This window comes from Varroa jacobsoni, unplaced genomic scaffold, assembly GCF_002532875.2.
Source record: "Varroa jacobsoni isolate VJ856 unplaced genomic scaffold, vjacob_1.0 scaffold_1261, whole genome shotgun sequence".
Lineage (NCBI taxonomy): Eukaryota > Metazoa > Arthropoda > Arachnida > Mesostigmata > Varroidae > Varroa > Varroa jacobsoni.
Window position 1 is genome coordinate 152,114 of NW_019214163.1, and position 125,994 is coordinate 278,107.

General features: G+C 43.0%; 1 protein-coding gene and 1 long non-coding RNA gene across 10 annotated transcripts in view; both read right to left on the bottom strand.

Moving 5' to 3' along the window:
* Positions 1 to 3,792, bottom strand: part of LOC111268139 (uncharacterized) — a 5,634-nt gene extending 1,842 nt beyond the window's left edge. The window contains exon 1 of the long non-coding RNA XR_015314081.1: positions 3,504 to 3,792. This is a non-coding gene — a long non-coding RNA (uncharacterized LOC111268139). The remainder of the gene's footprint in view (positions 1 to 3,503) is intronic.
* A 31,311-nt stretch (positions 3,793 to 35,103) lies between these two features.
* Positions 35,104 to 104,282, bottom strand: LOC111268140 (uncharacterized). 9 transcript variants are annotated; one of them, XM_022846910.2, is made up of 7 exons: positions 98,686 to 98,812; positions 97,983 to 98,331; positions 40,196 to 40,591; positions 39,651 to 39,705; positions 39,170 to 39,394; positions 38,004 to 38,143; positions 35,104 to 36,476 (listed from the first exon to the last, which is right to left on the bottom strand). In XM_022846910.2, the coding sequence occupies exons 3-7, from the start codon at positions 40,550 to 40,552 to the stop codon at positions 36,243 to 36,245; spliced, it is 1,011 nt and encodes a 336-aa protein (XP_022702645.1). In that variant the 5' UTR covers positions 40,553 to 40,591; positions 97,983 to 98,331; positions 98,686 to 98,812; the 3' UTR covers positions 35,104 to 36,242. The 9 variants fall into 9 exon arrangements, with proteins under 9 accessions (XP_022702645.1, XP_022702643.1, XP_086827692.1 ...); XM_022846908.2 differs by lacking the exons at positions 97,983 to 98,331; positions 98,686 to 98,812 and adding an exon at positions 103,486 to 104,282; XM_086971566.1 differs by lacking the exons at positions 97,983 to 98,331; positions 98,686 to 98,812 and adding an exon at positions 101,923 to 102,013.
* Positions 104,283 to 125,994: the final 21,712 nt, after the last annotated feature.

Sequence of the window (125,994 nt, forward strand, 5' to 3'; positions counted from 1 at the left end):
AAGCCAACTGTAGATGTAAGAAAATCGCTAACAGAACGTCTTTAAAACTCCGTTCGAGCTTACGTAAATGGCGATTTCCCATTTGTTTTTAAACGAGCGGAGCTCTTTGAGAGAAAGATCCGGAAGCCAATTTCAGTAGAACGTTTCGGCGAGGGAATTAATCGAATACTGTTCCATTGTGAACTTCGTGTTTTTGATTCCTGCTTGTTATAGATAACAGCTTGTTTGCGGAGAAATGGTTTAACTCCTTCCTGTATTACAAAATGATATATATATATACTCAACTGTAATCTACACACGGTTGGCATATAAAGCGAACTGGGAACTGACTACCTATTGGTGGAATAGTTCGCTAGGTTGCAAGAGCTTCTACTGGGTTTTACCGAGTTGAGAGTTTTACGGAGAGAACTTCTACTGGTACTGAATGCTTCCCAAATATTACCATTATTATTGTCATCAATCACCTGCTCTGAGCACCAGGATACGGTTATTTCAAAGATAATATATGGAATCGAATTCATTGTACCCATATGCATGTGAAAGCGCAAAATTTTTCGAAAAAAATTCGAAAAATTAGCTTATCGTTTTCCAGCGTACCGTTGCGCTCGTTACGTGCAGCTGCACGATAACCATTGGTACAATCAGCCAACTTAATATACCTAACGTTTATTTACATTATTTTCTTACGTGGTAAGCGTTATAAATAACTATTAATATACTAAGTAACATCTATTGAGTGTAACACTAGTATGCCAGTGCACTACGTATTCAAATGTTTGACGCCGGAATATGCATCTATGTATAGAAAACTATTTGTTCTTGTTTGAAGTACAACACAAATAGGCTGTAAGTTACTGAACCCTTTTTCTCGATCATGAAGTTTATTTTTTCGTTATCCTCGCAAGTTCTTTCCGTGATAACCCCTTTTCCCACTAAACCCAAGATCACACTAGGTAGTCCAGGTTGGAAAGCAAGCGTAGAGCGATTGGCCGCATGCAGTAACGCTTTAGGTCAGCACCGGGCGTAAAGCTCGAGACACTTAGTGGACCGCTCGTTTCTGTGGACTTCTGCCTAGCCTTGCCCTCGTAGTACGTGTGTATATGCAATCGTGATATCGAATCAGAGGAAGAAAATTTGCCTGTCATAGCCAACTGTGGTCTAGAGCGTAACTAGATATGAAGACTGGAGATTCTTCTCGTGATAAGTCTGTTGACGACACTGGAAGCAAAACTGAAGTGACAACTTAAAAAAGAAAGAAAAAAACGAATAACCAAAAAATAAATAAATAAATACAAATAGACTGATAAGTAGCCAGAAAAGGACATGATTTGACAGATGCGACATTCTTCTAGAAGGCATCGATTTAGACCTATTCCATAGCAAAAACAATGAGAGACATATTAAAACCATAATTAATCAAAAAAAAAAACAAAGCATTGGTTTTACAGTAGAAACACGTTAGCTCATGTCTCCCTGTGTGATTACATTGTATCTCACTGTATTTTGTCTAAGACAGAGCAAACGAAGAAAATCACGTGACATTCATCTATGAACATTGCGTAATGCAAACAAACGTCTGTTAGAGGACTTATATTTTACTATAGAACAACACGCACAAACAGATTGTTATTTTTTGGAAAACAGAAAGTTAATCGTCTCCGTGCGGATATATATCCACACTTATATATACGGACATATAATAAATAAAATTCCAATGCGTAGTCTCCTCGCTATTCTTTTCTATAATAGATGTTTCTCCGCAAAAACACGGCTTGACGTGTGACAAAAAAAATGTGTGTATCAAAACAAGACATTCTTGTCCGGGACCACTGATGTATGTTTAGATCCACAAGTATCGACATTTTTAGGAATATGCCCCAGTGCACTTGACGAAATATGTTTATTGCCAACGGGCTCTAAGTAATTTCTGTCCTGGTCAGACGATGAAAGAATGACCCTCGATACAAATCCTGACCATAGTATATAATACGAAGAGTAAATCTGTCAAAGTCTTCCGTCGTTTACTTGCCGACTAATGTTCTCTTAGAATAAGTATGTTTTTCGGTCTTTCGGCAATCGTCTGTTTCGCTATTTGTTCCAGCTGTAATAATGCTAACTTGGGATTTTCGCGTTACGAAAGGCGTCGAACACACAGATGTATGTACTTTTCAATTTTCCGTAATGAAAAATCTGTAGCAACAAAGTAAGAATAAAGAAACGCATTTATCATATCTACAAATACTCGCAGATACCACTCGTCCCGCCGAGCTGATTTCAGAGTCGTTCAATATACGTCTCTAACATAAACATTTCTACAAATGACCCAGAGATCTCTAAATGCGTTATATGTAGAATAATAAATGCAGTTTCGATCGAACTAACTTTTAATCTAGGCTTTATATTTGCAGAGGTATACAAGTGGTAAAAACAAATGTAGGTCTTCGCGTCGGTACTCAATCGGAAGTAATAGCTTTTAATGATGAAGTCAGTGGTTATCTTGTAATAATTTTAACAGTATAACGGTTAGATAATTTTGAGAAAATGATAGTAACAGGAGACTTGCAAGTTAAAAGACGATATACAGGAATGCTGCCTCGCTCGATAATCCGAGTATCGAAAAGATAAATTTCAGTAAAGGCCCACTTAATAAACAACTGCTGCATTTTTATCAAGATACAATGTATTTGCAACGAATTTTTTTATTCCGCTTCGCATGCAATCGGCCTACTCTTCCCAATAACAACAACAACAACAACAACAAGCATGAATCGTGATGATTGGGATCAGGCAGTGTTACTACCTTTTTTTTGGGTGTGTATGATAGCGGACTCGATGCTAAGAGGACCAATAGCGATATCTCTCCTTAAAAATCTTTCTCAGACAGAATGTCGTACACTCTATTCAATGGAACACATCATTTGTCGATTAATTGGTCCGGCAACAAATACGTCGTCGAACATAGCCGTGTGTTTGGCACACCTCTGAAACGGGTTTTGCAGATCTGTGGAGATTACAGCCCATTCAATGTGTCTTGTCCAACGAACGCGCATCTTCAAGAGCAAATCTGATAAACTCAAGTGACATACTAAGAAACGATATACCTCGGTTCAGAAGAAGGTGGTGAATCCTACTTCACACAGTAATACGTTCATGAGCCGACATCTCAGTGTATACTACATACGTACACGGATAGTCACTCGGCACCCAGCCAGTTTCAAATATATGAGTCTCTTTGAAGTGTTGACTAGAAACTTGGACGGGATAAAAGCTCGCACGCCGCATCTTAATGATTAATTATATAATAATTATAATCTCAATAATTATAGCGCAATAATTATTTATATATATATATATATATAAATAAAATATTGAAGCTATTCAATCGACTGGGTAGTTCGGTGGAAGTGCGTGGCGCATTTAGGTTGCGGCTTGTTAATATTAATTCATACATAAAAGACTGCGATATCTACCTGTAAATGATAAATTATCAATTTTCGACTTACCATCCCGGATGAACTACCCGCTCATTGCGGCCAACGTGTCACTCGGGGGGAAAAATACGATGAGCACAACGGTTCCATGCTTTCTATGACAAATGATCTGGCTAGTTTTTTCGTGGCCGAACAGCTTCGTAAATATAGCAGATCTGTAGCGTCAGACTGTAGCCAATTCAGTGTCGATCTGAGCATGTACACGTGGATTTTTCATACGAACAGCGTCTTTTTATCTCGCATCATAACATAGACGTCCACGAACACCTTCCTCCGCTAATAACATAGCACATATTGCTCGATATGTACGCAATATGCAAAGTGTCAACCCGATATCAGTCGTCTTTTTGCCTGAAGCCGAAAAGAAATTCTCTAGCGGATGGTGAGACTGCTAATGTTTGTTGCAGAGACAAAAAAAATGCCAGTGTTTTTTTGTTTTTCATCACGACACAACCTTTGGGTCTTTGTACAGACAAAACATACACATAATTACCTAGCATGAAATGAAGCAATTTATAGACATACACACCGTGTAAAAATGACGCTTTCGATTTCGCATTGGAGTATTATTGCTTGTAAGCTGTTTGAGCCATTGCGTATAGCTCTATATAAGGCAAACGATTCCGGTCCTTTCGGATTTATCATTGAAACTAATCGTTATAGATGCGAAGCTAAAGACTCTTGAGACGCGAACTGAGGAAGATTTGCATGAAGCTGAAATGATCAACGAACGGTTCAACAGAACACGGTGTGATACCAGTCATTTTTCAGGCCAGACACTGAATAATTCGATTATAGTTGTTTGATGACAGTTGTCATTTACGATACGCTACGTTTACATTTACAGCATCCGACCTATACTATCATGTAACAGAGCAAATCTAATAGCTACACTTCGGTATTAGAGGTTGATTTCGTTCATTCGTGTCTCTATCGTCGTAGCGTATCTGTATATGTGTAGCCTGCTATCACCGACCCTATGGGAACAGTACCTCTTTCTTATTGGCAAAGCAAAATTCAATCTAATGGAAAGCATATGGATTCAGTGTTTTCAATTATAAGCTGATCTATTTGGTTGCTGTAAAGGCCATGTGATATCGTTTTCAAGTGACCGGTCAGAGTAAAGTTTTCACTTATCTCGTTGTATCCAAATTAGGACACGTCGTTTAATGGTCGCCTTGATCTGTGGATTACCACCCGAAGCAGTTCATGGTTTCAAATTGACCGTCTGTTTATTGTAAATCAAACGGAACAGAGGCTAGTATATATTTGCCTTCTGCCGTTTGCAAAATGTAAGTTCGTCACAAACTGTGATATTTATACGTTGGGCAGGCCATACACGGGTTATCTTGGAACTCGGCATGCAGGCCTCTTAGCCACGGAAGCAAAAAGGGTCTATTCATTTTACCAGTTGTCTTCACAAAGGGAAGTAGTGAGCATCGGATATCGTCGACTGCTGGACGGGCCTGTTTGTCTGTCGGTCGGCGTTCACGTCATTGACTGATGTTAGATCTCTTCTTTCTATATACAGAGTGGTGCGGCATAGTCCTTCACTGCTTTTTTCTTTCGCTTCGTCCTAACATCGCGTCGAATTACACTTTGATGGCGTACATGCCTCGTTCTGCACGATACCACGCGAAATTCTTTTTTACCCGCTTCGACTTTACTTTTCGCAGTCAGCTGGTGTTGCCGCCAGCCCTTGATGGTTCGTCTAATGTTTGCAGCTCATATGTGAACTAGGAAGGACTTCTTAGATGCAGCGGACTGTCACTACGCAGCCGTCACCATCCTGAGTCCGAGCCGACACTTGAGCCCGCCCATGATGTAGGCGGCTTGACGGTTTGTTATTCTCTTCAGCTACGGCTTTCAGCCGAAGTCTGCAGGGTTCCCATCCCCACATTAACTTCCCGCTGCCGCAGCCGCTTCATCCTGCAGCCCAAACCGCGGGGTTCTTTCCTCCTATTGCAGTGTTGCCGTTACAACTCGCATGCACAAAAAGACGTTCTTTTCGCAGAGGTCTTCAGCAGATCAGACGTTCTCTATGTTGAAGGTGAAGAGATCTGTTTCGAGCCACGTGCGGCCCTTAAAGCCTTGGCAGCCGTAAAGTCGGTGGCAAATTTTCAGTGGTTTTGTAAAGGGTTTGCTTACCGCATCCTGATGTCACTCAAGAGTTAAACGTATATTATGATAAATCACAAAGGACTGACAGGAGGCGTGCAGATAGACAAAGGTCTCGGTTACTAAACATTCATAATCCATTTCCAACCGTCACTATATATGCATGTACGTCATGCTAATGCAACATCCCATTTTTTCTACTGGGTTTGAAGGCTTTGAGGAATTATGAAGGTATGTTGACATGGCATGCAAATTAGGAGTTTCACTTACTCTCACTATTAATACTCATTATTACCATATATTAGCAATGACCTTTGAAATACTAGAAGAACAAATTTAGCATATACACTGATATGTATAGTGAAATTATACTAAGATTTATGAAGATTCTGAATACTTGTGTAGTGTATGATCCATAGAGGGGACGGTTTTTTGGCAGATACACCCCAAACAGGGCGTCCTATACTTGCAGGGCAACATAGGTAGAAGGTATCGCGCACGCAGGTGGTTATTGAATGATGATTGATTATTACTGAATAATGTTATAAAAGATAGGAACTATATAACAGTTAAGGCAATATTGTTTAATTAGTAATCCTAAATATCTTGATAATTGGGCCGCTGATATAGCTAACTACGCTTTGCGATTATCCACCTATTTTGCAAACGTTCCGCATGTGGTTTTATAAGAACTATTTAAGTCGAAACTAAAAGAGAGAAGGGGACCATCAAAAGGTTGCCCGTTAAATCGCCTTAAGGTGGTTAGAGTTCGTGGAAGTCAGGAAAAAATCGGTTGCGAGAACGAGGATACGGCAGAACGGCAAAAGGGGCAGTGTTACTGAATATCGGTGAAGCCTTTCTATTGCGCCAACTTTCTTCTACCTCTAGGTTCTAGAAGTCGCCGATGCCTGCTAAAGGCGCTGACTACGGCAGCGACTCGGGCAGGAGTCGACGAAGCTGGCAGTGGAGACGTCGGCTGCGATATCGTGTCCGATTTTCCCAAATAGGATCGGAGCAGCTTGCGGCAGTGGTTGCCTCTATCCCGAAAAAGGGGGCCGGACATGGGGAGGAGAGAAAGAAGCGTTTGCAGAGACGTCTAAAAGGAGCCATAGAAGCCGTCTCAAAATGGGCGCGGTTCGCCTGTCAAAGTAGAGCACCACTCTTCCTCTCTACAGCCCCATCGAACGATATCTTCAGACGCAGATTCAAGACCAACCTTCACACTCGCGCCACCCAACTTCCCCCTCTTGTACTGGCAATGGCGTAGTTATCAGCCAGCCGCTAGGGGATATGGCAGCAGAAACGGGAGTGGAGCCGTTAAAGGAGATGAAATAGGGGTGAAAAGGGAATCCAAGCACAGGCTCGCTTTAATACGGAGAGGTGGTTAGGCTTGACACCTCCATATGCGTCTAAGTGATTTCCTATAAAAAGTTTGAGTGAAAGCAGCTACGGCGGCGGAAGCAGCAATCACGGCGCTGCACCACATGGTCGCACTATCCACTTCACTGATACTGTCGACATAGTGCAACGCCGTCGTCTTTAAGCGGAACTATCGCTACCAGCGGTTCCCACGCTGCGAACAAACCGGTACTTCTTCTATCAAGTATTGGCAGGCTACAGCCAGCAATGAAAAAGCATGGCAAGGAGAATTTCTTGCTAAATTTAACAACACAAAACAATGGGTAGATGGCTCGTCTTTTAGCCTCTTTCTTTTTGTATTAGTTCTATCATGAATAACACATCGTTCGATGAAACAGTTAGGAGAGTGAACTCTATATATACTACCAAGTTTCATTGAAGAAACAAGCGGAATCTGAATTGAGTGAAAAGAAAGTCCAACAAGTTAACTATAAATAAATCATATATTGATCTATTATCTTTCGATATATTAAAAGTTCTCCTCGCCTCACCTCACCTCACCTCACCTCACGTATCTTACGAGATCCGGAATCTAGAAATTCTGAGGTAAGATCTAAAAGACGCATTAATTCGGAGGAATACGAATCACTGAGAGATATACATAGAGCTAAAAATTAAGCCATTCTTAAATCTCGCAAAATAATGGTGAAGTTATATTTATGTTCGGCTATATCACACATGGATATCTTATATGATAGCTAACATTCCACATACATTTACATACATCTTTTCATTCAAACGATAGCGATCGTGAATGTTTTTAAATGTGCTTACTTACTCTTTCCCTACGCGTGCCTGTGGATAACGGAAATGGGGGATAGTCAGAAATGTTTCAAATGTATACCACTGAATTAATTTCATACTTTGATCGGAAACAAGGCTAGCAGAGGTTAGGCAGTATGGAAAAATGAAACTAATTTGAAGTGAGTAATCAGAAAACGCGAACTCACTACTCAGCGATCGCACCGCTGCCGTAATGTCCGCTTATTTTATCCCAGCGTTTCAGTTGTAGCGCCGGCTTTATTATGGCTCGGAACGAAATAGTGAGTCCTAGTTGTGAACTGGGTGCAAGAGTAGAACTAGTAGCCATATGTAAGCCCTCTTCTAGAATTTGTTCACGGAAACTTTCAGTGCCCTCGATGTGTAGTAATAGAATTGGGGGCTGTCAGACTACTTAATCTTGTGCCAGCAGCGGACCTATAATCCCCACTCTTTCGAGTTTACATGGAATGCCGTGGAAGATGGTAATAAGATGTAGGTTTGGAATGCAGCGAGCCTGTCATGGCTTCCGTTTAGGAAAGCCGGCGTGAATTAAAGGGTCGAAAATTAGGGATAGGGCTGGTCTTTTGGACGACGCGTCAAATTGCAAAATCGCTTCGTAGATGACTATAACGGCCACTTCGCTGAGTGCCTCCTTTAGAACGAGTAAACAAATACGTATTTTTCTGCACCAGAGATCGCGAACGTGCTCTTGCTATAGTATTGATTAAGCAGGAAAAAAGTTACGTGGAAGCGGTCTCAAATTCATTGCTTTGATTAGAAGGTACAAAATCCTCTCAATCATCCACGCAGTAGTGGCATGGGCTATCGTTTTTGCAATACAAACTGCTAAACCAGAGAGAAAATCCCGCACCAAAAATCAAAGCTTAGTATTTTTCTGACAATCCAAGAAACTAAAGCATTTACATCTTTAAATACAAGAAATAATATAGAAGTTGTATTTGAAATATTAATTTAGCTAGGAATATTGAACAAAAAATTAGTTTGACAAATTGTGATTGTCTCATGCACGTAGTTGGGATAGGGAGTAATCATCAAAAGATTTCTCTCTATTCAATAGTAGTTGAAGATTTCAGAGGTCACTCAAGATATTTTGCCTCTCAATCAACAACTGTGCATTCTGAGCTTTAAGGAATCTCATTGATGCCGATATTTAAATCGGCAACGTAGAAAGGTCGGGACCATCAGAGTCGGGAGAAATCTCGGGACTAGACCTCAAGATCAACCTGGCCGCTAAAACGTATTTTCTCACGTTGATAACGTAAATAAACGGAGCCTTATCCTCGTTTTCCCTGTGATAATAATAATAGGTTTTGCTTTGAATGTATCTAGAACATATGAAACAGTTCCTAATCGCAGAACACAACCAGTTTTATCGTATTATTGAAAATAGCCATGCTAGAGAGTGTCCATCAGCAGAGAAAGTCTCTTACTATACTACCTACACTGTTTACAAAACATTTCATTTTTAATTGTTAATCCAGCAATCCAGAACTTAGTTGGTGAAAAGAATACGCAATAACTTTAAGAACAGTAAGTGGAATCCAGTTAAACCTAATGAATAAACGTATCTAATAACTTTAATTGAGATAAAATTAATTTTTTATGTCTCATATCGTCCGAATTCATTTGTAAAGTTAAACTAAATTATTAAACTAGGTAACACATAACGTATGTAGTGCATGTAAGAACCATCTAAATGGACGATGCTGCCTGTTTGCTGGTGACTTTTGACCTTCCACTAATACACTCGAAAGAGGAAATCCCACTAAAGGACTGTCTGAAAAAAATCTATTTCAAATTGTTGTCGACTTTTTTTTACCCTTTTAAATGTCAAGCCACAGACACGCCGCCTCAAATAGATTTACAAAAAAGCTGGTTATCTTCCATTGGACTGGGTTAACAAACTGTAATTTTTGATATAACGATCCACATTAAAAACTCTTTTATCGAAAATGAAAAACGAATTTGTAGTATTGAACATTGCAATTAATCTAATGAGTCAACAAGCTTCAGAGAACCCGCACATATCTTAGGGATTCAGAGGAAGTTGGCCAGTTTTTTATAAAAATAAATTTATTTTATAAATGCGCAAAAAGTACAATAGTAAAACCTCTACTATTAAACGATAGACACAGAAGAAAATTAATTTAAAAGATTGTTTCAAGTATATTCATTCAAACGTTACGTTTCGAAAGAAGCGGAAGTATTTTTAAACTGTGTACGCTTTTTCGTGGTCTAGAGCCCGTAGTCTGAAGCTTTTGACTCTAAAAAAGTGTTACATGGTACACTGGGTGGCAGGTGCAAAAAAGTATGTTTGTGGTGGGCAACAGCAATTCTGTCGACGACATTTTACGCTTCACCTTTTAAAGACTACTCTATGACTTAGTATTGCAAAGTTGTCATATTACCTACAAAAGCGGGTAACTAGAATTCTCATGTAGGTTCTCTGCTAAGAGTCATTGGCCGAAAATGGTGAAGTTCCATCTGCTGTTGCGAAAATCCTAAGCGAGGTTAAAGGGCTTTTGGTGCCGGAGGTGGGGTTGCCTGCGTATGGACACCTTGTCAACAATGTCAAGGCAAAAAAAGCTAGAGTTGCAAGACTTAATTTTCTCAAGGGCGATTGAAACAACCGAGAACGGTCAACCCGTAATGAAGGAGTCCTAAGATAACTTTACGAAGGTGGTTTGCTTGAGGAATTGGAATTGAGATAGGAAAATTTAAACCAGCAACTAGCCCAGAACATCAAACGCTTATTCCAAACGTCTTTCAGCATCGTGGAAGCAATTAAAAAAGAAAATGAAATAAAGCAATAAACGAAGTGGAATTTCTTAAAAAATTATTGTCTATACGCAAAAAACTAGATAAACGTCCTATTTCGTGTGCGCCTACCAGACTGGGAACGAAACTTATCCACCTTAGGGATTTTTTTTTTAGGGCGAAACTCAGGATAGCTCGAGCTCCTTCTGGTGACGGACTAATCATGTAGATGCACAATTTTCAGAGTGAAGGTAACTGTTAAAGCTGGATTTATGTGTAGTGATGAAGGATAATATATCTACGATTTTTCTAGGATTCCGAAAGCAGACAACTGTTGTAGAAGCAAAAACTATCTTCTAAGCTATAAATAGTAAAGACTGGGTCATCTGGACGCATCTTGTGGGACAAAAAAATAAGTTCTAGAAGGTCGAATCACGCTACAGCGCAATGCAAGTATACCCCAAAGTGCGTGGGTTGTGAGAGTACACACAGCTCCACCTCCTTGCGACGTCCAGCCCATGTAAATACGGCTAAACGTAATAACATATAAGGGCAGAGATACCTCAGCAGGTCAGACAAAGGCTTCCGTCAACTTTTAGGTAGCGGCGTTTTTCTTGGTGATTCCAAAAGTCAAAATCTTTCTGGGCTTCTCCGACTCGCGTGATGTCTTATATATCAGTGCAATACATAGTAGTAGCGGAAGAGTGACAAACGGGAGTCAATCTCCGTCTCCCTGTCCCTCCAGACTCATTGTAATGAGAAAAAATTGAGGATATAGCTCGTAGTTTTTATCAATTGCCGCACCGCGAAAACTCAAGCCAGATTAGCCGGAAAGCTGTCAGACTCAGTAAGGTGTCTAGGAACTGTGAAGAGTGCAGTTGAAACCGTCGGGAGGTTCGCTATGGTGGGGTGTTGCTTAAGGTGTGATGCTCCTTCAAGTTCCGGCATAAAATGAAAGCATCTCCAGTATACCAAAGCATAACATTTTCTGATGCACATAAAGTTTCCCATAATGCGGCGAGCTGTTCATCGAAAAAGATTTACAACGCTACTCAAGAGTTTCCTCAATTCCTACATTGCCACGCGTGAAGTTACGCAAGAGTCAGGAACCAATTGTACACTCGTATAACAGATACGTCTGAGTAGTTAAGATTACACCTCGGAGAGGTAAAGAACAATCAAAGAACTCGAAGCAACGACTTACGTTTCCGTAAGTGTTCATCCTTAAGCCAGATGCTCAACATCTTTATTTTTCAAAAGAAAGACGGGTCAATTTGGCCTATTGTGTGTGCCGCAAGGGTTAAAGAATGGAAAACCGTCAGAATGCTTGCAACAAAGATTTTTGAATTATCACTCACAAAAACTTCAAGGACATTTGATTTCAGGCAGCAGTACATGCATGCGGTACTTTACTCGAATCTTTAAACTTTAGTAGACTTTTGATTTCAGGGATCAAAATATATTGGAGTTGCTGGTAGAGATCCAAAATCTCACGTATTAAGTTTAGCGCTTAGTCTGTTATTTCTTAGCGGCTTCCTAATCTTTTCAGTGAACGGAGTTTTCTTCTAAGACTCGCCCTCTCCCGCCTTCCCACGAAATACCCGGTAGGTTATCTATCCTCCACAGAACTTACGGATCGTTCCTTAGAGTACGCGAAATTTGAAATACACTTGGGAGGCTGAGGTGCCCTATGCGCCGCCGATTTCGCTTTTCCATGCTTTCATCTCTATCGTATTCTACACAAGAATTAGTAATTGTCCTATTTTGACCCAACATAATAATGGATTCCTTGAGAAGGGAAAGTGACAGCATAAGAATTGTTGTGCACCTGATAAATGGTCAGGGGGAATGGAAGATCTTCGCCAATCTGTGTCGGATCTAACGAAGACATTTCTGATTAAGAAATAAGCCCTTCTGAAATTTTTACTTAGCAAAAAATATCAATAATTCGTTGAATTTTTTTTTGTTGGCAAACATGTGCGCACTGCTTGACAGCAGTGTATATATATACACGCATGTAAAAGAAAAGCGATGATTATTAAACATCTGACACACATGCTACCACGGCAACCGAACATACACATGAAATTTTCACCAGAATGGCTTTCCTATTGCATGTATAGCTCTTTCTGGGAGAATAAGCGTTCATTGATTTTTCGCTGTCCACTTTCTCATATCGCATCTCTATCGAACACTTCTGATGAAGCATTCATCTCAACTATGGGACAACACTACGGGCCCCCCATTATATTCAGGCCACAATACGCGCACGTTCATACAGCCATAGAGGCCACCGTCGCCTATTGACCCAGAGACACATAGAAAGTGACCAGCAAAAAGAGGCATGGACAATGCTACCGCTACGCAGTTCGAACCCTCGTGAACGCAGCAACGGAGCGAGTCCTCCTCCTTTCCTACTGTTGGTGGGTCTCTTCTTTTTTTTGCTTCGTGGCAGGCAAAGCAAATTTATCATCACGCTCCTGAACAGGCCCGTTGTACCTCCATCGCGCACTCATTTTTCAGTACCAACCTTCTAGGCTATCTACAATGCGACTATTGCATGGTTAGCACAACAGGCCTGTCAGCTAGGCCTTACCCGTACGATGTTGGGTCAGACCTGCTGGAACAGTTGGCTGGAATCAGAATATAAGAGGCTACAGCAGTCGCAATAGTTACCCTAGTGGCACCAGGAACAGTCCTCGGAGGGCTTCAGGTCAAAAGAGAAAGAACGAGAAAAACATTTTAAGGGAGCAAGGCCAAACCGAAACCTAGTCTGGCAGTAGCAGAACTATAGGCGGCAGATCGCCGTTGCTGCTGCTGCTGCTAGGCCCGCCACCGGAGCAGCCGCTGAACACTGAATAAAAGAAAGAAGCAAAAAATAGCCAAATGGAATTCCTGTCTCGAATGAGCGGAAGAGGGCGTCTAGCCGTAATGAAAAAACAAGCCATCAAACGAGGAAAAACAAAGGCAAGCGACCAGCTTCCACAAACCTCAACGCGGATTGGAACGGACACACGTCCTTGTCCGACAATTGCTATCATTGCACTTTCGCTAACCATTAGGGACAACGGTAGACAGCTATGTACTCTATGCGTAAGAAATCATACGCAGTAGTGTATGTTATTATTGGTCGTTGTCGTTACCTCTCATTTGAATGTGTACAGACTCAATTTACTAGCACATGCGGAACACAAATAAAAACAGATGTTATTAAGTGGCCCGTATATGTTAGCTGTTTAGAATTTTTGCGACCAACTGCATACAAATCTATAAACATTCATACATTTTCAGTTTACCATATGTAGAAATCTGCAAACTCCTGTCTGGACCTTAAGTAGTACATATTTGGCACATATTGTACTAATGAGGCAGTACAATGATTTTGGCCGATTAAAAACCAACCTGTTTATGGTTATACAACGGTTTCGTAGGGGTATCTCCAAATGATATTTACAATAGTTTTCCTATAACAAACCGAGCATTAGCTAATTTGGAACCAGGAAGCTATACAACTAAATCAGTCGATCGTGTGCTTTTGTCTGCTTACGCGCCACATGAGCTTCAGCTTAAAAACTACTTTGCTGCCTAATCAGTATCTAGAATAATCGCGAAATGAGATTTTATTAAGATAGTCTGTTGTGCAATCGAAAATCGGAACATGAGAAAAAAACAGGTATAGTAAACCATAAGCTGCCGATAGTTGTATACAACCTGGCGAAGAGACGCTCACTTTTACCGTGCACAAAGTATTTTTCATTCTTCATTAAACAAAAAGAGCAGCACGTACTCATCAATCCTCAAAAGCTACAACGCTACAACTACTATTACATACGAAGTGTCACCACAATGAAGCTAATATGGTCGCCAAACGTTCTGGGCTATAACCCGGTGAATAGATCGCTGCAGCTTTTCATGGTATCTACGAAATTTTGCCATGCTTTCTCAGTCCCCCATTTGTAGCAAAATGCCGGAAATACTTTTTCCAACGCAACTATCGTTTTAGTGTTCTGCGAATGGAACGTGTTAGGTTTTTTATAGATGAACAAGCCTTTGCGCTACGATCACCTAGAAATGATGAGTCTTATAGAAAAGCTTACAAACAGTTACATGATTATATCGAAAAAAATGATCGAGGTTCTTTGCTTCTGCTTCATACTGTTTAGTCACGACGGCAGCTGTATAGGGGCATAAACACAGTGTAACATTAATGTTTTCAATCAGAACGTCAATACATAGATATGAGAACAAAAAGCAGTGTTTACATACGGCGAACAGATATAACGGCCCTTCAGGGCCCAGCTTCATCCTGAGGGCCAATGTATCCGAACGAATGCAGAGCTATCATTTGAAAGTACTGCCCATTGATTGCTTGCAATTATATAGAACTGATTCGATAAATGGTCGTAAATCTACTCATACATGTAATGAAATTGATAATTCGCGCGGATTCCCAACTGCTATAATAAATCTATATTAAATAAATAACAATGACCGCGTAGTAAGAGATAATTTTATTGCGTCTCAGTACCCGACTGGTGCGTCATTCGGCTGCAGTTATAGTATAGGAACGGGTAGGAACAACGCGTGTCTAATGAGTAGAAGATATTCCGATGTTTTCGGCTTGTCCTTTGGTTAAGAAAAGATAAACAGGTCCTAACGTGCGCCTTACCTATTCATTTATCTCTAGAACAGCCTTCTTCTTAGTTTATCTCAATGAAAACAACTAAGACGCTAATACTATATTTGTGAGTAGTTGTTAATAAGTGAACTACATTTAGCTTGCTGCTTGCGGACTCCCTGACTTCTCTTTGGCCCACGCTACTTACTTTGTAAGCAGTAGCCTGCTACGGTGTGGATAGACCTGTCCGATTTACTTCTATTGGTACGCACGCAATATAGACGAGAAAAATCGAGCGGGTATCAGAACACGGAGTGCCAAGTAAGGAGTAGACGACGTTTAGGGTCTCGATGGTTGGGTAAAAGCGAAACGTAGTGAACTGACAAGATGTCTGATAAGAGGGTTGCGCATGGCAGAACGAGAGCGTGGCAAAGGAGAATTGCTGTCATGCTGGGCAGGCATGAAGAGGGCGGCGCCGGCGGACAGAGAAGACGCAAGCTAGAGAGCAGGTCATGCGGCAGCGGCGTGAAGCGGTAGTAGAACAGTGCAGGCAGTAGGACAAAAATGAACTTGTCAAAGTGTCTTTCTACCCCTTCAAATGCCCCAAAAGCCGGGTTCTTTCTCATTGCCCATTTACCATCCGCATGTTACGGGTATCCTCTTCTGGGAAAGAAAAAACGCCGCTACCAGTGCATGAGTAGTCCTGAACGATGCAGGAACAGGATACTCAAGAAAATGATGAAGAGCGCCTCAGCGAAGAAGCAGGCGACAGCGAAAAAGATGAAAATGCAGCGCAAAGGACGCATATGAGCGAAGCGCAGAAAAGTAGAGGGAAAGAAGGATACAGTTTGTGCTTATGTTGTTATTCACGTTAGTTCGGTATTTTCGTCATTTATTCACAGAAAGCTTGATGCCTGCGATGTTGGATCATATACCTTTCTCAAAAGGTAGCGTTTCGTATATGTAAAATTTTCTAGGCTTCATATTTAAATTATTCTGTAGACAGTAATACATAAAATATTTTGTGAACACTTCGTGTTGTACTCGAACGTATCTATTAACTATTACGGCGATTGTTACTACGAAGGTACTCGTCGTAATGCGCATTTAACTTTCACGTAAATGAAGACCGTAGACTTGGTAAAGTCTAACCGATCTTGGGTGATTTGCCAAATTTGTTCCCTATTCCCTTAGCGGAGTAAAAGCCACCCATATAAAGCGCTAGTTGAACGACTTCATATGGTATTTTCTTCTTATGAAAATTTTTTTACGGATTTACGGATGTTTTGTTTGATAGTGATTATGTTCTAGATGATACGAATTAATTTTATGAAAATCGACGGAAAGGAACGGTAAATTTTGAGACCACTTCATAGCGCAGACTGCGCCTTCATTAGACGGTACGGAAAAACTTGCACGAAACGCAAATTACAGATCTATTTGTTTTCTCTCGAGGTCACTACGATGATAGCAATTATTATTACTACCGTATTATTGGGCCTGTGTGACGTTATATTCTGTGGCAATCTTCAAGTCACTCCCAGTCTCCTTTTATCCGTATGTGAACGACGATATAGCTGGAAGCTAAATGTATATACTCTCCATGCCCTACCCAGGCTCCAAACTTTTAGTATCGTCCTTTAGAGTGGAACCCCACCGCCATCTCCGCCTCGCCGAGTCCACTTCACCTGCGCCCAACTACTCCCTAAGCAATCGCTAAACGTATAGTTGTAACTGACCCAGAAAGATGGACGTTCAACGGCACAGCAAAAAGCGAAGAAGGTAATAAAAGTTACCGAGACGAAAAGGAGCAAAAACGATAAGAACAAATAGAAAAAAAAAAGAGTCAAAGGCATAACAGAGAAAAATGTTGCCAAACGTAACAAAGAGCAAGTACCTGGAACAAATATTAATTAGCTCAATAAAAAAAAAAAAAGAAAAAAAAACGACAAATTAGGGCTACGCTGTAACAACAGTGAACACGCGACGAAGAACCACTAGGCGACGGAGATGCTCAACACGATACAGCAGTTAGCGTTGCCATTATTTTTTATCCTGCGAATAAGAAGAAAGGTATCTAACTTGGTCCGCTTTGACTATCGACAGTTTTTATAAGTAGCGTTAGTTTCTGCGAAAATGAAACTATTCCAGATGATACTAGTGCTACGACTGACCGTGCCAAAAGACTAGCTCCATTTACCATAGTTCGAAACTAATTAATGACGAGCTGAACCCTTTAGCTCCATAGCAATCGGAAACGGCCTACGGTCTGGGCCACTAGAAAACGTCAAATATTATGGCGTCCTGTCAAATACTTCAAGGGATTCGTTCAAGGCACGTATATATCTATTGGAGCCGGTTGTATATGACAGACACCCGAGGTGATTTCAATGCGCCCATTCAACAGTTAAAGGATAGCTTCTCTAAGCTGAACGCTAGTCCTTGATGGTTTGTGGCCGCGTTTGAGTCCAGAGTTCGGTAGTTTGGTATTAATACGATAAACATTGTCAAACAAGTTACTTAGACGAAAGATAGCACTGCTACCAAAGAATTTGGTAAGCAGATTTGCGCAAGTACCGTTGAAAAATTGGTCGCATATTTATGCAGTTCTGCAATCGTACGCAACATCCATGCGACTGTGGCTATCTCCTATGGCTACATCAGATGTTCGGATAAATCACATATTTCAATACAATTAAACAAATTTAGGACCACATTATTTAGAAGCCAACTACGTGTCTTAAAATGTGTAATATTATATTAGATAGTTTTGTTTATTATTCGAAATTTGTACAAAGTCACGCGTTAGCTGTAAACGAACGCCTCAAGCAATGGATGTCGTAAAGCCAGCTCGAGACAGAGCATCATCTTCTAAGGGATACGAATGTATCTCGGTTAGAGAAGATAATATGGGACAAGTGTTAGTGTGTCGGCACTATATTCGTATAGCCTTGACGGCTAAGGCCAGTCAATCAGGCTCTGGTGTTCCGTGAGACAGTCGACTGCCAACACTAGAGACGTTCTCTCTAACTGTTAGCGGGACCACTGCCGGCTTAGTTTGTTGGCCAGTTAACAGTGGCGGGCATGTGTAGGAAAGCTATACGTAGCCAAGGTTGCCATTGGCTGACCCCGGGTAGCAACTGGGCCCGGAATGGGAACTACGAAAACGCAAGCAGCACATGTGGGAAGTAAGTCGCGAGGCGGCCCTAGATGGTGATGGCGGGAGTGGGATGGAAGCTACCCCATCGCTAATGGGGTTCGTCGGTTGACTGGTTAGTTGGTTGCAAGACTTCATTAGACAAACGAGCTCATCAGCAAACGGATCAGAGCGGAGACACCCTTGCAAGGCACAGATGACGGCGAAGGCGGCATCCATCGTGGAACCACGTCTTTGCTACCAAACTGGGCCACTACAAACGTGACTGCAAGAGAAAGGAGCAGAAGGCCGGGCGACAATTATGTCGACGGGTTTGGCGTGACGCAGTTCTGTTTTGCAACAAGGTTGGTACCCACAACAACGTTACAAGACTAGAGGATGCCATATATAATAACTATGTAAAAAGAGACGACGAGTTTGAAGCGGGCTTTCGTCTAACTTCGTAGAGACATGCTGCGAGAAATTATGACGAGCGTCATTTTAAGCATAGAGGCGTCGAGCCTTGTGTAAAGTCGGTTACTGTTGATCGATGAGGTGTGACAGAAAGCAGTCGTGTTACATAATATAATGTAGTCCTATTATAAATTGTATCGACAGCTTACAAGTTGAAACTCAAGAGTTACATGCCTAGTTCCTATAAAAGGAAACCGTAGTTTAGGCGGCTTTCCTGGGTTTCGAGGAATAAAGACCCTATAAGCCAGAACACGTAGCACGCTCAAAACAGGAACTATCTAATGGAGATGTTGCTCCCTAGCAGTTCATCTTGGGTTGATTTATATAACACAGGAAGGAATCTTCGATAGCTCTAATATCGCCTCTTTGAAACGATCGAAGATGTTTAGTCATAAGAACCGCTACCCTGTTCAACGATATACGTGTTAAGCGTTCTGGCTGATAGGGAAATACAGGAAAGTCGCCTAAACTACGGTTTCCTTTTATACGAACTAGACATGTAACTCTAAATTGCTCGAGCTGAGCATTGCGTAGGCCATCTTAGAGTCGCAAACATTTTCCGAGTGCCTCACGGTCGCACCACTATGAAAATAAGCGGTACGCGATATTCTGCACTTTAGATTTTATAATGAGCTGCTTAAGGACCTATAAAATATGTTATTCTAAGGTTTACGGACTGAGTCGCGGCTATCAGTGGATACGTTCGACCAGATTAAAGCGACACATCCATACTGTAGTCCTCTTGTATTCAGGCCACGAGTATTTTCAGCATTGATCTCGGCTATGCTAGTTTTATGCTGCACCATGTGTATCGTTACATTGACCTACACTCACTCAGCTAAAGAACATCAACGCTATACAAATTGCAGGTAATTCGCTTATCAACTTCGCACTTGTTATAGTACAATTACTCGGCTTTAAATTAATTAATATCTGTTCTATGCGGCTCTCTGCGGCACCTAAAAACTATATTTGCATATTTCTCTTTGTTTTCAACATAGGACATAATCGACCTAGATATTCGCCATTAATAAGTAAATCGCAAAAGCCATTCGAAGAATGAAATACTATTCAAAATTATATTACTTTAATATAGTACCAGGTATCACTGGTGCTATAGCATTCCTTACTGTAACTGCAACAGAAATGCATGTGAGACTCGTTGCAGGCCCTTCCGTTTATTTCCATTTGCCACCTAAACGCTGCACGCTAAAAGCCAGGTGAATGATTTGTCCTTAACGTAGACGCTAGCTATGTACGATCTGAGCATATACGTATACCCAGACAAAGCTGCTCCCACACTGGCTCTTGCATGTTTATAAAGGGTAGAAAAGCATTCGAGGCAAACTAGCTGCTAGATAAACGCCCATAAGCCGTACAACTACCTTTATTTTTATATATTACAAGAACAATACATACTTAACAATCTGTGCATTGTTATCATCATTATCATTATGGGTATCATCAATACAATTATCACGATCACTGCTGCCATGGAACGGCAGCTGTAGTCAATATACACACATTCTGGGTGGAGTAGCGTTCACCCCGTGCTGCTGCTGCTGCTGCTAGGTAGACGTCGATTCTTTCTCGTTCCTAACATTTCTGTTGCTGGTGCTTGTATCTATATTCTGTATCACTGCCTAAACGCTAGTAGTCGTTGCAGCGCTAAACTCAGCGACAGGTTTGGTAAAGGTTGGTAACTACGCAAGGCATGACAAGGTCGCTAGTGTGCGAGTCAGCAAAAGGGCACATATCGTCGAAACCTTAACACCTCACCCCAACATGACGCATCCACATAGTACGAGCACGTTGCTTTTGTTTACCTTTGTACCGTCCAGAGCGTACTGCCTTGAACGACTCAGATCTCTTTTCTTTCTACCTCACTCCTGTCTTGCCATCACGCATTCACGCAGAAGAGGTACTTTGTCTGGCTGTCCTCATTGAGGGCGAGTGCATGCTCAATTCTTGCGAACTGTTTTTGTTTTACAACGCACATCCGTCACCTTATGATGTTTCGCGTTTTGGCCTCTTCTCCCCGTTTTCCATCCTTGGATTTTTTTCGTCGTATCGTTGCTTACAAGGTCTCTGAGGGGCTGTTACCGTTGGAAGGTGCGAACTTTCCTAGATGGAAAATAATGTTAGCGCTGCATCACCTTTGTCTGCTATATATTTATTTGCTATTCCTAGAGACTTAAAAAAGGTTCGAAGACAATGAATGAGACCAACGATCCCGACACAAACGTGTCCGACATCGCACTGTAGCATGCAAAGGATAGGCGTTTTGGAGGACTAGCGTATAGTGTGGATCTTTCATTTTACTAGTAAGACCATAAGATAAACGGCATCATGTTATAGGCAATGTCTTTACAGCAACGTACACATGGTATCCTTGCTTTTGATTTAGCGAAAAGCAAAAAGTTTTAATACACTAGATGCCAGTCAGCCACCCCTTGTTCCCATTGTCCTTCCATAACTACCTCGACGAATGCCCGCTGAAAGCCGTAAGTCATACTATTAAGTCGCTGAGCTAAGTGAAAGGTTGCTTCTCTCATTCTAAAAACGATTGTTGAATACGATGTTTTTCTCCAAAAAGCGTCACTCACATTTTCTTAATTCCAAAAGGGCTTTCTTCTTCTAGCTTAAATTTTACAATGCTGCTATGACGCGACGCTGCCGGCGCTTCTAGAGCGGCTGAACTACAGACCTATAGTATTTGCGGGTATAGACTCATAGAGGACGTATGGCCGGGTCTGAGTACATTATCTAAGTGCGGGCGGGGCTACCACGATCGTTGCACAATGAGGGGGATGAGCTGCCACGATTTGGTCATGCCACCAGCCGGCAATCGTGCAACAGCAGTACATTCGCCCGTCTGTCGGTGTCTGAGTTCTATCACATATATAACAACTGCATGACACGGCTCGGGTGAACGGTATTGCTGACTATTTTATGTTAGTGTTGTAGATATATGTGTGTGTGCGCTTGGGTGTTATCCGTAAGGACAAGCATATCGCTTGTCGACCTGATAATGCCTCTATGAACGCCGAAGAAGAAAGAAGACAGGCACGCTTGCAGGAATACCTGAGGTGGGATTACAACGGTAGTAGCAGCTGCAGTAGCAACAGCAAAAAGTGTACCTCTACGATACTGCAATACAAACCGGTTTAGAGGCTGTACGAATATTGGCCTTTTGTCCGTTGTTGACTTCTGACGGCCATAAAGGCAACAGTGTCATGCTATCAATATCGGTAGCATCATTCCATGTTGCCAACGTCAGTAAAGAGCGATGAGCGCCTTATATTAGGGTTTTGCACTTGCAGTAAACGCTCAAGGGACGCTTAGATGGACAACCGGCGTTGTTGCCGATTTGGCGCTTCTGTTGCTGGGACGAGGACTGAACGATCGCTACCGGCTCATTTATAGTAAGCGAAGAAGTTGAACGAATAGTGGCAACTATAGGATACAATGAGCGTACATCGCTGTCGTTACGAATGACGCGGCGGGTGGTCCTCGTTTGCGCACTCGCGTCAAGCAGTTGAGTAGTAAAGCAGAAAGCTGTGAATAAACCTTTTTGTCAGTCCTAACCAGTTGTAGATGTGCAGGCGTCCCTGCAGCCTCGCGTATGTCTTAATCTGTGTATCGAAAACAACTAAAATTAAACCTCATACGCGCCGGAAATCATCGTATAGCGCTTCGTTAGACTAAGCGTAAATCTAATGCGTAAAAAATAGTAGTGAATGTCACCCAGAATGCATGTGTGTTTTATGCTAATGTTTTAATATATATAATTGAAGTGGTTTCAACTTCAAGCAACAAGAAGACGCTTGACATCGCCTCGGATAATCGAACAATCCCTCTTCTCTCCAAATGAGAACGTGCATTTGAAAGACGCGATGGGATGGTTTTTCAACTCGTTTATGAATAAGGAATATTAAGGCAGATGCAACTCAGGATCATATCCGGTCAGAAACGAAATATTCCATGGATCGAATCATGCTAAACTTTGTCAAAGCGCAGTAGGGGTCCCTTTTTGTAATTTTAAGGAGTTTTAGGGCAGCTGCTCGTTTTCGAACATCATATTGCCCTCAGGGCTGTTTAACGTTTGAACTAATTAACAAGAAAGACAAGATATATATCTAGATATATAAAACACTTCTGAGAATAAGTGACAATGTTATATCCTGCGCAAATAGCAACTGAGAGGCGAAATAAGATATTGAACGCCCTCACACGCTGGTAGCGCTCGTAGTCGATATAAGTTGGAATGTATTCGATTTTTTGAGGTGCCCAAGGTTCAGCTATTAGCGGTAATAGCGCTCAGAAGCATCTCTCTCGACAACTACATATCCTGCTTACTACTTAGACTCAGGTACAGTTGATCTTTTAGTTATGTCTTTCAAGCCCCTGTATTTTGTGCGGTGTACATGACACTAGATGTCACGGAAGAGATACCTCAGTATATTTACCAATAAAATTATACGCAGTAAGGATTAATAAACTCCTGATATAATTAGGACGCTAGGTTATCCTATCAGCATACCTAACTCCTATACATTTTACGACTATAGGATTTCTTTAAGCCAAAGGGGGAGGGGGTAGAGGACTTTCCTTGTTCGTAACAGGGTACGACCTTGTACTAAGGTGGAAACTTTACAAATGTCTATTAATCTTGCCTGTTTCCAGGGATCCGCTATTTAAATATTCATCTAATGCAGCGTACGACTTTAGTGGGCACGATTGGTTAAGCCGGTTCGCACCTACTATAGCTGAGTTAGTCTGCAGGCTATGATGCTGTCTAGGCTTTAATCCTATCCTAGTTCGTCGCGTGAGGACATTCTGAAAAAAATCTTTTTTTTTAGAATGGCTTTTCGGATATTAGCAAACCACTCACACAAGAGATCGTTTCAAAGCTAAACTTTTAGTTCAAAACAATTGCCTAGAAATCAATTACTATATTGGCACGCGTCTTAGGCACTGAAAATTAGTTGTCGTCTCGGTCGGCCTGTGCATGTCATATACAAATTCATTTGCCACCATATATTTTCAAGTGATAAAAGTGAACGACGAAAGCGTTGAGCCATGCTGTTGTTAAATCCCTAAACTTAATCTGCCGGTAGTAGTTTTTATCGCGATAAAAATAACTCGAGGAGTTTACCTAATCAATGAGGTAACTATCGAAGCGACTGCAGGATGTTATATCATAGCCTCTCGGTCTGACTATCGTTCCATCGCATAAGGCGGCTGGACACTGCACAACAACCAAAATCTAAGAGGCTATTATAGATTGTGTGGGCTTGCTATAAACACTGCGATAGAAAATGTCGTCGTCCTCGTCTAATAATCAGATGTCCTTGAACATAGTTGATAGTGGTATACGGAAGACATTAATGACCTTTGCCAGTAATCCCTTCAAAGAGAAATAAAGGAAGACGAGATCGAGCGGAAAGGCCCGTCAAGTTGGTGAACGAGCACCAGGCTCTCGGGCAACGGCAAGATGAACTAAACGATGTTCGGGCGTCTCTTGAGTCCCTGTAAAGGACAAACCTGTCTTCCTACCTTGAACCCGTGGATACGACATGTTGCCGCTAGCTGCCACGCCTTTATGTTTGCTACAAAGCCCAAATTTCGACCGGTAGTGACTATGCACAGAATAGGCCTGTAGGTAGATGAAGTGCGAGTCCTGGCGCCCTAATCATTGGCTAGTGGCTCACTCCGAGTAGTCGCCAAGCACCGTTAGGACTAGAATAGGAAAGGACCAGAATCAGTCAGGCTTTTGACGTATGCTTCCACTCCTCACGAAAGCGTCGGACCGTCTGTTCTAATACATAAATACATGTGAAATTTTGGAACTGTGGAAATTCTAGTTGGTATAGCAGAATGTGTGTGAAATTCAGTAAGTCCATAGTTAAGCTGTCAAAATAGTCTAGTTTGCTTTTTATTTTTAGTAAGTCTGAGTAAACTCGTGCTGTATAATGCTTGTTAGATTTTTCCGCCAACGGAATGGTCTGAAGGCTATCTAGATGGAATTGGGTAAAGCACGACGCAGCGAAAACGATTAAACTACACATACATTAATAATAAAAAGGGCTGCTTAGGTCTAACAGGGCAGTCTTAAGGCATAGATGAGCCTGCTGTGCTACAAGTCGTTCACTGATTGGCCTTCTTGTACGTCTGTTTGAGAATTCATATCTATGATGTGATGCATATATTTCGCTGTAGTCAGTTTGAATTCGAACAAGTGTAAGGTCATTAACCCAACAATACGAGGCCGTTACGCAAGGTGGGTTGCCCGCCGATTATAGCTACCACAACTGGCATTGCTTCTCTTATTATAATGGAACAGCTACGGCAATAAACAGATCTTATAAATAGAAACTGATTGTAAAGATAGAGTTAGCTTCTCTTTTTCTACAGGCGAACATATCGCGGAACCAGTTTGAGAAACAGGCTAATGAACTACAATGAACCAATTTGGCAACCTAACGGGTCATGGGCTAAGACTTGACTATCTAACGGTTCATGGCGACACAAAATCGAACCGAGAAAGCAGAATATTAATGAAAGCTCACTCGGAAATACAGTTTGACAAAGTGGTCGTTGTTTTCGTTCATCATTTTGTCGCGGGACATCATGGTGATACGCTCGACAGGTGATGTCGGTAACAGTTAGAGCTGTGACAGTGGTGTAGATTCTTCGCGCAGCGAAGTCCGACCGCGAAACCTATGCTATATCGACTACGATCGAGTTGATGCTTCTTCCGTGTGTCGGGATGTGGCCGCTGACCGTCTCAAGAGCCTCTGGTCCGAAATTGCGCCAAGCCTTATATGAAGAATCGATGCCTGTAGTGCGATCGATGAAGAACTATTTCGAACAGTGAAGAAAAGGATTCACTCATCAAAAATCGCACCGATATTCGTCCGTTATCCATATGCTCGACTCCTTGCAGTGTCTTGAAGACAACGTATTTGCTTTCTATTGGTTACAATTTTCAGATGCGGAATTGGAGCAAATTCGGGTTTCGAACCTGCCTGTAAGTTGTCGACGAAAACAACTAAAAAAAAAAATGCTGATACAACTGAATTTTCAACACAAAAATTAAAAACTATTTTCAAGAAGGACATATTAATTGTATCAGGTCGTCCTGATAAGGTACTATGATTGGTCCTCTTCAGACCTCCAGCCCGTTTTAAGCTCTTGCTGAACTATATATAGTTCAGCGCTCCTAATATTTCGACTGCTTCAGAACTGTAACCTTACCACTTCATTAGGCAGCATTTTGTATGCCTATTGCTAGATTTCGCAACATAAATTAACAACCAATATTATAATTATTGTATAATTATATATACATATATATAAATTGACAATATTACATATCTTGTTGGCGCTATGGCAAGAAACCTAAGTAACAAATGCAAGACGCGACCAGTTATGTCGACAATAATCCTGTTAATATTGATTTTTGTTTTTAAAAGAGATTCTAATTTTTATTTTCGCTCATACGGTATCCAGTTATTCTATGGAGGTTATTGTGTTACTATCCCACTTAAAAACACTAATTCCTCTGTTCCGTGAACGGGTCGTTTACGTTGCGCCGTCTAAAAGTATCTATTGCCGCTGCTTTATAGCGGTTATGTGTATGCGTGCTCGAACAAATCCAAAGGGCAAATTTTAGCAACATTTTTTACTGTTACCCCAAAAATTTGCGAAATCGGAATTCGAAACGGTTACTCGAACATGAGTCGTGTTTATCCCTAACAAATGCCGAACTGAGTATACGAAAAAACGTTTTTTTTTTTTTTTTTTTAATAAACGTGTTTTTAATAATGCAGTTTCATATCATCCATCTAAGCATTAGAGGTAATTAAATTGTAGCCGTGTCACAAGTATCATGCACCTATCGTTGTAACCCCTTCTTGAGACATAGTAAAGCTATATTTTAATTGAACTTACATTGAAATAGAATGATAATATCACAGCCTTTGTTTGTTTTTTTTACTTTATTGATAATAGGAAAGATATGCAGGGAACACGAGGAATTTAACTTGGGAAATCTTTGCACAGGAGTAAACACGAGCAGTGTTTGCCGTCTCTGACACATCAGTCAAGCATTAACAGCTTGCGAGTAACTAGCTACGGTTACCGTTATAGTTGAGTAATCAGAACCAAAAGATTTTCTAATCTTGGATCGGATAGTCATATTATACTTGCTCTTCACAACTCGATCTCTTTTTCTAAGCAGTAGGTGACGGAACCTGCATAGACACCATTAACGCTTAAATGGAGAAAACCCCAGAAGCCCGTAATTCCATTCAAGAAGATAGAAGATAAGCTTTTTCACTTAGGTTCATGCTCAATTATCTGTCCTGCGTGTCAACGTGTTGCGAGAAGCAAAATCCGTCCTTTCATTGCGTGTTTGGTTGTTGCATGTTTTTAACAAATCAAACGAATCCAGCTAAATTCATCCCAATGGTGATAAGCACATTCTGAAGAAAGCACCTCGTTGTCGGGATTCACAAAAAGGCTACCGCTATCGGTTGAGGCACTGTGCCTGGTAGACGTGTATATATGAATAAATATAATTGTACCTTATTCAACATAATGTTTGAGAATCGTAAACCCAGGTGAAGATGTAATCGCGTTACTAGCTGAGCCGGACCAGAATACTGCATGCCGATCGTATTCTACCATTTATTATTTATTCTTCATGCTACTGAAGGAAATGAAATAGCCAACTATATTTACAATAGCCGTATATACACGTACATATACGACTTCCGTGTATCAGAAACTAGAGCTGTATTATGACAAACATGTGTTTTGTTCCTATATGTTGAAAGGACCTTCGATTAATCTCGATGCACGGCCACCGCATATGATTCAGTAGAATTTCAAAAAAGCAACATTCATGCTTCGCGGGAGCATGCTATAGAAGATACTTTTCCATTTTACGGTTTAATACTTCTCAAAGCCATCAAGATTATTTCAGAGAACTCGAGGCATTCGCCCTTTATTAGGGCTAAACATACACGAATTCCGTTTTCGCTGGCAGTGAGGTGTTTATAACCTTCTTTGATATGCACTCGAAGAGGTACTGCACTTTGTTGCTTTTATGCGAAAACAAAAGTAGACTCTGTTGCCGTAGATGAACAACATGAAAGCTTCAGACCAATTCGTATCGATGTTTTCCTTTAGATATTGGGGGCTAGTTTTCTGTTGTTGGTCTCTGTGAGTGAACTTGAGAATAAATGACGAGTAAATGCTGTTGTTGAGACATTTTGTTGTTAAATTGTTGATTGTCCTTGAGAAGCTCGTTCAGATATCTGGCCACTGATCCTATAACGAGTCTGTGGTAGCTAAACAATCTCCTGTATTTCGAGCTTTGCGTTCGGTTTGACGCGGTCAGGCGTTCCATCCAACGGCTGGGTCCCAGCACAAAACGAAGTGTGCCTGTGCCTGGATTCGAACCCAGACCACAATCCTAATCACCTATATCTATATATATTGTCCTCAGTATGCTTATTGTTAGCACATGCCGTCGTACCGTGATTTAGGTGTGGGCAAGGGTTTGAAAATATGATACGATACGACTCTTTAAAAACGTGTAGGTTCCTTTCATACCAGCGGAGCTGAGGCAAAGATTAATAGACCTCAACGGCGTCAGATACTAAGAGACATGTGCTCAGTACTGAAGGACGACAAGTTTTTTTTTTAATGCGGGAGTTGTATTTCCATATAGGCTAGAACTCGAATAATTACTTTTAAATGTTTCCATGCTTGTTATAGTGGATTCACGAGTACTATGGTGACAGTCAATGTACATATATATATACACACGAGGATTTTAATGTGCCTCTCATACGATCCAAGTTTCAGAATTATAACGAGCAGAAACTGATTACTCAGTTGATTACGTTCGCTAACGCAGGGCCTTTTTCTTTCTTTTTGACTGTGGGTAGCCGCCGCGTTTGCTCCTCTATCAGAACATCAACAGAAAACTCAACTTTATCGATGTGACATATTGTATAAACTAGTCGTCATGTTCCGAGTTATTAAACTCCAATCACGCACTTCTCTAGCATAGAAGGCGTGGATGGACGAGTCTTGTATGTGATTTCGGTTTAGGTACCGCTTTATGTCTCCATCATCGGCGTATTGAAAGCAGCGTAGATGAACAAAATGGTTTCGCCTACCCCGAAGCTTAATAACTAGGTTGTCTTAAATGTCTTGAATATCCGAAGATATTATGTAGAAATTTGTATTGTCTATCGTAACTGTACGTCGTATATGTATGAGGATGGTATCCCGACTGGCAATCGATTATTTGGACTCGATCGAACACTCATACTACACTACGTTATATATGTATATACATAGGAGAATTTATTCTGATTTGTCTCCACGACTATGTCTAAACTATATGATATAACTCTATCAATCATCTATTATATATACATATATATATATATATGGTAATGTTTACGAGGTAGGTGGAGCTTTGGCTATTTTAGTGGAAGTAGTATTAGTTGTAGTGCCGTTCAGTGCGATCCTTAACGCGGTTCCAGACGTAAAACTCAAGAGGTAAACTTTGTCATCTTACGATGTTGACATACGACAGAAGCGCGGATGTCTGGCACTTGATATTCAGAAGTTTCTAAAAGATTATATTGCGTTTTCTATTCTGCTCTGATATCACGAATCTGGTCCCCACGTATAGGGTACCACAGCACTCAAGCAGACCGGCGCAGAAGGGTGAGCACCCTTAAAGTACATGAAGGGAATACACTGGCACGTTGAAGGACACCCATAAACAATAATGATTTTCAGACGAACTTTAAAATATCACAATTGCCATTTCATCTTCACTATGCCATCTGCTCTCTGATCACTCCTGTCACTTTGCAGATCCTGATGGGAATTATCAGATTCGTAAGAAACGAAACTAAAAGGTACAAGCGTTTGATATGGTAGAAAACGTAGAATAAAAAATTGTCTATATATTATTATTAGTCATTCGTCAGCCCTTAAGTAAACGTGCAATTAACGGACGACAATTCCAGATAGACCTTTGTGTTTATATACGCTACAAATCAAACGAACCGACATATACATTCGTTCTACCTAAGTGCGTTTTTTTTTTTAGACAGTTTAATACTCCTGTGGACAAACCTTGTGCTGCATAGAAGCCATTGTACCCTTAACTTATATTAGAGCTAAATATTTGCATGTGACGAGAATGAAAATTATGTAGCAACGAGGCAGTTGATGCCTCAAATTTTGTTTAGGTCGCCGGGTTTACACACAATGTAGGCGTGAGGAACTGCCGCTTGTCTCGTTTCTGGACCCCGAATAAATGAAACAGGTAGCGACACTTCCACCCTTCGGCCGGTTAGAAAGGGGTCCGGCAGACATCGTAGAGAGTCAGACCTAAACCTGCTGCTTCAGTTCTGGTAGCCGCCTCCGGCGTTCAATACAACCTCGGATACGGATCATATTCGTATTGAACAAATGTGTCGACATTCATTAGCCTGGCAACTTTCACAAGATTTATACGGACAAGCCGTAAGCAGTGAAGGCGTGCGTTCGATAAGTGGTAGCGCATTCTACCCATACTCATACACAGTGCAGTGTGAATCGGTTAGATAAACCAGGTTAAAATTATTTAGCCAGAGCGAAAATATCAGGAGTAAGTATCAACAAATGGATGACACGGAAGATTCTTTAATTAGGACGATCATGTGACTTAATTACGCGGTTCCAACGATGAAATAAGCGCAGTGATTCTTCTGTTTATTGATAAGACTTCAAAGATATTTGTTTATCTCTTTGCTGGCCTTGTCTTTCTCAGATATAGACTACTAGCAAGCTACAGTTAGAGTTCAACCTTAGACGGAATAGGTGCTATGAGAGAAAAGCAAATGGACAACTTTTTTTGACAGTGGAAAGATGGCTCTTGTTTAAACGTGACTCTGGGTCGGCTTGAGTCATCCTTTTGGGCTAAGCTGATTTTTCACACGACAGCAGCAGCAGCAGCTGCGGATGCAGAACTATGGTGCTGCTGCTACGTCGAAGCGTCTACGATGACGGTAAAAGTGTCCTGGCATCGGTTTGGGTTTGGTCGACCACTTTCACCAGTCGGCCAAGATCGGGCCGCAAAATATTTAGACCGCCTAAAGCAGAACTAAGCAGCGACAGAGCAATAGAGGGTCGGGTTCACGACCACGAAACACGCTCTTGATCGCTGCGCCAGCAGTTCTAAAATGATACTACAACGGTACATGTAGTAGGCACAGTAGCACTATTATCTACCAAGACATATAAAATTTAAGCGAAATTTTTGCAGCTGTTCTCCGTATCGCTATATCAACAGACAGACACATTATCATAACTATATGAATATGTATATATTATGTCACGCATTGGCTCATCCGGCATTTTTGGTACTAGACAAAAGCCTGTTTTTTCTAGAACAGGGCAACAAACTTGTCACGATAGTAAAAAATGATGTGTATGTTTCGTACTTTAAACAGAAATAAGAAATCTATTATTCAGTCTCTTTGCGCTTTACCAGTCCCTGTCGCCATCTTGTTTTTTCAGAACTGACGGTTGACGGTTGTCGTGCGGCTTTCCGACATCTTTTTTATGAAACAAACCCTTATAGGTCTCTTAAGAGGGCCTAAAATGCCTTAAAAGTGCTTACAGAAATTAACGGCCGTTTTTTGGCTCGTACAAATAGCCTCCAATAATTAGTTTCTGTTAGACGTTTTACGCCTTTGGCCGTTCTAGGTTTTTGCAATGTTTGGCATCTTTGACCTGCTGTCAGTCTAGAATTTAATTCTGCTGAAGCTTTTTTTTTGATTGGACCGTATTTGAGTTATACCTTAACGAGTGTATACCTACCAATACGGCTCCACCGTTTCGAACGATCGTTTCGAAAATAACTAACAAGCGGTTGAAGTCCCAGAATCATAATAGTAATTGTGGTTACATTGAATAAGCCTGATCGATAGGAGCGACACGTCTAGTGAAGGTGAAAAATCAGTTTCGATATATATATATTTTAGTTTTGATACGGTCCTATAAGTAAAGCGTAACAAAAGGTCTTCAATTTGATGGCACACACACATAAATATGTATATACGTGGAGAAAGAGCACGAAGCGTCTTAGAATTGCTCACTGGTGTGCAAAATGGCAGACCATCTTTGGGTTTTAGAATGAGATCTTTAACGTTGATACCGTGGCTGAAATTGCATAAACGGCGTCGACAACGTACACTAATAGTAGAAACACACTTAGCTGACCAATGCCCCAAGGTGACCAGTCATACAGATTTGTGAAAGCGGAGAAGACTATGATTGAATTTATCGGATCCTCTCAGTATGTCAGTGAATCCAAAACATGAATGGCCTTATTTCTGTCTATGTCCAGGGACAATACCTGCATTAGAAACTGGCCACCACGCTGCTGCTGCTGCTGCTGTTGTACCGATTGAAGTTTTTTTTCTTATACATACGTTTTCATCGGTTAGTAAAAAAAGAATCGCTAAAACATAAAGGAAAAAGGTTCTAACTTTTTTAATAAGAAAACGTGTTTATTCGACCAATTCCAGCTCACGCGCAGCTTTTCCTAGGATGACACTTTGGCGACCCACGAAACATCGAGCTGCTTTACAACGGCGATTTGGATGAGAAGGCAAAGAGACACAGAATTTTAGTGGTATTGATACAGATCATTCCGACAAAGCACGATCAGTAGTAGCTTGGACGGTCGCACTGGGCACGAACAGGTCTCCAAAGATGCCGCCCTCGCTACCATGCGATATTACATTGAATGCTTTACAGACACAGGACCTTTCAGGACAGCTGAGCTATTCACAACCTAATTATGTTATAATAGTTTATGGTCAATATATGAAATTAATGGGAAGTCAACTACGAAAAAGACTCGTATCAAATCCACAAGCGCAAAGACGGTATGAAACAGAATGAACGTTGGCTGTATACGTTGATCACAAATTAAATTGGTTTTTACCTTTGCTCCTTCTACTTAAATATAATGCCACGAATAAAATCCTTAAAAAATCCCTAAAAAATCAAACGACTTTTGCACTTAAGTTAAGTTGTAATAAAGAAAGAATAAATTACAAATGGAAGGCCGACTACTACGAAGACGACGATAGGCTGATCCGATCGTGTTCGGTTGAAGTCTGTGAACGTTATGGGGGAATTTGAAAGATTTATTATACGTGATCTAGATAAATTTTAAGTTGATCCTCGAAATATTCTACTACTAGTCATCACAATGGTCTAGGTGTTAAGACGAAAGAAAGACGATCTTTGTTCTATCTCTGCTAGTTCGATCTTGCCGTATTATTCAGATCAATTGTACCTAATAGCTGCAACAGATGTGTCTATCTAATGAAGGCTTATGCATGCACAGCGCATCAATCAATGACGAACCTAGTTACGAAACATGTTACCGATATTCGAATCGCAAGTGTCCTTTTATTTAGCTAATCGTTGGCCTTGGCATCTGGAGAAGATTGGCCTGTTACGATGCAACCTAACAATAAACAAATTTTGTTGAAGCTATTGATTAATGATGATCGGGCACGGCTAGTCGATGCAATTCGAGGTTGCCTTTCAAAACTCAATGAGAAACGTGCAACAAAGTGTGACAAATGGCCGTAGTAAAACAGAGATTAGCTATGATAACTATTTGCAGCTGCCGTGCGTAATGTGCCATTGCGTGGTAGCACGAAATGGCCTGGTCTGTCTTGGTCAGCTTGAAAATGGCAGCATTTCTCGTAGTTAAGGGGATTTTCAAGTGCTTCTAACCCTCCTAATGAGCATACACACGTCGAATATGAGTGGGCGATTTAGCCCAACCGGCCGTGGCTAACAAGATGCCTGGACACGCTTCGCTCGCTAGAGGACTCGACTTCAAGGATTTGTATTAGCGCGTTTACATGAATGCAAACAGACTTTCACTCGTTTTCCGCAAGAGGACAGACAAACATATGAACGACGACCAAAGGCAGACGCTTCGTGCGCGTACAGCATGTTGTTATTATGTTTGTATAGAGTAGCCAAACTTGCTGGCCCGCCCCGGTACCCCTTCCGCAAACAGGCCGACTCTAGGCTTAAATTAGCCCCTAGAATTACGCGGTTCTACCCGACTTCTTCGTCTAAAAATTTTCTCCTTGCATCCGCTACGCTTTTCTTAAAAAGTGAAATGTTAGTCATTGTTAGTTGTTACTGTGTGATGTGTTAAGTCATTGCTGCAAAGGCTTGTGTACTTTGGAGTAAATTATATGTTATTATACTTTTACACGCTGGATGGCTAGTTCTGGGTATTAATCAGGCCACTAACCAACTTAAGACGCTATAGTCATTTGACTTTTTCAAACTTGCACCGTTATTGATCTTTGTTATCTTTATTTTATGTAGAACGTACATGATAAATAGGGCAGACCTTCAACGTATGCTGTTCTAATCTAGTTAGATAATACGAACAGGCGATGCTGTGTCCATGTTTAACAATATTATGTAAACGCATGGGTTTAAAGGTTTCGCCTCTACTTAGACAATTTGCTAGATAGGCCGTTCGACTTCTAAAGGCTTGACAAAGGAGTATAATTCTGTGTTACCGAAAGAGAAAAAACAAATGCCGTATTACAACATCTTATTCGTCCGAATCTTACTTTGCCAACATGAAGCAATAACAATAGGTAAATTTAATAAAAACAGAGTGCACAGGAACTTTTTTTTGTTAGTTGCACTTTTTTGCAATTGAAATCTTTGGTTTTTCTAGGTAATTATACTGTCAGATATTAACCAAATATCATGATAATATTATTTTATCTAGGTTGCGAAGTTCTGCTTTACCACTGTCGCGGGCAATTTACGAGGGCTCCTGTAAGCGTTCTATTTTTTACTTCTTTATAGCCGATAACTTACGGCTAGCACTCTTAGACACGTAGAGGTTTGACCATCTGACTATAGCCTGACCTCCATAGACTTCAGTCATCGATTCGCAAGGGATCGTGTTAACTTTTTCTCTCTACTCTACCGAATGACGCTCATAACTAGACGAAAAACCACTGCTGATTTCTTCATTGAGTAATTGTGCACGAACGTATACAAACCTCTTTCATTTTGAGCGATAAAAGGCTCCATATGATTTGTAATCGAATGCTGACTAGTTGGGGATCGATCAGTTGCAGCTACTGGAAGCAAATGGAAAGCAAACAACGCTCTCTGGCGGAGCTGAATAAAACGACATTTAGTGAAAACGCATTGGCTGGAAAAATACGCATACAGGATAGACATTTATTAATACATTAATCACTTGTTGTTGTTGTTGTTGTTGTTGTTGTTGTTGTTGTTGTTCGGTGTTTCGTACATCGTTAATCAGGGCAACAGCAGCCGTAATAACAACAACAACAACAGGCGGCCGCGGCAGCGGCCGACCGTAGTTCTGGAAGTAGTACTTGTTCTTATGTATGTAGGGGTCGGTAGTTTGCTTTTCTGGCTTTTAGGATATTCATTTGTCCTGACGCTACTACTCTTGTAAACGAATCCCAATGACCCCTCGTGTACACGGCAAGATTGTTACGCCATACGAACTCGCCTTTCGTCATGTAAATCGCCGTCAGTTCCTTCCTCTCGCTGCTTCCTTTCTTCTCGTTTGTCGATCTCTGAGGGCACCCGTCTTTCTGTGCGAGGTTGTAGACCTTGGAAACCGCAAAGGGTTGTCTAAGTACGCTGTCTTGCTCATTGCTCCCACATTTTCAGAACTTGTTGGTATCCTCCTTGGTAGATACGGCGTTGTGTGTGTTAAGACGAGCCTAGGAGGCCTACCTTTAACACGGCTAGGATCAAAGGTCAGCCATCAAACCGACGACCAAGTGAAGCTGCACAAGGCAATGGCCTAGCGTGTAGCTGCTGAACGACGACCATTCAGAGCAATATATGTGCAATAGTTTAATGTACACCTCGACAATCTTTCACAACAGCACCGAATACGCTATACAAGTGTACATTTCATGAATCCGTAGAATATCATGATCGTTATCATAACATCACTCCTGTCTCATTATTATGGCTAGAATCATCATCGTCATGATCATTATTGACTACTATAGAAATTAAGCCATTATCCCTTTGGAAGTTGTACGAATTGTTATGAAAAAAAAAACAAGTTTTGCAACTATTAATAGTAACCGTTATTGTTTTTCTGACGTTTAACGTTATAGCATCATTTTGGAAAAAACTTCCAGTAACATCTGTCAGTAAAATCTGCTACACTGATCTGGTACTCATACCCGTGGAGAAATCCGACGATCGATGTATTATGACAATGTCAATGCAGAGAATTGTATGAAAAAAAAACAACCGTTATATATGTTGTTTTCTTAGCTCTGTCTGATTGATTCTTGTCTCAGTAACGTTGCTGATCAGGTCGTTTTGATCGTTTAAGCTGCACCTTGAGTCGCTTGGCGCCGATCTGGAACCCGTTTAATGCTTTGATAGCCGCCTGTGCGTTAATAGCGTTCGAATACGATACGAAGCCGAAACACTTGGAGAGTTGTGTGTGTTTATCAATAAACACCTTAGCTGAGATCACCTCGCCGAACGGCATGAACAGCTGCACCATGTCGCTATCAGAGAAGTCCTGTAAACATCAACATGATAACAAACACAGATGCATATGCATAATTGTAGAATGATGACCACATGAGGGCCATATTGTGTTTGTTAGATTAGATATGGTTGTATGTTTACCGCGAGTGACCAGTATTTGAATGATCGATCAATACGTTAGGATAGAATACAGCTGTTTAGTATCAGCTTTTACTATTCATGGCATGGTCAGATGCTAGGCTAGGCTGATCATACTAACTGCTACACTGTTTAAAGCGGGAACGAAAGATATTCTCTGATCTTCTATGGTTAACTGTTCCAGCCATTATATCGCTATTTACTATTCACTGCCGAGGTTATTGCACTACAATGCCACATCTCTTGGCGCGATTTGAGGTGTCACAGGACGCAACCTCACAGATTATCTAGGGTCTGCAAAATCGCTCTAATGCCTTCATGCGTTAACTACAACTTTTCGGCCGTTCGATAGACCGATAGGACTGACACGCATCTGGGCGATTGCAAATTCGTGTTAACTTTCACGTTCTGTATATGGGGCATTGCCGTACTACTGGTTTCGGCCAACTTCATTCCTGCCTTAAAGATGACCCTATCTTGTGACAAAACTAGCATGTAGGATTTCTCCCCATTAAAGTTGTGGGCTAATTGCGATCAAATCCATACGAAAACGGCTCTGGTAGTGGCTTGTGCGTAAACTTGGTAACCACAATCGTAACCTGCGTAAGGGATAGATGCGCGTGCACCCCAGTGATAGAGGCTAACAGCCCGGGGTTTCATCTATTTATCACAAATTATTGTATTGATATAGGCTTGTATTAGACAACAAATGCCCGACCCGAATGAAATAACCTTAATATCAGTAATATCAGCCGAATATGCGTTCGCCAGAGACAACTAAAAGATGGACACCTATTAATTAGCCTTTATTATTGTGGAACGTCTAACTGTGACATCGAGCTAACGGTTACTTGTAAGAGTCGCCTCTTAACTTAACTCTTTAAAATTAGGCGGTGGTCCAGAAATACGTCTTACTGCTACAAAAAGATACAATCGAGAATACGCACTTAACGCTTACATACGATAAATAAAGTCCCAGAAAAAGAGTAGGCGGCACAGAGGCACGACCCGTGGCAACCGATAACGCAAGTTGGTGAAAGTTTCTAAAAATTGAATTGTGTCACTCTTTGTCTGTGTATATCTCTACGTGGACATATGTGTGGATGGGTTTGTGGCCAACGTTGTTAGCATCGCCCATTTTTTACTTTGGCCCGTCCATAGCAAACGACGCTCTTGTCTCGACTGCTACATGCAACGCGGAACGTAACAGCGACAATGCTATAAAATTTCGACGAACCCTTAACTGAGTTGTGATCGCATGGCAACAACAAAACGGCAAGGTTTTGCTGCGTCGGTACGCTGATGTTGCCATCTTCACAGTAAAGGCTGGTCGCTGGCTAGATTCCGGCATGTCTACGAAAGTGAGTATATATAATATACGTGAGTGTCAATGATGTTTTTGCTCTTAGTCATTACCTACCTGTGGTAGATGGTAGATGAACAGGTTGGAGCCTTCAGGTCCTTCAATCTGTTTGCCGGCCGGGTTGTTGAGCGATGCGAGATGGTGGGCGAGTGCAGGCGGGATCTGCTGTTGGTATTTTGATGGTAGCGACAAGGAATCTGCCACAGCGAAAAGTAGAGAAGGTGTGGAAAGCAAGTAAGCGGCAATACAACGATGGAAAGTCGAAATGTACCAACTGTGTAACGACGGTAGCAGCGAACCGTACTATCTACGGCAGTAATCTCACTGACGGTAAAAGAAAGAGCCTTAAAGAGCAACCAATCGTCTCATGTAATGCCTAAAGGTAGTCCCGGACATAAAGCTTGAAGCCTTTCATTCAACAGTATTATACGAGAGGTAGCAACAAACGAGCGGTAGCATCGCCTTCACTGGTAAAGCACAAGTAACTACTACCAATGACAGATGTGCTGGCTACTAGCTTTTGGTCTCTTCTCTTTTCTAGAAAAGAGAACTGCAACGCTCTAGTGCCCTCAAGTGCGCCATGGCTTACTGAAACCTATGCTTAGATTCGATTGGGTATGGGTCGTAGTGATCGTAATAGTGGAAATGCCACTGCACGACCGTCACGCGGAGTTCACTCAGTATGGCGTGCACTCAAGATGCAACTCGTTGTTATTGTCCGCGCCTGTGGCTGCCGCTGCTACAACGTTAGTTGCTACGGGTGGCAGTAGCATCCTACGGTGTCATAAATCTGGGCACAGACAATCTAACGTGAAACTAGAGCCTTTATTTATAAAGAGAAGGCATTGGCTTGGTACTCCCAATAGTTCTCGATAACGAGAGTCATCAGCGATAGCTGCTACGGCTAGACTTTTATTTACCGAGATGTGACGAAACCTAGGCTAAGGGCGGCCTTTCGAGCGGTATAACTCGATTAAAGCAATAGTATTTTATTATGACTGAATAGGAGACAGCAGTAATAGTAATAAAGATGATAATAATAAAAATAACAGCACTGGTTGGCAAAACGGAAACGGAATGGCATTATAATAATTTTTTTTTATATTATAAAAAAATTAGCTTCCTTCATTCACATTTTGTTATTGCAGTGTCATGAAAATCTTACGTGCAATTGTTGAGTAACTCATGATGGATAAGAAGGTAAGGATTCCATGCATACAAACCATTTTGCTGCGATGACATTGTACTGCTGGGTCGATAATGGTGAGGCTGAGGCGCTACTGGTACACCACATGTAGGCATACCGCCAAGGCTGACTGGTGGCGTGGGCTGCGTAGAACCTATCAGCTGGCCCAACAGATTGTTTACGAGCAGTTGGCCAGGCCCAGCAGGTACGCCCCGAACGTTCTGGACAGATGGACCCCCGGTCATGCCCAGCCTGCCTGTACCTAAAAGGTCGTTTGCTTTCGTTAAGCTTCAGTGCTGAAAGGTTGCTTGTGTCATGTGATCTCGCTGGTTTATCAATATCTGTATTGTAATCACATCGTGGCATGTATGAAACGGCAGCTCACAATGGATGCTGCGGCGGAAATTGCGCATAATATGTCTCTGTGTGTGCGACGTCGTGAATTGTGATCTTGCCTATTAGATACTATATTTTGTAGGCTGCCACTAAAGTTGTTAGATGTATAAGCGTAAACCCACCGATTGGATTTGGCTGCTGGACGTTTCCTGGAACCTGGTACATATTGCACGCCACCTGAAGGCAAAGACGAAGTACACGCAGATTAGAAAAGGGTAAGATAAAAGTGAGGTCAACTGCGGCAGTGTTGAGAGAGCTTCAAGCTGACGCTTTCTCAGGGCCGGTACAGCAAGCCATGGTTCGAGGGATCAGGACTGCAACTTTCGATAGCTGCAACCGCAGAGGAGAAGCCCCATCTCACAGGATTTCCCCATTGCATCCTTACCCCGCTCCAGCTGGGTCTTCGTTGCTCTTTGGGTTCTTGGATCTCTTTTGCTCCTCTTCCGCCTGTCCGTCGCTTTAACGAGTCCATCGTTGATCATGCTGACTGACCCCCCCCCCCCCCTTCTTCTTTCTGGTAGCCTTGGCTGATTTTTACTTGCCTTTTGCTAACACACTATATCTTAGCTTTCTATGAACAACGAGAGCTCTCTCAATGTTGGCCTTCAGTCTATCGATTTGTCAGTTGGCTTATAGTACCTAACGTCGCCAGCCTAACTTTGTTTACCTCGGATGCTGAAGGTTGTGCAGCTAGGACACTCTGTTGAACGCCGAACTGCGAGTTTGCCGCCGTGCTAGCACTTAAATTGGTGACGAGACTTTGGACAATTTGCTGCTCGAGTCGATTGGCAATACCGCTGATGAGGCTCTTGGCGATATGGCCCTGCAGCTGCTTCGTAAGTGCCTCCTTTAGCTCGAGGCTCTTGGCTGCGGCCTTCAGCTTACGTTTGAGTCTTCGGCTGGCCACGTATGTGCTGACGAGACTAGCATTTCCTCCGCGGGTCCTCACGTCCTTGTCCGACGAAGGGCTACGAGGTGGTGGACTCTGTGGAGATTCGATGACCGTCATCTTGTGCTGCGTCATCTCTAGACCTTCTGTAACGCACGTGTCCGCTTCAGATTCCTACAAGGTGGCACAAAAAGAGTTCAAGGCTTACAATCAATATAAGGATGTTTTTCAACCTAATATAGTGTGCAACTCTTTACGAACGTTCTGGACGATACGAATAGTGGCACCGGTTGTACGATACTTCTCTGTATATATATTCTGCCTTCCTATACCTATTTATTGTGATACGCACACTGGCCAAGATTCTTCCAGATATGTACAGAACTTGTACATCGTGCAATCAGCCAGACATGCTCTCCCAGTGACTTATAGCAGTAAGATTCCGTAAACTAGTTTTTCTGCACGGAGATCACAGAGGTGGCCATGAGAGCCACCAAATATTATCAGAAAACAACATAAATCTCCGTCTTTCGATGCCCTAGGCTTAATTGGTCGTCATCTCAAGTTTCTAGTGGTACAGCCAATCACATATTCATTACGCGGCGACTCAGTCGTTGTTAGAAGGTTTTCTTTATTTTTTTTTTATACTCGCGCTGTTCCTATCCGGTTCCCTCTCTGGACTCGCTAGATTGTGAGTCTCTCGGTCGGTCAGAGGCTCGTGCTTTATACCTTGTGTGTGCCAGTCTCCTCGTCGGCGTCCGTTCACCGTTCACAGTGCCTAGTCAAGACTAGATCCATTCGAAAGCTTCCTCTGTAGTTTCTCCTTTCCTCCTTCTTCCTTTTGATCATTTGCGTGGTGTCAAAATGAAAGCTCAGCGAGTACACATATTGAATACACACATACTCCATCGTCGCTAATGGCGTTGTCGTTAGTGATTGGCTGTGCGTGCTTTCGACGAGTTCATCTCTGCGAGCTAGACACACGCTGTGCCCGGACAAAGAGTGGGCGGGTTGTTATGATCGAGTGTGACCGACTCCTGACACCCGCAACCGCTAGGCGCACGCTTGGTTTGCAGGCCTATGTAGGCCGGCTAGTACGATGGTTAGGGCGCTCCGCCAGAGAGCCTTGCATCGACAAAACAAAAGACCTCCGCTCGACTCGTAGAGGTTGGCACTGGTCGTTGTCAGTTCTTTGAATACTCGTTGAAGACAGGGAGGTACGCTCTTTGCTCGACATGGCGTACCTCGTCTCTCGCTAATCCTCACCACGGAAGGAGCGTGCGGTCGACATCACAAAACCCTACTCTCCTCATTGTGTCCTGGATTTTTCTTTAGTTTATCCGTTCTACCTCCTGTCTTTATCCACTGACTACGACCTACATACGGTCGTGACACACCACATAAAGTCTTCGTTGGACAGCTCTCTCTACAGCGCAGACTGCCTTGACGAATTTACAATATATATATATATATATATATATATATATATATACACATACAGAGACTAGAAGAATGCTACATATAGCAGTAGTCGAAAAGAAATCACTGGACCGCAAACGAGTTCACATCAACAAATAAATTCATAACTGATAATTACGGTTGTTCGACCTAACGACCATTTTAAGTTCATTTGTTATTTTCATAAATTTACATGTTTTTATGTATCGTAATATTAATTCTAGTATGCACTGCGCGCTTTTAAATGGAAAAGACATCTGGCAGTGGATACCGATAACCAAAAGTTTTTACTTTCACAAAAATAGGACGCGTTCCCTTTGTGGGATAGCAGAGCGCGGAACTGTGGCAAAATCAGCCTGGTCAATGAAACTATAGAATGTTTCTATAGCAAAGTTGCGACGGATACCGAGGCGTATGTTTATGGTGATTATATGACCGTAGCTTGCTATGTTAAGTAGCCAGAAAGCAGACACTGAATGGATCTGCAGATGCCTCACAAGTATATTTAATGGTCAGACGTCTGGCGATTCACTGTTTACTGCTTCGTTGGTTATTGCAACGAACAGATGGTGAATCAATTCCGTAGTTCGGCCAGTTGGCTCGCCCCGAGCAATTACGGCAGCGTCGGTAGCATTACCCCTACCTGTTATATTTCCACTCCGCGTGTTTCTCTCGATTTGAAAAATTTTACCACATACATAATTTTCTCGTAACAAGGTAACTTCACGCGGACATTATACTCGAGCTTTAGGGGCAATTATGTGAAGAGATGGACAATAGCAGCATCGATTTAAAGCAGAGTGAGTTATTCGTTCTTCGAAGTGTCGAAGGGATAGGATACTGTATGCTATGAAAAGATCAGCCTTGTTGTACCCGCAACACATACAAGGTGCTTCAAATGCCTGTGCTATTTATATCTCGTTAATGATAGTAAAAGTAAAAGCATACAGCTGTTAAGGCAATAAGAAACATAGCGATCCCTTAGGTTCGGCCAACTGACCCGCCAAAATCGGCATTTTGGATCCGCTATACGAGTACTGCTACCTGGTTGTGGTCATTTTCGATCTAAAACCCTCAATTCCTTCTGTTTCAATATTCTTTCGCATCGTATCCACAGACCTTTATACATGCATGCGTCCGTGCGGGTCCATTGAGCAATGTGAAAAGTGTAGTTCATGTCGTAGACAGTTACAGACAGATGACGATAGGTTAGCATTTTCGTTCATCCCCTATTGTACCTACATATCTATGTATAAGATGTATACTTAACGCTTCTGCTTATAGACGTTTGGCAATCGGCCAATATAGGCAAGCTCGGTAGCTAGCGCAGCAGAGAAATAGGCGGCAAACGTAAAAATTACGCGAGCTTAAAAACTGTAGTAGATAGTATACTATGCCCTTATAACATGTTCACGTAAATGCAAATGACGGTTTATTCACAGACAGCGGGGCTGGTTGGACACTCGTTGTAATAGAAGCTGATCGTAATAGTAGTAGTTAGTGGCCCTGCTAGTTCGTTCGGACTGTCAAAGTGCAGCTTGAAAATTTTATGTCGTTATAGCATCCGGAGTCCTGCAACTGACTTCATCATGATACAGCTGAGGCGCAACGCTGATAATGAACGTTTGAATGCAAGGCTATTTGGTCAGTTCGTGCAATGACTTCTTTACCAACCAAAGGCGCGGCTGTGGATCTCTCGTGGACTGGACGAAAAATGGAAAAGGACGCTTTAAAATAGTGCGCGCGTGATAATCTCGCCGTGCGTAAGCGTGCGAGGGTCGACACTTGGGCACGTTGAGCTGTTACTTTCATTTCACGCTATAATGCAGTCTCATACGCATAATTCATTTGAGTAAAAAACAAAAGAGGCTACATTATCAATTAGCTACACAAAATTGCGAGGCAGGAGTGTAATTTAAAAAGCCATAAGAGACTACCAGTGGTACGCCAACAATACATGAAAGCCTGTTTGTTCGACTGTACTTTTCTGTTGGTCATGTGGTGGCGAGTTCTTTTTGTGCCGCCTAATAGCAACAGAAGACCTTATATTTATATAAGGTCACTGTATCAACACGTACGCAGAGCTGCACTGAAACCGATACGGGAATCGCAAGAAGTGATTGGGGCCTAAGCGGCAAACAACGGTGGAGCTCAAGTGAAAAATGAAGTACCGGACAAATCACACTAGAACTCCTTATCTTCGTGAAACCTCCATGGCTACGGACTAAGTGTGGTTCCTTACGCGCACAGTCACGCTATAGCTCACTTATAAATGGAGTATAGCCGACAAATCTCACGGAAGCCACGTCATTTTGTGAGCTCTTTCAGTGCATTCAACGCTCACAGTGTTCGGTAGGCAGAGCAATAGCCTTTGCTCGACGGTAGCGTAGCAGCTTAGCTGCGTACCATGTTTTTGCGAACTCAACGGCAACTGGCGCTGATAACCGGCAAAAACGACAAAGGAAGTCGTCGCTCGCTATTATTAAATGTTCGGTCCTTACTCGATTATTGCTGATGACGTCTCGTCTTTTAGTCAGCAGTTGCCCTTTCCGTTAACAAGTGGTCCCATGGACAAACTGACTGTAGTGAAACGAACAGGCCGGCCGGATCGGTCCAACTACTGAAAGAACGTAACAGTAATAACATGCTTCCCTATTTGGTAAGAAAGGTGGTACGGTTTGAGGGTAAGGGGCGTCCGTCTTACGCTCGAATCGCCATGTGCAGGACGACACGGTGCCGTAGAGGTTATGTTAGCTGTCAGTCCATAATTTATAATCGAGTGGTAAATATTTAGTCAACACGAGGCTTTTTTCCATTCCCCTATTATGCAGCACTGACTGTAATTGCAGCAAAGGCGCTGACTGGCCCTTTATTTTTCGATTCAACATATAGCGCTATAGTGGTAAATTCGACGGCCTTTTATCGTTCAAGTATTCTTACTACATTTTCTCATAGCGAGACGACAAACACAATGTAATGAGTACCTAATGAAGAGCGGCTTACCTGAACTGCTAGCGACACTGCTTGAATACTTACTGCGAACGCATCGAGACGTAATACTTTTTTATGAAATTTCAACTCGATTTGAAGTTTAAAGCTAAGGGAAGTTAAAGCTAAGATACATACGTTTTCCACCTAACGCTTCGTTCGGCGAGGCCAACTGCTTATCGTATTATGGGTTTGATTACAGCGCGAGGACAAAAAGGCAAAAGTACCCAGGGGGTAGTAAGTTGTGCCTGAAGTTTAACTTTGGTATAATTACGTTGGCTATGTAACGGGCAAGTAATTGAATACATTCTCGTCACAATGATTAGCACGCTCGCTTATTGACAACAAACGATGGGTTCGAGGGGGACATTCACTCATAAATCATCTGTTTAGTACCATGTACTAGATGCGTAAGATTTATTTCGTCCTCACCTTTCGCAAAGGTAAATCGGGGAGGCCTAAAGTTAAAGAAGCGACCACTATATCTGATGCGTTGCGTCGCTGAGTACCGGACTTGGTCCGTCTTACACTTTTAAGAAAAAAGGAGAGAAAAAAGGGACAGAAAGAGAGAGAGAGAGAGAGAGAGATGAAAACAGCCATACAGGGAGAAATAGAGCTTTAGTGGTATCGAAATAGTGGTGACAGGGATATCTCGAGGCAAGAAGCATTATGGCACCTTGGTTAGCTTGACGGCATCAAATGAGCAATCGACAACAACGTAAGACGCTGTCATCACCCTCGTTTCTGCGACTCAATCTTTCTCGATAATCTCCGTCATCTCTTCTAAGCGCATACATATATTTGTGAGACCCCCTTACTTTTGCAGGACTTTCGCTTGAGGGTAAGGAGGTGAAAAGGATAAAAAAATTCAGGACGAGAAACCCTTTGGTTTGCCGGTTTATTCCGGAAGCCCTTTCTGGAAACTTTTCTCCTTCTTGTAACCCGGCCTTACGCTGCCACTACTTGCTACCGGGTACGTGCCTACGTACCGCAGCAGCATGTACGTAAAAGCTACCTACGCAGCCTGTCCTGTAGGGGATAGCACCATCCACCTTCGTTAAAGTCGCATTGCGGGTCTGTCCGTCCTTCTCATCTTTTCTGCCGGCTCGTGTCTTTGCTGCCTGTTCGGATGACTGTCCCTTTGTCTCTCCTGACGAAGTGGAGTAGATTCCGTTTTCGAAAGAGCTACCTGCCAGCAAGGCAGCCCCGCGTCTTTCCAACTCATTCCTGGACGCCATGTGACTAGTGTAGAGCTTTACTTTTTGTCGTTTTGTACTCCGCGTTCAGCAGATCGGAGAGGGATTACCTTATCTATGAGGGAAAAGAAAACACGAAGAAAATGCTACCTTTATGAAACTTCAGAACTTGGCCTAGAGGCTGTTTCTTGTTAGACTTATTGGTAGAAGTAGACGTACGTGTCTAGCAATTGTTCGAACATCCTCTGTCTACTGTCGCCTTTATATTCCCATACAGAATTCTGGTGCTTCAACCAGCTCCTATTCAGTTAGAAAAATTCTGTTCGATTCTCAAAACACATCGCATATGGGGTTAATGAGTACATTGCGAAGGCAACTCAGCTTTAAGCAATAGTTATTCGATCTTGTTTTTTTTTTAGAGTTTTAATATCATTTTTAAGCAGAAAGGTCATCATACTCTGTATAGCCGGGTTAAACAGACTCGCGTTTCTTAGGCATTACAGATTTACTTTGATGAATTAATTTATATTTCAACCTCTTGTTTTGATTGGAACCGTATTTTTTGTAAGTATTTAATTTTACGTCCATAGTTCTACTGGAAAGTGTACCGCAAGCTTCAATGCTTTAAATTAACCTGACCCAGCGAATTATGCCCTCTGCAGCAACTAATGTCAGATTGTGATCTAGGCTTAAGCGGCGATAATTGGGGTCTGTCTTGAACGGCCCAGCCCTTCTTATTCTACAAATCCTTTTTGGTAATCTTGCCTAATATCCGATGTCCTATTTGCAGCGCGTTGTTGTAACAGCGCATCCCGGTCACGCTAAGGGCGGTTTATACCTACTATTTTGTCGTAGGAGTATAGCGTTGTACTCCTTTCTGAGATCTAAGCATTCAGGGTTGCAACAAACCAAATGAAGCCATTTAGCCTTTTAGACTGCATGGCTTTTGCACTGAAAAGATCTTTTCTGGTGATTTATCCTCGCTGGGAGGCAAACTTTTTTAGTCCTAATGTTGCCACGGGCGTTGGCATCGGTTAACTGAGTCACCGTTTGAGTGGGCGCATCTTCGAGAGACGAAAGCACCGGATAGCTCGTCGACATCGTTGCCATCGTCTAGCTCTTACAAGAGCTTGGAAAGCCTACCGGGCATTGGCCAGGACATTTTACAGTCACTATAGTAGTACTCTGTAGAGGTATATACGTGATCCAGAATAAAAGTAGTCCAGTGCTATCCAATATATATATATATATATATATATATATATATAATGTCTGTGTGTGAGGGGGGATGTTTGTGTACACGTGCATTTGCGTATTCTGCCATCGTTAGCCCTGTTCGACAGGCTCGCTAGCATCGCGGTCTATATGCTAAGCACGTATTCAGATGCCTGCGACAAAACGAAGAGGCTGTCTTATCGACAGGTCCTATATGTATCTTGAAGGGGTTCTAACTCGGCACACTGTCACGCAGATACGCCAGTGCTATGGTCCATCAGTAGCCCGGCAATTCCCAGACTTTTTACAGCACAGCTATAGCACAACTGTTCAACAGGTTCATCAAAGGAAGATTCAGCGAAACAGAAAAAAACGCGCTTTGTTCTGTTCTTTTTGTCTCCACTTTGCGTAGCAGCAGCTTCGGTACGGGGTTAAGCAGTGGAACATAGCAGTCCTGGTCGATCAAGGGACAGTCGAACGAACGACGACAAAAGAAAACAGCGTGCTACGGTAAAAAGAGGAAACGAAGAAGGTCGGCCAGTGCTCAGGGAAGACAGGCGGCGGAAAGACGACCTATGTGGACGTTTAGCCGGCTAGCTTTCAGGCGGACACGGGAGTCAGAGAGCTGGCTGCCTTCCGGAGGAAGAGCTAGGACAATGGAATCAACATTGAGACCGACGCGAACTATGAGTAAACCAAAACCAACGGCAGCAGGCGGGCAAAACGGGGCTTTTTAGCTGTTGGGATGAATATACGCGAGAAAAACGAAATACGGGTCCATTCACACTAACGACTAAACAGTGACGCGCACAGCCGGAGAGATCCAAGAAAAAGGCCAAAGAAAAAAGCCCGATCGAACAACAGAATATAGGACAAGAACGAGACTGATTTTGATTACATGGGAATCGGTGTTCGAGACAACCGGGTCGAAACGTAGTCCTTATCCCTTGAATCTCCTGCTTTGATGCTTCTCCTTTTTTTATAAGTAGCGTAACAATAGCACAACGGACGTTGTTTGTAATTGCTTTGATGTGACTCGGAAGAACATCGACGACAAGCTGAACAAAGACGTTGAAATAAGATAAATCTACAGAAAAGGAGAAATTTGAATCTGGCGCATCTTCAAAAAATAAAGAACTCTAACTTTAAGAGCCGGGAATATATTCTGTTCGGTACATAAGGCTTTGAACGATAGACTTGCTAATCGAAACTTAATTGGCTCCATAAGGTTCCATGGCATGCCCACATACATAAAATAGGCAATATAGTAATATTGCATGTAACCTGGAGACCAGTATGCAAATTAATATTATTACATAGTTTGAAACATGGGTTTTTGTCTAGAGGTCTTTGTTTCCATAACAAAGAAAGCGACTACACGAGTCGAGCAAGAACATATGCAAGCAAACCTACGTCAAATTTGTTGCGTACTGCTAAGGTCAACTAATAAGTTGGACTACTGTCAGTTATTAGAATCTAAACTAATACTCTTTGATACTCAGGTCTTAGTGATGAGTCGTGTGCTTTGGGTGCGTTACTCGTGCAAGTTTTGCGAGGTAAGTTAAGTTCCTTCAGTCTCGCAGCTATATCTCTATATAAACGAAGAATAGAATTGTTTTTTTCCGGATACACATGACAGCTTTGCACACATTGGCGTAACAATTAAACCTAAAAGGTAAATCGTGTTAGCTTTGAACCGGATTTCTATACCTATTCGCTGATAATCATAAATACTGTATGTAATTAGAAAATTCATCTTCAATTCATTTAACGATCTTGTAATCAGTATAAATATCTTAGGGCAACCAGTGACGAAGGACGGCAATGTAGCTCATTCGTTGACCCTCTCAGACCTTTTCTTATCTCTAGCAATAGTAAAATCTAGCTATAATAATCATTGGCATCACACGCGCTGTGTCTGTCTCTCATTATCAGCAGATTAGCAGAATCAGCCTTGTTTGGCGGGGGTCGATCTGTCGTTTACGTGAATAACATTGCCAGCTCGGTGATCATGGTGGTATCGTGTTGATATTTTGCTGAACACTGTTACTTTTTATATCCACTACTACAAACACGTGGCCCCAGCGCCTGTATGAAAATTCACGTATGTTCGTTCGCGAAGAGCGAACAAATGATCGCTAAACAGTGAGTCGTTTATTGACGTAGACGAGAACCGTCGCAATCAGCATGAAGATTTACCTCTGCTACCAGTCTCGTCACAACTGGCTTAGAAAGAACACCCTTTACATCAGATGGAGGGGCATTTGCGGGGCACTTGTCTTTTAATTCGTGTCTTGCGGTTTTAAGCGATCAATTTGTCTTTAATTGTCGTTCTGCAGTTAATGCTACACAATTCATTAATTCTAGTTGCTACGGCAGTTGCCTTTTTCATTTCCGTTAATCTTCCGTTTCCTCTACCTCTTTTATTAATCTGTGTGTCTAGTACCTGCAGTTATCTGCACAGCGATTTTTTACTTTTTAAACTTCTGTTAAATATCGGTCTAAAGTGTAAAATGGATACCCACAGAACAAAAAAAAAACTTGTAAGTACCTAAAGAGGGTCTTGCTTTTTCGGGTCTTGGCGGTAGGGGTAAAATTAGCGATACCTTGTCATCACTTGAGTAGCACGAAGTCGCACTTACAAACACTCGAGCACTTTCCGAGTTATCCATGAGATCTGTCGTCGTGCGGCACTACTATTTGTCTGTTTCAGCGGCATACGACCCGAGCACATATGGTAATTTGTAAACGAGGGTGTTTATTTAGGGTCTCTGCTCGCGTACACTATCCATTTCTATTATATAGTATGGACCATTGAGTTTATAAAAGTAGCGATCTTTTTACCCGGGTGCGAATAAATCTGTTGGCCCGTTTGTTCACTAGCACTACAAGTCGACGTCAGTGTTTGATCAACAACACTCGATTTGAGTGTCCTCGTAAGCAACCATAATGTCCCGAAGATGGCGCTAGTGGAGGTGGCTTCTCGGCCCTCTCAAGCACAGGCGGCGCGCGCTGCCGCCCGCTCGCCCGAACCGGTAGATCATCCTCCGCGGCAAGCAACGGTAGGCGATAGCAACGGCTACTTCCCGGTAAGAGCCATGTGCGTTTTTTTTGCTCGTCTCAGATGATCAGCGGCAAGCGTGCACATAAGGAACTAAATAAAAAAAACAAATTCGGGAATGAAAAAGCTTCTCTATCACACTGTCATCTCTGACCGTTCGTATTTACTGCAGAATAGAACAGGATAAGTGACTGACTACGACTAATACCATTATAGCATTTCCCAATTCTACGGACCAAGGTGCCCCAGTGTGAAATTAGGCCTCCCTCAGTCATGTAGCATGCTGAGAGTATCGTTTATCCACTGAGTTCCCTCGCAGCTTACAACATCGCAATAACACGCCTGGGTACCGACCTCATCGCACGAGTTTTGCTTGATATATCGTAATTAACAGGTTGTTCGTGGGTGAACTGCTGCGTCTGCTTTGATGAGGCCCCTCGGGTTTGTTCGGTTTAAAATACATAAGCGATTGCTGCTACTTATACTGGTTGTCTTCTGCAGACGTTCAGAATGAATAGGTAAGTGGCAAGCTGTTGGATGCATTTTGTTACCGATGCCGAGAACCGACGACAACCGGAAGGACGGAAGCGATCGTGTGAAGCCGGCAAGGCTATTAATCAAAGATCGGGCCACGATGTCGATTGGCTGGCCTCAACAGAGGCCGCTATGTGGGCGGAGGCCGCTAGCCGCTGTAGTTTTGGGACGCCTTAAAGTTGAGAGAGGAAGGCCGGGAAGGCTGGTGGTGGTGACCCTTACGAGGTTGGAGGATGATAGTTGGGGGTGAGCACCGAAATTGTTTTCATTTCACGCACCGGGGAGCTTCAAGAGTAACAATAAGCTAAATGTCTCCTTGGCGCGCGACTCTCCAGGTTCTTCTTGGGTGTCCCAGGCGTGCTTCTGCTTACACCGAGCGCGATATAATGGTTACTTGATATTGGTTGGTATGTACCATGCCACGCAACATCGTTCTGGATAGGTTCGCCAAACGCGAACCCTCCCGGTCATCGTCGGTGCGACGAAGCGGGAGAAGCCCGCGAAATCCCAACAAGACTCCCCATCTTTCTGTTAAGACGAAGTGAGCCGCACTCTACTGGTATGGTTGGATATGAGATTGAAGAGGAACCGCACGGAAAAATCGAGACTAGACAAAAAAAAACAATATATAAAAATAATCCTAGAAGAAAGGAGAAGGAACGACGAAACAGAAGGCTACTAGCAGAAAAGATTGGAGAGCGTACGAAGCCCTCTCACCTTGAGTCCGAGAGCATGTTCATCGTTTCGTAGCACGAAAGCTCCACCTGCGGGTCGATCCCACTAGGGCTTCTCTTAGAAGCGGTGCAAAATATAGATTTTCGCAATGGATGGATATCCTTGTAAACCGGTCAACTGGCCCACTAGCGTTATCCAGCGCACGTTGTTGGAGCTGAAGTACGACACAGGAAGCGACAAACTTTTCAAGCAAAAACGCTTTACTGCCGAGAAAAGAGATGCTACTGCACAGGAGGAACTCGAAACAATGCCACGGATGATGTCGTTGGTCGCCTACAGCCGCCTTTCTCCAATGTAACCCATGTGCCCACACCCCAATCCCTTTGCCTCAACGAAACCGTCGGGTGAGTTTGCCGAACGCTTAAATTTCCGTTACGCTTATTGTGTGTCTGTCATATAGTCGTCTTGTCTACTTTGCGGCAGCGATGATGCTTGCCCTGCTTCGTTCCTGTTCTTACTTTCAGTCAGTCTTCGTTACTGCTATCGCCGCTGCGGCTGCAAAAATACCTCGTGTGTACGTTTGTTTGTATGCTTGTTTTATTAAATCCTTACCTTTTTTCAAATATCTGCTGGCGCTACACTTGAGTTTGTGACGGCCAGTTACAATGAGCTGGACACATACTTTACTTGGAGAATATAAATTGCAACGATTGCCGGTCAATGACGGCGAGGTTGGTTGCGAGGTTACAGCTGTTGAGAGACCGGAGTGGGTTGGAAGTGGGCTGAGGTAAAGAGATGGACAGAGCGCAGATTGCAGAATGTGGGCGCTGGGCTCTGTTCAGCTATGGTCTCATAGACGAATGGCCCCTCCTCCCGACGGTCCAACATGTCGGCTTGTCTGCTAACAGCGGCCACAACTTCGAGACAAAGGCCTTTCGACGAATACGGGTCTAGCGGGAAAACTACCAAGCATCCATGCCTGGGACGAATAGACGCCTTGGGGTACGAATTTGAATAAAAATGCTTCAAAGTGTCTCACATAGGAACCGGTAAAGTCGAGCAACTGACAGCGTTGCCAGGCTGGCCACCCTATCTCTTGTTCGAGGTCCCTTGGTAGCGGCTTCAAACGTCGAGCCACCGATTTGGAGATTTGCTGTCCATACACCTCTCCCTGCCCACCACTTGCGTACAATCAGCAACTGCCAGTGTGGGCTGTCAATTTGCCGGCCGGTAATGCTTCCATCCAACGAGTATCTCTTGGCTTTTGTCAACCTGGTATTTTTTGTGCCTTTTGTTCAGGTTCAACGGCTGACACCTCTGCAATACTGCTCAGGAATGCTTACCTCATCTTGAAGAACTGGTTAATAAGAAGAATGAAGAAGAAGAAAAAGCGGGCGCCCAAGACGACGAAATGTCACTGATACGAAGTAAAGGAGCCGTGAGAACTCACAGCCAAAAGAACAACGGTTCCGACAGCATGCATATATTTACAGAACTTTCAACTATACGTACGGCTATTACTACTGGACAGCAGGTGACAGGCTTTGTTTGCGTGCTCTGTATGTACATGTATAGACGCGCTCAATTTGACGAAAGCTCGACGAAGGCGAGAAGGAAATTGGAGCTTTGACGTAGCTGAATAATGTCTGGGAAAAAGCTGAAGCCCTGAGGCAGTAGTGAAAGGCTTAGCAGGTGGAATGTAGGCAGCTGGAGGAATGGTGAGTATTACGCCAGGGCCGCCCATGCCTTGGTCTACCAGACGTGGCCAACTCGAACTTGCACCAGGCAACTTGTGCGATCCTAGCTTCAAGCGGCAGCTCGGCGATGCGGTAGGCATCATTAAAACTCACTTGGCTAGCCTGGGGATTTCGAAGGCTTCCAGACAGATAGGCAAGCGACATTCCAGGCTCGCCAAGCGTACCGTTAGAGTTAGAAGGAACGTGCAGGGAGGAAGCCCACCAGCTCTGCAGTAAGAACGGTAGAGTCATGCAGAGTTAGACGCGCGGCGTTTAAAGCTACCGGACGCCGAAGAGAGAGTCTTCCTGTCTTCTCGCTGCGTGTAAACGCATCCTGCTGTGTGCTTTCATGCGTTCCGAGCTCCCTGCTAGCAAGTTCTCCTATCTCGCCCCTATTATGCCGCAACTGCTGCGTGCCTTGAACAAGGACGTTAAATTGGTTGTAATCGTTAAACGAATGCTATGAGAAGAGACGAGATTTGCTTGCTATGCGCCGCACGAGTGGGCAGAGTAAGCCGCCGCTCCCGCGTTTAGCTCGAAAACCCCGCTGCGTGCCCTTTCGTTTCAACGCTATATCGATTGTCTAAAAAGTGCCCCATTTAATACAGCTTCGATACAGGTTCCGAGGCTGTGTCAACCTGACGCTGTGTGTGTAGTTACAGTCGAGGAGTAGGACAGGTTGACCCGTCTGAGCAGAACTTGCCTACATGCGTCCCCCAATGAAAAAGCGTTTAATTATTTGTAAGCGCGTCAGTGACGGGACTCGAGTAGGGACTGCTGAAGAGGTTTTGGTAAAACTAGCAGCCAGGGATACTGATGAGTTAGGCAATTCGTAGTCGTGGTTAGAGAGCTACATTCGAGTTTGGTTGGATCTACGTTCTTGGTTGGGTATGTTCGGCACCGCAGGAGGGGAAGGGACCACTATGAAAATGCACGGCGTAATGGACGTCAGAGATCACGTAAAGGCAGATTCGATATAACGATAATATACTGAGGTGAGATGGCTGATTGTGGTGAGGAACAGATTTAAGTCTAGAAACGATCTGAGGAACGGTGTTATACTGGCAAGTTCGCCTTTGTATTATTTAGCGTATTGATTCGCGAGTAGCTTCGTGTGCTATCCATAATATTCGTTTCCATTCTTCAGCTTAAATAGCTGTAACAACTCCCTTTACGTTGTATGTTTAACTCGTTATGTGACCTGTATCTGAGGGGACAGGTATTACATACAGGACGAAATAGGCGTGTTAACAAGGACATCGCTAGCCTTCGCCAACTCGAACCAATTTAAAATTAAATTTTTTTTTAAATTCGCGAAGGACAACTTTGTTGCGCTTGTAAGGTACTCAGTGTCACTACGTCTAGACGCGTCCAAGCCTGGCTGTAACGCGTTTCAAAAAACTTAACAAACTTACATTTTAGTATCCAAACTCCGACAGTTCAAAAACTTCTAAAGAAGGACAAGGTTAAAAAAATTCGCAAAACAAATGCTAACTAAAAAGGACAAAGCAGAGAATCACAGGCAGTAGATCTATGTTTGTGATCTACTGTATTTAAAATTTGATTAACTGTGGATATTCTACTTTTGTGTATGTACATACTTTTCGGATCTCTAGGAGTATCAGGTGACGGGCATCCGCGCAGACCGTCGATATTATAAGCCTGTAACCTCGGTGTACATGTTGGCTATCGCGAAGATTTTTGACAGTTGCTGCTCTTGTTCCGAAAAAAAACTTTCTAATTGAACCACGTTTACCGTATGCTTATAGTCTACTCTAAAAGCATACATTCGGTACCAAGGATAGCCAATGATACGCATGACTGCAAAGGTTTAAATTTAAACCTAGCACTCTGTCTACAAACGTACGACTCACTTTCACTTTGTTGTCTCTGTTTTCCCGGCTTCCCACTCCTCCTTTTCTATTTGTCCAGACGTTACGCAGTTCTGTTAGGAATTTAGAATAGATGGACTTCTAGTAAGACTGCAGTTGTCGTTCGGGAGGGTATCGCTAAATGTACAACACACTTTCTTAGGTAAATGGCTAGGACAAAAAAGGCACTAGTGAGGCAACAGCAGCAAAAGACTAAGACATCTCAAACCTATTTCGTTTCATTTCTTCATTCATCATTTCGTCCTTGCTTCATCATACCGATTCTTCCATACGACGAACCGATGGGAACGATACCGCCGCGATGACCGACCGATATTTTTTACGGCATACCCACATCCTGACGCAAGCATGAGACGAATAATTCCATCTTCTTTAAAAACTTTAGGGTGCAAATAAAACAGAGAACGGCAACAAGGAGGCTGTGACAGTTAGGAAATGGTACAGTTCAAACGAATTGTCATAGAGGTGCTGCTACACACCACCATTCGCGGTGTTTGTATGCGATAAAGGTCTTCACTTCTTTGGGACAATCTGATCTCTCACCCTCAAAATTTCGTTCCACAGAGTAACAGTCACGCTAGTCTCGAATTTATGCGCACCTCATTGGCGGACCCTGTTAAAGTTGCGGAATTGTCTGTCTTAGCGTATACGCGCATTCATACGCTCTAGTGGCTAAAGCGAGAGGAGCACCGAATAATTGAGTTGAAGCGGCAGACACTGACGACAGTTGCGGTGGGAGCGCCTGCCGGTCATTGTATTGCTGCCGCTAAAATGCAACAGTAATACAGCTAGTCGATGCAGGCAGGCAGGCAGGGCTGTAATTAAGAGACCCCTCTGGCCCTCCCGGTGGATTACGTCTGTGGATCCGCGTGAGTCGAACGCTGAGCTGCTGCGAGTGCCACGGTATTCGCTACCACCTTCCATTCTAGGCTCCACATGGGAGACTGCTCAACGTGTTTCCTTCTCTCACTTGCTTTCGCTCTTTCCTTTTCTGTCGGCTTCTCTCGACCTCTATCTTTCTCTTTTTCCGGGGGCGTCGGCGGTGTAATCACGAAATTAAAATTAAAACAATATGTAGCGTAGATGCCTAAAAGTTCACACAATCAAACGACCACCACGCTGAGTTCGAACGAGGACTAAGAAGTACATCTGTAAGTACTCGTACTCTCACGACCCCTCTACAAGGAGTTGCACAAAACCGACTGCCTGATAAGCCATAATTAACAAAATGGCAACAGAAGAAGCGACATCTGTTTGTACGATTTTGTTTAGGACTGCGTCCTGCGTAAACGATCTAATATCGCGTTTTGGTGTGACAAACGCTCAATAATTTACAAGCAACGAGGTCGCTAAAAATTTCTGTTATATTTAAAAAAGAAGGTCAACAAAGCTGTAGATTTAAACGTTTGACAGCATTACTGAAGTTGTACTCTCTAGACACGTTTTTAGGGGTTTATGCAATATTATATACAGAATATTTCTCCAGCAATTCGTCTTTATGACTATCTAAATCGATAATATTTAAGGAATTATTTGACATACACTAGAGTGTGTTGTTCGCAATTCAGGGCGGTCACAACTTTACTTCGACTGCTGAACCTCTAACTAGTCACTTTCAAAATGCATCTTTCCTGATCTTTTTGATGGTAACCGTACGCGAAGCAATGCATGAAAGTACTCCAGGGATTGCTCATACGCTACATGCGAACCTTATTCGAGCCGAATCAAATACTGGCCTGAGAGCAGGCAAACGTTGAAAAATGCTGAACCTCTAAATGGCGAAAAAGGTCTAAAGAAATGCAAAAAGGCGCAAAAAGCCTCAAATAGACTAATTATTGGAATCCATGTGGACAACCTTACTGATAAATGATACTTTCCACTCCAAATCGGCCAAATCCAGATGTGTCAAAGGTAACTTTCAAGCGACTTTTGAGCCTTTCAAAATTCGTATCCTTAAGGATTTACTGGGTTGCCCCGTCGAAAAACTTCTCGGATTTTTTAGAAGTCGCAGGAAAACTGGAAATAACGTAGACTGTCGTTTTTGCCAAAAAAGCAAGTGTCTATCTCGCTGGGCATGAATTCATCAGCATGGAGAGATTATATCATAGTTCAAATGAAGAAAACGGCACACCATTCTTCACTCGCTCATAACTAGCTTTTAATAAAAGTGAACCTTTTTTTATGTACGAATAGCGGTAGATGAACATATGCTCGCTACTACAAAATGCCCGTCCAAGTTTTTACCAATTTAAGTACCGTGTTTTATGAATATATACGTACTGCTTGTGATTCAATGTAACAGATTAATCTATCGGCGATATACAGGCCGGTGGCGACTGAGTGAAAGCTAGTAAACGTTCACAGGCTGTAAAGGGCAAGCGTACTTCTATCTTGTTCATATAGCTTACAACACGAACGAGAGAAGGAGCGATGTGGCGGGAATGGATCTTGGACTGCATTAAGATGATTACGTTACGTCTCACTCCAATCTTGGATTGGCATATCGTTAAGTCTCTGGTTTAATCACAACCAATCTAAATGTCGAACAAAATGAAGGGCTGAACTAGCCCACTAACAAGTAATGCTGTTTTTCACGTTTCAGCTCAACTCTTCCTCGGAAGTATACCGAAAATGCTTTTTCAAAATGGCGGTTGGAAGCCATAGGCAACACCTGCTATAAGCGTCGGCCGCTGTAGTACGATTTATAAACACTGCTGCATCGAATCTCACATCTGCATCCGTATCTCTGTGAACGAGAACTATCATTTGCACCCGAACTTTGATAGATCGTTGAGGATGCGTACAGGAGAACATCGCTTTCTCCTGTTTACATTTCTTCATTACTTAGCGTTTCAAACATATGTGTTACATTAACATTGACAATAATAATATACCAAGTATATTCTACCTCTGTGTATAGGGAATATTCCGTTTTGTTCAGGATGTACGTTATATTTCTACGGGAAGCATCTTAGCCATTAATTCGTTAACAACAACAGAGCACATAACAGTTAAACTTTATTTCCTTATTGCTCAGCATAAAGCGAGCATTTACTTTTTGATTAATGTTGTTATACACGATATATAATGCAGTAAGCTATTTGATGTTACGTGAAGTCACCATTTAAAAAGACCACTATATACTCTGTCAGGTTGTGAAGTCGTCATTCAATTGGCGCTCAGTCGAGTTAAAAGAGACAACATTCGAGCTAAGTCTGTCAGCTTTAAAACAGTGAAGAGATCTGTGTTCATCGATTAAAGCCACGCTTCTTTCAGGACATTACCGACATCTTGACACTCGCCGAATATTCGCTACCTTACGACGTTGCCTACATCAAGGCTGGAGACAATTTTCTTCAAACTGCATTTTATTTGTATCGATTTTCGATGCTTGTTATTACCATGACACCTAAGTTCTGCTTTACCGTTACCGTTATTAATTAGCGCCAAAGCTTTTAGCTTAAGGTCAACTATAATAACTACCAACTTCTGTAGAGCGAAGACTATATGAACGTATGACATTCGGTGCCAAATTCTGCAGGAACGATGTGTGCCAAATGATTTATCCTATCCATCACATGAGACAACAATAACGACTGCCGCCCCTATCACGCAGTGGCACGCTGCAATACCATGCAACAAACGCGCTCCTCCACTGTCCCATCCTTTTCAACGCCAGTCACACATTCTTGTACAAATACATACACACATATCACATGCATGTACACAGATAGCTATATACGCATGTAGACCTTATGGGTTGGATCCTCCATACAACCTCACGCCAAGCGTTTGCGTTGGTCCAATGCCTTTTCCTCTTTTTACGAAACCGCACGCGCCGCGCTGTAGACCCCGAGCGATATAGTGGTGAGACCAATGGCAATGGTCGTTCACTGCCATCGGGTGGAACCTCGGATCGTTTTAAAGCGAGGCTTCTAACAGGCGGGTGGGGGAAAGGGGTCGAAGGTAGAAACATAAAAGAAAAGGGACGAGAAGAGCCGGTGGCTTTTTCATTTTTCACACGAGATCCCTTGAGAGTGGCTAGACCCCGCTTCAGCCCCTCTTGGTCCTGCAAAACCTCACATCCCACGGGGCGCCGTTAGTAAGTTTCCGCCTAGTTTCCTCTGTAACACGAAGTTCCTGCCTGCTTGCTCCGTTCCCGAGGCTTCCCACAATCCGCCAACCCTAAGCACCGTGCTTACGGTATGCCCCGTGCTGCTGCTATCTAACAGAGGACGTACTGCTGGGGAACTGCTGCATCGTTTTGGGAGTACATCGCCTTCTGCATTTCTTCTTCATCTTCTTTTTCTTCGCGTTCCACTTCTTGTTCTATTGCTCTTCCTGTTGTTTTCCTTTGCTGGTTCCATTCATGTGCATTTTACCGACGAAAAAGCAAAGCAGCGCCCGCCATAATTCGAATCCTTACAACTCCAGGCAATGCGCGGAAGATGCGTCTAGACGCTCCCGCTTCTGCTCATCGTTCGCTCACGCGCTGGTGCAACCATAGAGGAAAACAGTGTAAATAGGATGGTCCCATTAACGTGAAATCTTTGCAAGCGGTTTGCCATATTTTGAACACTTGCACCACTAGGATCGCGTAAAGCCTCCCTGTTTCGCTAAACCCATCGGACCTGCTCTTCAATATAACTATTGCCTTATGTACTCGAGATTCGGATGCAAAAGGCTCTCTTCGAATGCCTTTTCAGAGCTGCCTCTGCTGCTACCCAAAGAAAGACATGCAATAGACGATAATGATTTGCCAATTTCGTCTGCAGTGCTGCGCTGGTCGGGCCGACTTTTAGCGATAGCATTTTAGTCTTTAGTCTTTCTGTTTCCCTCTAAGTTGCGTTTCCTTCCGGGTCGAGGAGCGATTCGCTAGCCTGATAGGACAGCTATATAGAACCCTGTTATCAACAAAGAGGTTTTTGAAAATTCTTTTTGCGCTCGGTTACGGGCCCTTTTCCAGCTAGCCGGTTTTACGTTGGCTCTCACTCCGGCGCGACTGATGCACATCCAAGTCTGGCGAACATTGCTTGACAAAATGCGTCCGCGTCTTTTCTGCTTTGCTCGCGACGAAAGTATCGTATGAATGAGCATTCTATATATGAATCTATCTGATGCGTATGCACAACATTCTCGAGCCGTCTTTCTGCCATCGTCCTGCTGACGCATTCATTTGCGCAGTCACAGTCTGTTTGACACAAAACATCCTTCATTCCCTTTAGCCACTAAGTGACTATCTGACTAAGTAAAGTCAATTTAAATTGAAGTGAAAAAAGACAGTCCTTTCATCGTGCGCTTACTGCAGGCACAAGTGGCCGAAGCAGTAACTTTCTCTTTTTAGGAATAATATCGGTGTCTAACAGTAGCCGCTAGTTCGGCAGTGCCTGCAAGCTTTCTGACTCCCTTTCTATGCTTCTTTCGATAACGCCGCGTAATTTTTAAATTAAGTCAATTGAAAGCATGTTCTGTGGGTGACTGCTGTTCCACCATTGTGCTTTCATTACCAGTACTATTGCTAGTTTGATAACAGTTACTACTGTTTCCAGAACTAAAACGAGCAAGTGCGCCGTCTGCGTATCAGTGTTCTGTGACGGCCTGTGCTTGAAGGAAACAGCTACTGCTGCGGGCAACAATACTCGCCGGCTACCGATACGAGTTCTGCATATCTGCAAAAGCCGGCGATGATGACAACGACAAGCACAAAACGGAACCCATAGACATGCATGATATGTGTACATGGAATAATATAAATCGAGGGTGTAAAGCGTGAGAAAAAGAAGCTGGTGAAAAATTGAAAACATAGTTTGACATATGCTTAGTAACGACACTGTGAGTGAGTTAGCATTTTTTTAAGACTCTTCAGGCCTCCCTTCATGTTTCCATCTAATTTTTATACCGTTACTTTATATAAGATGCGATCTGATTTGGTTCTGCATTCTCCTCGCAACTTCACATGGGCGATGCGCGGCACACGTAGCAGAAAAGTCAAGCTGCGTAAAGTCAAGCAGAAAACCCACTGAAGGAAGCCGCAAGTTGCGTAACGGTTTACAGTTCATTTCTTGTCCCTGGGTTGAGCATCGTCTCAAGTCGAGGGCTTAGCAGGCCATGGCAGCTGTTGGCCTGTTTGTCCGGCCAAATGCACGATGCTTAACTAGGCTCGAATTCTTTAACTAGCTCTGAACACATTTTCTAAGAGCCGCTATAGCAAAGCATCGCCCACACCTAACTTAAGTCTGGCAGCTTTCATTCAGGACGCGGCAGCCTCATTGTCCATTTGCTGGGGGCTTCCGGTCTGCCGAGCGTCGGCTGGATTCAGGCAAGCACGGATGGTCTTCAGTTCCCTTTGCCCGTCGAGGGTTCTTTGTATTAGCATAAGTGGTTGGGAAAGGTTCATTTTGGCCGGAATTAGAACGGACTCGACTTATTTCGTCTTGTCTTCGGTGCCGCTGACCTGCCACCTCTAAAACCCCCGCACCTTCGTTGGCAGCTATTGTAAGACATTCTCAAGCTAGTTGGAGAACGAGTGTGAAGGCAGACTAAGGAAGACGCGATAGGTAAAGCGAAAATGACCGACCGACCGACTGAGCTGGACCGGGTAGTAAGCTCGCAGAAACCGACCGACAGACGGTCAGACCGTCAGTTTATGGCCGTACGAACTTGATTTAATATTCGGCAAAATTAAATATGTACTTTGTTCATCTTATTCTTCTTTGCGGACGTGGCGGACATGGGGGCCACTTCTTCGTCGGCAAAAGGAACAGTGAGATTATAACGCTAACGGGGGATGAACACTATTTTTACCCTCCTACCGTTTTATGCGAAAGCTGCTCAGGCAAAGCTGATCCAACATTGTTCTTAACTGTCTCTTCATTTATATGGAAAATGGCAATCGTCGGATTGACAGCGGCTATTTAGACGACGGCAACGACAATGCGGAGAGATGACTAGGATCGCGGCGGCCTTAGCGTCAAAAACGACCCCCTGACAGCGATCGCCATCACCGCTAGCACCGCCGGCGATAGCCGTATAGCAGCCCAGAGGAATTAAGGTGAAAAACTCATTTAGCAGTGGCAGCAGTAACGGCATGGGCTGTTTCGTCGAATGCCCTCTTTTTCTTTTTTCCCCTACTTGACTCGACTGCTCGCTCTGTATTTTTCTATCTGCTTTTCTCCGTCCCCCACTGGCTGAGGTGGACGGAGCGAGGCTAATTGAAAACTTTATTAACCTTCTTTTTTGCTCTACATTCACTTGCGTTCCTTTCCCTTTTCCGCTGCTGTCGGTTTCGAGGAAGGAGCGTCTCTTTCTGAGCACCCTGTGTTCTGAAACTGGGTGCGGCCAGTGAAGGACATCAGAAAACGAGTTTTTCTCTCATTTTCGCACTCATTCACTATCTACCTTTTTGAAGTCTCGCGAAGCGTCTCGTCGTGCCCCACAAAATATTCCTCGTTTTTGTCACTGTGGTTAGTCATATAATGGCGGCGACAAAGCGGGCTTGCTGCTGCCGTCGGCAAATAACGTGGTGGCTGGCATGGTCTTCGCCCTTATCGCCATCGCTATTTTCATAGAGCAGAGTCGCTGCCGCCGTCGGCCGAGATTTGGTGTCGAAGGATATCCTCTCTGTCTCTTTTTCTTCTTATCTCTGCACTACCTTCGCAAAAATGGACGAGCTCACTGACCTGGCAGCAACAGTAAAAACGGTAACAGCAGCAGCGTAGAACGTATTCGTAAGAACCGACGATCAAGCAAACGCACGTGCTTAATAGCAGACAGCCGTTTCGACTAACTGGGGGCGCCAAGCTGCTCACGCCATTACCGCCGTCGCATCTGTTGACGTTGCCCTATCTACCGCGTCTGTTGGGCCCGCACTGCTGGATACAGCCGGACCCTCAACGAAAATGACGATGCGAGTCATAGACGCGATGGAAACAGAGAGAAGAGAAGACCTGCAGAACGCCAGTTTGGAAAATAACTGCCTCAGTTCCGTGATGAGAGGAAACGAAGCCGAGGAGTGGCAAAGCGGCAGCGTAAGTAGAAAGACGACAGCGCCGAAGAAGAAGAGCGAAAAGGAATACACCGCCTATTCAGCCATCTTTGTGCATTTGTCACTTGGAGGCACCCTTGGTTGCCTGGCGAGAGCTCAAGGGCAGGAATGGCAAATCTGCTCCCTATTCGAGTTGCCTCGCTCACTCAGAACTCATATAGAAACTTCGCGCTACTTGGTTTCGTTTGCACAGCCGACGTCTCATCTTGAAGCAAATCGACATACTACCACAAATAGCGTTGAAAGTCCTAGAGATGCAGCTTCCTAGAACATCCGCAGTTAACTACGCTTCCCATAGAACTCCATGTATCTGCAATACGGAAAGATACAAGGAGAAAGATTTCAGATACAAGTCAGCGCATCGCGCCAATGCAACACTAAGAAACTAATGACAAAAGTAACAGGCGACGAGAGACAATTATCGTGCGATACACGATAGAGCCTTGCGGCCTGGCCACTTACTTCTTTAGAATCACTCATGTTGTCATTTGGATTATTATTACTATTACTTCTCTTTCGGCGAGCGTTCAATGAGTGAATCATCAACCATATCGTCGCTGTCTCTCGGGAACGATCGACTGTTACGATGAGCCTACGCGGTAGCGGTACCCGAGCGCAGACACAACGGACACGAGCATAGCGACAAGAGTGGAAAACGAATAATCAATACTTATGTAAAATAATGACTTCTAGCTTGATAGAATGATAGCTTTTCCACTATCCTTTTATCGGTACATTATTCCCTGTATTTTTATCCTGCTCAGACTCGCTCATTTTCTTCAACATTCTTGAAGAGCTCGCTACGAAACGGACCGTATTTAGCTTCCAAGTGTCGCTTCGCTGCTGACCTCTACACCCCCGGGTCAGAACGGCCAGCACACGTTCCCATAGAGTTGTTATGATCATTTGTAAATGTTAGCGCTTCCCTGTTCAGTGCGTCGCACATGTACCCGCCTCTTTGCTAGCTATTTTACGCTGTTTTCTGGAATACCGGCGCATTCCTGGGTAACTAAGTAACACGGATCGACAAAATCAGTATGTCCTTATTTGTAACGAGCACAACGCCCGTACGATCATACCACAGACGTTAATGAACATATTATATAGGAGGCCGCCGATGGGTGGAGAGAAGATACTGCTATTACTGTTGGTACTGTTTGAAACAATTCGATTAGTAAACTCTTCATGGATAGGACTAGGCCAGCGTATATAAATGAGTCAACGAATAGAGATGTGTTTCTTTTCGGAGAAGTAGCAGCACCCTGACGCACATGCTGGCGATGCCATATCAAAGTCATCTTCAATAGAGTAGCCTATATTTTTTTTACGTCGATCTGGTAATAATCGTCTCCTAACGGAATCATTTGTAACTATGCCGTTGCACTTCGTCTCTAGTATCAGTATTGCATAATTAAGTACTGCTTGTGAAGTCTTACGAGAGCAAAGAATTGAATTTTCTCTGAATTTCGGCAACAAATTTAGATATGCGGTTGGAATAAAGTGCAAGTGGATGGATAATTAAAGCACGTAATTTACTCGAAACATGGGCTATCACAAGAGCGGAAATATGCCGTTCTATTATATCTATATATTATCGTCTTGTTCAATGAGAGACATGATTAGGTTGCTAGATAGTAATCGTCGTTGGCAGACGTCACTGGCTGCATCGACACCGTTTAATGCCGCACCGTGACAGCGTGCCATAATGCCCGGCCAGGACGTCTTCTAAGAAAAATGTGCAGATCTTTTTTTGTAAGCATTTTTTCTATAAGTTAAAAGTTATTCGAACTTAGCTGAGGGTCATTTATGACAAGTTAGTGTGTGCGTCACTATTCGATGTTTATCATTTTGAATCCGAAATCTTTTTCCATTTATGCCGAACAATTGATCCATCTGAAATCAACCTGTTATTTATCGGAGCCGATAGAGCTACGCATTATAATTTACAAGGGTGAAGCAGTTCGATGAACAGCTAAACTAATCGTGATAAGTTCATGAAGCTACTATACAGAAAACATAGTTAACCGTTCTTCTTCTTCGAACGTCTTCACTTCTGACCACCGTTATGTGACACGCTGATATACGAAATAATCTGATAGGCGTGTACCCGGCAAAACGCTATCACAATGGTGACGTGCCCAATAGGAGCTTGGTTGCGCTATAAGCGATTTGTGGCTCCGACAGTTGCTTCCGTGCGCAATATGGCACAGTTTCCCACTTTACAGTCAGTTTTAGCAGCGGCGGCTATTTCGTATCGCTTAAAGGCACAAGCAAACAATCTACTTTTACTCAGATCGATTACGTTTCTCGACTAAGTTTCACTTCTTTTAACGAGCTATATTCCGTTAGCTTATCTGCTGATCCGGCCTGCACCAACGAATGCTGAAACGGGCCGAAGCTAACCTGACCCGTAGAAGGGTAGCCATTTTACCCCGAATTAGCTCTCGTCATCCAGGAGCTGTTTGATCCTGAATCCGGGTGCTCTCCACGCAACGCCCGTCAGCCAACATGATCACTGCATGAGGGTAGTGTAGAGTAGATGATAAACGTGCGAGCCGGAGTAACTGCTTGTTTTAACTAGTCAGCCTCCCAAACCCGTTGAAATCTCAGTTTGGCTTATTAGATTCAAACTAACGCAGAGCCTATATCCATCATCAGTTGACCGGCGCTGTGTCGAAGGCTAGCAGCTCCTACAATAGGACGATTAGCCCAGAATAGATTGGAACAGTTCTGATGGGCTTTATTTAGCGATCCGATAGGACCTCTTGCGTATCAGAAACGCTGAAAATGACACGCCGACCTGCCACACGACACGCGACTCGGTGCTGTTGTAACTACCAATAAATGAATAAGTTGTTCAATATATCTCTGATGTGTAGATGGTTTTTAACAGAATTTTTTGATCGATTACATTTTGAGAGGCAGGTATCAGGTCTGAACTCTCGAGATAATCCGAAATTTAAATAAAATTTCGATCATAAATATTAAGCGAGCCACAATGATTACAATATTCTCGATACAACTATTGGCTTACGTCAGTAGTAAATAAATAGGCCAGTAAAATTAAATAATACAATAGATTAGATAGTCCGAACTGAATTGGTTCTCTGGTCCCTCCAGTCTATAGGTCACTCAATGAGTAGTCATTACGCCGACTCATTTGATTAGCCGCAGGAGTTGAACAGTGCCGGCTGTTGTTGAAAGCGTCCGACGGCATCGTCGGGTAATGTTTGACCGAGTGCGACGTCATGGCCAGGCAAAAGCTAGCATCGCTCGGCAGGCTGTTTCAGCATTAACCAGCTTTGTACGCGCTGCAGCAAGCCGAGGTTATATGTCGGGGTCGAGATACGTGGGGCGCTCATACATGCTCTCCACGCATAGATACACACACACACACACACACGCACGCACACAACTTCCTGCCCACAAGTCACAGCAGGAACTGACTGTGGTCTCTTTCCTAATCTGTATGGTGCTCGATTTGCTTTTCTATCGCCCAAAGCTCACAGTCGCGATGGACACGCACGCCTGACCCATAGACCATACGCACCACTGCTAACAACAGCAGCGGCTTCCACGATGTACGTATAGATATAGCACACTGTATGACACTTGTATGGGTCAACGACGGCATCGAACAATCGGTAACTACTCGACAGTCGGCGAATATAGCTTGAGCGTGTGAGATAGCGATACAAGCGCGTAGGCGGCCTTCCTATCCTAGTATTTTCCTACCGATTACACTGGAAAATAGGCTATGCACCGGTTCTTCAGGGCTTCTACTCAAAGTCAATTAAACGCTGTGAAGCTCTGAGCGAAGCGAATCAACACGGACCATCGCGCATGCAGGAACTCGTACTTCGGTTACGTATATTCGAATACGACGTCGTTGAGGAAACGCGCTATGGAAACACAGATGACATTTAGGAACAGACGGCTTAGCGAAATATGAAAGGATATTTTGCACATGCGCCGAATTTCGTAGCCTACCTCCAGGCTGGCATCTTACGTTCCGAAATGGAAAAAAAGCATAATTTTTTGCATGGATTGTCATGATCAATATACGTTTTTATCCTGTCAAAAAGCGTTGCTAATGTATCAATAACATCTATTATAGTAATAGCGTCAATCGGCGGACCTTTTTTAAACTTAAGAATCTTTACTATAGTATCGTGCTAATGCCAGTCGAGCTACGATACGCATTGGAAATGCTCACACGTTTTGCCAATGTATCAAAAGTGTCCGTCGGCGGGATACAATCGAATAATTAGACTTTTTTTTTCTACGAATTTATGCTCTACGTGCTGAGTCCGATAAGGCCCCGCCACATATCGAAACAATAGCAGATGATCTCGATAGTGGTATTTGGTTCGTCCTGCAAATGGATACCCGTCATAGCGTGACACTATGACTGCACCGTCACTGAGTGACTATGTATGGCTACTTTTACTGTGGCGTATTCAAATCAGATTGCGATTTGGCTTGTTTTAATTATTACTCTGTCAGTAAAGGACATGTTGGTGTTGCCTAGTAATTAATAACAGTCAATTAGATCGTGCTGATAGACTGACCTAAGGGCAACGAGCCAGAACGGTATATATTAACATAAATTAACAACGTCTCAAGGGTTCGGCGACTTAGAACTGGGTCCATGAACCTCTTCAAAGGATCAGATGCGTACCATGACAGGAAAAATCAAAGCACAGCTAGAACTGTATTAGAATGCAGAAGATGCTTTTCTAAACACTATACGATTAGCTTTGATTAAGTAATAAGTCATTTTCGAATCATCTGTTCAGCGCAGCTGCCCAATTTAATATACAAGCATAGCTTATTATCTAGCGTATTATACGGCAGAGGACAACAGAATAAGCAAAATCGACACGCAGCTGATTAGACATGAAAATTGACGGGCCAACTCAGCTAGTGACACTTCTACTGCTGTTGTGCGAGGAACAGGCAAAAATATAGATCCGCCAACATCATTCCATCATCGATTTGATAGCGTCTATAGCCAGCCTATTTCTGTACAACGCTCATATTGTAGCTAAGATAGCTATTGCACTTGCTAACTTATTGAGCAGTTTTTCAATTGCCCCCCCCCCTCCTCGCCTGCCCTCTCGGCTACGTTTTCGAGAAACGTGGTAATTTGAATGCACGAACCTGGTCAGAACCGGATTCCCGCAATGGGTCAGTGCAGTATAGAGAATACAGAAGAACAAAAAAATAATAACAACTTAACAGTATAGAGTCGCAGCAATGCCTGTGATTGCTATTCACGATTCGTTCTACTTTCACAAAGCAACATTGTGCATTGTTCTTACAACAGGCAGTTATTGGATCGTCTATAATGAGCCATATGACTACCATGTCTATCAGTTATTCAAACGAATTATAGTTGTCAATATTGGAGACCATCCCAGACTTTCATGTGCCGTTCAGGGGGTCGGCGGTGTGTCAGTCGGGTTGTCCGTTATATATTGTTGTCAATCATCGTAGTAAGCGCGAACGGAAAGAATGTCGTTTAGCAAAGTTTGACGCATTTTTTGCCGCTGTCAGCCAACGAGCCTGTTAGCCCTTAGTCCCGTGTGTTAGCCTTTTGGACTGTGTGTATGGCCTGACACAGCGCGGTCCGGACTATCTGGACAGGACATAGTGTAAGGTTTTGCGAGATGTAGGACGCTTTTTGGCTGACTCGGCGTCTCCCCCGCTTCCAACAGCTTCCCCGTACGTCCCTTTGCGCGCAGCATTTCCCCATTATGGCCAGCACTAACTACAGCCCCAGTTCTCACCAGCCTCTGAAATGGACCCCGCTACGCTTGCTGCTTTACGAAAAACCGCCTGAGATCTGTCGTGCAAACGCCTGTAAGCATGGCAAACTAGATAGGTCGTCGACTTCAGCAGTGCCGGAGAACGTAGCGACAGCGATAAGGGGCAAATGTAGCTCTTCCGCTGAAACAGAAAGAGCTGACGGTATTGAGCAAGCTACTACTCCACTACTCTGTTCAGAGGATTCGAGCATTTTGTGGCAGCAATGCGGCATGCAGAACCTGCAGATTGCCAGCTGCCTTTTAATACTGACCTGTGCTAATTTATATATTTTACAGAGGTCACTTTGAAAGTGATTTTGGTGGAACTACATAGGAAGATAACGACAAAAAGCGTACGAAGATGACCAGACGCGGATTCAACTTTTTCAAACGGCAGTACCACAACAAACAAACGAACAGGCATAGATTACACTTACCACAACACAGATGCTTGCAAGAGTGTCCAGCTTTAGCATGTAGAGCGAAGTGTAGTGCATCACTATTGCATGGCCAAAAAACGTTTTGAATGCAGTTGCGTACATATGAGAAATACGGTGAGGTTTATCGGAGGAAGCCCATGGGTTCCCCTCAGTCTAGTGAAATAGCTTGTGAAGAGTCGTCAAAAAGAAATCTAGTGTAACTGAACAAGGTTAGGTCTGTTTTGTCAGTCAGTATTCGATAAGAGGTTCTATCTTTTAGTTTTGGGGGTTCTTTGAAAATAGATCCACAGTGTGCTGCAGTTTTCCTTACGTAATACGTGATGATCGATACGCTGAGCTAAGCAGATGCCCTCACTTCAGGTAGCACAAAAACATAACTCAGCATCAGCAGCTGTATAATATAAGTAACAGCAACATTAACGACTTCCCTATCAATGCTAATCCTACGGAGCCTATTCGCATCTACAACAGCCTCGCGTTCATTCTTTCCTACGACGGATCTCTTTGCCCTACGGTCTTCTGTTATCATAGAATAAAATCTAAATAGACTGGCTTAGGTTACTCTACCGCATGCCCTGGCGTGCTGCCTTAAAAAGCACGATCCTCGTAGTGGAGTAAACCGAAGGAAATGCCCTCTGCACGGCGCCGCATGCCTGTCCTGTAGTAAGCGGCGCCAAGCAAAAGGCGAGATAAAGATCAACTCGAGGAAGCACGTCGCGAGTACATTGGTTTAAGTAAAGGATGGGTAACGATAAGCTGCAAAGTGCTGGAACGAGGAAAGAGCGCAGTGTTGTGGAGTGCAGCTATGGAATAGCAACGCGACTATCAGTATAAAAAAGGCTCCGACTAAAATATGATGTTCAGCTCAGCCTCCTAGCAGTGTCGTTCTCTGTATTGTGCCTTTCGGGATACACCAATTGCTCTAGGACCCTCCGCGCTTGGACGAGGACCCTCGAGTTGAGCCACACCGACCTGGCAAGCGCTGCTACAGAAAATAATTAACTATACTTACGAGGGAGGTCGACTCCAGCGCCATGCAGATGTTACCGAAGCTGCCGGTGCTGAATATAGTATTTCATCAGAACTAGATACATAGTTATTGCGTACTCGTATAAAACATTGCCGATGCAGTTAAACGGCTATAATATATGTTTCGATTATGTACATTTCTATAGTATCTCCATCACGGGAGCTGTGGATGCCGAGCTAAGAGAGAGAATAATGTATAGTGGTATGAATGAAGCAGGAACATTGACACATCGCCAGTCCTGCCGCCGATCTACCGTAATAGGACCCGATGAACACAATATAACCAACGACTAGACAGCAGCTATCCAACAGTCAGACAACACACATTCGCGTGAGCTACCCACGCGCAGGCGTGGCCGGACGGCGACGGTCGACGGGCTTCGTTCTTATAAAAATTGATATAGATGAACATCGGTACACAGAACATGCCGTTGCAGAAAGGCAACAGACGGGAAAGCCTCAAGAGACATGCTAGGGTTGTACAGCAGGAGCAGCACAGGAAACTTAGCCGCTATATCCATAAGCTGGTCGAGTGTACACTGTATGTGTATATATGTGTGTGCAAGTGTCTGTCGGTATGTGGGATGCAGGTTGCAGGACGGTGGCTTAGTGCATCCTTCGTTGCCGCTGCTCCTGTGTCCTTTTCGTGTGTTTCGCTTCTCGGGCTTTGGCTTTAGGTTCTTTCGCTGCCTAACCTTTTCTGGGAATTCGATTTGCCTGTTGCCGTTTCGTTCCACCTGGGCTCGTTCTCTTGACGTTGCGTCGTCCCCTTTCTTACCAATATTTTTTATGCGGCCACAAAGAACTGCTATGCAAAAGTCAGCTGCAAGGTGCTTCTGTCTCGGCAGTGTGTGTGCCTATGTGGTAAACTGCTTTCCGCGCCTAAAGACCACTGTTACCGCTGTTTCTAATGCTGCGAGTGTCGCCTCATACGTACACATGTTGTTCTCATATGGATTACTGCCAGGCTGACACTAAGGCTGATATTCTGTCAAAGGATCAGGTTGGTTGCCATAAGCGGAGAAGAGTGACTGAAGGAAACAAAGCTAGCCAGCGACCGTGTCACGGTTTTTGCGCTCTGGCCGTATTTGGCCCGAAATCATACAGACACCACCATTCAACTTCACCGCCGCTTTACTAAAACAGTATGAGAGCGCCAGCGACAGTTGTGTGAGTGTATTTGTGTGGCTTTATGAAGGCTAACGCCCTTTCTGATTTGTCAGTAACCGAGAAATAAGAACGTCGGTCTCCTCGTCCCCGGCTGTTTCCATTCATATCTGAGACCGCTTCCAAAACACCCGCGCAGGAACTGTCGTTTTTCCTGCGTTCTGTTCTATGATGCTCATCTTGTCTGGAGCACAGCAAGCTATGAGAGAGGTACGGCTTGTGGTGAAAATCTCGAACAGCCCGAGAAGAGATGATGCTAGTGGCAAAGTCATTGCCGCCGCTGACGCAACATCTACTGTCTGGCCTGCGCTTCCGTTTCGATGGATATGTTTTGCCTGCAGCACAGATTTGTATCGATCGTCGTGAACCTCATGGCCAACACGGGCAACGAAAATACAAATGAAGATGTGTCTTCTCCATTCGCATCAAGAGCATAGCACGCAGATGCATGCATGTGTGTGGTCATCCACATGTAAGTTCGTTGGGTATACAAGCTTGTTGTCGGTCGATTTGGTAAATCGTTCACTCACTTATTCGTTCTTTCGTTCGTCCATAGGTCCGCCCTCCACTCTCCATCCCGCCAGCAACCGACCAGCTATACCTCCAATATGTGCCCCGCGCATTATCACTGAAATAGCATAAACGACCGACTCGCAGTGGGGAATGAGTGATACTAACAGACAGGACCGAGTACCTGGATAGGGGCCAACAGACAGCGACAGATAGACAACGAGAGGCACGGAACAAAAACAGCCCACAAATATTTCTCGTCATATTATCGTCCTCGTGCACGTTATTTTCCTCTGTCCTGTATCTATCGTACGCAGAAGACAGAAAACAGCATGGATCAGTCTATTTGCCCTTTCTGCTGCTCGCCGTCATTCGTAGTGCACAACAGCATGGGTACGTCTGCCTTAGCCACTGCGCTGGTGCTATGGCCAACGCACGTGAGAGCGACACCAGAAATGGGAGATAAAAGCATAGAGAGGGAAAGAGACTGAGAGAAAGTGAAGACTTAGTAGTAGTAGGTTAGTGTGTGAACGGGAATAAAACTGTCCTAACACCGAGGTGCCTGCTCACCGCTGCAAGAAGAATACGTAGAAATGTTGTCTGAACACATTTGTCCATCCATTTATATGAGTGAATGAATAGCTGTGTATCTAGTTGTCTCGGATTGGCTTTTTTTTTTCTACTCGACGTGCGTTGTTTCTGTAGTGACGTCAGTGTATACGACAATGTCCATACGAGTCTGTGTCTGTATCTCTATTCCCTATAGGGTAGGATCGACAGGGGTAGCTCCGTAAAAGGTGTAGTAAACTAGCCGTAAAGAGCGAAGTGGGTTGGATGGCGAGGACGGGAAATGAAGGCTGTATCATAACCCTCCAATGCCATCTGTTGTAAGATGTGAAGGCAAAAAACTTACGAGGGCGGCTTCGCCGTATGGATAACTAGCTAGATGGTTAAGGAGTTTTCCGGTAGCCTGATGTGGAGTTTGCAAACCCGCTGGCCATCTTTGACATTTGCAACAAAAATCGGATGGTTCTATTTAGCGCTCTCTGTCTCCCTTTCTTCCTTCTCTTCTCTCTCGCTGTCTCTCTCCGCTCTCTTTTGTCAGCGAATTAAGCGGAATTGAATGGAATAATAAAATGAATAGCCCATCGGTTTTTTTAATATTGGCTACCGGCTCATGGACAGATCTCGGTGAAGGCAAAGACAAAAAAAGTTTTTTAGGACGCAATATACAGTAGCAACACGGTACATAGTATCATAGACATTTTATATATTTTTATTCCCCACATAAAGTATGAATAGCTTATAACTGTCCTTTGAGTAAATTCACATTCTATTATTAGAGAGGATGGTAGCCGTATTACGGTTAATTAAGACAGATGTTATAATAATAAGACTTGAAGAAATAGGTAAAATATTAAAGGCTAATTCAGTAAATATTCTTGATACCTGAACAAATTCTAAAATACGCGCATTGGTCTCTGTCGATCTCAGTCAAAAAGAATCAATATTGTCTTTCACAAAAGCGATTGACCCTAAAAGGTCGATGAGCTGAAAGGAGTCTATAAGTTTAAGCTGAAAAACGCGCCCGACTTCCTCGTATAATGTCCCCATTACACACTACGTTTCTTAGACTGGGTTGAAAACCCAGTACCGTCTGATCTGACATTAATGAACCTATTTGAACGCCTACTGCAATCTTGACCTATACTTTTAGCCTTAGAGAAACGGTGGTGCGTTGCGCTACTATTTTTTTCTGTAAATTGATACTCAGTCTTTCATACATGATTCTCAGTGTCATAGGGATACTTTCACTTGTTAATCTATTTACAATGATGGACAATATCGCTGGTCGCTTTGAGGATCTACTTACAGTGACCTGTGACTGGTATGAGAATCAACATCGCCCTGCTGGAAGGCTGTTGTGCCGTTGACTATTAAAATAATGCCTTCACGATGCTGTCAGCTTGATTGTTAGGTACACAAATTTGGTCTCGTTTATCTATCAGGTTGTAGTCAGCGTTTGGTGTTTGACATTGGTGTGGCTTTCCCTACCGCTCGCATCCGTTCAACGTAATTTCGCGGTAACCGAATCAGTTTCCCTCTAATTTAATATTGTTGCTTCCCATCCGTTCTTAAAGACGCTTATAAGAGGAAAATAGATTGGGGCTGAGTTGAACGTGTGCCTATTACTATAAACCTGAATGGACCTGTTCGGGCTCAGTCATTCACTGTACTCTAAATAAAACTACTGGCCGAATAGGCTTCTAGCAGTACATCCACCTAGCCTCAACAAAGATAAGCAATTCAAAAAACATCGTTTTTAATGTCATAAACAGATGCACACATAGGTGTATATCAGATCTTCTGACCAGCTGTATGAATTCATCAGGCAGCCGATTTTTGCAGCGAAGTAATACGCCAGCTGCGGACGTTTTATCTCAGAGGATGGATCTCTCACCTATGTCTTTCTCGTTTAGTGCGGTCGAACATTGTATGTGTTTCGATTTAGTATTCTCCCTTATCGTTCATCGTTTGCCAAAAGCACACGAGTATGATATAAAACTGCAGAGTTCTCCGCAACACTGTGTCTTTCATTTGTGAATATATTCGGTACTACCTTATCGGCTCCACATGCAGTCCGTACACACGAGAGTCTGTTCGTCCTAGAGCAGCTTGCTAGCTCGCTGCGCTGTGTTAGGGGAGTACCCAGTTGCTATTTCAATGACGACGAGTGGATGGGCGAAATTGAAAAGAGCCGTGGCGCTTCTCTCATCCATCAGGACGGTAAGCTTTGTAGTCTCCACCTGTTATTCTTGTATTCTAACTGCACAAAATGTCTCAGAGGACGAGCCAATAGGGAAGCATAATGCGATATGATTATTCAAGGTAAGATTCATCACGGTATCCATATTGAGTAGCTTAGGCCAGTGGATAATATATGGGAGATAATTTTTTTTATATGCGCTTCAGGACTCGCATAAGACACTTTGGAAAGTAGCGTACGACTAATTTCTAGCAATGTATCGTCAATGGTTCTAATGAAAACAATAGACTATTTCGTAAATTTACATGATAATCATAGTAAATATCGCTATATATGCTAAACGAAAATATAAATATATTAAACGGATGCCTGTATCAATTTAATGTGAATTGTAACTTAGTTTGCCTATCTAGGGGTTTCATTAGGCGTCACGAAATTGCAAAGATAAGTTTTCAGAGTTAAAGGGTATACTTCATGACTTTTACTTCAATCCAAAAGTGCTTACAGCGCCGTGAAAGTTACCATTTAACTCTAAATTAAAGAGGCATTTCTCATGATTCATTGTTAGTTTTAACAGGTGTTGTGTGAGAAGTATGCAAAAGGACATGGTAAAGGATGCGTTAACTGATTCGAAAAGATGCACATTAAGGCCGAATAGCTCACACAGTAGTGATGATTTGCAAAACAAAAAAATGTCATCTATTTAAATTCTACATTTCGAGTTTTACGTTCGGTATCGCCGTTAGGCATTCCACCATACAGCTCGCTGGCTGTCCGCGCCCGGATTTGAACCCAGACCACAACATGGCCCTAAGACTAACAGGCAGATGTGTCATCCACTAGGCCATCACGGGCACCCTGCTTACGTGACAATAACGTTAACAAATAAAAGACGCTAAAGAAAATCAGCGGGCAGAATGCTATCCTATCCCACCCAGTGGCGGTCTGCGGGGACACTGGTTCAATCGTCTTTATCGTTGTACAGCGTTAGTGGCACTCGGAGTAGGCTATCGGAACCTATTCGAAAGAGCAATAGACTTTTTTTTTGCGGAAACGATATCATCCGGCGAATACAACGCGAACAAAAATATAAATGCCACTCCATAAATAGAAATTTTAATATTACATCAATAATATATGTTTAAGAACATGTCCATTGGTATAATTCGTACTAGATCCGTACAGAAAAGAAAAATATACTCATTTTTATAGATATTTTACTCCTTACGAGTCTTGAGCCACCTTTTGCTTTTGGGCGTAGACTCTGTACCTTAAAGAATAAATACGAATTTATTACAGATGCTTTACTTATTCAGAGCTTATCAGTTTCACAAATAAAAACTCGCAAAGCAGTTACTATTACCATCTATTGCCTTTATCTTACCATCCAATAAAACTTTATTGTGATCAACCGGTAATGACTTGTTAGACAATTCCTGTTGGACAGTGTTCGAAACTCTATAAATATAAACAGATCTGTATAATATAAATTTTGAACATGCTTCAAATACTTCTAGACAATTAGCAGTTCTCATCTGCCAGGATTTCGTAGGTTTAAGAACAGCGTCCTATCATCTATAGCAAACTAAGCAAGTGCCAAGAACACAGACGAAGGATCCGGGACCATCAACGAGCAAATAGGAACCCTTCTACATTCGCCTTTACCTTATTCAGCCATCAACTTCGGTCTCCACGTGTTTCTTTGTACAGTGAGATAGAAACAACCCCTTGATTTGACCCTCACTTATAAACTATTTATTCTTTACTACGCTAGTAGGGAGCTCGCCCAAGTCCGAAATTGTTAAATTGTATATAGCTACATCCTAGATACACGCTAGGACTCACCCGCAGACCCGTGCACTCTCGCGCCTAATCAGCTAGCTTACACAGTCCGACGAGGGGGTATTTACGTGCCAATAGATGTGTGTTCGCAGGAGTGTGTACTGGTGTCGGTGTAAAAGCGCATTCCCAACCCGATCATCCCACACTCTCCCCAATCCCCCAGCCCCTTCGAAATGGCTTATCGGACGCCGTCAGGAACTCAATTATGGAGACGGGTTCTGCTTGGCTAGCCCGTGCGTACTATATGTATAACTATTATTGCATATATATGCGTGCATTTACATACGAAAGATAAATACATTATATATTTCTCTTAGCTTATCTGCTAGGATCGAGAGACTGTGTTCACATTTGTATCACTTTTGTGGTCTATTACTAGTATAACGAGATACCTGCCATTTGCTAGCACTCATTGGACAATCGAGAAATAGACAACTCGGACAGGATGACGGCAGCATTAGTAGTCAATGGTTATCTGTTTTACTATGTCGTTATTCTGTAGTGTAATACAGTGTAGCTACTGTACTTTACCAAGAAAAGCCCGTTAGAGCCCGTTTCCATCTGTTTCTTTTTATCGCCGTCGAGCTCATGCCATCATTACTTCCTAGGTAAACTGTTGTCTAGCTAGAAACTGAAGTGCGAGACAGCACACATACGTCTATATGCTTATGACAAAAGGTTGACTAGAGTTAGTAGGCTCTCCATACCTCTGAAGCCCACAACCCTCACCCGGCCCATCACACAACCCTCACATCTTCCCCGGCCCACACTTCAATTATCGAGTTCACTCTTCCATGTGCGACGACGACAACGACTGTACATAAACCTGGGTTAGTCAAGCTGTCCTTTGCTGTGAACTACTTCACCTCGAACAGCTCTACCCCAACTACATTCATCTAGCTCTCCATTCGAATCAGCTATAGTCACTACTCCTTCGCCTTCGATTTGAGATCTGCTTTTCAGTATCATGGGAATAGTAGATACGATGGTGGCGAGATCAGTTGCTAGTTAGGAGGTAGCTACCTGGATGGATATGTAGTATAGTGCAGGAGCGGTTTCTTCTTTTTTCGGTTCGCTACATAGAACCGTGTTAGTTAGTCGTGTGCTGTAGATATTCTTCGACAACATACTGGCTTCGCGGTTGTATACCAAGCTAACCCATGGGCATCGCGACAGCTCTCAGCTGGGGCCGCGTCGTTAGAAGATGACGCTAAAACGCCGTAAAACGACAACGACTCTTCTCAATGCGACGCAGATGAGTCATCTAGTGTCAGGCAATCGGTCCATGTTGAGAGAAGACATTGTCCAATTGCTACTGGCGATGTTAGTCATGCCCTATGCCAATCCAGTGTTAGAGCATCTCTGGACTACTTGTGGACCACAACAGATCGCTGTCACGAATTGCTTTGAATTCCACCAAAGTTATCGTACAACGACGACAACAATTCGTTTTCGTGGATAGCAGCACCATATACGAGGACTGGGGGTTGCTCCGTACAGAATGGAGCTCAGCAAGAGACGACCCGAAGAGCTGACGGGGTCCCCTCTGAGGGTGAAGATTCAAGGGGCGATTCTAATGTGGTATAGCGGGACGGGAAATTCGCAGCGAGGGTATCTTTGTAAGTTCAAGTGAAACGCAGCCCTGTTTTTACAGCGTAGTAGCAGTAAGCTTACGATCAGTAGCTCCCGTCGCAGCTCGTCGGGTATTACTGAACAGACGGGAAATTTTGGGAAGGATGGTACAGGCAGAGCTCTATATGTAAGAGATCTCCGGATACTTAATGTATTATAGTTTACATTATCGTTAGCTGTTGATGACGGCCATAGTTACTACGTACAACTGTGCGGCTGCTCATCAAATGGCATACTATCGAAGCCTTAAACGCGTCCGCAAGCACGAATTATGACAGCTAAATAGACAACCTTTGCATCACAATTAAAACTCTATCCCTCTTGCATAGTATAACTCTACCTACATTAAATAAAAAATAAAATTCAGAAATACAATTATACCTTCTCCGTTGGAGACCGTGGCTTTCTCTCGAAGAGTTTATCAGCGAGATACCCTTTGATAAATTTTGACCTTACGTTATTTAAAGTCCGACACGCTCTACACGGCAAGAGTCGCGATTTAGCGTTTTTCGAAACGCAAGACCAATATGACAATTATTCACTAGATGGATAGAAATCGTATATAGATTTAAAAGCCGCTTCAATCCACCTCTACTAAGACAAATGCCCTTTAGGGTGGCCGGCACCGTTGTTAGTCAAGTGCTTCGTAAAGTAGGTTTTAGAGCTGACATTTCGAATTCGAATCTCGGGAACTGCAAAGATTAATGTGTCTAAATGAGCCAAGTTGGATCAGTTACTGGGTGCATGTTGTCTTCTCTCGATCCGGACCTCGTTTTCGTCGCCAGCGCCATCGTTGGTGGACGAGAGGTCTCAAAAGGCCACTTCAGTCAAACCAGAACCCATCTCGAGCGGCAAAGGGGTTCGTTCGTACGCAGAAGTGGGTGGGCGGTTGGTCAGGTTGACAGCTGACTCGTCGCCGTGATCTTCCTCAAGATCGACTAGTGAGCAGCAGCAACCCAGCTGACTTTACTGAAGTCGAGTTTCGCGGTGGCGAAGGAGCACGTCTAGACAGAAGGAGACACAAGAGAAGGAGACACAAGTGACGGCATTTGATCGGCTATACCCAATACAGAAAGGAGGATCTAGCGGTGGCGGAGTTGTAGCAACAATGGCAGGATAAACGACATAGGGTGTTCGTGTCTCGTCTCATCCCATCCTATTCTCTAGAGTTGGTTTAACTTGCCACTGAAGGACCGGCTACGGTGAGCAGTGAGTGAGACGGCCACGGCAGCAACGGTGTCCTCGCAGCGGCAACGGCAGCAGGTTTTCTACATAGTATGTCTGTCTGCGTGAGAGTAGTGAGTGAGTGCGACACGGACAGTGTGTGGTGGTCCGTATTAAGGGCAATATTGGCAAGGTCCTTGAAGGCGGCGATATTAAAATTCAGTTGACGACTCCCGCATACTCAACGACTCTCTCGGCACTCAGCTAAGCCTCTCTTTCTAACGCTCTGCCATAGGCAGCCCATAGTAGACTAGAAGGACCGATGACTGCAAAGCAATCGACGACGAAGCCAACGACAGCGAATACCGCTACTATTTACCACAGGCACCCAGCCACACATAGGAAGACAGAGAAAGATTGAGCGGCTGAGAGAAGAAGCGTGAAAATCTTTAGGGTTATTGCTTAGGCTCTTCTATACGTAGGTTAGCTAGGTGAGAAGGATAGAGGAGTACCGGCGTATGGTGCAACGCCAGAGCTTCAAAAGGCCTTCGGGTAACATCTCACGAAAGCTGGAATGAGGTATGAAGGAGGTGGTAGAGGTTGGCTCGCGCACCGTATACAATACCTTGGCTGCTGCGCTCGCGCTTCTCAAGGACGAAGCGTTGCTCAAGAAAACTACGCTTAAACACTGAGCTTAGACACCAACATAGCCATGGTTTTCCCTTGACTACTGATACTTTTACTAAGCAGCCTCGGTACGAGGACTCGTGCACTGCGTTCCTTAGGCTGTTTACAGCAGAGACGTGCGTTGCATACAGAGTCCTTAGCGCGAAACGCTAGCGGAAACCAACACTGCGTCAGTAGTATATTGAACGCACGACTCACACCGCAAGCAGTGAGCATCATGCACGTCAAGCCATGGAAGCTTCTTCGCGTTGGCAGGCAACGAATGTTTGGCCTACCGCATTACCTAGTTGCTATACCATATATATGCGAATCTCAAGAAATGGCTAAGTCTTATCGTTCCCCACTTAAGGTTGTTTGTGGCAACAGCCTAGACTGACATTGGCGAACAAACCGTTGGCGCTAGTGTACGCTGGATAATAAGCGCCCGCGCTCAGTGCTCCGGGAACCACCGAAGCTACAATAGGAGAGGAACAGAGATGGAGAAAGTGTGAAAAGGAGACAGACATATGAAAAGAATATATCCTGGACTGCGAATATGGTATGGCATAGCGAGGCGTGGCCAGCAAGGCCAGCTGGGGCCAGAGAGCAAAGCTATTAAAGCGGGCTTAGTGGTCGCTCCGTCGGAGGTCACTGGCGTCGATGGTGGCTAGCTGCTTGCTGAACAGATATCCGACTTGAAGGAGAAACCCAAGCAAACCGACAAGCCGCACGAATTGGGGATTACTGCGTCATCGTAATCCTCGCCCGTCAAGGAGCTCGCCAAGCAGCTTGCTAGCGGAGCGGCGTCGACGTCACCATCTCCACTACTATCGACTCTCTGCTATCCCACCGGTGGAACCGACCATACGAATAGTTCAGTCCAGACCAAAGCGAAGCCCAGCATTTGCTGGCCAAATTCGCTAAAAATCCCAAAGGCCCCGAGCTCAGGCATACCCGCATTCACAGAATTATAGGCGGCAACAAAGCAGTCTATTTAGCAGCATAGCTATAGTGCCATTGACGTCGTAGTTCTATACATGGGTTCCTTGGCTTGCTCCCAATCGTTGCTTGGTCAGTCAGTCTATGTCGCCTCGCCTGTCACAGTGGCGGGCCCCAAGACGTAGAGAATTTGTCGTTTGAGGTAACCCCATCCATCTAAGTTAACTGCGCTCGCGTCAATAGAGGACGAGAGAAAAGAAGAGGGACGAAGGAAGAAGCTGCGCCCAGCAGTTACGGTGTTTTCCTCTGTTGTCCGGCATCTGCCAATAACAGGCGTCGTGACACAAACCAGGCGCGCGTCCGTTGCGTAGCAGCGTGGTAGTCCTAATACGCTGTTGGATCTGTGGAGTCGATGAAACGGCATGCGTCATCTCTGCGTGCGGCAGAAACAGGGCAAACCAAAAGGCACCAAAAGGGGACGCCGCGGGAAGCATAGCGGAAAACGAACCAACTAAGGAGCGCACGAAGAAGCAGCAACCGTCAGAATCGCTCATGATGCCTGCGAGAGATGGCATTATGCCATGGGCCGAGGTCGGAAACGAATAACACTCGCACGACAGCTTTGTGCATACATGACAAGGGTGAACTGCTCGGAACTAGCCGCCAACAGATCAGAGGCAGAGATGCCGAGAGCTACAGTAGCTGTCATCTGGCAGTGGTTCTTTAGAAGAGGAGGTCAGTTTAGCTACAGGGACCCTGTATTTGCACTTCCTGAGATTCGATGATCATAAGCACTGCCACGCTTCTACGTTGACCTTGACTTCAGCTAGTTTTAATTCTCGGCTCGCAGTTCCTCTCGATCCAGCACAAGACATAGGCATATGCGCTTTTATGGTGCGAGTTGCACACATGCATAGCCACGTGCGAAGTCATCCGGTATAGCGCCGGTACTCGCGGAGGGACTCGAAAACAATACAAGCTAAATAACCCACCCATACAAAGCAATCCCCACGGAGCGTCTCTGGAAATATCAACTCCCGCTGAGCACAGCGAGCTTTAAATTTTTTCTGATGACCGCCTCGCCAAACAGCAGGCCACACGACTCTCATGATGATAATCATCGTCAACGGCAACAATAGTGACGATGACTATGACAACAATAACAACAGCAGCTAGGTCCCCGATAGACGATGACAAGAACGGTAATAGAACCCTATTGCAGAAAGTTGTCAAGTTGAAAGCTGAGTAAATGAACAGAATTCGCACAGGTGGAGTAAGCCAACAGCTGCCTTTCCCATTTTGAGCAGAAGGTAAAACAGTCGATAATCAGCCTTATACCTGTTGTATCACCTATCTATCTAGTACTCATAGATACGCCATGAACGCATCTGATTTATACGCTCGTAACGTATCTATTACTTTTATTAGTTTTAGTTTATTAGGGACTTTTATTACTTGCTTGCGTGACCTAAGCACAGCCTGTTATATCGGATATTACGTTTAATCATAATAATTACGCGTACGTAGATACGACTTTGCGCAAACCGCAAAACGACTGACCAGAGGACCAATTTGCATATATATATATATATATATATATACACCTTGTGGCTTCTTCGCGCAGGCCAGCACATACAGATATGCTGAACAAATCAAGTTAAAAAGCTCATGGCCTTACAAGAGCATATATGTGTTCAAATTTAATCAATGCGACTGCATACATAACCTATATAAACACGAGCTCATTGATATGCTAATTGTTGTATATATGGAGAGAGTGAGTGATATGATAGCAAGCTTGTAGAGAGTACATACATCGGCCTCAACCCATCTCTGTAATAGCATATGAACGTCCTGAACCTCTGAGGGTAACATGATGAACGCTGAGAAGATAGCCACAAATAATGGATGAAAATTTAAAGATTCGTATCTTCACGAAGCTACTCACGCTTATGGTAGGGGTTTAACTGAGGGTCACAGATGAGACTATCATTAGCAGTCAAAGGTCTAGTCTGGTCTGGCTCGTCGACGATGCGCGATTATTGCGTAAACAAAGGGTTAGTGATTGTCGAGGCTGTCATACTTTGGCGATTAGACATTACGAACAGACGACCGTTAGCAGCATCGCAAATACTATCTGATGCAATACGATTACTCACAAAAGATATCTGCCTATGCCTTGAGTCCTCTTTGTTGGTGTCAAAAATACCACTAACAGACATGCCTGTTAACTATTCTGTTTATAAAAGTGTATTCTATTTTTGAAACAAAAAAAAAGGCGCGAAAAGTGAGTGATAATAAAGATGAAACTAGGCGAGGCCATATATTCAGTATATATAATTGATGTATGCAGCTATGAACTAGTATTTTCGAAATGACTACCCTTTACTGTAAATTCTAATAATTATTGTTGTCGCCCTTACCACACTTAGCAACAAAACATGTCCTAATTTAAACAAGGCCATCTTTAGTGACAGCTATTTATTGAAATCGAGGCGATGGAATAGATCTTTTAGTTATAATTTTCAAACTCAATGTTACTTTCGATCATTTTTATAGCTGTTTGGTTATATATCAACGTTTATAACCGTCGGGCCCTACTCAGCTATATATACATAAACAGATTCTCTGTCAGCTAGTTACCAAAATGGCGTTTGTGCGTGGCCATATAAGAAATGCAAGACACGCTAAACGTTTTTTGTTTACAACGAGCTCGAGTCACTTACATTACTTTCCTATTCAATTTTACGGTGGATGATTAGCATAGCTCGCGCTTATGAAAATGTCTTTCTAATTGAGGCCGTTGGCCACCTCGGGTTGGTTGTGTACGATCAATAGATTCGACCTTGATCGAAAACCTGACCCACAATGGCGAAGCTTCGGCAAGCATTTTGCAAGTAAATTTCCATTCTAAAAATATTTCTAGAGATTCTCGCCCTTTAGTCTATAAGCAGATATTTTTAGAAAGTAGCAGACGATCGCTGTACGATGCGAGCAACGTAGGATATACTGCAGACATGACATTTCAATGAACAGCGCAACTTCGATTGAACCAGAAATCTCGTGGCACCGCGTTATATTTTTCGTATAAGAGCGGAGATTTAAGAGAGGTACGTAGAGGTCACAAACAGAGAAAAAAGTGGAGAAGAAAGCGAGGACAATCGAAAGAAAGAAAGAAGGGGGCGTTATGTGTGTGCAATATAAAAATCGATAAATAGTCACTGCAGGGCCAGCCCCTTTTATCGCGGGTTCCTTTGTGAGGCAAGTAGATCGACATCGCTGTTTCTGTTACTGTTGTGGCTGATGGCTAATGCCTTCATGAAACGAATGTCTGTTAAACTGAAGGCGTATCTGCACTCGAAGAAGCAGTCTGAAATATTAGGGGTTGCGTTTGGCCAAAGAACAGGGGGTCGATCGACGACAACTGAGGTGGTACTTCTACCTCGGAACATCTGTTGTCGCTCCGCTGGATCAGAACAGTTTCTACTACCTTTACATAGCAGCACTATGGCCAGCCACTCATGCTGCTCTCTCCGCATTTCTGGCTCACCCTTAATGCTTCTCTCTGCCTCCGATGGTATAGCACTTTTTGCAACTGGCTGCATTGCCAAACACAACGATTCGCAATTTTCCATAACTGCTTTTTTAATTTTCTTTCCTCCCTCCCTCTCCTGCGCCTATTCTGCATGCGTACCTTGAAATAGCAAAACTTCGCATACATACGAGTTTTATTTACCTATACTGCGGTCTAGGTAGATACTGTCTAGTTTACTGGGCAAACTCTCGAGAAACAAGATTGAATCGTTGGTGCGCAATCTGCGCAGTAAATTCGGGATCAGGCTCAGTTCTTCGCCTGCGTGTTCTCCACACCCTCATCAGCCCTAAACGAAGTATGATCTTGAAGCAGGCTACGAATTTGACTGTGAGCCCGAGCAGTAAAGAGTGAGTAATAGGGATATAACACGGCACAAGATGCAGGTAGTCAGGTCAGGGATAATGAGAGAGAAAGAGACAGTGACTCGTTAGATGGTCCTTCGCTCACGTTGCGGGGAAAACGCAAAGCTGCATAGAGAAACAGAGGTCAATGAAAGGCGGCTTCGAACAGAATAAGTTTGTGGGAGAACTAAAGTGATGAGAACTTCCCAGTGCTAGAGGCGAATGGCAAGTTGGTCCAACTACAGCAGCCATTATATTATACCTAGTGGCATTGGGAAGAATGGTCTAGGCATTCTGCGCTTTGCATTCCGCAACGAATCGTGTTTCCGCTGGGCCCAGCCACTTTCGCAAAACGCCTTTCGATATGCTCGCACATCGGAAAACTTTTGAATAGTACGTGCTACCAGAGAGAGTACGCTTCAGGTACTCCAGGCAAAAGCTCTGAGAGCGAGCAGCCGCATGAAGTCTGGTCTTCTCTGGTAGCGATGATCTGTGAACTAGCATCTTCAACTGGACGTCCACCGCCACACAATAAAAAATGGAGGAAGAAGGAAAAAGAGTTTAAGCGAAACAGCTGACAGCGAGAAGAACTCGCGAAGAGAAAATCCTTTGTTCGAAATACGCTAAAGTTCATCTCTATTTTTTCCCATGGCATGCCTCTCTACCCGTTTGTAAGCGCAATTAGCATATTCAATGAGGAGAAATTTATTAGTGGTTGATTAAATATTAGGGCAAAGTGTTTTAGATTCGCTTTACGAGTGCTTGATGTTCTGACGAGTGATGATGAGTTCAGTTCTGGAATAGCCACTCCTATATATATGTATATATAAGAGGGCGAGAAAATTTGAAGCTAACACCGAATCGAGCTAAGGGATACATCAATGTCTATTCAAGGCAGGTACATAATCACCCACTAGAGATAAATGATAACAAGTTACGTGAATCTCGTATGAAGGAAATGTCAGTTGTAAAATATTAATCCATCGTCACCCGTCGCATGATTCGAGCCCAGGTTAATCATCAAAACGTTGCTTTATTGTAGTAGAGTAATCGTTATATAAACGACGGACAACATTTAATAGGCTTCTAAGAAGTAGGGTTTATGTAGTTTACGGCCCTTTACTAAAATTTATCTAAGGCAATCGTTTAGCCTTTAGGTTTAAATATATACAGTTTTATTTATGGGATAAAGAACAGTAACCTGCTGCTGGAAAGACGATAACGAATCTCTGTTTACGCAACAGGTTATTGGATATACATACGCTTTGCTGCACAAGCGAAGTATAGGGAAAACGTAGCAATGACGTTATGTGTTCGTCTGCACACCAGTTCAAAGCGTTACCACCTGTCCTCATCGTTTCAAACAATACAACATGAGTCCACGTAACAAACGTCGAATGCATCGTTTTTTTGTTTTGGTTCAAGCAACAGCAGCAGTATCAACATCTGTAGTTCACTCGAGACGGCGTCGGCCCGGGTCCGAACCATTATGGTCGCTGCTACCACCGCCAGCTGATGGACGTTATTGCCGCTGTTGCTGCGTTTACTTTCGGTATTGTCACTCGGGTTCGCTTCGCTCTACTCCTCTCGCCGCGATTCGTGTAACCGCACAAGGGCGGCACTGTCTGCAGTGAACGCAGCTCACAGCTCACCTTTCAGTCCTCCACTTTCATCTCTTTCACAATTGAGTTCATCCTTTCGCTTGCCAGCGCCTCTTCTTCTTTTTCGCCGTCGCTGCCGCTGCTGCTGCCGTACGACCACCGCCGTCGTCTCCGGCTTCTTTACGTTTTCATCCTTCGTCTGTCGTTTCGCCTCGTTCCGTTTGAACAACCTACGACTGCGACGGGACACACTACGAGGAGACGACAGCGAGCAGCAGACGCAGTAACAGCAACTCGAAGCCGGTAAACGCGTCGCTATGTCTGAAGGTTCACAACAGACAGACAGAGAAAGGAATCGTATGATGCCTGCCGGCCGACCGGCCTGCTTACCAAAGGAGAATAAGTTATTAAAGCTCGTCTCGAAGAGGAGCCCATTTTCGATTACGAAATCCCGCTTTCCTTTTTAAGCCCCTCCCTGGCCGCTGCGTGAGAAAGGAAGCGGGCAGTCGGCAGATCCTCTTGTCCAATTCGAGAAGCTTTTTACTCAGGTTGCGCAGGTCTCCTTTAGGCCCCTCTCTCCTGTCTGCTTCCACAACTTCGCGCTGCTGCCAGCACAGCAGCAGTGCGCTGGAGCCGCACATAGATTTTTTTCGTTTGCCCTTTCCCGGGCACTTCCCCAGCGTTTTCTGTTCCCTTCAGACGATTCGTTGGATTGGGCTAAAAATCACCGCTGTCGGCGGCAAAAATCATCTTGCGTCAGTGCTAGTGGCCGCTTGCATTGGGTGGCTGGTAAATGGTTGCATTGGGATTCCTTTGTTCTTTTTCGATCGCTATCCACCGAAACGTGAGTTGTCGTAAAAAAGACCATTGCGATTACCTCGGCGATGTTCATCATTCTCGAACTGCCGAAGTATCTCATGATGCGGAGCTGGCATTTCTAGGACCTGTGGGATTAGAGACTTTTTCTTACTTAGCCCGAGGTTATTTAAGCGATTCTAGGTTACTTCGTTGAAAGTGACATTTTGACATAACGATCACCATTGTTAGTACTTTAAAACAAGGTTTACGACAATTTAGCTTTTCCAGCTCCAAAATGGAACCGATAAGTAAATCAAACCGGTTTGCGCCAGGTGTTGACAACAAGACGCATCAGGGTGCATCAAGACCAATGCCCAATACAGACAGCTATGGGCAAATTAAAATGAAGACATCATTCGTTTAGGCTTAGCATACATCTAAAATGAGATCAAGACTAGCTCCTTTCTGCCAAGTATGTGTTCTAGCCTTTTCTTCTCTTAGTCGCTGCGTTTAAGGCAGTATGGTTCTTATGTTGCCCTGATAGAGTTGACTGTAACTTCCACACATTTTGAGATATATTTAAAGACCCTTCTTTAGCTCGTGTAGTTGAAATAGGCCAGCTCGTTGAAAACAATAGGCCCGCATTCGTTTGCTTTCGCTTCTTGAGTCAGGCTTGTAGTATAGGCAAGCTTGAGTAAAAGCGAGTCAGTAAATATGCCACTTGCATTTGGGGATCTGCAATTTCAGCTCTACGCGCAATGTCGTTTCCTAAGGCGTTACTCGTTCAGGCACGTACAGACATGATACTTTCGAGGCAATTTATTCCACAGATAGGTAATGCTGGCGAGGAATTTTGACCAATTATCCTGCCATCATATCACTGACGTAATTGAATCTTTAAAATAAAATCCTTTTTGCCGAACAGAGAGAAACCGACATTTATATGAAGTACGAATACATTCTCGTGACCTGTGGTCCTTGTCAGATATGTAGGGTATACATAGAAACAGTGTTATGATGATACGTATTGACAGTGACCGAGTACCTGCGTAATAACCCTTCTTTACATTGCATCAGCGTGGCATTGACAAATTAATGTTTTGGCAAAGTTCAAGTTCGAAATATTGAATAAGAACTATGACCTTTTATATACTTGAAAGAAAAATGAAAAACTATCTCTGGATTTTCCATTTGCCTAGTCTTCCCTCGACAAGAGCACAGCACTTTAAAGAACGAATATGCATAGAAAACGGTTGCAGGTCTTAAGGCAAACTCTGTTAGGCCAATAAACGATGTCCTTTCGTAGATCCTTATAATCCTCACTATTCTCTTCTTTGGCCGGATAAGAACATGTACAAGCATCAAAAGCGACTTGCAATTTCAGGTCCGAAACGCATTCAACTCGTAAAACCAGTTTGTGTCACTCTCGAGGGAAAAGTGCAGTTGAGGAGCGAAGAACGGCGTCTGATGAAAACGACATCGTCTACGACCTGAATTGGAAACATCGAGCATTGAAAACGAGCCGTTGCCAGGTTGGCGCGCAGGCGAGCGGAACCTCGCGCGGCCAAAGGCGACAACAGTCCCGAAAAACTACCGAGGACTGACGGTAGAATTTGCTTCTATAAAGAGACTGTGGATGGCTGTCAGAGCTGAGCTCCTAAGACCATATTAGGCGCTCTATCCTGCCCGCACAGAATCTTCGCTCAATCGAACTCTTTGGCTCTCTTTCTCCTGGCTGAATACAACGCAATGATACTCGACGAATTCGCAGTAGTCGTCGTCGGTAGCGAGCGACGCAGACAGACCGTTGCGGCTGGCGACAGGTCGCCGACACTAGTGGCAGAGTATCGCGAACTCTTTTCGAGCGCCCGCCAGTACTTTAAAAAGAGAGGATAGCGATGAGAGCAGAACATGCGGACAGCCCATGCTAACTGGAGAGAACGGCGCACGTCTGCACCACGTAGTGCAGTCAACGATATAGTTATAGTGATAGGCTCCCACCAACAGCGGCATTATCAACAGCAGCCGTGTAGCCGGGCCCCCAGCGCCAAGGATACAAGATGGCTCACGTCAAGATTGGCGACAAAAACGCAGAGCACAAATAGGCAGCCAGGCATCCTATATAGGCGACACGACTGTGAAGTACAGGACATCAGAAAAGAAGAAGTAAAGAATGGGAAAAACGCAAACGCGACAACAGGCCTAGTGTCGGGTCTGGTCGGCCGGTAGCCTGACGGTGGCGCTGATAGAAATACCATAGGCTAACGACATCAATAACAATGACTGGGAAAGCAACGAGAACAAAAGCATGGCACTGCGTGGAATAAGGGAAGGTGCAATGGGGCAACGCAACGGCTGTGTTGCTGAAAGTGGTTGTAAGTAGAAAATTGCAGACGAATGAATGGGGGTGGATTACGAACTGTGGAGGAAAGGAAAGAGAAGGGGGAGAAGGCGCCACCGCGTCGCATAACGCTTACCGTACCTAGGTTTCGGCTTCGTTGTGCTAATCAAATTGTTATTGATGATGGACAAGAAGAACGAGAGAAGTTGCTGTTGCGATCAGTGACCACGTCATATCTGAGCAGTCGGGAGAAATTACCATTGTCACGGTAATGTAACGAATAAGCTGGCTAATAACCTGGATCACGTATCTGTAAAGTTGTGTACATTGTGAGTAAGACGTCTGCACAGGCAAGCATATGGTGTAGCGGTCAGCCACACACGATTAAATCAACCGAAACGGTGGCGTAGGGAATTTCAAATTGTATAGTGTAAAATAAAGAAGATCGCAGCTAAATAGTCAACTGCCGAGTGTTCATAACGGCAAAAGCTGGACCGCTCTCGACTTTATCAATATGACTCTTAAGGCCAAACAAATTTTCCATTTTACTTTTGTTGATGGTATGAGCGGTAAACAAAACTTGAACAACAATCCTTACGCTATCGGAAGAGTTAGACGAGTATCGGCAACACACATAGACAAATTTTCCAAATAGAAGAAACGATGTTGCTTATTGGGAACATGAAGCGCAGACAGCAGCAGCAGTAAACTATTGACCAGGTAGCAGAATAATGTTGTTAGAGAGAAAAGCTTTGTTCTGAAAACAACGGTCACCATCTTCAACTAGACATCCAATTGTCTTCGCTCTCAGTCGGCTGCCCACCTTTCGGGTCTTATGGCTCTTTGGGGCCGATTTCCCAGCAGGGCTTCTTCCCTTTTCAGCAGCACAAAAAAGAGGATTCGCAGATGGAAATGCATGCTAGAAGAAATGACAGAGAGAAAATAGGCCAGTCAACGTAGGGAGATAATAGAGAGTACTTCGGAACTAGCTTGGTGTTAAAGAGAAGGCTATGCGGGTGCACCCTTCACGCCCCATCACCAGGCATGCGAAGATACCGCGCTCCTCGTGCACTCTTTATAGATTTGTCGACGAACAAATAACAGCAATTGCCAAAGTAACGCAACCCAACCTTCAGGCGGTTGAGTGAACACAGCTCCACCAGACGAAATAGTAAGAGTAAGTGCGTGAAATATCGCTAATCTGATATTGATAGGGGTAGCCACTATGTATATACGAGCGTCCGCAGTTAGCTAGCGTTCAGCGATGTTTAGCTGAAGCGAACTCTGTTGCCGTCTTCTTATAGCGTACTCCTCCAAGCAGTTCTACTAGCTAGCAAAGGCTGGTATGGAAGACCGGTCGGGACGACGAATCCAGAGAGTCGATGGAACGGGAAACCGAAAGAAGGGAGTTGGAGCGGGGGGTGTCATAGGAGTAGTGTCACCGCCGAGCAAACCACCCCACCGAGTGAACGAATGACAGGAAAGGCCCAACCGATACTGCTCTCACTCGCCTCTCCATCTCACACAACATACCCCAATACCTCCCAGTCTACTCCCTGCGTTCTCCTTTCAAGCGTCTATCGTGTTTCCCACCCACAGAAAGACGATAATCAGGCGCCCACCCGATGCCCAAGGAAGCGGCTGTATATAACTGTATTTTATGCTGGTTGAGAACTGGAGATGGGGTGGAGGGGTCCTGGTATAAAGGCTCCACTTGGACGTGGATCTACGAGATGACCAACGGGTCGGCAGACCAAAAGGGCGATCGTCCAGCAAGTAGCTGTCGATGGCTCCTGTTTTAGGTAGTCTGCTTGCCTACCTTGTATGATGCAACAGTTTGTCCCAACAACCTTCCATTATTCCTCGCCCTTTACCCCGAACCTGCACCCTAGCAGCTGGCAAACTGTCTCCAGTCTCCTCAAGTTCCTCCCCTACAAACTACCACCGATAGGGGGAAGGGAACCCAAAAGGAAAAAAAACTGTACATGTATTGCAGTATACTGCGCTTCATGTGCAACGAGCCCAACGGCTTTATCGGTCCTACTAGCTGAAGTCTGGGCAACGGTTCGGGCCATACTGCATGTGCTAGTACTACTGCGGAGGATAAGCGAGGCTTCTTAACTCGAGCTGCCATATACAGCCGCCACCTGATGGGAGCGCCCGCGTTATGCTAGCTGCGTGTTTGCTCTGCTACTGACTCAGTAGAGAAGAAGAGGCGATGCAGGGTAGGTAGTAGTTCTGGTCGGGAACGGCAGGAGCAGCGGCAACAAGCAGTGACAGCGCAACCAAACCGATAAACGAAGCAGTAGGGACGACAGGCCAGAGATAAATGGGAGCGTTTTTGTTGGTTGATTGTGAGACGGTGGCCCGAAGGACGGTCTGGGCTATGCAAAAGGCAAAAAAGAGAGAGTCGACGACGAGCTGTGCTGGTCGTTTTGAGGGCACATAAGAGTGACGATGTCTTTGTTGGACCCTATTGGCTACAGCCAGCTTCGCTGAAATGGGTCGGTTTTCGCTTGACGGGTCGATTTGCCTGCCTGAACCTTTACCTTTCTCTGCGTGCTTGTGTTCCTCTGTCTGTCTGGCTGTCAAAGTCTTTCCTTCTTGTCCGCACAGTACGAACTTGGCTAGAGCAATGCGGGGGCAGCGAAATGAAAGTAACTGGGCTTTTCCTTCACTATCTACATCCAATTGTGTGTTTGTTTCCTTTGATGGGTTTCATGGCAGTTTAACTAGGAATTAGGTTCAGCAGGTTATCGAAGCGAGAGAGAAGCTGGCCATTGTTTTGTCGGCATAGAAATGGTAACCAAAACAGTAGCCCGTCTGTCGACCGGGTGTGCTCGCTAACAACTAATGAAATACTCTAAAAAATAGTCTGGGAGACTGAGCAACTAACAATCACACTGGTCAATATCGCGGCTTCTAGCGATGTGTCAGAGGCATCGCGGTTTATATGGTGTACTCTTATGTTCTGCACCGAAAGGCAGAAGGGGAAAACAGTGCCAGTGATTAAAAGTTAAAGATAGTCACCATTTTTCCTAGTTATTTTGTTTGACTAATGGAATGGATACATAAACAAGCGAACAGACAATTTCTATAGCGAAGAAGCTTTTTCCTTTATTTCTCCTAAAGGCCTTCATAGGCACTTTTTGTGAAAAGAGGTGTTGCTCCACCAAAGCCACCAAACATAGACGCATATACGCAGTTCTTTGGCGTCTGTTAATCTCTTGAATGTTTTCATCCTCTTCTTGAAACGGCCGCAGCAGACTGCCAGGAGCAGATCTTTTCTTCCTGGTAGTCAGATCACACACATTTTCCTTGGTCGGCAGTTTCACTGTGGGAGCTTTGCCCAGCTCGTCCTTCTCAGATCTCCTTTGGTCATGAAAGCGCATATGCGCCGTGATTAATGCTCCGTCTGCTATCCATGAGTTTCTGTTCTTTGTACCTTCTCGACCAGGTCCAGATATCCCCCTTCCCTTCAATTTTATACTATCCTGCATACGCTGCTTCAGTCTGCTGCCATAGCGGGACGACGGCCTAGTCTTGAACCGCGCGAGGCCCCAGAAGTTATCCAGCGTTCTCTCACTTTATCCAACCGCTCAAGAATAGCATCGTTGCTAGTAGCGGTGGTCGGGGTATTTTACCATTGGAGAGCACAACACCGCGACGATCTTGGAAATTCTCTGATCCCATGGACTCTTTATTTTCCCAGTACTTTCGTGCAGAGTCTGCAGTCTCCTTTAGCCAACCTCGCTTCCTTACGGCTACCACTACTACCACCATTCTATCTTCGTTTCTCTCTTCTGTATCATTACTATCACTCATATAGCTACTATCTAGATAGTCTCTGTTTTTTCTCCCGAAGGAGCCATATTTCTAGAAAAAAAAACTCGAGCGTGGAACAGCAATAGCATTAGCCACCCTATAGTGATGACTAACCACCATGCTCCCCAAGTCACCATTATTCTTACGTTAACCGGCTGGATAAGCAGGCAGATTATCGGTTGACGATAGACGACTGAACGCAGGCAGCACTTCCGTGCCAGCCAGCCAGCCAGCTAACTGCTACGGCTGCTGCAGTCCCTCAACAAGCGGAGCGCTTCGTTGCCTTTGGCTTCATTCCTCGACGGGCACTCACTCTCCGTCTCTGTCAACCATGCACTATGGCGCAATGCCGCCATCATACTGCTAAAGAGAATCATCAGACCCGAAGCATTGGGCTTGTAGCTAATAGGACAAAGACACGTTCTGCTATATTATTACTTACAATAGTCTCAACTTAATCTGCCCTCCCGCTCCAATATCATTTGAGAAAAACAAACGACACTTTACAACAGCAATCAGTAGCTGGGCATGATTTGATAAATGTCGTGACGTAGACCGGACAAAAAAATTGATTTCTAACTTGGCAAACATGTTAAATACGTTAAAGTTATATCTGCAGAGTATGTTCAATATCTCATTATTATATGCTATAATTCTTCCTAATAATTACTTGTCTTGGTGGAGTAAATGCTGAAAAAAAGTAGAGCGAACGGAAATTCTAATTATCTGTATTAGGATAAAATTCAAAATATAGTACGGCCTGAGCTCGTCGAAATAATTTAACATTGTAGCATTCCTGAAACAGCCTTATTTCTACTATTGAGAGCGGTAGTTAGGGCTTCACCAAATAAAAAAAGATTTTCAACTTACTTAAGTATTTAAAAATTAGACTCCGCGAAAAGCGTAGATACTTTGGTAGGTAATTGGTCATTACGGTACTCGAAATATGGGCGTGTTGATATCGTGTTCGAGAAATTTCAAAAGCTCTTTTCCACATATTAAACGCAGACACAAACCATGTAAAAATGTGTAGGTTAAGGTACTTAGGTAAGAGTAAAGCAGGTCTAATAACATGTTAGGTACGTACGGACATTTGATTAAATCTACAGGTTACGCAGTATCAGCGAACATCCCGTTACGAAGCGACTATTGTCTACACAAAATTGCTATAGCTATTGTCGCCATATAACTGTCAGCAGCATTAGTTATTTTATATGTGGATGATGGCAAGCGCCGAGCCTGCGGGCAGTGTTTCGTACAATACTTCTCATACATAGATAAAGTAAAGCCAGCTCATTTTTTTATGTCCAACATTATTCGTTATTTATCCTATGGGAACAAATCTTCGGAGTCGCTTATTTTTGGGTATAGCATCAAGGACTTGCCCCCATTAGGAGTCCAGCCGGAGTAAGTCTTGCTAGACTTATCAGGGGTTCCTCCAACAAACCTATGAAACGCCAACCATAAGCAGCTAACCTTAATAATAATAATAATAATAATACCTTATCTTCCTTAAGGAAGCTAGCTTCATTGGCCGGACTAGAGTTTTTTTCCCAATAAAATACTCTTAAAGACACCCAGCAGCTACCGCTTCTGCTCCATCCATGTCGGCGACTGCCATCGTCGCGATCCAAAGCTGCGCGTGACCCAACCGACCTATGCGGCTCTGCGGGCCCGCGCGGTCTCGCTACTATGGCTACCTGCAGTGCTTTCCTGCGCAGACTTCTATAATTGCCCTCCCGCGCATAAGTACCCAGCAAAGCAGCAGGCTTTCTCTGCTTCCTACGGCGGCCTTACGGCCTAACGGGCACCCGTCGAGCCCCAACTTATACCACCTTCACTAGGGAGCCGGTAGGCCAAAGTCAGCGACCCGCATCATGGCCATGGTGACTCAGGCAAACTGGCTCACTAGTCGGGTAACTTGCTGGCTTCACGCAGGAGCAGTAGCAGCGTAACACGGAGTCTACCTATAAACTGGAATAATGTCATCCTCCGTCGAGTTATAAGAACGACGATAACGACATAGAAGCAGCTGCTGTGGCCTCTTTAGGACCAGCAGCAAGCACTGGCAGGACGGCACCAAATCCTGTTTGGCACGCACACTCATGGCAACACTCTGCCACCACGTCAAGGCTTTACCGTCGTAGCAAAGCAGCACGATGGACTGGTGATCATACCAATAATACCAGTTATCCCTTCGACTAGACATGTTAGTAGGAGGCTTGAAGCAGACGCCCTCCAAGGCAGTACGACCAAAGGAAAGGGGTCGAGGGTGCATCAAGGAATCAGACGGTCGGGTGGGCCATCGGGGGGCGGTCGGTCATGCGGGTGGCCGGAATAGCAGTGGCGGGACACATGTGCAGTAAAATTAGTGGGCGCAGTGAAGGTGGGAGAGAAAGGAAGAGCTAACCAGGAAAAGGAATAGATCTACGAACAGCGAACGAGAAAAGTAAGACGGCTATGCACAATTATACGGCCTAGTGCATCGACTGGAAAGCCCGAATCATTTTACCGTCAGAGGGTTTCCCTAAAAGTTTTCCCTATCTAGGCTACACCCCCCCCCCCCCGTTCCTGTGGCCCCTGATACACCCCTTAACTGACCACTCCTATTTCGACCCCGGTTTATAAGCTTACGTATGGAATAGTGCTGCTGCTTTGCCCACGGACCCGAGAGTGACAACATGCAATAGCTGCGCCAACGGCAACAGCAGTCCGTCTACAGTAGCTTGGTGCTACTACTGCGGCTGCATATGAACAGTGTATACATCATAAAGAGCTTGGTATTTATTGCCGGGTCCGGCCTACGCCAGGATTCGGTCTTTGGTACACTCCAAAGCCATGACGACTTTGATGCGACAACTGATGATGATTGAGGCAGAGAGGAAAACGCATGGAAACAGAAAGATCTTTTGTAGAGGATTCAACGTGTTCACTAAATGGTCTCTCTATTCGCATATGCATATACACCATACACAAATGGATGCTTCACGTGTATATAGTACTTTCATTTGCACATCTCTACATAATCTACCTCAACTAGATGTGCATTAAAATATGCATATTTTTATCTGTGCGTAAAATGCGTTATATTGGTATCAATCATCACTGATTATACTAGCATTTTCGGGGAAGGCATAGGTAGGGAGCCAATTTTTACTTTATTTACGGCTCCTGCGCAAATTCGGCGCACGTATTGTCAAGCACCATTAGAAAACGCTAAGTATAAAACAGGTCACTTAATGCGGTTGCTACAAGTGTTCGAAACATGAACCTGTATTCACATAAACTATCAGCCAACACTTTTTAGTAAATCTACATGCACGACATGTAGAAATGTGTGCGTAGCTATGTGTTCGTGTGAAAATAAAAAAAAAAAACTTTGTAGACTCTAGGTGTGCGCGTTCGACATATACAACCCATGCAAATTTCAATATATAGTGAATGGTTCAATGAATCGTGCTCGATAACGGTTATATAACATGGACGTGTTCGGCCGCTTTAAGAAGACTAGTGGCAAATATGGGCGGTGCTGACAGCGTAGCAAAGGTGGGATTTCTCTCGTTGTTCGACCCGACTGTTCCGTAGACTAATATCTCGACCCATCTTCTGCTCGTGCCTTTAATGGAATACTATCAAATGTCAACACATCTACACAAGACGAAAACTGCCCGTGTTTGTGATAATTAAGCGTGCGCAAATACCTTTGTTACTGTGGCTATCTCGTATACGTCACCAAAGAATAGGTTTTGTGCAGAAGCCTCGTAACCCCATATCAGTTTACACTAAACACGAACTATTTATGAGCCCATAATGGGTACCAAGTTTATACAACAGAACGCCTTGGAACATTTGCACAAAAACATGATTATTATAGGTGGAACCTATTCGAGTGTACGTGAATCCATAATTGAATAGAACCTTCTATATTAAGAAGCCAGGCTTAGACTCATTAGAATACTATGCATTTTATGAGCAAATGTGATTTGTTACAGCTTTTATTGTATAGTTAATTTCACTTAAAAAGTTCGCTGTCCCAAGTATCCACAAGTTCCCCGACAAACTGTTGGAAAATATTTTTTCTTCTTCGGTAACTGACACGACAAAACCATAATAAATAAAATAATGCCAACACATAGAATATTTCCTGCTAGGATTAGTAACGGGATTGAAGAGAAAATATTAGGAAGGTAAGTTGAAAACCTGTTGATTACCTAGGAAGCTGATTATATCTATTCTCCTATAGAGGTATAATATATGTATGAATATCTTGAATCTGCATACGCGGCGAAGGTGTACAACCTTTTCGCTGAGTCATCATGGGTAATGATCGGGCTTCGAGGGTGCCCGACGGACACCGCCAAAGGAACCGGCTTTTTGAAATCAGTTGATGTTTTTACAGCCTCTAGTGGAACGACGCTCGCTGCAGAGGCAGCCCCTCTCGATTTCATACGGCTGGTACACACTTATTCCACGCACCCGCGCTGTCGTCAATTTTCCTATTTTCTTGCTTTCAAGAGTCTCTGCACGCCTGCGCCTTCCTGCATTTACTGCGACTGTCACCAAACTTCGACTCTTTTGAGCCGCGCTGCACGACGGAGATGACTCTTATGTCGACAGATAGAATTAATACGGACATTGAATTAAAACCCTGAAAAAAAATACTAAATGTAAAATATTTTTTCACTTAGACTTCATGCGTCGTATCTCGGCTAAAATACGATCGTTTAATAATGTTTACCCCCCAAAAAAAGCAATATTACACGCAAAATGTGGACAAATAAAGAACCTTGAAGTTACGTCATGTAAATAGAAGATCGATCAGTTCTTATGGCCAAGGACAGTGATATGCTGGTTTTGTTTTCAGCTATTTGCGCCTATGTTTACCGCTTATCTTCGTTCTCTTGCTAGATTTTATCTATCACCAATGCCATTGTAAATCGTATTGGTATTAATGCTGCGTAACCTATTGCCTTTGACCGAATACGTAAGAAATGCGGCGTACCACGGGATATTCGAGAAAAAGCAGGTCCTGAAGATGAAGGCTTGCTTGAGGAGTGACTTATGATCCAGTCAGGCGGAGTCCTCTACTACGGGGTCGGAGTGCAACGAAGAGTCAAGGCTTTCTAGGATAAACGGGGATGGAGTCAAGTGGACGGAAAATCGCCCTGTCGCTGATCCCCTACAGCCTGTTCCGACTACTCTAAGGAACTGCTGCTAGTGACGTAGAAAGCTGTAAGTCGAGTTGCAACGACAGAATAACTTGAACGTCCTCTCCCGCACTTGGTTCCTACTTGCTTGCGCTGGCCCGTTCCGAGATGCCACCGTCAATGTCACACCGTTTCAAATAGTCTTTACGTCCTATTTCTCATATCATATTGGCCTACCTAGCCGATATTAATACCACTAGGTGCATCTGACCAGATAAGAAGGTTCACGTCGACGATTCGCCCGGGGTAATTGGCTTTTTGCTGACTTTGTGATTGACTCCACTGGCCGCTGTTCCACGATCAAAATGCCCGCAGCAAAGTAAATGACTATTTATTTTCCAAGGTTTTTTACCTCAGTGGCTTGCTGTTGCATTGATAAATTGTGTTCCAATCTAGTCTCGGCTACTAGTACAACTTCTGTGAAGTTGTGAAACGTGCTTGATGCGATTGCGCTCGGTAACAGGCAAGCCTACGGCAAAGAAGGCTGACTAACAGAAGGTTTATTTGAGAGGACTACTCTAAACTTTTAAGGCTATACTATATACTAATATTATTACGCTCACATTCTACTGACTGGGTGAGGACTGCGACGCTATTGATGTTAGTGCCGTTAAAGGCAGGGGATGGAACACTCATAGGAGCTGGCGAATTGTTAGTACAGCTGAGGGCACCAGGTGGTGCTTGCAGCGCCTAAGCACTCTAGTTTCATTCAGTAGTTGAATGTTCAGTTAAGTTAATGCAATTCAACTTGGTAGACTGTGCCATTACACATATATATATACTGTACACATACGTCTGTGTGTGTGCGTTTGATAGATACATAAGTACATACGCGTATCACAGCTGGCTATCGTACAATTGCAAAGCAAGGTCACAAAAGTTAATCTTCAAGGCGCGCAGCTTCAGCGTAGCACGACAGATGCGTCGCTTCTATGTACTTCTATGATAAATCTCACCTTATCTAGTAACAACACAAAGAGCTCGCGCCTAGGCAAACGAGAAAAAGACACGGAGGGTTCAGGACAAAGGTACAATTTGTGAAAGCTCTTGTTTCGTTGTCGAGACATGCAGTTCACACGCTTCGTACAGTCCCGCTTCCCCTGGCCTAATTCCCACTTTCTAGGCTGCTCCTTTCTCAGTCTTAACTATTTCACTACAATTTTCTTCTGAAGATGTCGCTCTTGCCGCTTCTTTGCAACTCCAACTGCAATAAAAGCCTCGCCTTCCGTACGGCCACTTGAGTCAGCCAGGCTGGCTGGCTGGCTGGCTTGTTCTCTAGTCCTTCCTCTTTTTTCTCCCTCATAAGAATTCGTACGGTTTGAATATAGAGCTGTTTCACGGCAGCTTGAAAAAATAAATAAATGCTTACTCGAGGTAAAGGGCGGTCATGGCGATGGTGGAGTAACCTGCGGACTCTCGACTTATTTTCTAGCTCACGCATCCGTACATCCAGTTACCGTCACCGACATACATATACATATTGAATGTCTAGGTACGCGTACCGTCAGAGATATAGATACTCCTAAAACGATGGTATTGTTCTTACACTAACTACCACTTCTGCTAACTACCGTTGAGACTGCTCTTGTTGCTATTACTGGCTTGCATGCTAGTTAAAGGGCGAGATAAGCGAGACCACTAGACAAGCCTTCGTATGGCTTAAACTTACGTCCCAGGGGACGAGTCCTCTTTTGCAACCGACGCTTGCTTTGACAGGTAACAAAGCAAAAGGGCGGCTTAAGTTGTGATAGAGAAAAAGAAAGTTAAAGTTGGCCGTGTCGAAATCGAAACTCAACGTTCCGCCGCCAGCGTCGAAGTATGTTTACTAAATAGCTCGGACGTATTGTTTTCATTTTTCGAATCAAAATTCGCTGATTGGGATTATAGAAAACTAGTTGTTTACAGAACGTTAAACCTAACAGCTTACATTCTCACACCTAATAATATTAGCGTTTGGCATATACACTTAACAGATGTTCATATTTGTTTTTATTTATTAGGAAGCTCTTGCATGCGGATCGTTTTTCGTGGACAATTTTTCAACACACAAAGTGATGCTTTTCAAGAGCCATTGACTTTTAAGCCTTTTCCTCAACGTAATTTTTCCTCCGGGGAACATTTTATGACGTCGCGTTATATATAAACTTCCGTCGCCCCTTCCTTGTTAGCAGTATTATATATCTTCAACTTGAATGACATCCTAAGTTCTCCCAGAATATATGCATCTCAAGGGCAGCTAACTGGATATGGAGTATGAATGTGACGTACCCCATTATGTGTGCGAGTGTCTGCCTTGTGCTTCGGTGCTAAGACATCAATAAGAAGAGACTCTCTGACTATGATTCGAGGGCCTTGTGTTCTCTGAGGGTTGTTCAGATCAGAGTGAGATGGTCGGCTCCCCGCTTTGAATACTCAGTACTTCAGATAACATTTGGCTTCGAGCAACTCAGAATTGAACAGTCGGCCGACGCTACCGCTGCCGGTAATGGGGGTTGTGGTGGTGGCACCCACCATATGGAGGCCCGTATTTATTCAACGGTTATGCCAGGCCCGATAATCAATCGGTTGCCCGCTTGTCAAGCAGCTTGCTCGGCTCACAGTTAACATAACAGGACAGATGACGCTTTACGAGCGGAACAGAAACCGCATAATGAACAAGTGTTGGTCGAACTTCTAACTAACATGTTCAGGCAAACCATCATTTGAATAAATTGAAAACTCAATTGTTGTCCATCACACATCTAGCTAATTTTTCCCTCTTTCATTAGCTGACAATCAACTTTTAGCTGAATTCAACTTCCGCATGTTAGTAGAAACCGTGGGATGTTGGTTTTTTGAAACTTTCTTTTTCGCCCAGCTGCTCTTTTTCATTATTTTTGACTTCACACCTTTCAAAATTCTCTATCTAATACCTAGATATTAGAAAGGAGTGGTGGCATATATGAAATATAAAAAAAATATTAGTCTATTATGCGTTGGAACTTGCTATGCACGATTTCCTACCTAGGAACTGAAAATAAAGCAGTGCTTACGCATATGCCGAATGCATCAAGATGAAAGGATATTTTGACCGGTAACAGAAGAGGGTTATTTTTGATTCATATGATCTCCTTTTGACTTCAATTTTTTTTCTTTTTGGAGGATGTTATGCAAAACTGTTATGAGTTGGTCCCGTTTTCCTGTAACTAGTTTTTCGGTGGAGCATTTACCCGTTTAAGTGACAAAGATGATTGCTTGCACGAGGCCTGTGCACGTGTACACACTTTCTGGGAAGAAGATGAACGATGACAGACTATTGTCGTCCCCATCGGCTTTCTCTGAACGACCAAATATTTTTTTAGACAACAACGTCGAGGCGCTCTATTTTTCATTCCCAACGAACTTTATTCTCCCGACGTTCCTCTAGCTCACGTGGTTGCGTGTTTGATAACATAAGATAACGCTTACGCGCGCTGTTTTTGTCGTTGCCGCTCCTATTGTTTTGTTCATATAGTATGAAGTCTATTCAAATTGAGTAGGGTTCGCTGTTTTTTTTTCTCTGGCGGTGTTTGCGTGAGGTGGTCGTTGCCATCGGGACGATATCTTTTAGTAGACGCGACAGTAAATGAAGACAGTTTGAGATTGATTCGACATCACTTGCCACCTTACTTGTCCACATAGACGTTTCTGTCTCACTTCCCGGTTCTTGGAAATATCTCATGCTTTCTCCCAGTTTAGCATTCTGTTCCTATCAATTCTCGTTACGCTACCGGTGTCTAAACAAACGATCGTTTGTCCGCTGGTAGAGAAGGCGAGTGCGAGCGATGTGTCTCGTATACTCCAGGGTTCTTTCTATCGTTTTTTTCACCATCTCCCTCTAACCCCGGCTGACTGGATGGACGTGGAGCCATTCCGCGAGTTTCCGATAAGTGACCGACGACCGTAGTGACGGCTGCAGTACCGACCAGAGGCAGTCACATCAAACATGGACACGTAATAGCACCATTGCAGGTCTCATTGTAATCGTGATCATGAATCGTTTGACAGGGTGTGAATGCGCGGGGGACCCAAAAAGGAAACGGGTAATCCAACGGAGGGCTCTGGGTGTAGCGGGGGAAGTCAGTGGCGAACCACAGTGCTGCTAGTAGATAAATGTTTGAGAAATAAAGCTGGTTCCGCGTACTCAGTCACGCCGTGACAAGCAAGCCGGCAGACATTGGTTATGTCAATGACGACGAGTATCGAAGTGATAAAATTACCGTAATTGTTTTTTCATACAGAGTGTCTGATATATTTTTACTGCGTTACATTTGTATGTGTGTGTTTTGTGTATATATCTAAGTTTTGTGTGCCTCCCTCTCCCCCCCCCATATACCCATTATACGCTCGTCTATATGGTCTTTATGCGTAGTAGTCACTAGCGTCTCTCTATCACAAACTGGTTGTACGGATACAATACTACGGTTACTACAGCTGCAGATATTATTTATATTAATAACTCCACGCTTTTCAGCTTTGCTGTTTCATGAGCAGAAGCCTGTGTATCTAGCGTACGGTCTAGGTATGATCATAAGAGAAGCGTATGGTGTATTTGACTATCTCAAATCGTTTCGTACCGCCTGTCCACCTATACACATGCGGAGCACGTTCCTTCCTTGTTTTGCTGACTGGAGCTGCAGCGATGCCGGCGTTGCACTAACCTACTATCGCACGGAACTGCGGGGGTCGTCCGACAACGAATTGTAAGTATATCCTCTTACGTATCGTCGTTTCACGAACAGTGTCACGGTGTCCTCTATTTATATATTTATTCGATCTGTATACGTATCTATATAGGTGTTTCGCTACTTTGCTGGCCAAAATGAGTTACTCCTTGCACTGATATAGCTCAACACTGATCCACTGGACACTTTAGTATTATTAGTAATAGCAACGCTTATACTGATATTGTAGTCCACAACTCAACTCCAGACGAGCACACCTTGTACACAAGCACTCACTGTCGATACGGAAAATTCACGCACTCCAAACAAAAGCGGGACACATGATTGTAATAGCAGTGTAAGTCAGTCGTGGCTACCACTCTCAGGTAGAATGTGCCCTACGGCACTAACAGCCGTATTGCACCGTAAAGCTTATTTCGATTTCTGCGGACAGTGAAGGAAATAAACAATCAACCCCATTGAACATCTGGCGTTCGTTGAGTTACTAAGCGACTGGATGCGCTGCCTCCGTACTACTAACGATGGTAATGAATAACGCGTGACAAGGACTGACACTCCGAAATCGGTATGGTACAATTTGTACCACAGAAAACTTTGCTTGGGATCAGAAAACGGACGCACGAACGAACAATTAGACAACGAGGCTTACGACGCACTATCTTTAGCTGTATACCCCCCGTATTTAAAGGCTGTTACGACATAACTGAAATTTAATCTGGGCTCCAGGAGTACGACTCCTGCCCTTGCCACAATGTCTCTCTCTCAAAGTGGAGAGGGTCGACCAGACGAGCTACACTTGTCCTTTCTCATTCATTGCCCATTTCATTCCCTGCTACTCCTAGACCGGCGCGTACTGAGTGTTTAGGTGCAGACGCACATGTTTTGAACACACATCCGCCTCTCCGATCCTCGCCCGCCGGCCGACACCCCCAACTAGGAGCCCCTGTTTGGTGCCTCTTATTCAATGGCGGCTCGCGCCCCTATCCTTCCTACGCCACCGCAGTCCCACTGCAGTCTAGCTTTCCCGGAACATTCGCTCTCTATTAATTAAATTAGGCATCTTTGAAAGGAACGTGAAGGATAGCATCTTGAAAGGACGTACGTTAGTTTTCTCTCTCCTACACTCAGTTTTAGTTAAGAAGTGGAGACGACAAGGGAGGTTAATGGCTGGCTAGCGACAGCTGTATGGGTCCAAGGGCTTGGGGGACTGAATTTAAGGGGGATTGTCTTGTTCGATACAGCGCCAAAGGGAGAGAAGGAGAGCCAAGGAAATTTCGAGAGAAGGATTTCATGATTAAAATGCGGTTGAGGGTAGACCGTAGCTACGCAAAATATGTTTCAGCCTGAAGCGTTTTATGCGTGCCGCGTATGCGAATATGTCTTACCACCTTTCCTGCTTATTTCTCTCTCTCTCTCTCTCCCTCCCCCTTCCCCCTCTCAATAAATACACTTTTCCGGCGATGCCACCTGACGACGAGGACGACGAAGCAACAGAAGACGATCGCAGCGGGTGTTCGGCTGCTCCACACTGGCTCCACGGTTGCCTGTTAGCGCAAACATTGCAAATAGCTATTATATTTGATAAATTGAATAATAATATGCCTTTCGGGCAGGTACGTAGCTGGTTAGTCATTAGCTTTTTCATTATAAGTTCCATGTAAATGAAAAGAAAATAAGTTGCCTCAAGAGAGATTAATATGTCTTCGAAGAGGCTAGCTTCGTACATGTTCTGTAAGCGTGGCTTTTCGTAATCAACTAGTCCTTACTCTATTCTATATATAAATGAGTGCTTAAACGGTTGTTCGCTGTGGATCGTGGGATCATTTTTAAGGCAGCGAGATTTAATGCCTACATAAACTTTAGCAACTACAAGTCAAGAGCCTGCTACAGTATTACGAATCTAATAGGCACGAACAAAACATGTCACGTCGAATTGATTATTTAAGGTCAACTATTCGTTGGTCAGATTGTATGCCAAATTAAATCAAATTTTCAGCGCTATTCATCTTAACTACGGTATCGATATCGGTTCCGTTTTATAAATAAAGAGTCTAATTGGGGAAGCAAGGAAGCGTTTGACGGTCGTACGAGTATCGAGATCGAGAAAACCTTTCAGGTTTATAGGAAAAGAATATTATTTCACGCCTGTATGCTGCCGAATAGATCTGCAGCTTCATTTGGACTTCAATTTTAGTGGCTTGCGCACAAACTCCCAAAAAGATAGGTTCAGTATAGCAGACTCAAGCGGCAATCGCGATCCCTATCATCTCTAGATAATAATGAGTGAAGTTTATGGTCCGTGACGGTGACTCTTCTGCCGTTGTTATGAATGTATGAATAGATATTGTAGGCGTCCGTCAGCTAAAAGATCACAAGTGATATTCCTGATACGAGCGATTTCTACAAACACCCACTTCACCGGGCGTCCCATTACGCTCCAGGCCGGATGAATCCTCATAAAAATAATGTCTCCTATGATCGGCGCACGTAATAACGCGGATATAATAACAGCATATGGATATCCGTATAGTGATTTACCCGAAAAACAGCAAACTTGTGTGTAACAGATGCTATGCTCACACTCAGTAACGTTAATTTGGCAGTATCATTCTTCATCACGTTTTACCTTATCGTACCGGTTAATTAAGCGTGTAATTTATAATTAGACCTCCTATTGGCTGACTAAACAATATTTTAAATACTACAAATGCTTAGAGATAATTAAGTGTGTATTAAATCTGAAGGTGTATGTTCACGCGTACAAAGACACAGAGGTAAAATGTTGATACACTTCCGTAGCAATTCAACTGAATACGTTTAATAGTTTATTGTTATGAAATCTGAATCTATCTTTCTACTATCTCATTTTAGCCTTCTTTATCCATACATGTTGTGTAATATGTGTTGTGGGCAACGCTCCCTAATCTTTTTGTATATATTGGCATACGAAGCCTAGGTCCCCGGGATAGTTTAGTGGATAGCGTGTCTGCATGCTAACCTTAGGGACATGTTACGGCCTAGGTTCGAATTCCTAAACAGACTTTGTTTCGTGCTGGGAGTCACCCGTCTCATGGATACCTAAAGGAAACGCCGGACCTAAGATTCGACACATAGAGGTCAGTCACCCCTAAATTTATCCCTAATCCAAGTCAACTCCCTAGAAAGGGCAGGTTGGTCTGACCTTCTCCATGATTCTACGATTTCAACCTAGAAAGATCTCCACAGAAAAGTAGCTGATTGAACTCATGATTCTAAAGGGAAAGTTCGGTGTTTTAGCTACAAAACTGTTATCCAATGCAATCACCATCAAATGGCACTAGTTCAACAGAGGCAACGTTGGTGAGCTATAGATTATATTGGACATACGTAGTCTTGTTAGGTTCTACAAAACAGAATCAACATGGAGTTCAAAGGGAGATAGTTTAATAAAATGGTGGTTTGGGCCGAAACTGTTTGTAACTTAAAAATGTGAATACCATGTTCTCTACCTAAGTTACTCTATTTACTTACTTCTATTGGCACTATTTTTCCTGGTAAAGCTTTTCTTCCATAATTTGGTTTGGTCAATTTATTCGACGGCCGCTTTTTATGAAATATAAAATTATGAAAGCACTACGTTAGAAAAACGTTTTTTGAGGGGAAACTTTCTGTTTTAGCCCACAGTACGTAAGTTTCGATAATTTTCAAAAAATAAATCGTATTCCTTGATGGTAAAAACAAGTTTTTCTAGAAATAGTAGTATCCCTCCTTCGTAAGTGGTCACTGTGATAACTAGGTTAGTTCGGGAAAGCGCTAACAAAAAATGAACCGTCCTGGCATCCGGCTTATATTCCTCAGTTAATTGATAGCGTATCGAAATAGCAACAAGGTTCTTATTGGAGATTAGCACTAACTGTAGAATGACATGGGCCACCATTTCAGACTGTCGCGGCACTTTCGGTATGAGATTAATTCAACACTTCGAAATTTTGATGCCAAGCTCAACAGGGTACTAGGATACATAAAATACCTAGACGGATTGTAGGAAAGTACCAATTGCTGGAAGAGGGCTATAAAGTGACTGCATCAACATCGCCGGATCGCGCGTACAATAAGAAAAGGGGCAAAAAAGTATAGTTACTGTAGTTGGAAGGAAAACTGCAATCGGCTGGCGGCAAGGGCGGCGATCTGCGCATGGCATGTAGCATAAACGAAGTATTAGATGCTTTCCAATGAGAGAACGTAAAGAGTATTTCTAATAGATTAACTAAATCATGAATGAGGTAACGGAATTGACGCACCGGAGACCTGAAAATATAGGTCTGCAATTAAACAATAGCTTATGTTAACTAAATGTTGCAAGAGACAAATTCATTCATTTTATAATAAACTGATAAAATACCGCCAGTGAGTAACGGAACAGTGCGTAAAGCGGACAGGGATAAGTAATCAGGCTATAATATATGATAAAGTGCATGTAACGTCAACGAATCAGGCTGATTAAATCAATGGCGAAAACGAAACGGAACGAAGCCCGCGTGTTCATTTAGTTAATTAAAGTTCGATTTATACCGTTGCGTCACAATGAGAGTCCCGCTTTGCAATGCCTACCCCCACACATGTGTAGACTTTTTAAGTCTATTTTTTTGCGTGTAACGAATACTGTTTGTTCGATGAACTTGTTATAGAAACTCTCGGGAAAAATGTCAGAAGCAAAAATTACCCTTGTGTTTTATTTTTAAAGTTATTATCTAACATTGATTTCCAATAATGTTTCCATACGCTGAATGTATCATTTCTGATAGTTGGGTTTATGCAACGTAACCATCCTTCACTGCGGTTTCAGCGCAAACTCCAAACTTAAACCGCTTTTCTAGTTCGCCATATTCGTTCTAAGGCCTCCAAACAACACACTTATCAGCAAGTATGCGTTCAGCGATATTCGCAGGTATATATTCCTTAGTGTTCCTACGCACAGAGCTTTAATAGGGTCAAAATTTCGGAGTGAGAGCGCGAAAAAATGCAAGGACCTCAAACAGCTAAAAAATTTAAAATGCAGAAAATGGTGTTACGGTTGACCTAGATGCCTGAATTGAGATTTGATATTCTGTTTATCAACAGTTGCGGTACCAAAAATAATTTTCCGATTTTTCTTGTAAAATCATCTTTGAATTTTTTCAAAGTACTACGAAAACTGCTAACATGAACCGGAGCCGATTTCTTGGTAAAAGGCAAGCTTTATTATTTTCAGAGAGGTTCGTCTATGGCGAAAACTTTCGGTCGGATTTCGAAAATGACCTGCTGTTTACCATGCCGAGTCGACTATTTTATTCCGCTTGTTCGTTTACTACGAAAAGTAACAAATCGTAATATACAACGAAACCTACGAATACATCTAATTCAACATGAACGTGTAGCGATTTCTTTACGGGGACGTAATTGTTTTTAATTATTGTGATATATTATTATGATTATTGTAATTTAATTGAATTATTGTGAACAAGTTCCTAGAAATATATTGATGCAAATGGGCTGGAGCTTTTCTATCTTTATTTCGTACAGATGTGAACAGGTCCTCCGAATAACGTATAGTATCAAGGATCTATATTGAGGAGCCGCGGCTTTGAAGTTTACGTAAGGTGTACCTCTTAGCCCCAAAAGCTGTAACAAGTGCTCTTAGCCTGCTGTCTATTGTAAACTCGCACTAATAGGCTGACACGTCTATACACACTATAACCTTCTAACTGCAGATGGAGCCTGAAAGGCTTTTGTAATATCTAAAAGGTATTTTTATTCGACATGCGTGGGCGTATGCTCAACTATATTGTTAGCATAAACTAGGTCCTTAGTTGCGCGTTCGTCTGTTCCCTACAGGCTTTTCGCAAAAGGCCGCGGCTGCTTACGGCACAAAATGCCACTAATGTCAAGTCGCTTAATGATTTATTTGAATTGGGTAAGCGAGCTATTTAAAGTGTGGAAAGTATAAAATCTGATATACTTTAATTGGGAAACACCTTCTGTTTCTAGTGACGGTGGAGTTTCTAAAGCGTATGTCATGTGGTTGTCGTACAAAGATTCATCTGATCTGAACAGTATTTACTTCGAACCAAAGTCATTACAGATGGGGAAAATGATAGAGCCGCAACAAGCGGGACTGTCTAGCTTTGAAGACGCTTCTTAATAGTGTAGCTATCGCCCCTCGGAATATTTTACAGATCGCAATATGTTCTCTCTTATTTGCCCTCCGTAATAAATATTTTGTAAGCTAGGCTGCTTACCAGAATGATGAGAACACTGGGCACCCAATTCGACAAAGACTCTGCCTTTATGTTTCCAATTTTAACATGCGGGTGTTAGTTTTCTGTGCCTCTGTGTTTGCGCCATGGACTTGTTAAGGCCCTAGATGTCGTTCAGTAGAAAAGCGTACACCTCAGAGGTTCGCACGTAGAACTCTAGGGGAAACCATTTCAATAATTTTCTTGATTAAAGTTATTTGATTCGAAAAATCGATGTTTATCGGTTGACTGTTTCGAAGCGCATCTATTATTGCCTATTGCATGACGTCAGCCCTAGTCAACAGTTTTAAAATGTGCCCTGTGTGTTTAGTAATCATTTTCAAGGCGCGATTAGTAGACGTAGTACGTTGCCATTACGGTAGCGCCTATTTTACTCCATGTGACAAATACGATCGGTGTTTCGACCCGGGCTTTCGACGAATGAATATTTCTCCTCTAATGTGAATTTGTGAGGTTTAAGACTCTTTCTAGTCATTATCGTCTTACGCTAAAATACTCTCTAGCGACTAGATGGGTCGTCCTCTAACAAAATAACCTGCTTTTTTATTTACATACTGTCGACCTTCAATATTCTCAATACTAATTAAAAGCTATAGAAAGTGACCTTTTCAAGCAGTCTCATGCATGATGCTAATTAACCCAGACATCGTTTGCATTGGTACTACAGCATGGGACCATTTCATTTTCTTGCTCATTGTAGCTAGCTTTTAACGATCTAGTCGGCTGCCATATATACTTGTCCTAAGAGCCAAAGTAAGAAGAAATTCGAAAAACCTATTTATTATGATCGTTGTTCTCATCGTCACGTATTACCTGACTGTGGACTATAGAACTAGGTAGGGACCGCCTAAACTTACTTAATTTCGTGATCGGCAAAGACAACTCTTCGGATCTAAATTTGTTCCAATAGAAAAGACTCTGCGTTCTTATGTCTTCTTAAAACCTCAACGTCTAATTTCCGTATACAATTATAAAATATCCCAGTATTTGAAAGTAACTATAAAGTAGTTTCAATACACTCTTCTCCTAACATTAGAAATAAGAATTATTCTCTCACTGTTGATACTCGTCAGTGGATGGCATGGTTCCATGCTATCTGTATAGCGTACGACCTTGATAAAAGCGCTTGCGTCTGAGATGGGTTGAACTTAGTCGAAGTGATGTCAAGTCCTGAATGGTAACAACTGATGTACAAGTTACTTGCTCACCTTACGAAAGGAGAGAAAAATTACCATGAAGGAACGAGTATTTTCTAGTATAGTCGGCACTCACACACTGTTTCAGGTTATGAAGGACATTTTCATGAACGAGCTACAACGATCTGGAATAATGTAATGAAATCACGTAAGAAAATCCCGACATACTTCTTTGTTGCTGCAATCCAAGTTCCAGAGACTTCGCGCCAAGCTACATATGGGTTCACTTAGCTTTCACAGTAGGACAATAGATCTATAACGAGATTTCATCCATAGCTTTACAAGAATCAATTCAAATATACGAGATTCTGGTCTGAGTGTGTGGTCAAACACGACCGTACAAGGCGGTCATTGAAACAGTTTAATCTTCATATTAGGTCAATAAGTCTTTTTTAAGACTGACTGCAGTCGACAAATCAACAATACTCCCGCTCAAGTATTATAGCACTTTTTTATATAGAAGTAGCGTTTTATATATATGGCTGTCTTTATACTAGTATCGATCTCTGTGTTTTTTTCATTCAACGAGCATTTTGTAACGCCTACGACGTAACTGTATAGTATGCAGTGTCTCGAATCAAATCCAAGTATAGGAGTGACTGCATCGATTCGCTTTGCGGAAAGCGATGCCGAGGTATGAAAGGACTGCATCAAATTTGCACGGTATACTCAGGTGGACAGAAAAGACCCTCATCTATCTACCACAAGTTCCAATTATTGAACGTGGACTATATGGCTTATAAAGTAGATTATTTTTCAAAGTGATGATTTGTTAGGCGATCAGTCGATTAATAAACGCGCAGATCTCACGTTCAGCCGATCGACGTTAAATACCGTCCCGCTTCTATTTCTCGTCGCGCCAATGTATCCCCTCATGCCATTGCCAGTGTTGAATTAAACCTATCATTCGACTGATCGGCATGGCCGATTTGTTAGACGGACATTTCACTTTGACCCACACACAGCTGGGTTTATCGCTGAATTTAGATCCTTCCAACCGTTATCTTGATGCACAGTTATGACAGCCGACTGAATAGCTTAGCCGAAAAGCGACTTATATCGTATAGCTCGATCGATATTCAACTGCTTGCCTGCGCTCCATACTACCTCGCCCCCTTCGTCCCTACACACGCTTCTTCATATCTATCTAGAATTCGTAGCTGGCGTTGTGAGGTGCCACGGCCGTGTACATACAGGACCTAGTGCGACTAGCGCAACAGAAACGGTAGCAGCGTCGGACTCAGCAACTCGCTGTGCACTCTATACCTTAATACTCATCAACCCTATTTGTAACAGCTAGCCCCATCGTTAATGGCTTTAGACCCTAACTTTCTCGCAATGGGCGTTTTAACGTGATGCACTTAACTTGACAGGCTGGCCAAGTTAGACCGGGTCAGGGGTAAAATACAGGAAGGCTAGTTGTTGTAGCCACGTTATACGTGATTCTAGTGGCCGTGGTAGGGCGTGCGTTTTGCTGGCATCGGCCAGTGCTAGTACCGTTAAAGCTGCTGCCGTTGCCGCAGCTGTCTACGACGACGGAACCACGAGAGGTGCAGCTGATCTCTTTCCTACTGAACGGCAGGTACAGGATGATGTACTCATTGTGTATAGTAACATTATGACCGGCGTGTGCAGCACGTCACTCGAGCGAGATTCTGATTTATTTACTTATAGTTGCAACGGTTACACTTTGCTGACTACTATCACGCTATAGTACTTGTCACTGGCCGCAATTTTCGCGCTGTTTCTCGGTAGGCGTGGCAGTTATACGTATAATAAAAAATAAATTCGCTAATAACACTCGCCCACATTCCCAAACCCACATACAGAAGATTTCGCTTTTTGCTTGCACCCCACTTGCAGCAACGAGCCCTGCCCGATGCCATATGCAAAAAAAGAAAGTACCTTCAATTCTTTGTCTGTGTATTTGAATCTCAGAGAACAAAGAATAACACCTTTTCGGTTATTACCCTGACGGCATATTCTTCAGACCGTTTTCCGTAACGAAGAAAAAGCTCGGGTGTCAGAAAAGGTAGCACTCGGCAAAAACCCAAACTTTTAGATAGCCAACAAAGGATGCTGTCATCCTGTAATTTCTGAAGTTTTATAATCTAAGAAAAAATAAGTCACAATTTTAAGTAAATTATGTAAAGATTTAATTTTCTGTTTTTTTTGTCCGTTAAACCAGCATGCCTCAATCGTGTCTGCTTAAGTAAGAATAAGTTCTCGAAATTTTAGCGAAGATCCCATATTGTCAAGAGTTTTGAAAAAATCACTTTGTTTTTGTCTTAAATTTTCCATATATATATACTGTAAAACCTATATATATATATATATATATATATATATATATATATATAGGTTTTACAGTCAATCTACGCACTGCACGCACAAACTTATTCCTTCGCCAATAATGATCGTGAACTAAATAACATAATATTTCGATACCACACTTCCAGTGTTTGGTCACGCATAGAAAGGGTTATCAGATGCAGCTATAATAGAAGTCGTGCTAAATGCTTATGCTCAAACAATAACCAGAATATAGATACGCTTCACTATTATGGAGCACCTTTAAGGGAAATATATTAGAGCATTTCTGGCCTTGAGTTAAGAAGATCTACCAACCAGTTTGTATTTTCAGTCAGCGGACGAGAAGTGGCTAACCCGAAGACGGCAACGCATACTACGCGAGTACTTAGAGCGGTACGGATATAGCCGGCAAAATGATTAGGTTTTCAACAATAACAAATTTCTACTTTTTCCAAAAACTTTCAAGTGAGCAGACACCTTTCTTTACTTCGTACAGACAACAGTTATCGTACTACCTACTTTCCTTCTCATACTAATCAGCGATTATTCTTTAACTGGACTCTATGTATGTAAATAATTTAAAGCATAGATATATATATATATATATATATGGTACATTAGAATTATACGTGACTTTACTTAGTTTATGTGAATAGTTAATTTCTCTCTTCGTGATTCCACCTATGTAGCTCGGTACTACTATTTGTTCAGCTCAGGACTAGATAACATGAAATTCAATCCGGTTCTTGCCGAAACTTTTCTTCTACAAGAGCGGTGTCCCTAACAGGAGACATTGCCGCCCAAAATGCATCTTACGGCTTCCGTATTAGTCTAAAAGGTAAAAACCTGTCAGTTATCAAACACTCCAAGCCAATGGTAGGGCAAGGGTCAATAAAAACAAAAACTAGCTTGTTAATGTCTGGCATGTAGATAGACAGTCAGCTATCTTGTATAGATATGGATTGCAACACAAATATACCAATCCTTGTCCGTTAATAACTTTTAATGCTAGAAAAATTTAGGTCAGGCTTTCTCATCCGAATTTCCGATCTATCTTCAACTGACAAGGAGACTAGCCTCACCGAACTTAAACAGACACATCAGAAGTGACAGGAGTCGGAAGGCTGACATACATCCTCATGGTGACAGTACGTCAGTACATATATTTGAACTCTAACCGTTTAGGTGGGCTACATATTAGCAAATAGATCGTCAGTTAACTAAATAGGCATAAAATTACCAGTTAGTTATTAGTTCTAGCGTATATATTAGTATTACGTGTAATTTTTCTATTTGTCTATTTTACTTCAATTGTTGCAATCAATTGTTTTCTAACATACGATAAATTTGTCGCTTTGCTTGTAGTTTTTTGTTCTGTCAGTCTGTATATAGGCATGCAAATAGTACCAACTATAATTCTCATTCAGCCAACGAAAATACCAAAGACATTTAAAATGAATCACGTGAAACAAGATTGGTTCACATTTAATCAGCCGATAGCAACAGACTGGCCTTAAAGAACATCAATCCCTGATTATAGCGTACATCCTTTATAAATTTTCAGCTGATGTCAAACAAGTGAGGCCTTGCCGATATGGGGTGGCAGTTAAATGCGTCTGGTCGTATGCCGCCGTACTACGCGCCTCTGACTGGTTGAAAGCCATCCAGACCCCGTTGCTTCAGCTTTCGCCAATGCCACCATTACCTCGACAAAAAATGACAATTTATGAAACAAACATTACTAGTCTCAGTACTTGTCAAGCAGCACGCATACTCATACAAACAGGTTAGTTAGTTGAAATCGAATTTTATCAAAATCATTGACTTTTAGCAAAAACCAACTTGGCTAGTCTTAGAAGAGTAATCGATCGATAGAGATGTCCTATTGTAAACCTGTATTGTTTGCGGACAAAGATACAGTTTAATACGATTTCGGTAGGGTATTTTTCAAAAAGATTGCTTTCGATATTAGTGCTGTCTCTAAGTGTGCCATGCTTGCATGTAAGGCGTTTTTCAGTTTTGTCGAATATCTTATTAGCTCACTGAAACGCCAAAATGTGCTCTAGTAAAAAGCTTTCTATCAATCGATCAGTACAATCCATTAAGATGTGCTAATGAGTGCCGTAGATACGAACTGGCAACATACACAAACATTCGGTTTTATGACGGGAACATTACGGAGCCCATTAAGCGTAAGCCTTGTTATTCGTTCGTTGGAATGTGGTAATTTTGCAAGGACCCATTATGGGGATAAAAATTATTTTTTGGACGCAGTACAAGTAGCTAGTTTGTAGAATGTGATTGGAAACTCAATGCGAAGCTGCCTCCTGGGTATCAATTTGACTTTTTTCAAGCAACGTACAGGTAATGAATTAACGATTGCTCATGGACTTTAGCAAATTTACCATTACTTTTCTAGCTAGCTAGCTAGCTATCGTTCACTGTGTGCTAAATTTCTAATGAATGTTAAATAAAGTCCTATTATACGATGGGGTTCGCATCTCTGTTGCTCTTCCAGTGGACAGCACTAGCATGGCGCGCGATGCGGCGGATCACGTTAGCGATCTGCTTGCCAACTGTCGGTGACGCAGTTCAGCTTTTCGATTGTTTGCACTGTCTCGGAAACTGTCAGACAGTTTATATAGGTAGCGCCTCTAAATAGCTCGCGTGATAAACACGCCCGACAGTTACATGAAAATTAACATACGTGCTATCCGAACGGAGAAAGTATCGCTGCGCATGTTACATTAAACGAGATACACGTCAAGCAAGGTTTTTAAGGCCTACATTTACTTTATGCTCTTTTCAAATGTTCCGATACTTGTAGCAAAAGGCTATTTCAGTGCAAATTATTTGGCCAAGCCGTACCAACTTAGTATAAAACTCGTGAATGCTGCGTAGCGACGTGTCCCTCCGGGGGCACGTACCACGTCTGTCGAGCCGATAATGAGGTTAAATAGAAAACCCGGACGTAAAAAGTTGATATGCTTTCTAGAAGTAACTGATCTTTGATGATACTTGAATCGTAAAGGGTATACCGTACTTGAAGCGTACTGAGTTATTTAAGCCGATGTATAAAAGGCCGAAACGACGACGTAATTGAGGCAACAACGACCTGTCGTAATGAACTATGCAAAACAACGGCGTTAGATGAGTTCAACTGATGACCAGCCCAATGGCTGATAAAGTTTAAAAGGCTGCGAGGTGCAGCTAGGGCTAGCAATGGCCCAAATTTTGCCATACCACTGAAATGATCACTACTATACGGACACGAACGTATACCCAGCGTTTTCGATACACATATTTATCACTTGAGGATTCTTTAGAAATCTGTTTGTCTTGAGAGCTACTTTGTTGCGCGCAGTATAGCAGATACCTGCCAACATAAGCATCCAGATGGTTTTAAGCACACGTATATCATTTCATTATTTGCGCCTCTTCGTGGGAAAAACAAAGACGGAAATATCTCGACAGGGACTACAGAAAGTCTGCCTGGTAAACCGCAACGTTCAAGTTAAGAATTTGGTGAATACGTGCTGCTAAAGCGAGATATCGATTTTTGATGGTGGTAAGTAAGAACAGTCTGATCATATCCACTTGAAAACACACCGTCATAAAAATGGCCTAGCAAAGAAATTTGACTCTGTACGCTGATCCTACTATAATAAGACATGGTTGACGGACATCGAACAACAGCAGAGTTCAGGTCTGTTAACAAATACATCGGTGACATATAAGGATCATTCAACTTATATTATGGGCGAAGTTATTATGATCAACGAACTTAAATCACACAGCTACTTCTTGTTTGAGCTATTCGAACTATCTAACGATTAAATATCCACTTCTGTCGGATGACCGCAGCAACTACTCATGTATGCCTATAGTTGACGTTAAATAATCGTTTTGCAGCCCAGTTCAGGTTTTAAGCTTGATGCGATATTCAAATGATTAACGAAGGTAGCTCATTATTAAGCTACAAAATTTCTGCGATTATATACATGTATGTAGGAAATGCTTGGTGCTGTTTATGGCCACCGCCAGAAGCTTGTAAACGCTAATCGAGATAATACTGTTCATGCTTTTGGAGACGTCAGTCTGTTGTTGTTGTCGCCGCCTTTGCCACTGTGCTTCTAACCACTTCTGTGACAAAGTCAACGTACACCGCTTTGGCGCTGACAACCTCTAAACAATCGACATACATATGTAGCACCTCTGCATAGCTTCCAGATGTAACAGGTTCGTCGACTGTAAGATATGGTTAGAAAAAGGCTATAATCGACATTAGTTTAGTTACTGAACTACAAGTCTGACGTGAAAAGAGGGTACAGGATCGGAAATGAAAGATAAAAAAAATAGCAAGTTGTTTATACTTCACGACGAACTTATTTGACGAATCTGTTACCACAAAGTCGCGGGATGTGCGTCCATAAAAGTCGCCCTGCTCGATCGAGTCACTGTCACTTACCGACACATAATGCGGGCTCGCCGCCTGTCGTACCACATACTGAACTGATCGCTCCAAACAAAGCGGCGCCAATTATGGAGTCGATAACTAACAGTAAAGATATCGAAAGCCTCGTTGATATCGGGGGGTTGGCCGACATCTTTGCTATAGCGGTATTGGTATGACCTCGGCAACGATTGGGTTGCCGCCGAAGTCTCGTTTATTCTCACTGCGGCAATCAGGTTCAGGTAGAGATCCGAACAGGGTCGCGGTTGAAGCGATGACAGCTGTTACTGTCAGATGACAGCTGTTACGGTCAGAAGTGTATTTACGCGACAGCTGTTACTGTCAGAAAGTGTATTTACGCTATATGAACTATGTGGCCGTAAGGCTACCATAAAGTTGAAAAGGCTGCGTGGTGCAGCTAGGGCTCTGCGGAGCCCACATTTTGTATGCTATTTCGTCCACTGATCAGCAGGCCCCCATCATGCATGTATAGCGATACCATAGCTGCGTACACATATTTTGGGCACGTCTTCTTCATTCAAGCTGTGCAGCACGTTTACTGTGTGACTGAAAGCTTAACCAGCAGCAGCATAGCGACCGCCTCATTTTGCGTGTTTCTACCGTTCGACCGTTTGCCAGACCATTCAATAGACGGCACACATAAGCAACAGTAAAGTGGCACGAGGGAAAAAGAAAGCCCGCGTCTATATAGCTTTTGCAACCGATCTATTTGTCGAAACTTACTTTACGTTTAACATTTACTGAGTTTTAATAAATTTAATTGCTGCTAAAACATTTTCTTTATTTGTATTAATCTTCTTTGAATTTTTTGTTCCAGCATATCAGTTTCAAATCGTGTCTTACTTAAAGGTGGCGTTCAAACATTAATGAATGTCGTGCTTTAAACGTTTCAAGTTCAACGTTCATCTTCACCATCTGTCCTGATATGGGTCATTTTGGCCATTTGCAAATATTAGTCCGCATTAACTACATTGAAATGGTAAGCACTTTTTTTTTATAATTCTGAACATCCTCTTACGCTAGTTCGACCTTGAGCATCAAGCGCCGCCTTATGAAAACCCCTTCGTGGACTTGGCGACAGGTCCATCGGTTAAAACCAATTTCTATTTATTTCTCTTTTATACAGCAAAAAATACTGTTTGTTTATCTTAATAAGCGGGCTTTGAGACATCGCTTTGCACTAACAGTGACTGATAGTGGCAAGACGTTGAAGAGAAAGCACATAGTGCTTATACACATATAGTTTACATAGACGTCTTCAGTTTTTAATCGCAGGTAAACATTGCTTTAGCTTCCAACATGAAACGAAATGTGTCTACGCATGAATTCGAACCGGCTTACATGCCCCCTATATTTACTAGGCGAGCATGTTACTGTCTGCACAATTACGAAGAGACCCACGAACGGTTGCATTAGCAAAGCCTATCCTTAGTCTCACTCGCATAATACAAGCCTTGTCTTAATATCGACGCGGTCTTTTGGATGGCTAAACCTCTAGTTAAAAGTGACCAGGGGCGCCTTTGCAAGTCCTAGCAAAAATTCCTTCCACATGATCTGTGTGCATAAAGTTATTTAATCAAAGCTAACAATATTATTTGTTAGCCTCTCAACCGCCTGCCCGTGTTTTATCTTATGGTACTGATGATATTTTACTAACCAAAATGAATAGGTACGTCGCCATGTAGAGTTGCATGATTTGGAAGTAGCCTAACAAAAAAAAACAGTCTACTAATGAAGTGATATCACTTTTCACACACACACACACTTATTACATGATGATAATAGTAATAGTAGAAATGGATTATCAAAGCTCTTACGAGAAGAAGCTGTTACGCTTTGCTCGCGACAGCTGTAACCTAGGGTGATAAAACCGCTATCGAACTGTACGGGATCTATTGATACCAATAAACCTAACGCGGCCTAAAGCATACCTAGGACCGCTAGTTGTACCAGACAGCGCTCTTTCAACCATGCATATATACGTGGCACTTGGAAGGAGCCTTCATATGAGGCACAACTACTATACGAGCACATTTTCTAGTTTTAATCTTCGAATCACTTGAAGATTCACCACTGTGAAAATGGCCGGCAAGCACAAAATTGCTATAAAGTAGTTATGATGTATGTATCATTACCTTAACACACACGAATAAGCGATGCGTGTGGTAGTTTCACAGCTCTTCTCTTAAAGGGCGCCTAGTTTTCTGACATACGGTTGTTCTTTTAGAGGCACTTACAGGGCTTCGAATAGGTATAGTAAAGCGGTAGAGTCGGTACACTTTCCCATAGGTGATAGAACGCCGCAGAGTCCTGGTAAAGTAGACCGATCTTCGAGATAGCTATACTTCTGCCACAACTAGCGATCTTGAACCGTAATCAAAGCCTAAGGCTATGTCGGTCAACAAACGATGCCCATGGTAAAGGCGATACATACTGTCATCGGATTTTCGGTTGTGTCGTGTCGTGTCGTGTGATCACGGTAGGATTAAAAGGGCTACTTAGTGCAGCTATATCCAGTAATGGCTCAAAATATTTATTTTTTCACTCTCTCGTTTCCGGTTTAGATTCGTTGGCTGTGATAGTGTTACTGATGAAACCCTAAAACTCATTGTGGAGTTTGTCATGTGGCTAGACCTTTATAAATTTCATCTTATTGTAGACATTGTTCGATCAGTTTGCTTACTCCGGCTAAATTACGTACGTTCAGTATAGTCAGGTACGTAAGCCGAAGCGTACTGGGCAGGGAAACAAGGCTCATTTTCAGGGTCAACCGTCAATGTTTCAGTTTGCTTCAGAGTGAACTCGAGCGTATTTAAACGCAGACTACAACCGTAAAGCCTGGTCCGAATCGCCGATGTTAAATAGCATACTCGATATTCATTGCGTCATACTCTAATGGTAATTCCATTCAATTTATCCAGTCGACAAGTAATAGAAGTAAATAAAGTATCAACTTCTGCTGTTGATCTTACAAGGTTGGACACAGTTCCCTTTAATATTTAGATGTTGACAGTAGAATGTCATAATTTGTATAAGTTATGCACATGTAGAAATGACGCTACTAATAATTCTAGCCACCCTCACGACAATATATTAATGATACGTTGCTACATTACGTCGTTACGCCCGAAATTCAAGATGTTGTTGTTTGACAATTTCGACAACAGTACCAGCTAGCTGGACATTTTAAAAATGCGTTGACAGAAATTTTCAGAAAAAACAGCTTGCTCGGCAGAAGTACGGTGATGGCTCGAGCGGTGCCAAGGCTTGGAACCATAGGGCACTCTTGCGTAGGACGCGTGTTCGAAGCTGGACATCCACACAAAACATTTCTATACAGATAGTTCTCACAAAAAAATGAAGCCTCACAGTAAGGTACTCATCTGCAATTCGCGCTGGTAACGCATTCTCGTAAAGCGCGCGACGGACAAAGAACACATATTCGAAGGAATGATTTAAAACATGCGAAAGGTCTGGCGCTTGTGAACGAATAACAGCCGCAACATGAGACGTGTTGGAAGCCTGTCGAGAAAAAGAAAGATGTCTCTCAGAACGGGCAAACGTTACCAATGCCAACCAATGCGGAGAAGCGCATGCGCAGAGTGCATGTCTACGAAACCAAGAGCTCACCTCATGGTCCCCGTGACAATGTTCTAGGAGTCGAAAATCGTGAGGCACACTTGGCCGATAATCGGCCAGTTGAAAACGTTTGTCTGGATAAAACATTCGTCGATCAAGTCCTTTCTGGAAAGTTACTTTTGGTGTGGGTTTGATATGGGGTGAGGTAACCAGTAGTGTTTGTCAGAATAAATTAGCTTGCATTCTCTGAGATGTATTGCCCGGAACTTATACATGAAACCGGTGTACTTTTGGACGTTTCTCATATGGCCATCTGAGGTAGCACTTCCTGTGCAGGCATTTAGCTAAAGATTTCTGTTGGAGAACCGTTTTCAAGCCCGAAGATACCTATGATCTTCGAATAACAGACTATTCTCGTTAGCCATATTTGTATTTTTCTTGCCCTGTAGAATGTTGGATTTATAATAAGCCACGGAGTGCCTTTTTGAAGTTAGCTCTTTTCGAACTAAAGCGTGCGCTTTTTGTCCAAACCTTCGGAATCCGAGAATTACATACATGTGTAATTCTAAAACTTGAATATAAATCAACAGTATCTAAACCGATGTAATTTCATACCAATGCCGTACTATACATACTAAAGCGACGTAAATGTAATGGGTGCAAAAAATCAAAGCATATTAGCACCACATTTTACCGACGACTGGAAGATCTATGTTCATCGTAGGCCACAGTGATAACGTTCCAAACTAGATGATGGACCTCCTGTTATGAACAGGTTAAAATGATTTTAACGAACTTAATATTTCGAATTTGAGGAGCCTCCGTACCCTACTCTGGCTGCGATTTTGAGTGCTTTTGAAAATGATAAATTTCTAATCCGCTCTTTTTACTCTAGATACTGTTTTTTTTGTTATAGCCATAATTGCCTAGTTAAGGACATAGTGATCGTTCCTGCTGTCGACAATACGAACAGTCACCTTGAGTTGCATACTAACTTTTGTTTGATAGGTCCGATAATCGCCCGGTACGAAGGCTTGGTATAGTTTCGCTTGAGAGTTTTTGACTTCCTTGATAGTGGTGCTGAAAGATAGCCAATTTTGACCATCTGAAATAATAGCTTGACAGTAATTATCGCACAATTTTACGAGTTAGACTATACGCATCGCACTGCGCGTCCTATGTATCGTTATCATATTCTAGTTAGGCCATTGTGTCGAATGAAAGATCAACTTGTTTAGTTTCGATCTAACTCGTACAGGTAGTTATATATGTTATTTTTTCCAATAATCAACTCGGTAATTGTGGCCGGAATATCTAGCTCGCCCGCTAAGCCCGGTAGACGGTTTATTCAGATTGACAAATACTAGTCGTATTTTATTAATTACTCCGATGGCTAAGACAGATTCTTGCACAGCTATACAAGCTGCAAGGCAAAACTTCACACGAGGAAAGTTACGTTGCTTAATTGTTTTACAGTTAGCCTGACTGTACTATAGTAAGCCTTATATTATTCAAGCACATAAACCTGCTTGAAATAATGAACGTTTATACATATAGAAGCATAAGTGCACCTTTGCACCTGTTTATTGGTATATAGATGTAATATCCCAACGGGAACTGCAGCAGTCGTATATGTTTGCATATATAAGCTAAATATTATTACTTGAATGCTGAAACTTCTGCCAACCGTTCAGTTAGAAAAAGAACGCTTTTGTCAGTAGTTGACGGTGATCAGTGACTTAATCGCTGCTCCTGTTTCTGTAATTTTCGTTTAGCTATTTGTATAAATGTATTGGGATTGTCGTACAATATTTGAATACCTGGTCGTCGTCAAGGTGAACAATGGCGTTTACCATTTTTGATAACAGGGAACGATGGGGCAGACAGTTTTGGCAGTTAGAAACAGTCCAAAGTACCAAAATTCAATCATGTAGGCAACCGACAAACGGCCCCGTCCGCTTCCTTAGTTTCCTCACTACTCCTAACGCTCTTGGATGCGACATGTACCTTAAATTGGATACAGCCATAAGTGGGCTACATGGGCTAACACTGACCGGGTTGCATCTACTAATAATGGCAGGCAGCTGTTCTAGTAGAACTAGGGACAGTAGCGCCCTTCAGCTGCACCACTGCCGGTCCTTATCATGTTTAATTGAAAGGTGACTACTAACAGATTTGAATCACTTGGGTTACCGTCCTTATCACAGTGTTCTGGGCTCGAGTCCAAAGCCACTTCTAGGTATATAAACGTTGCATAACTGGTTATGAAGGGACGATTTCATTTCTAGATGCTATCCCATGTCTAGCACGTTGTCATGGTAGAGCTACCTTGTCTAAGACCATATTGTACTTTCAGCATTACGCCTATGGCCTTACAGCCGACATACAACTATGCCAATTTCTAAGGAGGGACAATGATATTCTGCAGTAAGCACTGCTTTTGGTTATATCTGGCAAAAAGCCAGCTGATCAATATCGTCCTTTTTTTTTTTCAATGATCAGGAGGACAGTTTCAAATCTTTGTGAGGGATATAAATCTGTGCAAAGGTACTAGTTAGATAGCTATACCGAGTAAAGGGTCACAATAAGCGTGTCCTTCAGGTGCTCGTTTCTTATCGTTCAGGTTCGGTCGCGTTGTTTAAAGGTAATGCTTAGAGATTCTAGCTATGACAGTGACGTTTTTGACATTAACTGATAAGCTTTTTATACTCGTTTTCAAGAACGAGAAAAGTATTGAAATATTATCACAAATTGAATAAGTAGTATTGTCGGTAAATTTGTAACAATACAGATTACACATCATCTTAAAATCCTCACGATCTTTCTCCCTATATTTTCTTTAAATCTAATATACATCTAAATGAGAAATAGTATCTTTATCAAAAAAAAAAAAAATTTTCATTAATCTAGGCAATTAGGTAGAAGACGTAAATGAACGATTATTTTTTTTTCTTAAATTCTGCCTCCTACTGAGATGTTTTGATTAATCCTTCAGCAAATTCTCTTAATTAACCGTTCAGTTAATTAATCCTGTCTTTCACTTTGTTCAGTGATACGTATTTGATCAGAGAAATAAAAAAAAAATTATTTACAATGTTGCTCGGGACAGATAAGTCGTTCAATCATTGAAAGGTGCACTTTGTATCACAATATTGAAAACCGTTGGCAAATACTGTACTTTTAATGTTCACACGTTTGATTTTATCCAATGGAGCTCGAGAATTGTGATAGAATCATAACTAAGAAATAGTCGCAAGAACTTGATAACTAACGATGATTTTCCTAAGATGGCCTTTAGCCTAGTTGGGGCGGTCTGCGTTTTGCATTGCAAATCATTAGTAGTATTCATATTTAGAAGGCCACATTGAGTTAGCTCTAGGTTCTCTATATATTAATAATAATAATAATAAAAACATTATTATTGTTAATAATAATAAAAACGGTGGTATTTGCACAGCTAGATTGATCTGAACTCAATATTCTAGGCATGTTGGATTGTTTTTGCTAGTTGCCCATTGAATATTTCTACATTGTTCGCTGATCATATTGTTATAAATGCCATTCATTGTGGAAAGAAAGAACGTCAAGGGAGTGGTGCAAGAAAGAAGGGCTAACGTAGGTCGATCGCAACTCCTATAAATAAGCCGGCATAAAAAATCGTATTACATCGTCCAAACTACCCTTTTTCGCGTGCTGCCTACGTAAACGATCGCCGTGTTGGCAGCTACTTAAACATTCAGGTAAACTGTATATCGGAGTTACCAATGGCCCACATTCATAGTGTTTAAACATAATTTTTATCAAGTAGCACAGATCAACAGAATTCTGGAGTATTTTTTTTTAGTTGCTTGGGCTTGCTACTTAACAATGCTGCAAAAAAAACATATTTCGTTTGTTGACAGGTATTAGTCCTCTTGCGTTTAACCCTATACGCTGTCTCATGTCAAGTGATGGTGTCTTTTGAGTGCCGTTTATTTTCATCGAAATAACGATCGTTTAAGTGTGCCTAAATTTCGATCTCTAACGCATATTCTCTGCACCTATTTTTCGCCGGGAATATATTCTATAAATTCATTGAAAAACGCACGAAACTTATAGATCTTCTTCGTTATAAAGGTAACGACAGGTTATCCACATTTGTCTACATTGTCGTTTCCCTATGTTCTCAAAAACGAGTTCTGCATAGCCTTATTGATGGAGACTATGTAGCAATAACGTGCAACACCTTCAAGGTATACCACTTAGAAATTAAAATGGTGTTTTAATGGACTATCTGATTCATCCATCGTGGATTTAAAGAACTGCAGAAGCTTCTAAGACCTGTATGCAAAAGCTGAATTATTGTCGAACGCCGAAATCTTAGACATACTTTCATGGCCTCAATTTATCATAGTTGAATGGGAGTTTCGGAAACGTCTGAATACAATGAACGACATATTTGGTACTCTGCTTTGCACAGTCTAATTTCAATAATAACTAATTTCAATATAAACCAGTGTTCTTGCTTTTTTTTTTTAGAAAATAGCCGTTAAGTTGCCACAGACATGTTTTTATTACTGTATTG

Bases quoted from the DNA above. Each gene is read 5' to 3' on its own strand.
- LOC111268140 (XM_022846904.2), bottom strand. From the start codon at position 46,101: ATGGCGTCCAGGAATGAGTTGGAAAGACGCGGGGCTGCCTTGCTGGCA. The intron at 39,395-39,650 runs GTGGGTTTACGC...ACGACCTTTTAG, and splicing joins CCAGCAGCCAAATCCAATCG to GTACAGGCAGGCTGGGCATG. The intron at 36,477-38,003 runs GTAGGTAATGAC...TGATGTTTACAG, and splicing joins TCATCTACCATCTACCACAG to GACTTCTCTGATAGCGACAT.